This window comes from Electrophorus electricus, chromosome 4 (genome assembly GCF_041902795.1).
Source record: "Electrophorus electricus isolate QZ-2024a chromosome 4, ASM4190279v1, whole genome shotgun sequence".
Classification (NCBI taxonomy): Eukaryota; Metazoa; Chordata; class Actinopteri; order Gymnotiformes; family Gymnotidae; genus Electrophorus; species Electrophorus electricus.
This window is the reverse complement of record NC_137500.1, coordinates 34,270,794-34,410,000: the sequence shown is the minus strand read 5'-3', so window position 1 is coordinate 34,410,000 and position 139,207 is coordinate 34,270,794. Positions and strand designations below refer to the sequence as shown.

The 139,207-nt window shown below is 43.0% G+C and overlaps 7 protein-coding genes and 1 long non-coding RNA gene across 17 annotated transcripts in view; 5 read left to right on the top strand and 3 right to left on the bottom strand.

The window, feature by feature from the left end:
- Positions 1-6,964, top strand: part of LOC113574652 (coiled-coil domain-containing protein 148) — a 43,071-nt gene extending 36,107 nt beyond the window's left edge. For 2 of the 3 annotated variants that reach the window (XM_081713456.1, XM_081713457.1), the window contains exons 12-15: positions 1,578-1,765; positions 3,710-3,827; positions 4,529-4,666; positions 6,482-6,964. In XM_081713456.1, coding sequence (XP_081569582.1) covers positions 1,578-1,765; positions 3,710-3,827; positions 4,529-4,666; positions 6,482-6,628 — 591 coding nt within the window. In that variant the 3' untranslated portion in view covers positions 6,629-6,964. The remainder of the gene's footprint in view (positions 1-1,577; positions 1,766-3,709; positions 3,828-4,528; positions 4,667-6,481) is intronic. The other variant, XM_027005723.3, reaches the window with a different exon arrangement.
- Positions 6,965-11,403, bottom strand: upp2 (uridine phosphorylase 2). Of its 2 annotated transcripts, none has more exons than XM_081713459.1 (8): positions 11,203-11,403; positions 11,016-11,088; positions 10,586-10,700; positions 10,266-10,418; positions 9,549-9,663; positions 8,982-9,191; positions 8,556-8,702; positions 6,965-7,662 (listed from the first exon to the last, which is right to left on the bottom strand). In XM_081713459.1, the coding sequence occupies exons 2-8, from the start codon at positions 11,066-11,068 to the stop codon at positions 7,520-7,522; spliced, it is 936 nt and encodes a 311-aa protein (XP_081569585.1). In that variant the 5' UTR covers positions 11,069-11,088; positions 11,203-11,403; the 3' UTR covers positions 6,965-7,519. The 2 variants fall into 2 exon arrangements, with proteins under 2 accessions (XP_081569585.1, XP_026861529.2); XM_027005728.3 differs by having other exon boundaries at positions 10,260-10,418; positions 11,203-11,400.
- Positions 11,404-18,236: 6,833 nt separating this feature from the next.
- Positions 18,237-50,841, top strand: LOC113574636 (activin receptor type-1). Of its 4 annotated transcripts, none has more exons than XM_027005687.3 (12): positions 18,237-18,582; positions 32,938-33,011; positions 33,453-33,710; positions 34,546-34,845; positions 35,734-35,991; positions 38,240-38,445; positions 40,226-40,325; positions 41,716-41,862; positions 42,162-42,437; positions 44,534-44,731; positions 47,957-48,087; positions 48,409-50,841. In XM_027005687.3, the coding sequence occupies exons 2-12, from the start codon at positions 32,957-32,959 to the stop codon at positions 48,541-48,543; spliced, it is 2,064 nt and encodes a 687-aa protein (XP_026861488.2). In that variant the 5' UTR covers positions 18,237-18,582; positions 32,938-32,956; the 3' UTR covers positions 48,544-50,841. The 4 variants fall into 4 exon arrangements, with proteins under 4 accessions (XP_026861488.2, XP_081569567.1, XP_081569566.1 ...); XM_081713441.1 differs by lacking the exon at positions 18,237-18,582 and adding an exon at positions 22,492-22,557; XM_081713440.1 differs by lacking the exon at positions 18,237-18,582 and adding an exon at positions 28,507-28,765.
- Positions 50,842-51,656: 815 nt separating this feature from the next.
- On the top strand, positions 51,657-82,458 carry acvr1c (activin A receptor type 1C). Of its 4 annotated transcripts, none has more exons than XM_027005713.3 (10): positions 51,657-52,342; positions 56,500-56,730; positions 69,655-69,897; positions 71,950-72,180; positions 73,332-73,499; positions 75,519-75,675; positions 76,395-76,519; positions 77,016-77,146; positions 77,992-78,087; positions 78,764-82,458. In XM_027005713.3, the coding sequence occupies exons 1-10, from the start codon at positions 52,273-52,275 to the stop codon at positions 78,797-78,799; spliced, it is 1,488 nt and encodes a 495-aa protein (XP_026861514.1). In that variant the 5' UTR covers positions 51,657-52,272; the 3' UTR covers positions 78,800-82,458. The 4 variants fall into 4 exon arrangements, with proteins under 4 accessions (XP_026861514.1, XP_081569569.1, XP_026861516.1 ...); XM_027005715.3 differs by having other exon boundaries at positions 51,659-52,342; positions 77,992-78,141; positions 82,197-82,458; XM_027005714.3 differs by having other exon boundaries at positions 51,659-52,342; positions 77,992-78,141.
- Positions 64,746-69,852, bottom strand: LOC145657571 (uncharacterized). The gene is made up of 3 exons (XR_014123386.1): positions 69,715-69,852; positions 68,450-68,570; positions 64,746-67,786 (listed from the first exon to the last, which is right to left on the bottom strand). It is a non-coding gene; the product is annotated as an uncharacterized LOC145657571 (long non-coding RNA).
- Positions 82,459-85,167: 2,709 nt separating the features above from the next.
- Positions 85,168-90,025, top strand: cytip (cytohesin 1 interacting protein). The gene is made up of 8 exons (XM_027005648.3): positions 85,168-85,686; positions 86,266-86,315; positions 86,481-86,535; positions 86,781-86,883; positions 87,326-87,419; positions 87,661-87,727; positions 88,057-88,123; positions 88,931-90,025. The coding sequence occupies exons 1-8, from the start codon at positions 85,510-85,512 to the stop codon at positions 89,356-89,358; spliced, it is 1,041 nt and encodes a 346-aa protein (XP_026861449.2). The 5' UTR covers positions 85,168-85,509; the 3' UTR covers positions 89,359-90,025.
- A 1,853-nt stretch (positions 90,026-91,878) lies between these two features.
- On the top strand, positions 91,879-95,539 carry LOC113574622 (uncharacterized). The gene is made up of 2 exons (XM_027005649.3): positions 91,879-92,756; positions 92,986-95,539. The coding sequence occupies exons 1-2, from the start codon at positions 92,135-92,137 to the stop codon at positions 93,219-93,221; spliced, it is 858 nt and encodes a 285-aa protein (XP_026861450.3). The 5' UTR covers positions 91,879-92,134; the 3' UTR covers positions 93,222-95,539.
- Positions 95,540-97,545: 2,006 nt separating this feature from the next.
- galnt5 (polypeptide N-acetylgalactosaminyltransferase 5) lies at positions 97,546-106,131 on the bottom strand. The gene is made up of 10 exons (XM_027005710.3): positions 104,244-106,131; positions 103,817-103,983; positions 103,382-103,501; positions 102,230-102,365; positions 101,729-101,848; positions 101,003-101,120; positions 100,361-100,690; positions 99,516-99,596; positions 99,062-99,211; positions 97,546-98,742 (listed from the first exon to the last, which is right to left on the bottom strand). Exons 1-10 carry the CDS (start codon positions 105,470-105,472, stop codon positions 98,602-98,604), a joined length of 2,592 nt encoding a protein of 863 aa, XP_026861511.3. The 5' UTR covers positions 105,473-106,131; the 3' UTR covers positions 97,546-98,601.
- Between the last annotated feature and the right edge of the window lie 33,076 nt (positions 106,132-139,207).

Here is a 139,207-nt window from a genome sequence, read left to right as displayed (position 1 = left end):
TCTTCCAGCTCCAGTGTGGTATGACAGCCAAGGTCGTACAGGGGTTTGCTGCACTATTACAAAAACTAGCCCTGAAGGATTCTGCAAACTCTCCTACAGCATAACACAATAATATTTTAAATCAATGTCATATTACTATCCTAAATCTAAAAAAAACAACAATAAAGTTAAAAGCTAAACATAAAAACCTTGCCAAATAGGTGTCAGGGGTGCTTTGTTTTGTGAAGGACCCTGCCAGCCAGTCAAAGATAACAATAAGAGCAAAAAGAATTCACGAAGAATATTAAGAATATTAGTTAAATATTTCTGGCTTGCAATAACTGTTGAAGAATCCTGGTTGCTGCAGGCATAACTGTACTCCAAACAGTTAGAGAAGCAAAGGAAAAACATTGTATCATAAAACCTCCACACCCCGAGGCGACACTTAGTGAAGCTGGACTTTTAACAGTCAAACACGGCAGCGGGGGAGAGCTCCACCCATCTCCCCACCCCGTATTGCTTCATACTATAAGACCCTTGTGCAAAAAAACATTTGTACTATATCAGTATTGGTTTAAGTTCGTGGCTGTTTTTTCCCAGCAGTGTTAGGAGCAGTTTATATGTGCTGTTGTGCTCTGTAAGGGAAGCCTCCCAGTCACTGCTGGCCTCGTTAGCCTGATGAATGTGTTGTGTCGCACGTGTGGGCGTGTGTGTGTGTGTGAGTGTGTGAGTGTGTGAGTGTGTGAGTGTGTGAGTGTGTGAGTGTGTGTGTGTGTGTGTGTGTGTGTGTGTGTGTGTGTGTGTGTGTGTGCGTGTGTGTGTGTGTGCGTGCGTGCGTGTGTGTGCGTGTGAGTGTGTGTGTGTGTGTGTGAGTGTGTGTGTGAGTGCGTGAGTGTGTGTGAGTGTGTGTGAGTGTGTGTGAGTGTGTATGTGTGTGTATGAGTGTGTATGAGTGTGTTTGAGTGTGTATGAGTGTGTGTGAGTGTGTGTGTGTGTGTGTGAGTGAGTGAGTGAGTGAGTGTGTGTGTGTGTGTGAGTCTGTATGTGTGAGGGGGAGTGTCTCCACATCCTCCCATGTTTGTGTTGGAGGTTTTGACTGTGTGACCTCACCTTCATCCTTCCTGCTCCTCTTAATGAAGTCACTTCCTTCAGGGCTGTCACTGATTGATGATGTTGTTTGGGCCATAATGGATTACACATATACCTGCATGTGCCCTCTCCTCTTTCAGACTGTGAAACATTATCTCATTTCCAAAACACATTCTTTTCCATCTGTAACAATCAATAAGAGTATTGCTTGGATATCAGAGCTTGTCTTGACCTTCTTTCCCCTCCAGGACTATTTTTTTTTTAATTATCTGCTCTGAAGTTTATCTTAGCCATTAGTTTAAAAAGCATGAAAGTGACTTCATTGACCAACACACACCTGTCCAAGTTCAGGAGAAACTTTTTGTACGTGGGTATATGAGAGAGAGAGAGAGAGAGAGAGAGTTTGTATAATTTAATAAGTAGGAACATGTTTGTGTGTGTTTCAGATTTTTGAGAAAGTGTGCGTGTTTAAAAATAAAAGTGAGCATGTTTGTGTGTGTTTATGAGAGAGAGCATGTGTGATTTTAAGAATAAGAGTGAGAATGCTTGTGTGTGTGTGTTCTCTTTCTCCCTCACAGGTGCGGGAGTTTTACGCCGAGTTGGGGAGGAGGAGGGCAGAGTGCCGGCAGAGGGAAGAGGCTCGGCTGGTGGAGCTCAGGGGGGTGATGGAGGAGCAGGCCAGGCGTGATAAGGAGAGGTGGGCTCCAATGAGGCTTAAGCCCAAGGACCACCAAGGACAGATAAATGACAAGAGTTTAGACAGCAGTGCCATGTTCCAATGCTCACCTAAACCTCCCTCAGGACTGGACTGCACCCCAGCTTCCATAACGCAGCAGCAAAATCAGATAAGAATTAGTCTTATTGCCTTAAATGGGTGCAGTGTTTTATTGAAAATCAAAGTGAAAATCAGCTACTTGGTTTCATTCCTAAACCAATAGTAACACTTATATTATCTTGTGCATCATGCATCATATTTGAATCTCTTGATCTAGGTTTAGCCACTATCAGGTATTACATCAGGTATTTCAAAATCTAAGTAGCATGGACCATCACCATACAGTGAGGTGAGGGATTATGGTAGAGGGACCAAGACACTGAGGTGAGGGATTAGGGTAGCGGGACCCAGACATTGAGGTGAGGGATTAGGGTAGAGGGACCAAAACACTGAGATGAGGGATTAGGGTAGAGAGACCCAGACACTGAGGTGAGAGATTATGGTAGAGGGACCCAGCTCCAGGCCTGGAGGACCAAATCAAATCAAATCAAATTTATTTATTTAGCGCTTACAGGCTATAACAGATGTTGTCACAAAGCAGTTTTAGAAATGTCCAAGTCCAAGCCCCCAGTGAGCAAACCAAGGGTGACAGTGGCAAGGAAAAGCTACCTTGAGCATGAGGAAGAAACCTTGAGAGGAACAAAGACTCAAAGGGAGATTACAGCTTCAAATAATGTAATCAAAATGTTCCTGCTGGACTTGATATCTGCTCTTGGTAAACGAAACTAAAAGAATTGAAAGAATTGAAAGAATTGAAAGAATAAAAATTCAGTGGCTAATACCAAATGTGCACTGAGTAGGTGTATATGTGTATTATAAATGCAATGTGTACAGAATCTTGATTATGACCTTAATGAGTACAGCTGGGAATGATTTATCTCCCCTGAGGCTGGGAGCTTGCTGAGGATCTCAGAGCCTGTCTGGCTGTTCTATCTGTGTGTGTGTGTGTGTATGTGTGTGTGTGTGTGTGTGTGTATGTGTGTGTATGTGTGTGTATGTGTGTGTATGTGTGTGTATGTGTGTGTGTGTGTGTGTGTGTGTGTATGTGTGTGTATGTGTGTGTATGTGTGTGTGTGTGTATGTGTGTGTGTGTGTGTGTGTGTGTGTGTGTGTGTGTGTGTGTGTGTGTGTGTATGTATGTGTGTGTGTGTGTGTGTGTGTGTGTGTGTGTGTGTGTGTGTGTGTGTGTGTGTGTCTACGTGTCTTAATCCCTCAGAGAGTATTTTACTGTTAACTGTGCTGAGATGAAGATGAGATCCAAGCAGACAGTCAGTGGACTGAGACTGAGACTGAGACTGAGACAGGGACACAAGGAGGGAGGGAGACAGACAGAGAGGAGCATGTGAGTGGGGAAACAGCAGTAAAGGAGTATGATAGACAGAGAGAAGCACAAGGTAGCAATGCATAGAGGCCTAATGGAGAGAGAATGTGAGAAAATCAGTGTAATGGATAGAAGGATGACAGAGAAAGTGGCAAAACAGCAGAAAATGAAAGAGAAGAGTGAAGACAAGATTTATGCTAATGAGAAACAGAGGAGGAATGAAGAAGAGAGAGGAGTAAAAATGACAGAGATCAGGAGAGGGTGAAAGAGAGAAAGTTACTGGTGAATATGATGACAAAGCTGTGCGTATGAATTTAAACAGAGCCAGAGTCCTGCAGGTGCTAGAATGTTTTGCTCCGAGTGAGATAGGTCTAGTTATTAGGAGTGTGTTTTTACAGTAGTGTGTAAGTCCTGTGCCTGTAGTGTGTGTAAAATTCAGCTCAAGATATTTGCTTGAGTGTAAGGTAAAATGTTTTTGTTTATGTGTATTTGTGGGTCATGTGTGTACCGGGTGTGGATGTAACTTGTACAATTTTATTGTGTAGGGTTGAATACAGAGAACAGCTGTTGGAGCATCGGAAGCAGGAGCAAGAAGCTAAAGAGAAACTCAAAGAAAGAGACGAGGACGAGAGAAAGGAGAGACTTAAGAGGCTACGCAGTCAGGTGTTCTCTCCCTCCTCCCCCTTACACTGGCACACATGAACCATCAAAAGAAACTGAAATTTCAGAACTTTACTGCCCTCATCTGGTAGAATATAGAACAGCAAGCAACGAGGGAACTTCTAGAGCACAGTTGCTGAAAGGTGCCGTAGCGTGGTGTTCAGCGTACAGTAGGTGCCAGGTTAATACCGCTGATTCACTCCCATGCATCTTCAAAAGAATTACTGGAGACGGTGTGTTTCCCTTTTCCTTCTGCTGGAATGGAATCGAGGGTGGGTGAGGACAAACTGGCATCGATTCCTTCCACTGATATATTAGACGAAGCTGCTCTCCAGATGGGGGCACTGAGTAACAGATGTGGTTTAACAGCAAACCCCTCAAAATAGTAGGAGCCAGTGGAGTGAAGAGTTTATCGATTATCAGCACAGCTGTCCAGCTGGTGTTGCTTGTTTCATCTGAATATTACACCTTACGTGAGTCGTCTCGACATGTCCGAGTTGTTATGACCCCTGGGTGTGGAGGGCTAGTAGGTCCCCCCTCCTCATCCTCTCTGCTCATTTCACTCCCCAGAAAATAACAGCTGGTTTCTACTGGAAACCTGCGTCCCTTCCACACGCAGCCGGGCTAAGGTCCCGCCTGTACCTGTCTGGAGTTGTGATCGTGTTGGTATGCTGGTAACTTAATATGGTTTTCTTGTTTTGCAGGTGGCCGTGGTGGCAGACGCAGACCCAGAGAGGATGATGGGACAAACTGAAGCATGGAGGACCCGTCTACAGCCTGACAAAGAAGAGTTTATACTGCAGAGACCCCTCTATGACTTGTACACATATACAGATAAACAGGTCATTGCCACAGGCAGATTAATACACGAACACGCGCACACGCACACACACACACACACACACGTACATGTGTACACTAACACAAATTATGCAACTGCACACCACCTTGTATTTGTGCACCTTGACACACAGTACCTGCCAATGTCCAGCTTCTTAATGTTTGGTTCCAATTTGCATGGTGCACTTGACACTCTGTTATCCCTGAGCTGACGGAGATCAGTCAATATGTGACACTACATCTCTCCTCAGTTCCAGTTAGAAAATATTTAGCTTTGGTTGTGTTGAAATCCTCTGTACATACAGCAATATTTCCCTAGGGTGGCAACTCTGCACTGGAATATTCCCACAGTCATAGGCCAAAGCCAATCAATGACTCAGAATTTCTGAAAGCATGGTACACTATGTTAAATCCATCCACAAGTTTCAGTTTCATGTCCACTGAATCTAAACTCAGTATTGGGGAGAAGTGATTGATTTGAGGTTTGAAAATGGTTTCATAAATGTAGGTTGTAGTTACATCCATATTGTATGCATTTTAGAGCAGACCTGAATCATTTCTGAAAGCTTGGTTTTGATTCATCAGTGTTTTTCAAGTGTATGAAAGTATGATAACAGTATCAGTTTTATTCATGTATTCATCCTAATGTATGTGTATGTATGTGTGTATATATATATATATATATATATACACACACACACACACACACACACACACACACACTGTGTGCACAATTACTAGGCAAGAAAGTATTTTTATGCATTTTTTCCAACTCCAAGCTGTATAAACTTGAATGCTTATTGGATTTAAGCATATCAAGTGATGTGTATTAGTGTAACGAGGGAGGGTGTGTCCTAAGGAGATCAACACTCTATATCAAGGTGTGCATAAGTATTAGGCATCTCCCATTACTTAGGCAAAATGGGCCAAAAAAAGAGATTTAACTGACTCTGAAAAGTCAAAAATTGTAAAAGGTCTTTCAAAGGGATGCAGCACTCTTAAAATTGCTAAGATAACATAGCTAAACTCAGACGCCAGCAAGGTGGAGGTGGGTACTGCTATGGGCTGGTATTATTAAAGATGAGCTAGTTGGACCTTTTCGGGATGGACTCAAAATCAACCCCCAAACCTGCTGCCAGTTTTTAGAAGACACTTTCTTCAAGTAGTGGTACAGCACAAAAGACTATGATTTTTATGCAGGACAATGTTCCATCACATGCATCGAAGTATTCCACTGCATGGACAGCCAGTAAAGGCCTTAAAGATGAAAGAATAATGACGTGGCCCCTTCCTCACCTGACCTAAACCCTACTGAGAACTTGTGGGCCCTTCTTAAATGGGAGATTTATGGTGAAGAAAAACAGCACAGCTGGGAGAACAGTGTCTGGGAGGCTGTGGTGGCTGATGCACAAAACGTTGATCGTCAGCAGAAACGAAACGGACAGACTCCATGAATGGAAGGCTTATGACTGTCACTGAAAAGAAGGGGGGCTATATTGGTCACTGATTTTTGAAAATAAAGAAGTGAGATGGGAAAGCGTCCATTTTTCATTTAGTTGCATAATATTTGTGAACACTAATAGATGCCCAATAATTATGCACACATAGATATTCTCCTAAGAAAGCCAAAACCTCACTGTTACTTTCTTGAATATTAAAGTTTGAGGTTATTAACATTTTGGATCGACCAAGAGCACTGTAGTTGTTCAATAATAAAATGAATCCTCAAAAATACAACTTGACTAATTGTGCACACAGTGTACAATTATATGTGTGTGTGTGTGCATATACAAGAGTGATTTCTACGTATGTTCCAGATCGTGGCTGACCCACGGGTGCGTATCGAGCAGGCACTGAGGATGGCTGGCGTGCACCACACGGCCTACGCAAGGGAGCTCCTCTCTGCGGTCCGTCCACCAAAACCACCACGGAGGGACACGGAGTCCTCTGCCTTGAGTTCCTAACAGCTCAGACTGCCTTCCCCCTTTACTGTTAATGCTATCTAAATGACATCCTGGGTCAGAGCAGTTACAGCGTGTTTATGTTTTACCTGCCCCAGCACAAAACCAAAAACAACAGAATCTCGGGATGGCCCAGACATTTTCCCCCAGAGCACTGTACACAGGGACAGTGTTTTCATTCCAGCTGTAGATCATTTTTTTTTAAATTCTCCTAAAATGATTTGCATTAATGAATGATAAAAATGCTGTGGAAAAAAAAAAAAAATTTGAAAAGTGATTGAAATGTTTGCCATGTAAAGATCTAACACATATATGATTAAAGCCTGTCGTATCAGCGTCTCTTTTTTACTGTAATTTTATTGTAGTATATTTATTCACAAAGCAACTTAAGTAAATACAAGCATTTTGTTTTATATATTACATAAACTGAGAAATAATTTGTGACATACATTTCATCTACACTTGAAGAAATACAATCAGCACATGTTCAATAATGAAGAGTTGAACATCCACCTGAACAACCACTGTGGTAAATAACACAAATACAAATATGGCACAAACAACATTATATTTACACTGCAGAAGTAAACACACAGCACCAACATTATCTCATCACCCGCATTAGCTCCAGGCATTCTGAGGAGTCTCAAAACTTAACAAGCACAGGGCTATTTTGGTTTCTCAATGTGTTTAGAAATAATGTCCAGGTGTTTTTAAATGAGCTAGGTCTAATGTGTCTAGTCTAGTATCTGCCAATTCTATTCGATTTTTATTATTATATTTGGTTGTGCTATAACCCTGCTCCATCTTATTCTGTTCATTGTCAGGTTGATTCAAGCATGTGTTATCACTGAACTCTAATTCTAGGTGATGGGAGCCCGCTGGTGAGCATGCTCAGGCCATGAGCCCCAGGCGTTTCTTAATGAAGTGGGCTACCAGACCCTGCGGCCTCTGCTGGTATTCCACCAGCACGTCGTGGTGCGTCGAGATCTGATCGCCCTCAAACCGGTTCAGCAGAGTCACGCAGATCACGGCAGCTGCACAAAAACATTGAAATAACCGTCTGTGCACACCTTCAGAGCAGCTTCGTAGAATTTGAGGTGGGCACTTTTTAAACTACATATTTATATTAAGAATGTAAGTTTTCTCAATGGCTTTACTGCATGTATTATTGAATCCATTTCAGATACAGTTCAGACTAAAATTGCTAACCCATCATTAACCAGTATAATATTTTTGTGAGCCTCATTGTACACAGTAAATAAATAAATAAATGGATCAGAAGTGAGAACATTGGAACGCTTTTCTTCCAATGACCTACTGGTTCATGCGTGCATGGCTCTTTAATACAATTGCTTCTTTATAGCAGGTGAAGTGCCATTGATGCCAGTGCGCTGTTAAAACTGCCTTTAACTAAATAACCGCGACAGCATTTTTTAAATGGTTTGCCACCGTTTCGATTGAATTCTATTAACGCAGTGAAAGTCGGCTCAAGCTGCCACATATCTAATGAAAACGCTCAGGTACCTAACAGCACACACGCCAGGCTAACACGCGCAGCACTGGAGTTGGTACCAATGTACAGAACAAATGGCTGTTACTTAAAATATAGCTGAATTGCCCTGTAGTTCTGTGGTTCGAATGCTCGCCAGAAGCTCTTTGCCAAAATGTCATGAGGAGTTTATTTGTTCTAATAATCTTTTTTTAGGTTACTACAAAATTCTGTTCCTTCTCTGAGCTGTGTAGCTCGAATCAGAAAAGACAGACATGTGTCCCCACTTGGCAACTCAGCCCAGAAAATTGGAATTGCCATTAATTCCGACACTGAGTGGCTCTTGGAACGGTTTTCTGTGTTACATTCTGGTAGCGGAAGTAATCTCATCGCAGCGGTGCCGGAGTGGTGAATGTTGCTGGAAATGATTGAGTGTACCTTTCAGGTTGCACATGCGACACATGGCGGCAAAGACGGTGGACTCCATCTCGATGTTCCTGACGCCGGCCTCGTGCGCCTTCCTCAGGTACTCCAACTTCTCCTCGGTGGAGAACGAGCACAGCGCTCCATCCAGTCGGCCCTGGCCTGCGGAGGAAGAGGAAGGGGCATCAGAGGCTGCCAGGAAGTACCAAACCAGCACAAAGGATAAAAGGATAGCACAAAGAATGCTTATGGAACGCCAGGCTTTCCTGTATTAAAATGGGCATCATGAGGATAAACAATATAGCTGGTAGCACATTAGTAGTAAACTTAATCTCAGACCAGCAGGTGGATTTTCATAATAAGAAAAATGGACCAAATCATCTTCTGTGAGTTATGAAAGCCAAGTACAACACAAACCTACTGCAGTATATGGCGGTTTACCTTCATAGAAGTCATGTGTGCACATGGTGTTGGCAATGACAGTGGGGATGTCAGGCAGTTCCGTGGAACACTGCAAAAGCTCTTTGGACAAGCCCTCATCCAGCTCTGTGCTCCTGACAATCACTTTACCCAGAACCACTTGCTCAAACTGGGGCCTGAAGAATGAGTCCACCGCTTTGTCAGTGATCACCACTGTCCCTGGGGCAAGACCTTAACACACACACACACACACACACACCCCAAGAGAGCATGCAGAGACGCTAGTAACTACTGTGCCTGGAGACACCAATTTTTCACGTGGGGAGGTGCACGTAAGCACAAAACCATGTGTAAAATGCTCAACCTTTTTGTCAGTATGTAGACCAAGGAACGTGTACAATTAATCTAAAACAAGAGTGGTTTTCTGGTTCAAAAAAAATGCTTAACAAAAGGCACTTCTCTTACCAGGTGTGTGGTGGGTATTAATGACACTCTCTCTTGAGTTTTAAGAAAGAACTTGGGCCTGTGCAGAGTAGTGCACTATGACTAAGAAACTGAACGAGTGAACATAAAGACGCTTGTCGTTACCGATGCCGCCGGATGTTCCGATGCGGAACAGAATGACATCACGGCAGCGGGAATGGTACAGAAGCTTGATGAGCTCGTGAAGCATTATGGAGATAGAAGGCGCGCCCATGCCATGCTGCGTAGAGATAGGACAAACGGATTACCAATCACTGCCATTCAACCAGCAAAAATAACAATGCCACTTCATCCACTACCCTGAGGGGCTTGAGAAAAACTCTTCAGCAAAAAAGTTCACACATTGCTTACATTTAGACAGAGTATTGGTAGAGACCATACAACAAAAAAGCTTTTAGACAATTAATAGTAGTAGTATGTTTATTCAAAAAAATATATCTAAGGAGTTATTCCCCAAAACGAACTGGTTAAAAAGGCTTACAGGAATTCTTTCTTCTGACAGCCTATTCAAAGGGAAGTCAATAAAATATTTAATCAAAGTTCTGAGTCAGGTTTTTCCTAATGCATAATTATCTCCTACAAAGTCACATTATGGCACTGTCAAGAACACCCATGAAAGTGTAAAACAAATGTTTTTATACACTTGAGATTTAAAATAAAATAGAATAAAAGAGAATAAAAAAAGCCTTTGACAATCTCAAATACTTCATCATGTCTTTGGTAATGCAGAAACCACTAATCTCAGTTTGTGAGCAAGAACACTTGAAAGCTAGATCAAGTGCTTCAGACATCTTACACAGATGGAAGAAACCTTACACTGACAGAGAGCACAGGTCCCACTTTGAACATGGAGTAGCGGTCTGTTTCCTCACAGATGTCTCTGATGTCATCCACATGTCCTGGCTGCCCCAGCTCCTGGTGCATGAACTGGGCAAAAGCTCTCATCCTGTTGGCACTGCCTCCTACACACACAAACTACACACAACCAAGACACGGACATACAGAGAAACAGAGAGGACACCTGGGTTGGTCTTCTTTTTACACAGAGCCAAGCATTCTCTTAGCGTCCCCCTGTCCTGTAAAGTGTCACGTGCTGCCCCTGTAATGAGGCCTGGTTTCCTTTGACCGACTCCTACACACACCTTAATGTCTCCAAACATGGCGGGCAGGTTGTGGGTCTTGGTGCCCAGGTTGAAGTGGTAGAGAATGTCCTCTTCCATGCTCTCCAGATGAGGATTTTTCACGTACTGCACCTGTCTGTGGAGACACAGCAGTGTTATTTGTTTACAAAATGTCTTTGTTTGCCATTTTTATTAAACATGCTCTCATTGTCGAGAAGAAGAAAATAGCAGAGTGCTGAATGGCCCCTAGAGCCCTGTTAGAAACCATTGGCCCTGTTCTCATCTAATGTACATGACCAGATGTACAGAAGCAGGGAAAATGCTGAACTATTCCAGGGTGTTACAGGCTTCCAGGACTGATCGTGGTTAAGTGGAGCCTAACAGGTGCTGTCAATTAGGAATCTCCCTACATAATAGAACACATCACTGTCAAAGATAAAAGCTGTCTTACTCGGTATATTCACTGCATTCTGCTCCCCTGCAGTTGAGTAAAATTGGTGTCATGACTGCAGCTATACTTCACTCTGAAAGGTGTGAGTAAAACAGACATCTCCTGTTATGACAACATCAACAGGTATGAAGAATGTATTAAATAAGATCTTTCACATAAGTACATTACTGTATATGAGTTGAATTACTGGCTATGAATCTTTGCGAAGAACAGGAATGTTCCTTAAATCCAAGGAGGGTGCTGGTTTTCTCTTCCTGTCCCTTTGTCTGTAGATGTCTGGAGAATAAACCTGTTAGCCTCAGTGACAGAAGCTGATATAGCTCTGGCCCACTGACCCTCCACAAACTGATTGCTCATGGGAGGAGGTGTAGCAATTGTGCACGCTCTCTCTCTCTCTCTCTCTCTCTCTCTCTCTCTCTCTCTCTCTCTCTCTCCCAGCCTCTGCACCACTCACTCCCTCTTTCGGCTGGTTACTGATCTCTCTGTTCCAGTAAGCATTTCCTAGACCAAAAAACAACAACCTCCACCCAGGGTGAACCCCTCTACATGCAATATGTTGTGTGTGACTTTGTGTAAACAAGAGGTTTGTTTTGTTGATTCATGATGTGTAGAGATATCCTATCATCAAAAGCAGACAGTTTATCATACATTTACACAACATGATGGTAAGTTCATGACTCTAACGATAAGCTGACATGCAACTGTGGACCTTTACACAAGGATGTTTCCCGTATCCTCAACCAGTCTGAATCCACTATGCAAATGACAAAAAATGGATATAAAAAGCTTTGAACACCTGTATTTTCAATGTAGCTACATTATTGAAACGTTCATTGCAATGGGTTAGTCTCGCATGTTTATTACACCTATGTTGCAAAAACAAGTTTTGAACAGTTAGAGCTAGTCAATAAAGGGAATCTCCACTATTATGATTTGGAATTCTGTTATATTCTTTTAGTTGTCTATTTATCAGATGTCGTGCAAGGCTGAACTCTTGACACTCTCCCACCAAAGCAGAGTCCGACTCTGTTAACTTTAAATTAAATTAAATTAAAAGAACTTTTCAGATAGCAAATACGTTTCTTCCACTGTGTTCTCTTGTACTGTGTGAAAAGGTTGCACAGAATACTTTTCAGTTTCACAATGTTTAAAATATTTTCAGTAATATTGAGGAATTTCTTGCAAAATCACATTCTGACTGATTCTACTTGCTTCTCTGTCTTGCTTGTAGTAGATGATGGATGCCCATGGCTCAAGGCCTGCCTGATACACTGGCTCATGGGAGCACAGTCTCTGGAGGGGAGCACAATTACTTTTCACTTGTGAATTATGACACTTGTGGTACATTAGGCAATAAGAGTAAGAGAAACATAGTTCACCATAATGCTTCTGACAACCTGAGAGGCCTGGCTCAATGAGCATTAAGATGTCAGCCATATGACTGATGTGCCCAAAATGACCAGAACAGGAATTTGTCACAGAAATGAGACTTTGAGTGAAACTATCAAAGGATTATGGCTGTAGATCTTGAAAACTGAAACCCCAAGTTACATTTGTATAAAAGGAAAATATTATTTCGCTGGTCATGAACACAACAGAAATTAAGCTTTAGTTAGGCCACATAAACATAGTCTCCTGGGATGTGTAGGCACCACATGTGCTATTTAAAGACTACACATGACATTATGTATTCTTTATCGTAAAACCAGGTGAACGGACGTCTCACAAGACTTATGGAAACCCATGAGAACCCACATGCGGTCACACACACACCTTCACTGGCTTTGTGGGGCTCTCTTTGTGGTTGGTAGCTGTGGCTATGTGAAGGAGCCAATTCAGATGAGGTATAGGTTTTCCTACAAAACATGCTCTAAAAACTTGCTATTCCTTCTCAAAGCACACATTTATATCTACATCACTTAAAAACAAAACAATTTGTTAATCAATGTTACTATTTATTTCTAGTTTCCTTTATTAACTGTACTTTATGTTTCTTGGCATTTCTAAGGTGATTTCCAGAATAAAAGCCACAGAAATGCTCAAGCCAAAAGGACACAGTTATGGGTAATTGCATGACTATGGGTGATCACTTTGCCATGGTTGATGGTGGCTATAAGTGATTCAGTGACTATAGGAGATCACATGCTATAAGTTATCACATAACTATGGGAGATCATGTGGCTATAAGTGCTTGTGTGACTATTTACGTGGGAGATCACATGGCTAGGGGTGTGGGCATTCTGCTCTCTATGCGCATATGCTGATGAAAGAATGTACATGCTGATGACAGCTTCACCTTCCACTGCTGCTGTAAAGGTATCAGCAGCAGTGACCAGAACATCGAGCTACACTTACCTCTGCATAAATGCCATTCGTCTGTAAAGGCAAGGAGAAAGAAAAACACCTGCACGCGCATAAAAAATCTTAAAGGAAAACACAAGTGACTCAGCTCCACCCCTCTTGATCTTGAACCTCAGATTTTTATGGAAATTGTCCCAGGAACTGCTCAACAGCCACCATTAAAGCTTGTTTGTTTTGAGGCAGAAGTCAGCTGTAGTTCATGTTTTATTTCCACCATAAAGCTTGAAAGTTATTTAGTTTCTGAACACTATATTAGCATATTATCCAATATATGATGTCAAAATGCTCAAAAACAAGATTTAAATGTCCCACAGTGAGTTGTGGAAAGAGGATTTAAACCTAAATGTAGAAATGACGTGACTGTCAAGATTTAATAGTTGTCTCCCATGTTTCCATGCCTTATGGTTCTCACAGCAGGCTTCTCTGTGTTAGCCAGTCAGACATGAGCAGTGCTGTGAAATTGGCCTGGTTGCTTGTTTTGGGGGAAGAAACAGCAGACCAAAAATGCTGCTATAAATGGAAACTATATCTAGAAGAAAGAAGCATGTTATACATGTTACATGCAGCATAGGTTTTAATAAAATATGCAAACATTTCTCAACATTAAGGGCACATGTGATAATGTAATGTCTGTTAAGCCATCAGTACATTTCAATTTCTGTGGCCTAGTGAAAACACTTTTACCAGACAGACATTTCAGAACACAGTGACAATGTCAATAATAATGTTATGTTGTTCCAGGGTGTGATGTAATCTCAGAAGCGTAGGGACAGGGACTGTTAGCTTAACTTTTTACCCTAACCCCTCCCATTTTGTCATATGATGCTACAAGTCTCTTATTTGAGATAACCATGTCCCATTCCAGTCCAAAGGTAAAATGTGTTTTTTTTTTTAAATCTGTAAAAAACAACCACTGGTTACACTGACAACTTATTTTGTTTAAGTATGAGAAAAGCTCAAGCTAGCACGGAAAAGGCAGGTTGCCATCTAGTGGTGAGGTACCTTTAATACAGAAAAGGAAGAACTTGCACTTTTTAAAACTTGTTTGCATCTTTGCTGTGTCCTGATGTGGGGGACTACCTTGCCATGCTCTATGTGACTCTAGAAACCCCAGATCTATGAGGAAAAACAAAAAAACAGAAGCACCTTTACCAAGTTATTCTTTTGGTCAATCACGAATTGCCAAAAGTAAATAACATTTCCCAAGATGTGACATATATTCACACTATTAAGTTCTTGTGGGTGAAAAGTATTTCTGAAACCCCTTTTTTTCTATTATATAGCAATTTGAAAAACAGGGTATGCCATGTGCAACAGTTCCCGACAGGAGCTCTCATGATACTTGCTATTAATAAACTTAATCAATTGTGTTGCTAAAGGCTTGGAGCAAGATTTGATCTGCTCACACTGGACACAAGTACATTGGCCTAAGAGCTGGAGTGAAAGATGAGCAGTTGAGTGGTATTGACATGATCTCTTCAGTCACCTTCTCTACCCCTGTGGTAAAGGCATCAGCCTCTGTCTCCCAAGCTGGGTTACAGTCCCTCCCAATGGGAGGATCGATTGGCTACAAGGCCCCTCTTTCACTTTTCTGGAATTCTTCATAACTCACGAAATCTGGGACAGGTCTTGTTGTAGGGCTGAAAGCAGAAAACCATTACAGTGATCTTTTCTAGAGGGGCAGAGCGCGAGACCGAGACCAAAAGAGACACACGCAGACATTACAGACCGGAGGGTTTCAAAGACTGTAACACCGGTGTCAGTCTTTAGATTTGAGTAAGACTATAAGCCAGTTAGAGCTTATAAAGTTGTCATAGCTAATAAAGTTCAATAGAATTCTCACACTTGGTTCCAAATTGACTTCCCTTTCCTGCAGATATAAAAAGTCTGTCACGGGAGAAAAGTATCATATCAATATACATCTTATATCGCATATCTGTCTCAGATCTTAAAGAATAAAGCTATACTTTATAGGTCAACCTTGAGAATGATTGAACTACTAAATCCATAATTTAATATGTGATTCCTGGGAGAAAACCTTCTGGGAACTTGTGGATACAGAAGTGCATGACTCCCTTGGTGAAAAGATAAGGCTGGGAGAACATTTAAACTCCAGGATCATACAACTGAGCCACATACTCACTAAGTGATACGCCCACTGCTCTTACAAATTATAAACTTTTTTTTAAACTAAGATCAATAATCACTTTGCTATTTTAAATTGGTTAGGAAACCTTAGACCACCCACTGAATGCTAGTTTGTTTTTTAGCAAAACTGGTTTGTGAAAAATGCCTGTTAAATTCCCATAAGCATGGTCATGGCAAAGAATCACATACTGAAGTGTGGATTTTGGCTAGAACACTCCTTTGCAACCACTGAGAGAAGCAGATAACTCACTGTACTATTGTTCTTTATACATGGAATTGCTTAGTAACATCTAACAGAAGCCCAAGTCCAGACCAGGTCAATATCCTGAGGAGAGGACAATGCTAGGCCTTATAAACTGGAACTGGCCTACTCGTTTCATGATTCAACTGCCACAGCTGGGGCTGACAGTTACTCTACAAAGTTATACAGGGTTTCATACAGGCACCAAATGATCATGGATCATTTCTTTAATTCAGATTTGTTAATATTCTTAATTTGTTAATCTAACAGTTGGTAAGCTTTGTTGCATTGATAGCCTTATTAATATTTTGTTTTACATGTTTGCAAAGCAGTTAACAGAGTAGAACAGAACTGCTGGGGTAGAACAGAATGTTCTAAAATGATACAACACCTGGATCAAAAGTGTTAAAGGCACAGCAAATGTCAGACAGGTTTTTGCAAACTATGCTACCACCAGTCATTTATTAGGCATTTAAAACATTAATTTTAGTTTGGCTTTTATATTTGCATTATTTTGAACAGTTATTACACTTCATGACTTTTTAAATTACATTCTTTAAAACATTTTTACTGGCTGATATGTAACATTGCATATGGGCAGTGGTGGCTCAGTGCTTAGGGTGCTTGGCTTGTGTTTGGGAGGTGGCTGATTTGAGCCCTGCTGCTGCTGAGCCCCTGAGCAAGTTGCTCCTGTCTAGGTTTGGGCTGCCTGGCAGTATCCTGGCTCACACCTGTTGATGGTGTGGCAGTCAGCAGTGGTAAACTGTACCTCTGTTCACGTATCTGGCACAGACCAAAACCAGTCTGCTGGCTGGTACTGTGAATTTGTCTTAGAATTCAGACTGGTCTCTTCATGCCACAGGAATCCTGTTGTGATCCAAAATAGCGACTGGAGTAAACAATCAGCTGGCATTGTTGTCAAAACAAAAAAAGTGGCATGGCTGAAAAAAATTAACATATTTAAAAAGATTTTGGACATGGATGTTGCTGAGAAGGGTCACCAAAACATACTGCTGTGTCCCCCTTGTTTGCAAGTTTCACGTAGTCTGAATCGGACTCCTTGTTGCCCATAAGACGTCCCAAATTTTTCTCCTGGGGTTCCAGGTCTACATTCAGAAGAACAGGTGAAGCGCTATAGTTAATCTAAACCAGGTTTAACATGGTACTTGGACAGGAACTTGCACAAACGAGCATATCAAATACCAAATGACGGAAGAAGAGAGTCAACAATACTGGTGCACTATTCTGTAGATTATGAAATGGTGTAATGGCCATATACTATGTTTTAGCACCCTTTACGTTTGTCTGCATTTGGATACCTTCTGTATGTTCTATTTTAAGCATGTTACCACATTGATGATACAGATTTCATTACTGACATTAACCTTCAGCTAACTGGCTAGCTAACTCTGCCTTGGTCTGATAGATGCCATGACGATCTGTGTTAGCCAAGATAGCTAATTAAGACAGTGTTTTGACCTAAACCTAACTGAGCAAATAACACAGATACACATATAATAAGTAAAAATGAACATTAACTTTACTGTAGCAATATTAAACTGTTTTACTTAGCAACACGAAGTGGATAGCTATCTTAAGTAGCTAGTATCTGACACGCTCCAGCAGTCTGTAGCCATGGACGTGGAAACTTGGCGCTCATGTCGAGGAGCTCCACAATCCCAAGTCTTTGACCTGAGATGAACTCGTGCTCCTGACCAGATGAAGGTAGCCTGTGCTCCACACGCTAGAGCTGAAACAGGTGTTCAGGCTGGGGGCTGTTGGCTGCTCAAGGTTGGCTTTCAAGGGCACATCACCTCGGACCGTGTAATTAAAACAGCTTGTTAACTGCTGCCACTTCGTTAGAACATGTCAATGCTAACTGCTAGAAGTGACCCTCTCTCAACAAAAGAATTTGTAAATAGCCTATAACCTACCATAACGTAATATTAATATTCTAGGCCTAGACTGTATGTCCTGCTTGGTACAGCTGTAATTTCCCCCCTGTATACTGAATACAGGGCGCACACAGGCCTTGGTTACAAAACTATACATGGCTTCTACATTTTTAGGAGGTCTGATTGAGTTTTTCTTCTTCTTGTGATCTGCAAATTCTTCCGGCATGACATATTCATAACTACTTTGAATGCCTCCCTATGTAGAAGTTTGACCACCAAAGGTACTAATGGCCTATGTCGGCCTACTTGGCGGATTTTTAAGTACTGTGGCTTGTAATACATAGATAAAATGCAAATTAATGGACCAGTATAGGTTCGTAAAAAATTGACAAAAGGAGATATTTACAAATAACAGAAGAAAATATCAAAATGTCATGCCGCGCCAAATAGCAGCACTGCAACGTTGACGTCGCGGTTTTAAAAAGTTGTGCGCAATTTTCGCCACCTGCGCTGCGCGTCATTGGCGGCCGCTGCGGGAATATGCGCAAAGGAAATGATGCGGTAATGGTACTCTAATTACACCCAGCTACTTCCTCCTGCGGGAGCCAACGGAAGGGATACAGAAGGGAGGTCTCGTCCCACGGAGAACCGATGTTCACAAAGTCATGGAATTGAAGAGGTTTTAATAGTAATGGTTGCTCGAAGTCGATTAACTTTATGGATATCGAGGAACGGCGAGTGTAACTGGAGACGGAGACTTTGTTCAGAGGCACCGAGCTTCCCACCACGTACTGTCCCAGACCTCCCCAGGAATGGAAGAGTAGCTTGATTTGGGGGTGGAAACCAGCTGCCAAAAATAACCTGGACGTTTTTTTGTTTGTTTTTTAAAGCACTTCGTGAATTGCCGTTTGTTGTAGAAAAGGTAAGGCTGTTGTGCTGACGCGGCTGTGCACGTAACGAGTTAATATTCCGTTTCTCTGGTCGCGTTGTAAAAATGGCTCGTCTGCTTTGGCGGCGACGCTGGTTCCTCTGTCTGCACACCTAGTTAACTTTGTTCGCTGTTGTTCGTGTGCGGCGCAGGCTGCCATTCAGGTTGAACGCTTTAGTTATAGATGCATTGTATTACTCGGTATTTCGATTTGAATTGTATTTGAATTAGGAACGAGTCTTTTTGTGTTCGGCTTTTGCCCAGCAATGTGACTGTACGATACAGAATTTAGACCACTGACATGGGTTAGCTTAATCTCCCAGTAAGACCTCCTTCTGCCTGCAGACAAGGCTGTCCTGCTTAGGCTTCTTCTTAACATGCCGAGCTATATTGTCGTTATCGCGACATGGTGTTGGACCTTCGTGACGGTTGTTGTTTTTTTTTTTAATGTTTGCAGACAGCCTGCACTATGCGCCCAGTTGCCACTTTGTTAGTCAGCCTTTGTCATGCAGACAGGTCTGAACATTGGGATCTCACCTCGGCATGTGTGTCCATCAAGCCCACGCTGCGCAGTAAGCATTACAATAGTCTAAGGTGTCGGGGGCGCAGGACGGAGACGGGCACTTTGCCGCTTTATTTGTCTGTTCTTTTTATTATTAGCTGTTAATCATAAATTCTACAACAAACCAAACCTGTGTCCACAGCGGGCCGTCAGAGTGATTTGAGTGTATAAAAAGTGTTTTGTCTGTTTTGCACCGACAAAAGTTGCCCAACCTGATGAAAGAAGGGTTGAAAGGGCTCAAGCAAGTTTGTCTATTCCAATAAGCAAAGTACAAATTTAAATTTTACACACAGAGCCTGTTTCTTTTTCATTATAATTAGAGGTAGGTCCAATAAACCCATCTTTATAATTTAGCCCCCCAGTGTTGATGATTATATTTTTTCATGCTAAATGAGATGTAATTGGTCATTGTCACATGTAATCCACATACCAGTAAGATCCCAAGTTCTGTGCCACTATAGGACCTATTTATTTTAAAAATGCCTCTTCCGCTGTCTTGGATTGGCGAGGCTTCCCACAAGCATGCACCCTGGATGGTTGCCTTGCTTAGTGCGTGTCTTATAGCTTCAGTGCTGGATGGGTGAATGTGGTCTTGACTAGCTGTCTAAAAACAAGTGATTAACAGAACATTCATAAAGATGCTTTAAGGATATTTGATTTTCAAGCAGTGCTTAAGTGCTGTCACTTGTGAGACGACTTGTCTCTTTCTTTTGTCTTTTTCATTTTTGAAATTTTTTTTACTTTTTAAAGAAAAGTGGATTAGTTTGTAAAGCTCAATTTGGATTGCATGCTGCTCTGTTGAGCTCAGTTATTTAGGTTTACATACCGATGCATTGCACGCGGTTGCAAAGGGTTTTTTAGACTGCTCCAGTCTCAGTTAAGGCAGGCAATTGTCTGCAGTCAAGCTTCAGTGAGCTGTTGAAGTGGGCTGGGTTATGATGAGGGCCTACACAGAGGAACTCTCCCGTACACTATCGCATTGTCTGGCTTTGTAATGGCGGTCCAGGTGTGTGCGTATTCTGTGGAGGGTCTGGTCACAGGGATGCGCTCAGACAGGTTTGCCCTAAAGAATGACTCCTGGTGTCATGAACGAATGTGGCAGGTTTTGTTATGATGTGATGTCTGAAATGTGCGTGTTAGAACAAAGGCCACTTGGAATGCCCAAGCCAAACAAAGGGAATAGACTACAATTAGTTGATTGGATTGGCTGGCCAGAAAAGATTATTCCTTTTCTTTCTTAATCCCTTTCTTCATAAGAATGTCAAATGTTATGAAGAGAAATGATTGGATTGGCATTCTGGACAGGTATTATATACTTTTCAAACAGTATTTTATGTCCATTTAGGTATTAGTAGTCATGTGCTTATTATACTTTGTGTGTGTGTGTGTGTGTGTGGGGGGGGGGCTCTTTGCAGTCTCGGTGGTGTCTGGGAGTGAGAACAGTGGGAGGAGAATGCACTGGCCTATGTCGAGGCACTTATGTCTGGAACGGGGCACCCTGCTGGGCCCTTTACACTGCGTCACGTCCTGGAGTCAACTGATAGTCAGATATTTGGCTTTGTCTGTCTCTCTCTTCTTTGTCTGTCTGTCCGTCCGTCCGCCCGGGCTTCCTGCATGAAGTCAGTGGATACCTCTTGAAGGGCATCTCTTGGCACTGAGCCTATGCTCAGTGACATGGTAGGCACCATGTGAGGAAAGATGGCATTGGCCCAAAGTGCTAGAATCTTCAAGAAACCTTAACACCAGGATTCCGAGTGGTGCAAGGCATGCTTGCATAGGGAGGGCAATGGTTGGGGTTCTCTGGCAGGGGAATGGATAAGAGTTAACTAGATAACTAAAACTGCATGTGTTTACTGTGGAAAGGTGGACTCAGTGTAGGGGTATATTGTACTATAGCAAATGCAAACAGTTTTATGTGGTGACTCCAGATTAGATCCAGGAGGTAGGCGGCTATACTGCCAACACTTGGGACTCAAGCCAAATGCGTGGCATGTATGAATACAGGAGTGCTGTGAGTCTGTCGCAAAATTTGTCAGGTTCCCAAACAATAATTTATTTCTTCTACAACCCACTGTGCAGAATATGGCTGGATCTGTGTTCATTTAATATGTCACTTGCTTAATATGTTTCAGAAGGTCGCTGCAGCGCTGTTCTCCATATTATTGCCAGCTGTTCTGCAGTGTTTGTTAGTTGGGTTTGTTTTTATTCCAGGTTTGCTGGATTTTCTCCAGCTGTGGGTGGGGATTACGGAGTCGCAGGGCGGAGTATGTAGGGCAGTGTTGCCAGCTCCTCCCTACTTCCTGCCGTGTTAAAGAACCCCCCACTGAGCAGAGCATACACAGTAACCACTGGAACAGTAAACCAGCATAGGCCGTAATCCCCAGTGTTGAACCATGCTGTGTGTTAAATGGTTTCATTCTGGCTCTGGTTCAAACGCAGTGGCATTAAAGTTTCATAACTCATCTTACGATGTCAGTGTTGCAGGCCTCTGTCCTAAAAGAGCTTTTCTAAGGTGCTGGGTCGTAGGGAGCTTGTCATGATATTCCAAATTGAACTGTGAGAATTACAGTTGAAATCACAACGCTAATTAAGCTCCAAGTTTTAGAAACTCTTCACTTAGGTTTATAAACATGGTTTGTTCCAGCATGAGACTCTGAAAATGGCTGGAGTTGTAGTGTTAGTTTTAGCTCATGAAGGCTCTGATTCTGTTGTAATATTGTACTAATCACATTGTTTTTCTTAGGCCCATGTGTGGTGTGTCTTGGTGAATGTGTGTGTTGGTCTGGTATCTGTGAGGGAGAGTGTGTGTGTGTGTGTGTGTGTGTGTGTGTGTGTGTGTGTGTGTGTGTGTGTGTGTGTGTTTCCCTCCATATGTATATTATATATTGGTTTCACTGATTTGATAAGTCTGTGTCTGAGAATCTGTGTGTCCCTCTCTCTCTCCATACTCTGCATATGTATGGTTGACTGAGTGGGTAAATGTCTCTGTGTATATGTGCCTGTCTCTCTCTGAGTAGACGTGTGTGTCCTCTTCCTGCAGAGGCCCTGCAGCTGCCTTTTCATAACAACATAGTGTATAATTTGTCCACGGAAGTCTGAGCGTCTCAGAAAGCAGAGAGAGAGCGAGAAGGGGGGGAAACAGTCCTCTGACAGCAATCATTTTTCCGTGCACAGTAATTTTGCTGTCAGAAACAGCTGGCGCTATGGGTCGGAACAATGCGTGAGGAGGAGATCGGTGCGAGGGAGCGAGGAGGACAGACAGGAGGGAAGGGGTGTGTGTGTGTGGGGGGGGGGGGCTGGCAGAGACCTGGGGGATCAGATTTCAGCCTCTGTCATTAAGGCCAGACTGTGCCATACACACGGAGCCCCAGTGTCAAGTCTGAGCAGGACTCCGACTCTCGGTGCGGGTATGTGGCTCCTTCCTTCCCTTCCGTGGTGTTTTGTGTCTGATGTTCATTTTTTTATTCCTCCCCTCCCTCTCTTTTTGTCTCTCTCTGTGAAAGTCTCTCCCTTTCTTGGGGCGAGCGAAAGGGAGAATGTGTAGCTCAGAAAAAGTGAGAGGAGTGAGAGACGGCGGGAGGCTGTGTGTGTGTGTGTGTGTGTGTGTGTGTGTGTGTGTGTGTGTGTGAGACAGACAGACAGACAGAAGCAAGAGGGAGGCAGGACTTGGCAGACTGGGTGAGCAGTGAAGCAGTGGGCAGAGCTCTTTTAGGATTCACCAGTGGAGTGGCAGCTCGTGTGTGTGTGTGTGTGTGTGTGTGTGTGTGTGTGTGTGTGTGTGTGTGTGTGTGTGTGTGCTGACAGGCCAGCAAGTCTGAGCTTTTGCTTGTCCATTTGGATTGGCTACATACGGGCGAGAGAGGGAAGGATGAGTGCCGCAGCAGGGCTGAGCGTGTGGCTCTGTTTTTTTCTGTTTTGCTTGCTCTCGTTGTTGGCTCTGTGTTGGAGAGCAGGCCCCTCTGTTTGCACAGTATTTTTAGTCAAGATCTTTCAGCCTTTAACAATCGCCAGCCTCCTGCATCCGCCACATATCGGAGAGAATCTGTTAGAGAGAGAGAGAGAGAGAGTGTTGTGGGGAGAATGGGGAAGATGAATTGAGAGGGAGATGGTGAGTGCAGGTAAGTGATGAGGAGGACATTTGGAAAAGAGTGAGTGAGGTGTGTGGGAATGAGAGTGAATGGTGACGTGAAGGTGAGAATATGAGTGGGGGGAGAGAAAGTGCATGGGAAAGGGAGAGAGAGAGAGAGAGGGAGGGAGAGAGGGAGGGAGAGAGGGAGGGAGGGAGAGGGAGAAAGCTGGGGAAGGAACTGCTGTCGTCCTGAAGGCAGACAGGCAGGAAGTGAGACACACACACACACACAGTGTCCCAGTTCTGGGTCTGCAGCCTTGGCAAACCCCTCTCCTTCAGTGGGCTCTCAAGTGCATTTATTGATTTCTGCGCCATGTGGTGCCCTGGTCTGTCTGTCTGCCCGGGTGTGTTTATGGGTGAAAAGATTGGGAAGGAGCCGGCGAGTCGTGTAAAGCGCTCGAGGCTTCTCTTGCTCCCATTACCCTGAGACTGCACTGGAGACAGAATGCAATACACATTTTATGAGCTCTCTTTCTATATGCCTCTCTCTCTCCCTCCCTCCCTCCATATTTTTTTGTCCCCTTTTTGTGTGCCCCACTCATTTCCCCACTAGCTTTGCTCTCTGCTCTCACGTTTTTCACTCTAGCCATATGTTGTCATTAGCCATTGTGTTGTGACATGTGCTAGCGTGTAACGGTTCTGTGACTCATGTTCTCTGCAGAATTGTTGAAGTCTCAAACCAAAGAGGTTTTTGTTAAGCTTGGAAACATTTAATGAGAATAAAGCACTGGTTAGAAAGGACCAGCCCCTGCAATCCGCTGAAAAGACACGCTACCCCTCAAAAGTTTGGACACGCCTGCTGTTTGTCTGATTTTATTTTCTACATTTTAGAAAAAATGGGGACGATATCAAAACAATGAAATTACACATGATGATTATGCTGTTAAACACATACTGACTGTCTTGAAGAAATTCGGACGTGTACTGTGCAGTTGTAGGGAGGGGGTCTAAAATTTGGAATGACAATGGCGTGTGTTTTGAGGTTTTCATTTATTTATTTTTTTTGTTTTTTGCATATTTTTTGCATTGGAAAACAAGTCTTGTATTGGGTTTAACTATATTTATCTTGTAAACGAATTTGAGCATAGACAATTAGATTAAAATCCATTTAAAAGTTTTGAACACCATACATTGTCAGGCGCGTCTGAGATTTGGACTGGTACTGAACCTGTTGAGAAGATTCCTGTAGTGCTGTGCAAGTTTGAAGCATGCATCAGCAGCAGAGAGCGCTTACGCTTGTCTAGGAATCAGAGCAGCGGTTTGCTGCGTCATGTGCATCAGTGGACTACACCAGCCTTCAAATCTAAACAACGGTCCTAATCCAGTGGGCTTTGGGACATTAAACAGACTCTGTGTACGTGAAGGGCTTGCATGAGTCACATCCGTGTTACCATTGTAATTCTATGGCAGATGACTTGGATATTGCTATACAAAGTATTACAGCGCAGCAGACTTTGTTTACGGTAAATAAAAAGCCTCGTTGACCTTGGGGGGGGGAGACCAGTGTCACTAGTATCCCTACAATTGCTACCTTCATTAGATTGTTACTAAGTACTTCGTGCTTGAAGGGTTTTCAGGTTGATTAATGCTGCACCTGCAAGGTTTAGATCTTCTCCAGGAGAGTGCTTGGAGACTGGCTTAATGCACCTGGGGGTGAGTGTGGGAATGGGGAAATGTGTGGACCCTCCGATGGGGAGGGTCTAGACCCTAAGGGAGGACTAATGCAGCACTCCTGTGCTGCCGCTGTGCGGTGCTATCAACTCTGGAGCTGGAGCTCCGCCTTCTTGCGACCTTTTGGCTCTGGCTGAACATGACCATTACAGGTGATTTAATATCTATGTGGCTCTTAGATTGACTAACTCGGTTGTGCTGGATGTAGGCTGCAGCTAAACTCAGAACGAGCGCAGCTCTCCAGGAGCCAGGTTGAAGATCACTGCTCCAGGGACCCTATTCAGGGCATAAAGCTGTGGAGGGGACGCCACTGACATGTTCCGGTTCCAGCTCGAGACGCTCGAGATCTCGGCTCAGCTGCACCGAGAGGCGCCGCACAGTATGTGGGTCGTTGTGACACCGCAGTGGATGCCGTTTACTCTACACGTTTGTTGTAGCAAGGAGAGTGAGTGAGAGGGAGACTGTTCAGAAGATCCAGCTGCAAAGATGACACACTGCGGGACATTGTGGCGCCCAGGACAGGCACGGAAACTCTACAGGGAGACCATCTGACGTCGCCGCGGGGATGGGGGTCACGGCACCATCGCGGCTGTCTTGCCAAAATCTCCCCAAGATGTGAAGATCACTTTCTTTCCGAGGGGCAGTTAATCGATAGCAATGATTCAGGTTGTCTTTTTTTTGCTGGTCTGGGACGTGGTCAGGACTCTGAGCGGTCCTTCGCCATCAGAGCGAGCCGGCGCGCATAGGCTCCTCATCGATCCAGTCAGTCAGGAGTTTCAGAAGACACCCGTGTTATGTGAAGTGTCCGAGCGTGCAGCTCTGACTGAAGAGCATGTTCCTGAGGTCTCCTTGACACACCACCTTTCTTCACCTCTGTCTTCAGTCAAAAAAAAAAAATAAGATTTTCTTTCGGTTGCTGAAAGAATGTGTGTGCATTCCACTGCAAGCTAACTGAAGCCAAAGGCATTCAGAGTGTGTTTGACTGGGCTTTGATGCCAAGGGTCCAGAGGTTAGGCTAGCCATCTCATGGATTCACACAGTAACGAAACACTGAGTATGTTGTTTTTGGCCCACTTTTGGCAGCCTACAAACGCATTCACATGGACTGCTGTGTCCCCAGCTGCCTAGCAGCTGACCGCATGAGAGCTGGGCCTGAAGTGGAGCCCCTGTTAATTACTGAACAGGGCAGCAGTGGAGTTGGTGGTACTGACTCTTGCACAGGAGCATTTTCAGGAACAGCGGCGTGGAGACTAACCCTTTCTGCTGCTTTTTCTCCTTTCTTGATTACTTGTCACAAAGTGGACCGATTGTGTAATCTTGAAAGAAATCAATAATTGAATAAGTGAGTTTGTTTCGAAAACAGCATTTCCTTTGAGATGGAAGTTTGAATACAATTTTAGGTTTTTGTGTTTGTGAAGTTCATCTTGTCCTTGTAGATGGTTCTTTTGATCTTTTAATATTCTAGGCAATTTGGAAATATTCAGTATTTACTATATTCTTTGTTGTGGGTGAAATTGCTATGCGGCAGTGGTGACTGACTCTCTACGCAGACAAATTCCAGAACTTGTTTATGACTTTTATGGTGGGATCCAGCCATCCTGATCATTTACGTTTACTTACCTACTACAGATGGGTTACATACCAAAAATACCCTTAGAGTGAGAGACTACCAGAAACAAGAGTCAGTGCTGAAATCTACACTGAGAGATGTAGTACAGATTTATACAGTGTTATAAAGTACAAGACTTGAAATTTATTTCAATGACAAAACATAAGACCAATTCAAAAGTGCAGGATTACAGACATTCAAGTACATTTCAAACAGATGAGTCTTCAGTAGGAATTTGAAGTTGTTGAAGGACTTTGCTGTTCGGAGAGCCAGTGGCAGTCCATTCCACCAGCTGGGTGCTGGACAGAGAAGGATGACATGTCCGTCCGGCTGCTGGACAAGAGAAGGACGACATTTCCATTCCGGCCGTGCTTGAAGCTCGAAGGGTTGGAAGTCCAGGCTGGATTTTGACCGGCGGCTTTTGAATGTGATGATGACCACTCATACCCACACACTCCTCTGGAGGCTTTTCCAACATGCACATTAAAGCGTGCATGCGTCAAGCCATTTTGCTACTAATTGGGATACTCAAGTGGGCCCCGTGTGACGGATGATACAAGGGCACAGATAGTATTAGGCTGTTATCTTGGCCCATGCTCTGAAAAGCAGGTCGTTCACTCTTTCCAGGTATTAAGGAATGCCACGCTGAGCCCAGCAAGTCAGCTCTGACGCACCTCAGGTCTGTTCAGTGTGTCGTACCTCAAGATTGGCCCCACCTCTTTTTCCCCCACCCTGCCTGATTTCCGAGCCACTGTGTCCTGAGGTCAGTCTGATCTAAGTGGGCTGTTGTGTGTTGTTCTTTTGGGATGTCTGAGAGTCATTTCCATAATGTCAGCATGTCCTCACTTGATGGTGTTACGGCATGACACGGCGCTGAAATGCCGGGTCCGTCTGGCATTGTTCTTGCTTCGCAGCTAACTGGACTCTGCCGCTTTGTGTTGAGAGCAAATCCTCGTTGAAAGGGGGAGGGGGTCATTTTAGCTTGGCTCAATTCCAGACTGAGGATCTTCAAATGTCTCCTGAACAGAGAGAGATGGAGAAGAAAAGGTTCTTTTGTGTCTCAGAACAGCAGCTCTGAAGCTTTGTGTGTATCTGCAAGCATCTGGTGCATTTGTTTTTAATGCTATGGGGAGAGAATGGAAAGTGTATGAATGATGTGACTGTGTAAGGTGTGTGTGTGTGTGTGGGAGGGATGTGTGTAGGGGAGGACTTTGGGTGGGGGAGTGTGTGTGTGTGTGAAGGGACATGTAGGGTTGTGTGTGGAAGATGTGTGCATATGTATGGTGGTGTGTGTGTGTGTGTATATATGTGGGGTGTTTGTATGTGTATAAACACACGAAAATACACTTGTAATTAACCTACATATGTCTCAGCGAGAGTGTGTGTGTGTGTGTGTGTGTGTGTGTGTGTGTGTGTGTGTGTGTGTGTGTGTGTGTGTGTGTGTGTGTGTGTGTGTGTGTGTGTGTGTGTGTGTGTGCCACCCACCTAAACCTCCCAAAGCCTCAGTTGACAGCTCTGAGCACATTACTGAAAGAGAATGAGGGGGCATTAGCATTTGATTACATTGCTTTGGCTGTGAATGCCACTATGTAATGAATGTACTAGGCAAAGACTACACTGTCAAGAGTGGGTAGACTGCCACATAGGTCTCTTTGTGCCCTAAAGGCATGGGAGATCTACCTGATCTACCGAATACAAAGCTCTCAGGCTAGGGTGGGGCCTTCGGGTTAATGTCTCTTTTTCACCACATAAACAGATTTAAGCTGATGGTGGCATGTGTGCGCACACACACACACACACGTTTAGCCTGTAATTAGTTAGAGCTGTTATTGGCCCTTTTTTTTTTTAAACATTAACACAAGCCTGCACACTGTGCCTCACACACATCAGATGCTATGTTGTTGTTATTTATTTCTTTCTATCTCTTGGATTGTGTTTGTTCAACGGTGACACACTGGCGCTCTGCTGATGTCCCTAAATGGTGGCCCACATGGCGCTAACGTCGGGGCCTGCCAGAACAAATAACGACGAAATGCATGAGGAGCGGAGGAAAGAAAGCCAAGCCGTGACTCACTGGGAGACGGGTGCCGTGAGTGCAGCAGCCACAGGCCTCTGCTTCACATCGAGGGTCTCCGCTCTTTATTCAGCTACCGGAGGACACCTTGGAGAAAAGATTTGATCTGCTTAAACTGCTTTGTGTTACCATGTACGTTTATTTTTGTCCTTGAAGCATATTATCACAAGGCAAATTACAAATATTTGTTTATTTTTTCCTAATAAACTTCGTAGAATGTTAAAGCTGCGGTGTGCATTTGAAGAGACAGAAGTGTATGAGTATGGTCTGGACGCTAGTTCGGCGTCCTCGCCTCGTGCACTGGCGTGTAGAATAATGGCACTGCATTTGCATAGCGTGATTTAGAAGTGCTGTGTGTGAGCGAGCGTGCGTGCATGCTCCGTGGCTGAGCGCTGCTGACTCAGAAGGGGGGAGAGAGCGAGCGAGAGAGAGAGAGAGAGAGAGAGAGAGAGAGAGAGAGAGAGAGAGAGAGAGAGAGAGAGTCTGTCTCAAGTCTGTTTGCGAGAGCTTTGCGTGTTGGCTTTGGCTGTCCCTCTCTCTCTCCCTGCCTCCTGCTAATTACAGCAGGGGAGAGCTTCACTCTTTCACGGTGCAGGATGCCAGGCAGATTTCTCCTCTCCACCTCCCCAGTTTTACTCCCTTCTGTCTCACGTTCTTCTGGGTCACCCCCCCGTATGCACAGTCTCGCTCTCGTCTCACTCTCTTCTCGCTCTCATCCTTCCGTGGGTCCTCTCGTTCTTTACTTTAGTCTTCCTATTCCCCTATGCAACATTCTCTCTCTTGCTCTGGCTGTGTGTGTGTGTGTGTGTGTGTGGATGAGTGTTCGATGACTCAGCATCTCCGGGAGGGATGAGTGTTAAAGGTTTATTTGGGTAAGTCAAATCTAAGTCCTGTCTTCTCAGTCACAATGGATTGGTACAGAAAGACCTTTATTCAGTCCTTTTTGGAAATCATACAATATTTACATTATGAAATGGAATTAATCACACATTGTTATTCCTGCATGGTTTATTAATAGTTTGTTGTTGAAATCTAGGAAATATCGATGCGCTTGGGTGTACTAGCTAGCCATATGCTAATTATAATCTAATGCTAACTTGAAACTGGTTGACGAGGAGCCAGGATTCTCGGTGAGCTGGTGTTGGCATGTCAGTTTGTGGGACTGTAATGTAATGTGTTTTGGAGAATGAACAGAGCATCAGTGTGGTGTCACGGCCTGGGTTGAGTTGGTTATGAGCTTCTGGAAGGATATCCCTGTTCTGATTGTTGTCAGGCCAACGGCGTGGCGAAATCCTTCGGGAGCCTTGAGCCGCTCTGCCTGTAACCTGGTCTGGCTGCCGGAGCGGCGGGGCCCGCATGGTTCCCTCGCACAGCCGCTGGGGTTTGACCAGTCCCTTGGCTCCTCTCCCTGCCGTGAGCGGGACTGCGCCACGCCGATGGCAGATGGAGGAGAAGCAGGTGCAAGGGGGATACAGGCCTACGGGGTCAGCCCATCACCTGACCTGGCAGAGCCGCACGGAGGGAGGGCGAGGGAGCGGGGGAGTAGCGGAGAGGGGAGGCAGGGAGGGAAAGAAATGAACCCGAATACTGGAAAAAGAGAAGGGGTGGGAGAGGTGGCAGAAGAGAGATGAAAACCAGGGGGTGAGGAGAAACCGATGAGACAAATGCAGTGGGAGGCTTGGAAGAAGGAGACTAAGGAGGCTGATGTGAGAAATAAACTGAGGGGGGCAGGAGAAATGAGAGCGTAATATGAAAAGGAGGGGAAAACCCACGAGAGGAACAAAGAGGGAGGTAAAAGGAGCGCACGAGCCAAATGAGGGCGGACAGGCTGAGCGCGCCGAGAGGCCTCCGCTGTGCTGGAGCCGACGGAGACGTCCCCTCCGCGCGCCTCCTCTGGGACATGACTCTGTCCTTCCAGTTTGATGCTTTCACATTTCACACTCCACGTATGGCAGGAGACGTATTTTTTGGAAGGCACGAGGAATTCAGCAATGCACGCTGCATGCGCTTGGACGAGGACGGCGGCGGTGTCGCGGAACGCCGCACGTCCGTCTTGATTCCGGACAGACCGCAGCGATGATTTGATTCCATCTGGGTCTGTGGTGGCGGTGCCCAGCTAGCTGCTGGCTGTACAGGCCCCGTGGAAGCCCCGCGGGGGGTCGAGGTGGGGAGCAGCTCGCCCGTGACACATGAGCTGCGGGGGCAGGCTGGCCCAGTTCTGTGGGAACCGTCTCGGCTCGACAGAACACGAGCCTGACCGGTGACGTTCTCTCTTTTAGATTATGGTGTGTTGTCAGTAACCATGGCCATAGTTCCCACCTGTTGAAGTCTGGGGATTCATCCTTCATCAAGGCCTAAAGAGAAATGACATGAAGGCTTACATTACAACACGATGCAGCCTTACATTCTGTGTGTGAGGCATGTGCGCAATGTACACACACACAATGTGAGTGGGTGGGTTGGATACCCTTGTCTTTTAGGAATGTCGGATGAAGTGCTGTTTGTCGGATGTTTGTTCTTAAAAAGCATTTGATTGGTTAATGGATTCAGCTTGATTCAGCGCGGATTCAGTAGCAATTAGTGTTACTGGGCTTGGACGCAGTCTCAACTGAAACTGCTGTTTGGGTTAAGAAGATGTTATGAGTGTGTAAATCTGTCCTGCTGGGATACTGGTTCTGCACATTTATGTGAAATGCCCAACGCTTGAGTCTTTAATGTTGCCGTATGGCAGCATCCACCTGCCTAATAAGAATTAAGCTAATGTGTGATGCATTGTGTCGCCCAGTAAGTCCAGGGAATGTATGAAAATTCGGGTCACTGACTGCTATCAGTCTTCATTCTCCTCTGCAGTGCTCGGGATAATTTCAGGAAATCCCCAGCAGTATTAATTTGTCTAATTGAAAGCAGAACCCCCCCCACCCCCGTGTGGCACTACTCCTGCTCCGCTCTGGTGAATTCCCGCCTGATTCTCTACTCTACTGCCCCCTCACTCACCCCTCTCAGCCCCTCAACGCCCTCGGTCTACCCTCCGTTTGCCCTCCGTTTGCCCCTGCGTCTGCTGCCAAGGGCGACCGTGTGTGCGCGCACGCGTGCCCTGATTAAAGGAGCAGCATGTGGTCTGTGACAGAGTGCACAGTACACACACTGCGCCAATAGGCTAATGCTAGCAGAACGCGAATGTTTTTATATCTGGGACCATCCAGGCAGCACAAAAGCACACGTGTGCACGCACGCTCTGAGACAGACAGATAGACAGACACACACACACACACAGAGTCATTAACAGAGAGAACAAGACACATGCGCACACAGACACAAACTAGATGAGTGTAAGTGGTTTGTGAGGAATAACGAGGCCCCAGGCAGAGCTGTTGTGGTGTTAGCATTTCATCACATTGCAGGATGACGATGATGATGATGATGATGATGATAATGGCGTTGATTGTTGAGGGCTGCATTGCTGTTTGTGTGCGTTCGTACACACTGCGCAGACTAAATGGTTGTTTTGGATGCAGGCAGTTATCCCCTGGCACTTGTGAGTGGGCAGACTTTGGGGAGCAGAGAGGAGTGTGGGTGCGCTAGAGGCCGGTCGTCTGTCTGCCTCTGAAACCCTCGTCCTTCCTGCTGTGCGCCTCCACCCCTCCTCTCCTCCGCCGCCTTCTTTCATGTCTGGCTTCTCCTCTCTTTCTGTCAGGCAGCCCCCTCTCGTGTGCTCGCTCGTTCTCTCTCTCTCTCTCTTGCTCTCGTCCTAATAGCCAATAGGAGCGCACCAGTCTTCTCACTGCTTGCCACTCAGTGCCTTGTTGCCAGGACAACAGGGGAGGCATGAGACCCACTTTATTTGAGGATTTGAAACTTGGAGCTGCCTCTGTGGCCAGCCGGGGAAGAGCGGTGACCTGACGCCTCTGTCTCTCACCCTGTCCTCACCTCCGCTAATCCCTCTCTCTCTCTCTCTCTCTCTCTCTCTCTCTCTCCTCTCTGCTGTGCTCTAAGAATCCTATCACTTTTTTCTGGTGAGCAGTAGGAGGTTGTCTTGGTTATGTCTGTGTGGGGAGTGTGCGTGTGTCGGGGAGGCGGGTGCGCGCGCGTGTGTGTGGGATGGGTGTGTGTTTTGCAGCTACGCACTTTTATTGTTCAACCTTAAGTTGGATGAATACGGCTTACCATTTTAAAGTGGGTTACCTTTTCATTGCATACATGGCGGGAAGTAATGATGATATGGCTCATTTTGGTGGAAATCTCTTGTGCTGTGTGATTTGTAGTTTATGGTCATGCTGATTTTCTTTCTCTGTGTTTGTTCCAAGGTCTGTGAAGGCAGCTGGCATGATGGCTCTCCTGCTTGTGGTCTTGGGGGTTTTAGCAGCAGCCAGTCTGGCAGGTAAAACTTGCACAGAGCTTCTCTTATCTGTAAAACACTATTCATTAACGTATATGCACACAGTAACCAAGCACAGTCAGCCTCTCAAGGGCCGTTCTCAGACTGTGTGTGTGTGTGTGTGTGTGTGTGTGTTGGTGGGGGTGTGAGTTGGTTTGTATCCTCCTTGTTCAAGCACACCCTCACCCTTCCTGTGTGTCATCTAGTTTGTCACACCTGCACTGGTTGCTTTTCCAAGCTGGGGGATGACTGGGCGTATTGCACCGCCTCTTTCTCTCCTTTAGCCCCGCCTCCTCCCCCCATCCTGCTGCTCTCTCCTGCTGTGTGCTGCCACGTGCTCCCACTGGGAGAGCGTCTTTGTGCAATCGATGCCAAGCACTTTTGTTTTACTGCACTGAGGCCTGGTTCATGCTGTTCACTTGTGCGTGTGTGTTTCCTTTACAGGTAAAGCCAGTGCGAGTGTCTTTGAATGTGTGTGTGATGGGCCGTCATGTGGCAGTAGCAGCCACTGCTTTGGAGCGCAGTGCTTCTCCTCTCTCTCGCTCCGGAACGGGACAGTCCTCCACCAGAAGGGGTGCATTGTGGGTACAGAGGAAGGGGCAGACCAGTGCGGAAGCTCCCTGCAGGCAACTGGCGTCATGGTACAGTGCTGCCAGGGAACACTGTGCAACAGCAACGTTACAGTGGAGATGCCAAGCCCAGGTGATTCTCCCAGTCTGAATTAGAGATGCACTGTGACTTTAAAAACCTTTTCATTTCCCAGCTTTGATATGTGGGTCCTTTATTTGAAGGCCACTCTGGGTGCCCCACAGGCTTAAAGAAAGCTCTGTACCCTGTCCTCATCAGTGATTTTCCACTCACTGGCCACTGTTTCAAAGATCTTTGCCCTGGTTGCTCTTTACTGATTGTTGAATCTCAAGCTCTGTCTCAGTGCAGCTTTCCAATAACACAGTCACCACTGTGTGAGGTCTAATTCACTGGCCCCCTTCTGGTCCTGTTCCACCCACACACACACACACACACCCCTGCAATGACTAACATTATCAAACAGTGGGAGGCAGGATATGGTGACAGGGCTCAGATGAGTCCATTCGTGTTCCATTAACCACTCAAGTCAACTCAACTAATTATATTGTGCAGTGTAGAGGCCTTCGTCTGGGAATGAAATTCATTAGAAATTTTTCTCATGTTCATCTGTACCCTTTCATAGCAGACAGTGACTGTAGAGCTAATGGATGTATTTTATATGAAAATACTATATGGCCTTTGGTGACCTCCCATTGCCTTGTATTTACTGTGTTGTGACTCACTGGCCCTTATTTCCTAAGAACCCTTTAAGGTCCAAACGTTATTACTTCTACACTGTCGACACATTTAATGTTCTGAGTTACAATAACACACCCGAGCTGTAACGCACTTGAGCGAACTCGCCTAGGGGATCATAAGGAATGTTTTGGTTAGCCCGTGAGCCAAGTCCTATGTTTCTCCAGGTGTGGCGTTGCGGAAGCACTAATCTAAATGCTTGTGTTCTCTCCAGACTTGGACATGGCTGCGATCTCCACGCAACACGAGTGTGCGTGCGAGGGAGTGGAGTGTGCAAGCAGCGGGCTCTGTGTCGGAGAGCAGTGCTTCTCCTCCGTAACGTTGACTGCTGGGAACCTGCAGCACCGCAAGGGCTGTTACTCCGCCTCCCAGTGGGGTGGGGCCAACTGCGACACGTCCACGTCGCCTGACCGCTTTGTCAGATGTTGCACAGGATACCTGTGTAATGCCAACATCACCTTGGAACCACCCACCAGAGGTGAAGGGGACTGGATTCAGGTCACACCGTTTATTGGTACTGCTTGTTAGGGGTGTACAGTTAGACATTATTGAAATGAGTCTTCTGTGTCGTTAGTTATCAGTTAAACTAATTAATCTGGCTTAATTCATCCTGAAAGATAATGCATTTAGTTTGGTACTTATTTTGTAATCATTTAGTACATGATGCATCACTAGCATTCGCATGCATTTATAGACAGCCCGACTCCCCTTGAGGGCGGCAGGGGAGCACGGGACTCTGCGTATGGTGCGTGTGAGTGGTCACTGGTGCTCACGCTGCAGCCTGGCTTTCCTGCGGAACTGCTCTGACCCACTGAATTGCGTCTAGCTGAACGGAATCTTCAGTCTTGGAGATGGCGCTGCGCTCTGCAGATGGGCGAGATCAGGGGTGACCACTGTTCTGGCCTCGTAGCTTTCTCCAGCGCGTCGCCCGTTGTTGGCATTTCTGCGAAGTGCACAGCGACTGTGTAAAAGCGTTTTCCAATCGCTGTCAGTCACTACTGTTAATTGCCATCTCAGTATCGCGCCGAGTGATTGCGCAGCGCGCTGCTGTCGCACTCGTGCAGCCCTGCTGCTTCTGTCTGCTACGAATCCTCCAGCGTGGTGGGCCGGGGGGGGCCTTACGCCCCATTCATACGCATCTCAAGGGCTGCGGTTTGAAAGATGGTTCAGTTCCACGGAGGAAGAATTCTGTGGTGTTTATCAGTGATGCCCGATTCCTTAATATTAAAGGCAGTCTTACCCAAAGAAATTGCACCAAAATGAGCCTCATGTTCTTAAAACAGTGCAGTAACGCCTCTCAGCCGAATGTCATCCAACAGTAAACCTTCGTTAGCATTTGCTACGTTAGGCAACGCAGAGACTGCTGGAGACGGACCTTTTCCTTTCTGTCCCCTTTCTGCAGACGCCAAGCTGCTTCCTAAGGAGCACGAGTGTGTGTGCGAGGGCCACTCGTGTGTGAGCGGCGAGCGGTGTGTGGGTCAGCAGTGTTTCTCGTCCCTGACAGTGAGCGGCGGAGACTATGTGTACCAGAAGGGCTGTTTCACAGTGTACGAGCAGGGCCGTATGACCTGCAAAACCCCGCCCTCGCCCGACCAGATCGTGGAATGCTGCCAGGCTCACCTGTGCAACCTGAACCTCTCTGTGGCTCTCCCCGTGCGAGGTAACACACACAGCTATGCACGCTCACATGCGCACACTTTGACACATACTGATTTTATATTTGTTTGTCCACTCACTGATTAGACTACTGATGAAAAATTGACATACTTGTAAGCTGGTAGTGTGTGTGTCTCTCTCTCTCTCTCTCTCTCTCTCTCTCTGTCTCACTCTCTCTCTCTCACACACACACACACACACGCTGCTCTTTTTATTAACCACATGGACAAAGCCAGGGAAGCGTATGCTGCCCTTTTCCCGTCGCCGCCGACAACGCGGTGTTTTCCTAGAGCGGTGAGTGTTTTCCTGCTGTGCGACGCTGTTAGAACTCTCCCTCCACGTCCTTCACCTTTCCGTCCTCTCCGACCCCGCGATGCTGCGTCTGTGCAGCAGGCTGTCGAGCTGTCTGCCAGCATCGCCTGCTGCGCCCTCCATCCGCTGGGTCCTCGAAGGCGTCTTGCAGGCGGCGCAGGGCCGTGTCTGGAGAGTGCAGCTCGGGAGGGAAGCGCGCAGACATTCCCCCTCTCCTTCATTCTCTTTTCTCTCCGTCACTGGCCTGCCACACAGACGACCACGCAGCAATGCCTCCTGGGAATGGGGGCCTTCCGCCAGCTGTCTGCTGGCTCAGCAGTCAGCGGCTCTGGGTCTTTGCTGTAAAACCCAGCTACTGCTCTATACACGCTGCTTCGGTGTCATATTCTTAGCACCAAATAGGCCAGCGGCTTCCAGGCGAGCTTTGAGGGAGCCCCCAGCCAATATAGACCTCTGCTACCTCCCAGCTCCCAGCAAGCCCTAGCCTTAACTCAGGGGTCCTGTTTACCTGGAGGGAAACTGGAGACGTGTCGGATGCATAGTGGCTTTAGTTTTCTTTTTCGTTTTCTTTGATATTATGTCCGCACTACTCATCTGGTATTGAGTTTCCGGTTTTGAAAAAGCGCTCGCAGCAGTCTGCTGCTGTTGCCACCACTGCTTACAAAAGTAAATGTCACATCTCGGCACATAATTACGCTTGTATCAAAATTCCAGCTGAGAGACAAAATATGCATCATTGAATCCTCACTTTTCAATGCACCAAGGAATATTCTGGTTGTAAAATGACCATGTAAACTGAAATTCCCAGAGGACCGAGGACAAACAAAGGAGTTTCTGCTCTGGCTTTCAAGACCGTGTGAGGTTTTCCTCAATGGCCGTCATCTTCGATCGCGAGCTCTGTAGTCTCTTCTTGAAAACAGGTTTTTTGGCAGTTTCATCCTGCTCTGTTTGACCTTTAAACAGAGATGGTCGCCGTCACACTAGTTCGGAAGATGGGTGGGAGTAAAAGTAATAACTGATCTGTGCAGAGTGAGGGGGGGAAAGCGCAGAATATGGGAAGAGCTGTTTTCTCTCTCTCTGTCTCTGTCTTTCTCTCTCTCTCTCTCTGTGTGCGTGCGTGTGCGTGCGCGTGTGCGTGTGCGCGTGCGCGTAATTGACCAGACCCCTGAAAACAAACAAACCAACCCCCAGGCATGTCTTGAGTGCGAGTGACTAGAAAAAAGCTCAGCCTGCCGTCCGGCGGATGAATGTGTGGATCTGCGGCGTGGCCTGTACTGGACCCCTCCCCCCCCAGACTGAGCCATCACTTGGACAACTTGGCTCATGTTCCGCCCAAGTCCTTAAAGTTTAGCTGGGCTCTCCATGGGCCTCTTCGGCTCCCATGCAGCCTCCGCTCAGCTTTTCTCTTGGCTCTGCTCTGAGTCCGCGCTGAGCCTTTACTCCACCCAGTGTTAACCCCAGAAGCACAGTGCCTGTGTGTGGATCTCCACGGGCCACCGGTGTGTGTTCTCTTGCTGCATAGAGTTTCTGTATTGGAAAGGAAGATGTGTGTCTGTCTATTTTTTTGGTGGGGGGGGGGTGTCTTTGTGCATGGTGCAGTGTTATCTGCAGTGTGTGGTGTTCTGCCAGGGCTCATGCATGCCTAATTATCACTGCATCTCCTAGCAAGTCCCCAAATTTCACTGCAGGTGTGGGTGGGTGGGTGTGTCCTCAAACAACAAAGTACACTAAGGCTTTGTGTGTTGAAAATGAATATATGTTTATGAACCTCCTTCCTTCTCCCATGTGCAATAATACAGCAATCTGTTAAATCCTTTTATATACCAACCATCAACTCAGAAAATAACTATTTATGACACCGTCATATAACATTAAATGGAACTGCCTCTCTAATTACCCGTTTTTCTCTCTCTCTCTATCTATCTCCATCTCTCTCTCAGTGGTGGAAGGCCCTAACTACAGTGTGACAACTTTGGCCATCGTGATCGTGGCTCCAGTGATTGTGCTCATCTTCCTTTCCATGGGGGCCATCTTGGTCTTTCGCCGTATTCACCACAACCAGATGGAGCGTCTGACGGCTCGCGATGCCGAGTATGGCACCATCGACGGGCTTATTGCGTCCAATGTTGGGGAAAGCACTCTTGCGGTGAGCCGCATTAAACATGTCAATGCAAAAGTGCTTGGTCCCCTTAGTTGCAGCTTGCTGTTTGTTTTCTGTTCTCAGAGGTGTTCTTCAGAAACTGATGTCTTAAGTGTTGCAACAAAGCAATACATGCTTAGACTTTTCTTATTCTTATTTATTGTTCCAAACATTATAACAGTATAACAGTTTTTTTTTCCATCTTTTGAAACATTTATCATTATTATTACTACTCATTATTTATTATGATACTACTTTTAAATTACAGCTCAGTTTTCCCATCTTATATGGATTTCATTCATTTAAATTCTTTTTTTTTTCTTGCATTAAGCATTGGCCTTGATGACGCAGCCACTCCTTTTAAATTCCATTTAACCCTCTCTCTGCCTCACTCTTGGTCTCCTTGGTCTCTCTCACGCTTGTCTATTTTTTCCCTGTAAGTCTCACTGCCTGTGTTCTGTCTCAGTTTGCTCCTCATTTGAATGGCGGGCCTTCAGGCTCCTGCTGTTTGTCTGGTGACGCTAACACACTCTCTTCCCCTCTCTGGAGCCTGCCTCCAGACCCGTGCGGTCCCGTTCCGTAATCCGGCCAGGGCCCGGTGGAGGCCCGTTCACCGGGTGCTCCTGGCACTCCCCTGCAAGATCGCGGGGTGTGTTTGAGTTGCTGATGTTGGATCTATTTCAAGTTGTTTTCAAAGAGCTGTGTGCAGTGCTTGGCAACTGAGGCCAAAATCTGTGAGGCCGAATGTTTGCCTGTGTATAATTACAAAGCGCTTCCCAGCACAGGGGGAGGAGGGGAGAGAGGCATTATTAGGAACAGTTGAGGCAGGCTGTCTGAGGAACACGTGAAGAAATTATCTGGGCTGTGACTATGATTTTGTAAAAATTCAAATCCACACAGCTTTCAGAACCTTCTAGAACCATCATACATCTTGAGCAACGTTTGGGAGCTCTTGCTGACACTCCTCTCCTCCAAATCTCCATACTTCATGCAGCAAACATCTGTTTGTGGTTACCCCCCCCCCCCACACACACACACACACACACACACACACTGGTATGTGTGGAGAGCAGTGTAGGATGTCTGTGGTTGCTTGATGTCTCCATCCGGTGGTGGTGTCAGGGTATTGCAGCAGGCTATTGAAAATGACTTTTGTGTGAGGATTATGAATAAGAAGGATGATGTGGAAAATCTAATCGGGCTCCATACACTGTGTAAATACTCTGTGAATGAGTCCTGCCACTCCAATTTCATTCCAAGAGAATTTTAAATTGTTTGCACTTTGTCCTGAAATATAAGCATGTTATTGGTATATTGAGAGAAATGTATGTCCGTCAAGTTCAAGAAGCTTTAGAATTATCGCAGTTTTTTTTTATTTATTTATTTATTTTATTAAAGGGACAAGACTGATTTACCTTAAACCGACTCCATGTGAAATGTTAAGTAAAACAGTTGTTCATGGACATGCTATATCATTTAGGAGTGTTACAACACTACAAACATCATACATGAGGTAATAATACAAGAAAGTGAGGCTTGGTGGGCTAAAAGGCTATGGGTGGAGTCAGCTTTACACCTGCCTTAAACGAGCCTTTTTAAGTTCAGGCTGAGCGATTTCCCTGTTGCACAATTGAGGCCTCACTAAACTACTTTTACTGGTGTAGATGGTCCAGCAGAGGGCCCTCCTGTTGTGTGTTTGTCGTCTTTTATGTCAGAGGTCATCTAACCGTTCTCCCATATGAACTTTTTATTTAGAGGTTTTCTGCTCGTGTTTTACACCCCCCAGGACCTGTTGGACCACTCTTGCACATCGGGCAGTGGTTCAGGACTGCCCTTTTTGGTCCAGAGGACGGTAGCCAGACAGATCACCCTAAACGAGTGTGTAGGTGGGTATCATGTGCGTGTGTGTGCTGCGTTTGCGTTCAGATTGTTTAGTGGGGATGCACACATCTGTTGTTTGGGCACTTGAGAAATGCTGTCATTGGCGTTTCTGGTTCTGTTTCTCACATCCTTGAGAAGCTTTAGACACGTTTCCACACTGAACCATCTAAATGTTCTCTGTTATTGTGTGAAAAACATAGAGGGGGAGTGTGTATGACTGTGGGAGAATCTTTTTACCAATTAGTTAAATCTAATTCAACAAGCTTATTTGATTCTTAAGCAGTAATTAATGACTTTTTGGGGCAGGCTGTCTTGTCTTGATGTTGATCAGTTGTAGACATGGGTTCTCATTAGTTGTTTAGTATTTGTTTCATTTCTTTAAGATAAGATTTGACCTGCAGTCCATTTCTTCAAACTCTGAAGGAGTGTGTGACCACAGACACGCATAAAATTCCAGACTATATCCAACATTTTTCATTTATATTTTTCTTTGAGGTCCACTTACAGTGCTGATTTTTGGAAAATAAAGCCACACAGTCACAAGTCATTTTACATGACTATTCTTGAACTACTCTTCATCACTTGGAGTTAAACAGGCTGTTTCTGTTACGGTGATTTTAAGATGTTTACAAGAGAAATGAGCTCTGTTCTGACTGGCTGCTGTTCAAAAAACAGCCAGAGCTGAAAGACATGAGAACTAGGTAAATGGGTGGGGCTAAGCTGGTCTATACTGAAAAGGTGGAGATATGTAAATAAGTTTGGTCTTGTGACATGAGAGAAATGTAAAATAAATAAAATGCCACTTAGATTCGACATATGGACTGTATGGTCTGGGCGAGTGAACTGTGTGTTTTGAAAATGTAAAAATATTTAGATATTAATCACAGTCCTTTATTTCATTAATGTGAGGACAAACTCTTTATTCCATGATAGGGGCCCTTTAAACACACTGAGCTCTCCAGGAAAGGGAGACAGGCTGTTCGTTGCCAACACATGTCTTACACAGCAACTTTTTTTCTAACCGCACAATGAACGGATTACAGATTAACGTATACAGTAAATGGTGTCCTATTGCTTATAAAGTATCATCTTGCTTCTTAAAAGGGAGCAAACTGTTTTTACTAAAATGGGGTCAAATAGTTTATTTTAATTTAATACTTATTTCCTTTGAATGTTTGGGAAGAGCTGTTTGGTTAAAGGCAGGGATAGCAGGACCAGCAGTATGGCGAAGTAAGGGCCAGCCTTTGTTTTACTGACAGGAGACACTGGTACTGTTCTTACTGCTGGTTGCTCTGTTTAAAATTCTTTATCATAACATTAAAATATTGGCTTGCTGGTTTCAGTGATTCCTTTTGTGATTCAAATACGTGTGTGTGCGCGCGTGTGCTCTCTCAGGGAAAGGGCGCTATGGCGAGGTGTGGAGAGGCCAGTGGCAGGGTGAGAACGTGGCTGTGAAAATCTTCTCATCACGAGACGAGAAGTCTTGGTTCCGTGAGACAGAGATCTACAACACGGTGCTCCTGAGGCACGAGAACATTCTGGGTATGTGCGCCTCTTCAGGTCCCTAACGCCATTACACGAGAAGATTTTGGCTCTGTCTACCTCTTCAGATCTTGTAAGATCATCACAGAATTTAAATTATCAGCACGGCAATTTATAAAATGTGAGTTTACAGAGAAGGATTCATAAATAGCCTTCCAATATAATTCTTAGAATATCTCTAACCATATCTCTGACTCACTCTCTCACTGTGTCTCACTGGATCTCAATTTCTCTCCCTTTGTCTAACTCTGTTTTTCTGGTTTCTCTTTTGTTCTCTCTCCGTCCTTTACCTCTTCTAGGCTTTATCGCGTCGGACATGACCTCCCGCAACTCCAGCACTCAGCTCTGGCTAATCACCCACTACCACGAGATGGGCTCCCTTTATGACTACTTGCAGCTCAGCACGCTGGATGCACCGTCTTGCCTGCGGATGGCGCTGTCCATCGCCAGTGGCTTGGCGCACCTGCACGTGGAGATCTTCGGCACCCAAGGCAAACCTGCCATCGCCCACCGAGACCTGAAAAGCAAGAACATCCTGGTGAATAAGAACGGCCAGTGCTGCATCGCGGACCTCGGTGAGGACAGACCAGAGGCTACGGCCTGGCCTTCAGAGCCACACTCGATGCTTTCACACCCAGAGAGTTCCGGAAACCATTAAGCAGCTCTCACCATTGACACACACAGCTGTGAATGCACAACCATCAGTGACCTAAAAACCCAACCGGTGTTTACATTGTTTGCAAACAGTGGAGTAGGAACCTCTACTGCTTTGGATTGGCAGCTGTTAAAACAGCTGTTTTTGAAGCCTTGTGCACTGAGAAGCCTTTAGTTTTGGCACTTTACTAATAGTTTACCCTTATTTTTGATATCAAGCTGTGTTGTTGGACTTTGGCTCCGAGATTTAGCATGCTAACCTATTTCTGTTCCAGAGGGAGAGGATCAGGTCAAGGTTTAAGCTTTAGTTGGGACTCCTTACACTTATGTTAACACCAAGATTCAGGTTGTGCAGCTTCTTAAGGTCTAGACTGCACCCAGGACAGGGTAGAGGCTGCACTAATTTGACCAGTGATTACTCTCAGGACAAGTATTTATATGCAGTGTTTTAGGAGATATGATTTTAGGTGAACTGTTCTCAAATCAATGTATGAGTAAAGCTCTGTTTAAAATGTATGGGACTACATAAGTGACAGCTAGTGCTAAAACTGCTCTACTTTGAGAAAAAATGTGTGTGTATATGTCAGAGAGAGCGACAGCGTGCGTAGCTGGTGCATAGTGAGATGTCAGTGTGGGGAAGAAAATTCAGGCTGTCTGTCCTTCAGTGTCAGTGGAGATCAGTTTTGATCTCTTGCAGGCTGGTCAGCCAAGCAGATGAAAGGGATCCCCATCAGTGTGAAACGGGCCGTCAGCACCAGTGCGAGCGCCGGGTCCGCTTTAGCATGTCAACGGTCCGGCCCATGCATGCACAGAGGCGCTCTCAGCAAGCCCTGTACATGCCGCACCATGCTGCATTACAGACCAAGCAGCAGGGCACACAGATGTTTTCGTTGCTTTTGAAAGGTATTTTAAGGAAGGTCACACTTTCTCTGGCCTTGTGAAGTGTTTTTCTTCCCTCTCCTCTATTAACAAGTTGCATTTGTCATGGTGACCAGTAAACCAGCTAATAATAGCCAGTGGAGCAGCCACCCGCGTGGACAGAGTGAGTAGGTCCCCGGTGCAGAGCAACTGCACTAAAGCCCCTGCGCTCAGACAGTCAGCCTGTTTGGGTTGTTCAGAACATGGAACATCAGGCGCTCGTTAGATGGGGGGGAAATTCAGCACAGTGTCACTCGGAAACCTTAATGAAAAATCCATTAATGTCCTCAGTCTGCCACAAATAATGGTAAGCTTCACTTGCGTGAGGTCAGAAACAGGATGGAAAATGTCCCCTCTCCCCCAACACAACACAAACAAAGAGTTTGAAAGGAAATGTTAAAAAAAATATTGCCAAAAGGGAGATTCTGATATTTTGTTCATATTTGCTGCACGGTGTTGAGCACATTGCGTTTGGTTTTGTTAAACAGATTTCTGTAGATATAATGCTTTTAGAAGCCAAGAATAAAAATGCCCAGTCGGTGCATCGGAACTATAGAATGGCTTCATTCCAATAAACACTGCTAAAATGTGCCCTTTGTTAATGCATTCTAAGATGCTGTCCACAGTTCCTGATCCTCCCTGACGCGTGTGTGGGGGCGTGTGTGGGGGCGTGTGTGTGTGGGGGCGTGTGTGTGTGGGGGCGTGTGTGTGTGGGGGCGTGTGTGTGTGGGGGCGTGTGTGTGTGGGGGCGTGTGTGTGTGGGGGCGTGTGTGTGTGTGGGGGCGTGTGTGTGTGTGGGGGCGTGTGTGTGTGTGGGGGCGTGTGTGTGTGTGGGGGCGTGTGTGTGTGTGGGGGCGTGTGTGTGTGTGTGGGGGCGTGTGTGTGTGTGTGGGGGCGTGTGTGTGTGTGTGGGGGCGTGTGTGTGTGTGTGGGGGCGTGTGTGTGTGTGTGGGGGCGTGTGTGTGTGTGTGGGGGCGTGTGTGTGTGTGGGGGCGTGTGTGTGTGTGGGGGCGTGTGTGTGTGGGGGCGTGTGTGTGTGGGGGCGTGTGTGTGTGGGGGCGTGTGTGTGTGGGGGCGTGTGTGCTCTTGGACTTCCCAGGCCTTGCCGTGATGCATTACCAGGACACTAACGAGCTGGACGTAGGCAATAACCCTAAAGTGGGCACCAAGCGCTACATGGCTCCTGAGGTGCTGGACGACTCCATTCAGGTGGACTGCTTCGAGTCGTACAAGAGAGTGGACATCTGGGCCTTCGGCCTGGTACTGTGGGAGATAGCCAGGCGAACGGTCAGCAATGGTCAGTTGGGCTTGCTTTTTATTCCCTCTTCCGTCTATCCACAGTCATCCAGTTGAGATCTGAATGTGCATGGTCGGCTACTCAGAACTGTAAGCATTGGCTTCGCTCAAGGAAATGGGATCCCGCGAAATTCCGTAATCTCAGTATTTCTTCCGACATCTAAGAGCCGGTGATTGTGTATTGCCATCACTCTTTGCCAGGAGGTCATAGGTCATGAAACCAGGGCCTGTATAGGGTTAAAGCCAAAAATTGAGTTGATCTTCAAATAATTATGGCAGTTTTTGCGTGTCCACCGATCCACAGAACAACATTTAAAGTGGACATGAAACACCCTTAATTTTGATGAGTTTTGTGCAAACTTGTTTGGAATTTATTTTGAGAGAATTTTAGATATAAACTGATCACGTTATGATGGGGGGGTTTTTTTGTGGGTTTTTTTTTGGTACTAGCTCATGCTTTCGTGATAGCATGAGATTGGTTAGTTGGAAAGGGACCTGCAGGAAGACAGCAGTTCTGGTTACTTGCATTCAATTTTGAGAGAAACCTGCTTGTTGCTTCAGTTACATTATGGCAGAAGTTGGATCTGAAAGGTGTTTTGAGGAGAGTCTAAGAATCCCAATGGCTCATTCGGTTGAGTAGGAGCGAAAGGGTTTCGGACCAGAGGAACCGTGGACCTCCGAGGTGTGGAGAGGGCAGGTCTGCTGTGAGAGGCACGTCTTGGAAGTATCCTTGCTCTCCCTGTGCAAACTCGGTCCCTTCAGCAGCTAGAGCAGAGCTTCAGGAGCCCCTTTCAAAGTTGGTAAACAAAGATGGCAGCACAGTCATGTTTGCAACGGCAGTGGAGGTTTGTGCCATTGTTCCAGTGTTAATCCCATTTCAGCTAATTCAATGAATGAAAGATTCTCAAGATCTTGTATGGATACGTGTCAAAACGTTATTCCACTTTTAGCCTTACACAATAATGCTGCATATACACAGATGTTTGATAAAGTCAAAACCAAAAACCTTCTTGCAGTAAGGGGGGAAATCTTCTCTGTCCCAATGCAAGTTAACTTGGCTAGCTAATCATGTTACAGTGCACAGCTTGTACCATCTGACCTCAGTAGTTTCTATTTATTGATCAGACACATTAGTGAACATCTTATTTGGAGAACTAACTACTTGATATGTAGCTAGCAGAACCTAAACCCCGTGCAGTCCTACCGCGAGTCCCTTCAGTTATCCATAAGGTGTCATTCTTGACTCTCCTTTTCAGTGTACTAGGGCTCATCCCACGATGGTAACTGCTGCCACCTCAATTCCTATGTCCTCGCAGTCCGCCTTGTTTCCCTAAATGTGAGCGGAGGAATGGAGGGCAGGGAAGAGAGGAGGCTCTTGGAGCGAGGGAAGCAGGTGCTCCCAGATGATTTTAATAATGCATGTTCCCAGAAGTTCTAATGAAATTATAAAAGAAGTTAAAAATACGAAAACCAGTAAAGCACCAGGATGTGGTGGTTTCTCCTCTGAATTTTATAAGGAAAAATCTCTTTTCCCACTGGCAGTATATGAAGTGGCTTTAAAACAATGGCTTTCCACATCAGGAAAACAAGGCAAGGTTAACTCCTAAGCCATACAAAGACCCATGGCTTCTTGTGATGGTTGGTGTCCAGTGCCATTATTAAACAGTGATAGCAAGGTTCTGGCCATTGCTGTGGCAAAAAGATTAAAACATGGAATTAATGAGCTTGGTAATGAATGTTAGTCAGGTTTCCATAAAAATCATTATATTTCTGATTAACATATTCATTTTGGATCTCATGGAGTATAATGTTCTGCTGGTCACTAAACTGGATGAATTTGCAAGATCTTTATTTTTGAAGGACCTTATGAAATCTAAATTCCTGCATGTATGCTTACACAAATGACACATATAACTGGAATAATCTGACACATACAGTATCTTGACATTTTAGCGTTTATTAATCGATTTGGTTAAGGAAATGGGATCAACACCATGGATCGCTAGCAAAAATCTCAGCTTCTGTTGCCAACTCTTCTACTTTGTTTCTGGCGAGGTTGCTCCGTGCACCCATAGCCAACTATGCCAGTATAAGACTGGAAATCTTTAGTTGGCTAATGTTGGCTAATGTAAACTAATGTACGCTTTCCAAGACACTTCCTAATTTTGATTGCTTATGGTTTTATTCCAGTTTCATTGACTGTGCTAAACCTATACAGTTTATTACAAGTGAGAATTCATCTTGTACATTATGCTAGCTAAATCTAGTGCTTCATATCCACCTTTAAATGCTTGACTTACTGCAGATATAACTACGGTGTGCTACAGCAGCATTTTACAGAATCTGTTCTGAATTGGTTTATTCAGTTTGCTAATCTATTTACATTGCTTGTGCAATGCTAAGCACTTTATAAAAATAGAGTTTAAGCACTTTCAAAATCCGTTATTTCTCCCCAGCCACGGTATAAGACTGACTGACTCATTTATGCACTGCTCTGTGCCGCACGTTGGTTTGCAGTCATGCTTTTCTGTTCCTTTCACACGTGTGCACTCCGCACCCTGTGCCTAGCAGCATGTGTTCATACGAACCGCATTATCCATTTAGTGACTCATCCAAAGTACAAACTACTCAGCTGAAACAGAACTGTCAGATACCCGTTTCTGGGGTTTGGAGCATGCAGAGAATTTATCAGAAGCAAAACAGGAACTTGGAGCCTGCAGAAAGTTGATCAGAAACAGCCGCACAGCACATATTGACATGATGTCGTCCTCACCATTGACCACGAGACCCAATGTGTGCGTGTGTGTTTAAGTATTCCGTACCAACACGTAGATTGAATTGTTGGTAATGGCTGAAGCCATGCCATAGATCAGGCTAGATTCACCCCCTGGAATGTTCTTTTCAGTGACGCATGTCATCGCCTGCTCCAGCCCCCTCCTGCAGAGTGTACGATCTGAAATGGACGCTGGTCTTTCTCCTGTATCTAAATAGACTTAGCCTTCTATTTATAGGGTCCGTTGACAGTGAAGGTTGACCTGGGGCACTTTGACTCTGTCTTTCCACTGCAGGAGCCACCTCCCACACATTAATCATACTGGTCATTCTCAGCATGGTTAATTACTCCAGGATATTTTTTTTATTTGGAGAACTTGGATCCCAAATGTGATAATTGGAAGACAATGACTCGCTGTTTGTTTGTTTCATTGTTTTGTACATGACACTGCAGGTATCGTAGAGGACTACAAACCTCCGTTCCATGACGTAGTGCCTAGTGACCCTAGCTTCGAGGACATGAAAAAGGTGGTGTGCATAGACCAGCAGAGACCCAACATCCCCAACAGATGGTTCTCCGACTCTGTGAGTACACGTTTTAATAAAATCTCCTATTCTGCTCACCAGCATGGTAATGGGAAGGGGAACTCTGTAGCCAAGCAATAGGTAACTGTTTTAATTCAGCATGGGTAACAATCCCAAATCAGTAGTGAATGTGTTCCAGCAAGCGGCTAACGATTTTTAATCGAATTGCTGGCCCTTTGTTGGTGGGAGGTCCTTAATCAGAGCACAGACTGTGCCTTGCTGCCCATTTCTTAATTGTACCCTGTGCTGGGATTAGTAGAGTTAACAGCTCTCACTGCTAATGCACTGATGTATGATTTCCATTGTTTTGCCACTTCGCAGACTTTAACGTCCATTGCCAAACTGATGAAGGAGTGCTGGTACCAGAACCCATCCGCCAGGCTCACGGCACTGCGCATTAAAAAGACTCTGACAAAAATCGACAACTCGCTGGACAAAATAAAAGCAGATATTTGAGCTGCTTCCATACGGAAGAACTTCAAAAGGCCTTTATCGTGTCCAGCGGACAGGTCACCAGGACAGAGAAGAGGGAAGAGACATAAAGACTGCTCGGGCAATGTGCTCTCCTAGAGACACAATGTATTTATTTTAAACACACACGGTGGGACATGTTTTGGCATCCAAAGATGGCATCTTGGGCATTTAAAATGACTACAAATAGTATTTGATATGTGACCTATTTTAAGACATAGCTTTTGTGTGTAGTCATGTCCTTCAAAGAAGAGACTGTTACAGTAGCTGAACCTTGGAGGAAGTCGCTTTAGAGCTGTGGTTTACTTCTAATGCAGCTTTGATTTTTAGAACTGCCTGGGAAATGTCTCACTTAGCAACACAGTCTATGCTTATTTTTCGTTTATTGCACTGGTAGTCTTTGGCATTCCTTACTTGAACTAGTACAGAAGAATTTGGAGGGATAAGAAAACGGTTGACAGTTTGCCAAAAATGGCTATATTTTATATTTCACTAGCGCCATATCCTCATCCATAATCGGAGAGTAAAAACAAAAATAGATTTTACTGCCTCTTTTGTTTACTTTTGCACTGCCGTTAAAATAGAATTGGAAAGCATCTCTGCAGTCCTGGCGTTCAAGCTGTAATTTATTTAACGAATGGTGCGATGGCAACTTTTTTATTGTTCTGCCTGAGATCTTTTAACATGTCACCTTTTTTGTATCATTGAGCATTTAGCTTTTTTTTTCTTTTTGTTTGTTTCATAAGCTTTGAGTACAAATGCTAAAGGAAATAATAATAAAAAATACTAGAACATTCTTAACTCAAACTAAGCAACGTCTGCAAGCCCTGCATGTCGAAATGTGTGCACTGCCTGCACAACTGAAGTAAATGTTTTGGGTTATTTTAATGTTTTATATTATTTACTATTTTAAATTGAATGTGTTGTTTTTAATTAAGGCCAGAATTTAAGAAATGGACCGCCTCATCGACAAGATAAACAGCAAACTTTTCCATGAATTCTCACTACTGATAAAACTGCATTAAGATAACCTGACAAGTTTATGCACAAATACATAACAGCATGAAATCTTCCATAGACGTCTTGTGTAAAATCTTGTCAGTTATATGTATAGATTAGACAGCCAATAGACAGCCAATAGACAGCCAATAGACAGCCAATAGACAGCCAATAGACAGCCAATAGACAGCCTCTGAGTATAGGTATGTTTGGCATTATGAAACTTTTCCACCAAAAAACAGCAAAAGCATCATTTATAGCAAAATGTGTCATTGCTTTGCATCAGCTTACTTGTGCGAATGAATGGAAGCCAAAGCAGTGTACTGTCCTTGTATTAAGATGATAGATTTATGTCTGCAAAAGGATTTTAGACATGCAGCAATGTGGCTGTGCTCACACAGCCAAGAGATGTTTTCACATTTACATTGCAGGCATTTAGCAGATGCGATTATCCAGAGCGCCTTAAAAGTGCTTTGTCGTTTATTCATAGAACAGATCCTAGCCAGTATGGTAAGGTGGAATTCAACATGCCATTGAGCTAGAATACAGTTGAAATACAGGGACCAATGCTGATGCCTAGAAGTGCAAAACAAGTAAAAACTCAGACCACGATAATTGCAATAGCTATACATGCTAGAGCTTCGGTTACCCAAAGAGTTCAGGATCAATGGTCATTCTAAATATTCCACAAATAGATAAGCCTTCAGTCTGCGTTTTAAGGGACTCTGCTGTCCGGCCAGCCAGTGGAAGTTAGTCCTGCCATCTGGGAACCAGGAGGATGGTCTCAATGCTTGTCTTCCATGAGTCTTGAAAAATGGCGCTTCAAGCCGAGCCGTACTCATGGTACAGTTTGGGCTTTGACCATTGACTGCATGTATGGAGGATTTGTATCAAGATTTTAAATCGGATGCGGGCAGCTACCGGAAGACAATGAAGGTAACGCAGCAGAGTGACGTGTGAACTTCAGAAGACTGAAGACTAATCATGCTGCTGCCTTCTGGACAAGTTGTAGAGGTCTGATGGCTCTTAGAGGAAGACCAGCAAGTAGCAAGTTGCAGTATTGCTTTGAGATGACACGATACTCCACAAGCTCCCGGGCAGCTTCCTGTGAGAGAAAGGGCTGAATCTTTCATATGTTTCAAAGGAGAAATCTGCAAGACGGGGTCAGATGTTTTTCTACGAATGGGTGCTCTTCAAATATGGCTACATCTGTCGGTAATGCACATGTTCATGATTCTGATGCTTCACATTTGTATTCACATATTAAAAAATCTGTTGTGTGAATACAGTTTAAAAGATGTTCTTTTGAGTATGGCATCAATATTTTGTTCATGTGTGTATGATATTTTTAGCTATATTTTAGCTACGCGTCATCTTAAATTGAGGGACCCGTTGCCTGGCCTCACATTTTGCTTAAACTATTTAACAAATCAAACATTTCAAGGTCTGTGGGAACTGGTAAACAAATTTGCTTCTGGATAAATCTGAGCCATTTGCTTTTACACCTCTGTTTGCGTTTCAAAAACACCATTAACATTAATAGCCTCAGCCTAGAGCTAATGCATATGTTTTCTCTTATTAGAAGCATTTAGCAGCACTGTACTATTACCTGGACACCAGTTTGCCTGAAACTGAGTGATTAAGACAAGCTCTTCTGCATGTTTCTTTCCTATGTCACAAGATGCTCTTGTGATCTACACCAAGCGCATTACAGAATAACCAGCTGTGCTCCATCATTTAGGTTGAGTTTTAGAAGCAGAGTTTAAAACAGGAATGGCCTGGACCACTATCCCACTCTGAAAGTGCTTTTGAGGCTCCTGTGTAGTTTTTGGCCCAAACTTTACTGCAAGAACACAGGGCTGGTTCTCTTACAGCTCTTCAAAAGAAAATTTCATTTTAAATATAGAACAAGCTTACAATTATGGGTTTAGACCATGTTATGTTAGTTTCTGTTTTAATTTTCTCTCTGTTGTTCAGCTTCAATATGGTGTTCATGTTGCTCTTAACTCGGACCAAAGCCAAGTGACAGCCACCCACTCTGTGCTTGAATGTAAGGTTGTTATTGTTCTGAGTGCAGGGGATGTGGCTGTGGCCATGTTTGGCTGCTGGTCTTTGACCCTTGACCTGATTCCTTTATGCTCATGTACAGGCCACACTCACTTTTCTATGCTCAGGACACTCATGCTTGTAACACTAATTATTCTTCAAACCACAGTTATTTCAAATGACGGATCTGTTTTTGTGTTGAGTAGGTGTTCTTTGTAGTGTGTGCGTGCATGCATGCATATACGTACAGTGTCCATCTACCAAACCGTCATTTGTTAACGCTTGGGTCAGTGATGACAGCCATATTCCTGGCTCAGCACAGTACTTGGTCTTGAAGTCCAAGTCACAGGTACAAACTCATCTTCAAATGTCTACTTTTGAATCCCTAACAAACACACCTGGCGTTTTCAGTGAAGGCCAGCAGTGTATACTATAGTTCGGGTCCACCTCCCTCTGCTCGTGTGTTTATCGGTAGGATACTATGCTAATCCGGCCATCGGAGGCGGAGCGAATCCCCTGTTGCGTATTCAGTAGCTCTCCAATTATTTAGAGTGGAGCAATGCGAAACGGGGCTGTGGAAATAACGAGGGGAAAAGGCGATGGGATTTTCTTTGAAAAGGCAGGGTAGATTCGTTCAGCTGCGAGGTGAACTCACATGTTGCCCCGGACATGCCTGGTCGCAGGTGCACTACCGCTGAAGCCACGCTGCTGTTATTCACGCTCGCTCCGCTCAGTGCGGGTAAGAGGCGCTTCGCTACTTTTCCGTCTGATTTGGAAATAAGTTTATTATAGTCATTTTGGGTTGGAGCTTCATTTAGGAGATTATATATGATGCATCTCTATTAATTGGTAAGATGTGATGCCTGGTTTACTGTACACTGACTTGATCTTCCTTCGAATGCGTGAACTCGTTGACCAAAATAGACATAAGGGCAAATCCACTGGCGTTTTATTGTTCGGCTAGCACTTAGACATGGACTCTGAACGTTGTGCAATTAAACGAGAGCATTGTGTAATAGACTTATAAGAGCGTTAAGTCAAAAGATCGGACGGGATCCCTTTAAGCGATCTGGCGCGACAGATGTTCGCCTGTGCGTGGGGAGAGCGCTCCTTTCGTTGGGAACACCTGCCAGCAGTAGACACCTTAGTAAAGTTCGGATGCAGCACGACCTCACTTGTTAAAGTACCTGGAGTGTTATGTTTTATCGATGATATAAATGTGAATGATGAAGGTAAATGTATGTCACTCTTATGATTGAGTGGTGGCTTTTTAAATTGAAAAGTTTATATTAAAAGTGTCAGCGCACCCTTTTTTCAGATAATTTTTTGTTGAGTTCTCAAAAATGCCATTTTCCTTCTCATATGGATGAATGGGAGACTTGCGTTTTCCCGTTCACTTAAACCCGTCCCCTCGCTTGATGGGTTGCACTTTGCGATTGATCAACATGTTAGAAATACATTTTCATATGTAGGTCCGCACAGATTTTTTTAAGCATGTCAACTCTTGGCAGATTGGACGTGTTTTGTTGGAACAGGGTGATAATGGATTAAATCTTTTTTTTTTTTAATGTTATTTTCCTGCTTAATGAGGATATGCCTTATTATGGGAATTGGCATCCGTACACCAGACTTTCACCGTTCTGAACCCGTCGGATTGATTCCTCGCTCCCATCCGTTACACACTATCAGACAATAATCCGAATACTGGTACAGCGCATTAAGCCCAGTCGATTCCTCCCACTCATCTGAACTGTAATGCGTTCGCACTACTGAGTAGAGCCAGAGATATTGACTCCCTATTCCTAACCGGCCCCGCCCCCCCCCCCCCCCCCCCCCCAAAAAAAAACCCCCCAAACAACAGCAGGATTATAACCAGTTTTTCCTAAGTGTAAATCCAGTGCTTTCCGAGAGCTAGAGGAAGCCTAGCCCTGTACTATTTTCTTCTAATCGAGCCAAGTTTCTGATTTCTAACTAGAACCAGGTATATATAAAGCCATTTTATAGTGTATAGGCTAACGTAATACTCATTGCACACACACAGTGTCACACTTTATCTTCAATTTCCACACCATGGTCTCAATCAATGTTACAAATGCATCCCCAATTTTTCAGGTTGAGGCAAAACATCAACATGGAAAAACATTTCTCTGAAAAACTGAGAATTTCCAAGCTCCATGTTCTCTTTTGTTATACAAGTGTGTAAATTTCCCCAGAAACATCTATTTCTCAAGATGAACTGCAAGCATCCTACAAAAATTTAGTATTGCAACATTTTTTAAGGCTCAATCAGGACTTGCTGCAACTGACAGTCACAGAACTGCCAAGTAGAACAGTAGATGGATGTTCATCGCTCCCTGTTAGTCGTTTTAGTCACATTCAGTTGCTGTTTGTAACCTAGAAACATTCTGCCATGTTAGGCCAGCTTGTGTGAGAGAGGTCTGCATGTTAAAGTTAAACATGCTTCTTTTTTTGTTTTGCTTAACTACTGAGTTGATCTCGATTATCCCGTGAAGTGAGACCATTTGTTTCTGAGTGTATGAAATTGATTTATTTCAGAGGTGTGAAAAATTGGCATGAAGACATCAAGATTGCAGTGCTCTACGATCTTGCCTTGCCTTCAGAAAAAGATTGTAAAGATTTACAGGGATAAGTCTCAGTTAAAAGGAACAATATACTTTTTTTTTTACTGTGTAAATAATAAATAGCTTATGGTGTTTGTTAGGAGAAACACATTTGACATAACACTGTTAAATTTATGAGTTTGGCTTTGCAGTTTGACAGGCAGTTGGATTCTTCTTATTTGTAGAAGCAGTCTGAGAAGTGGTCTGTGTGCAACAGAAATTCAGTCTGGAAAATTGCAAACATCTTCACACTGAAAAACATGGAAGTGAATCATAAATAGGAACAGCATGTTTTGAAGGATTGTAGATAACCGTAGAAAAGCTTAATAGCACTTCCTTACTAACCACCATTCAGTGTTTCTGTTTATTCTTTGTGGTTTCTGGTGGTGTGTGTATTTTCTATGAGACCTTTAACTAACTGGACACACACAATTAAACCATTCTTTACTAGTAGATACAATATAACAATCTGTTTGAGAATAATAAACATGGGACGAGTGCAAGTTTGAAATATTCCAGAAACAGATTCTAGTACCTTATGAAATCCAACAAATCTAGTGCATATAGATTATGTCGCCTACAGCCTGTACACTAGACCCTCTATCTCTCTTGAGTGGATCTGCTTAGAACTGAGGAATAAACCTATGACTGGCTTAAAAACACCAATCATACATCACTGGTGCCCGTGTCTCTTGGCAACATTAGACTCATCAGTGGAATTTGCCTTGAAAATCTCAAGATAAGAACAAGGTAGCAGCAGAGAACGGTTAGACATTCATACCACTGGGACACACCGGAGAGAATGTCATTAATTAGTTCACGCCTCATTTATGTGTCTCCACCACTCATTCTGCCACCGAACACAGCACTTTACCTCCATCTTCTCTCACCTTCCCTGCAGCAGGGCCCAGCTCCATGTAACTGATTGAACTGAGGCAGAGATGCACAATACTGAATGCATTTCTTTAAAGCTTGAGCAGGACACGTGTAAGCAGAGCAGGCTGAGATTAGCATGTCATTAGCCTTAGCAGCATTACTCCACTTTGACCTGCAGTGTAAGCGGGGATCCTCTTCTGTAAACTTAAAGCTATACTTAAAGAATGTAGAAGTTAAGAAGATTAGTTCCTTCTTTTTGACTGTTAGTTGGGAGGCACAGAGAACTGAAGGTCATTTTTAAGTGAAACTTTGATCTGGATTTACAAATGTGCTGTGTGTTTTGAGCATAACTGATTTGGCCAAAATGTGGGGATTCATTTGCAAAATCTCTGGATCCAAAGTTCAAGAAGATCAGCTTCTTGAATGGTGTGAAGGAAAGTTTATTTTGACTGAGAAAAGCAAAACAATCAAGACTGATAATAACCAAATTTTCAAGTACATCCAAAGCAAAGGGAGTTAAGTGGAGGGTATTGCTCATATATTTGATGGTGATTTTAATGCTTTAATTCAGGGCTATTAAGAAACCAGGTCAAGTCTCAGAACTCCCTTCTGAAGTGGAAATCGGTCAATACACAGTGTCTGTCACTGATAAAAAGGAATGAATGAGGAGAATTTTTCTTGTTATTAAATGGATATAATATTTTATAAAATGATATAAACCTTTAAGTGTCTTTAAGTGCTTAACAATGCAATTTTGTGTAGCGTAGAATAGTGCAGGACAGTTTACTAGTATTAAAAGCATCTAGTCTCATTAAGGTGGGCAGATATCCACTCTAGGCTGGACGGAACACTGATCAATATTATTTTAGCATGTCACTGGGGCGCATACATGTCAAAGAAAATAGCTTCAATTTCAGTGGTTTAACAGATCACCTTGTACCTCACATGCAGGCAAACCACAAAGTCCACACTCCAAATGCTAGTCAGTTAGGGTGAAAATGCCAAAAAGAAAAATAACTTTAGTTGTCAGTGGTCAGTAGCAAGGATTTGGTTTTAATTTTGTGTGTTGTGGTGTCATGTCCAGAGTAAGTGCTCCTTTTAGGGCTTGCTGGCTGCTTTTATCGATTAGATGTACTCATTAATACTTGCAGTACTAAAAGCTTGAATATTCGGCATCTCGCACAAAGCTGCTTTAAACAATGCTGGAAGGACAAATTTTGCCAGCAGGTGAGATGTGCAGTGCATATACATTTTATGTATAATGTCAAAGAAAGGAAAAAAAACAAACAGGTAGTGTGACACAAATTGTTCTCCTTGCTTTTAAAGCTATTTGAAAAGTGTTCTTCTGTAATTATCAGCTTTCTAGTAGCTTTGTAAAAAGTTCATGATGTGGTTGCAGCCCTGAAGTGTGTGTGTCATCTTTGTGCGAACCACACCTGCGAGACTGAGGCAGAGGGTGCATGCTGGAACTCGGTGATGCTCATCGACGGGAGAGAGGAGGCCGTGAAGTCCTGCCTTTCACCCAGCGAGATGAAGGGCCAGGTGTTCTGCTACGGCTCCCGCCACGTCTCCAAACGCAACTGCTGCTTCACCGACTTCTGCAACAACGAGACCCTCCATCTTCACACAGGTACAGCTCCTTCTAGCCACCGAACCCCTCATGCTGTCTGGAAATGCTTTGGCTCTACCACTGGACAAAAACTGGTGTTAATTTGCTAATATGTGCCGTTAGACACCAGCAATGGTCCAGAATCCTACTTGTTTCAAGTCTTCTCATGTTCATCCTCATTCCCTCCAATGGCATCCTGTGCCCACATTAAATATAAAACCCTGATGGTTGCCAACAAAACCAAAAATGGACTATATATGGGTGTACACTATGTACTCTTTTATGTATGTACTCTTGATTGTCCATGAGTTAGCTTGATGGTAACCAAGCTGTTTGCAGCTGGACAAAAACATTTGCATAGCACTTTTTCATTCACAGACACACCGTTTCAGGCACAATTCAAAGTGCTTTACATAGACAGAAAAAAGGAAATACTAAGACTAATTACCTCCCAGGGGCTATCACCTTGGGAAGGTTTTTGTTAAAATGAGGGGAAAAAACCCAAACAAGTTAAATAAAACAGTTTATTTAAATAAATTTAATGTGGTTGATTTAAATAAAAACAAATTAGATAATGAAATAATAAAAATGGTAAAATCCATTTTTACCACCTGAAAGAAGTAAACAATATTTATGTAAGTAGTGATTATTTTTTTTATTTTTAAATTAAAAAATCACAGAAATGGATCTCTAGCGTTTGATATAAACATGTCTTTGTACCATTAGCATGGGCTACATATCAAAGTAATTGCAGTAGTCTGAAAGGGCTACATCCTTGACAGTGGTTGAAATGTTCAGCCCTTCTTAAATAACCAAGCCTAGAGTCTGACCATGAGAGTGTGCAGGCCTAGTCACATGTGTGAGAGACCAAAACACTCCAATAAGGCATAGAGATCTTTGGCCTTATTGTCCTTTGGCTTGTCAAAATCACCAACACTGACAAAGTGATCAAAGTCAGTGGAGATAAAAGACAGCATGACCATAAAAACATCAGTAAATCTACATGGTATTTCTGTAGCCTGCATACAGTTACTAATAAAACTCATGGTGCCCCTTCTAGAGTTGCACAAAGATACTCAAATGAGCTAAATTCCCCAAATGATAACTTCTTACAATGAAAAAAAAAAATCTGTAATAGGATATTTCACAACCTTTCCTACTGGCTCCTGTGAAAGAATGTATGCAAGTAGCTCTTGATGAGAACAACATCTAGAATTATAAAGGTAAAAATAACTAGGGAGGTTAATGTCATGCTGACACACAAAGCAGTTAAGGTGCTAGCTTACTTTATCTGCATCTCTTATTATTGTTATTGGGTCATTCCATGCCAACTCGCCCAGAGTTAATGTCCAGGATTTGTCGTGGATATTCTTGAAATAAATAATGTGAAGACTTCTATATTTGTTAAATATTTGTTGCTGAACATTTTACAATAATCAAATGAATAAAGATAAATATTTTTTTTAATGAAGAATCTTTAATTTTCAAAAATTTAAATCTCCATTAGTTTATTTTCTTGCAACCAAATCTGTTTCTCTGTAGTATTAATATAGTGCGACAGATCTCGCTAAATATAGCTTTGAAGCTGAAAACCCACTTTTAATATATTTTGACTGTATGTTTTCCCAAAAAGGATTATTCAAATTTCCATTTAATGTTTCTTTTTTTTTTAATGGGAAAGTGTTCATTTCCATTGTTGATATATAAAATAATATATAAATGAATAAAAAAAATGTAATTAAATTAACTCAGAGGGCCAATGTTTTTGCAAAGTCTCATGAGTTTAGTAGAAGCTTTGACCTTTTTCCCCCCCAAAAATTCCATGACATGAACATCTAATACTACAGCTAATACTAGTGTGAAGGTTGCCACATGACTCACATAGCATCATTGTCATTTTAAAATGAAAAAAGCACACACTTTGTATTGCACATAACACAGCCATTACTGTCTTAGTATGTGTTCCGTGCCTATTGAATTCCTATTAATTATGTAGAGGTTCACTATATATGGAACTAATGAGCATATAAATACACAGCCTTAGGTTCTGTTGGTGAAGCTGTAGTATCTTTGGGCAAAAATGTGCTTTATCTCATGTCTCCATTAAGCCTCCTGTGGTTAAATGGGGGAATTTCATATGCACTGACGGTGCAAGGAACGCGTGCGCAGAAATGGCTGATTACCTGGCCGCCACCTATATGTTTTACTTCATGGCAGTGCACATCTCTACCTGCTACAAGCAGCTACAATATTATTGTCATTATTATTGTTTTGCTTGTTTGAGTAGATTTACAATTTCATGAAGATTAAATGTCAGATTGGTCCACCCTATTATGGTGTTAATCCCCTAGAGATGATCATTTTGTTTTATTACTGCATGGATTAGGATTAGGCCTCAATGTAAACTCTATTTTCTCTGCATCAAATTGTTGTTGCCCTGCTGACCCTAGATAACCTTAGATTAATGTTGTGCAGTAACATGAAGCATGATCACATTGCGCAAAGTGATTGTGCACTCATACATCTGTGAAAATTCACATCATGAGAGCAATTCTAAATTAACAAGTGGTATGAACACCTCAATAAATTAGTAATTACAATTATTAAAATTATTAATCAGAGCACCATCCCGATTCCATGGAATTCTTAAAGTTTCATTAAAAATTAACTGTTAGATATTAACTCATACTCCACTCATTAATGTTACAAGTTCTGCAACATAGTTATTGATCATCTACCAAAAATTAGAAACACAACCCATGAAGTATAAGCTTTACACCTAATAGAATGTTTATTGGTTGCTAAGAGTAAGGTAAAGAATTGACTGAAAAAGGGAAAGGGGGATAGTGAAATAATGGCTTGTGGTATCAAATTCACTAAAGTAGAGCTATAAAAAAGAATTAACAAATGTAAACAAACCAGATTCATGGTGAATCAAGTGTGATTAAAATGAAGTTATTAAATCAACCTGTAGGCACAAATGGGAATTAATTAGGACTGATTACCTCAGGACCACTTGGTTGAGTGGGCAGAGGGGAGCTCCACTGGATCACGCTGCTGGCTTATGGGCCTAAGCATGTGATGTGAAGCTGGAAGGGGTACCAACATGACCCAGCTTTTCCGAACCCTGGACTCGTACTTTGGTGGTTTAGTAAAAGAGCTGCTTATTTGTGTCAACTGTTAGGCAGTGTCCTTGGATAATGACATCCACAGGCTCTGTATTCTATTCTTGACTTTGCTGAGGATTCAGGAACTGATTAATTGCTGGCTACATGGCAAAACGTATGCTTCTATCAGCAACAAACCAAAACAAATGGACTTGCTTAATCAAACATGTAGGTCACTGAGAGTGTGAAGAGTGAATTAAGACAAGCATGAAATAAATAGCAAAACAATTAAAGACTTGGATCTAACAAGAATACACTTGAGTGGATTCTGATCTTAGCAAGAGGCTATGACTGAGTTTCTCAAAAAAGGTCTTAGTTTTTTCTTGCGTAAACTTGACTTGTTCTTCCACACTCACTCCTCTGCTTTTAATAGGTAAGAAAATGGAAGTTTATCAAGGAATTCTAAGGAGGTTCACCACAAACAAAAGTTAAAACAAAATAAAATGAAATAAGGCACTTCACAATTTCATGTCTGATGGTTCTTGAATCTGGTTCATATAACACACTAAATTAAACATAACTTAGAATAAAACGAGCATATGAGTAAATACTAAAGCAGTTAATTTAATTCCTTTCCTACTTTAACTTGAAAACTACAGACTACTAAAATCAACTTGTAACGTGGGTGGCTTGGCAGGATGCAGAGACGAACCGTGTTGAACACAGAAATGTTTATTTGGCACACGTAACACCAGTGAAGAACAGTTAAGGACACAGGCTTACATGGGGTCAAACACCAACGACTAAATGAGACTTTATATACATGCGCGGTAACAACATAAAACGAGGAACAGGTGTGATACACGGGAAAGGCACGGCCATGCAAACGAACACACACACACACGCACAGAGACGTCTGGGTGGAGGGGGCCGTGCTGTGACGGAACCCCCCTAACAGGCCGGCGCGGCAGGAGTCACACTATCGGGCTATGGCCCCCAGACCAATGCCAAACGGAGGGGCTGGAGGTCTGAACGACCCAACATGGGCCAGCGCGAGCAGGACAGATAGGAGGAAGACAAGGACCAAGATGATGATGATGATGCACACAGGGATGGAAACACTAACAGGAACAGACACTAAGGCAGACAAAGTGGGAGATAAAGTGACTAGCAGTGATTGTGACGGGTATGGGTACACCGACCAGGCCAGGTATATCAACAAAACCACACAAAGCATTGTGAAATAGTCTGGGAAAGCTGGCAGGAACCCCAGCCAATCCCCCAGTCATTGGCTGGGTCGAGGTCCGACAAGTTTGGGGGGGGATTGCCCATCGCCAACTTTTATTTGGCACACGAAACACAACGAAGAACAGTTAAGCACACAGGCTTACGTGGGGTCAAACACCAACGACTAAACAAGACTTTATATACATGCACAGTAACGACGTAAAATGAGGAACAGGTGTGACACATGGGAAATGCGTGGCCATGTAGATGAACACACACATACAGGGAAAAGTCTGGGAGAAGGGGGCCATGCCGTGACACAGGTTATATAATTTCATCCAACTGGTTGATATAAGATTACTAGTAAGCACACTTAGAAGTAGTTGTTTTGTTGGTGATTAAAATAAACATAAAAAGTCACAGTGAACAAAAGATTAAATCTTTAAGATGATACTTGTAGACTTGTACATTTTGGCAAAAAAATGTCACAGAGAGATGAACTTCATGGAATGCACATGGAGAATTCATTTGTGCAGTGTAATTTAAAATCTGATGGAATTTTGGAAAGTTTTAAACATGCATGAGAAACAGACCCTGGTATAGTCATGAGAGTGTCTCACATTTGAATCTGGTTTACAACCTGAGGGTTCACAAGCGAAGGAAGAATTGCCAGAGGGCGATTAGCCTCTGGCCAAACCATGGAAGATCAGAGTTAATCCTAAACGTGTGACTGCTGAACCATATAGCCTGTTCTCCAGATATTTTCATTCAGACTGTAGATTGTGGCCCCGGAAAGGATCTGAGAATTATGGCTAGCCTGTTTTTTTTTTTTATTTTCAAACAAAGGATAAACTGAAGCAAAAACAACATTAGCAAAGTAATTGGCAAACATTAGCGAATTAGTCTGCTAACATTTACTATACAGCTAAAACAACTTCACGATTACACAATTTGCCTGTTCGGCCATAAAAGAGCCAACTCAGCATCACTCCAGAATCCCTTCAGCTCATGGAGCTGTTGCGACTTTGAAAAGCCAAGCCAATGTTTAGTGTTAGTCTTAAATCGTCCTGGGTCACTTTCCATTTTAACTGGCTGGATGTTCTAGTTTAGGTTTTTTTGTTTTTGTTTTGCTTCCAAACTCTCTATATTCACCGATTTCTCTCTCCTTCAATTCACTAGCTATCTTTAAGCACTGTGAGCCATGACCTCACATTGAGATGGCCCTTTTGTTTTGAGCCTGTGTGTCTGAGATTAATACTTAGACATCTGTGTTCTGAAAAACTTGTCAAATCGGATACGACAGCTCTGCCTTTTGAATGAATATTTTATGCTTTAAAGGGTGACTCGCAGCAGCAGCAGAACACTATATTTCAGCAGATTTGTTTTCTTCTTCTTTTGACTCAGTAATTTGAATTCTTTCTGTTTTAACAAGCAAGTCTTACATAGTGTATTTTAAGATTGGGGAGTGATTGTTGTCTTTTTCACACTGGTTTCTGACTGCTTACAGTATTATGTGTAGACCTACGGTGTTAGTTTGTGAATAAGTTAAACAGTCACTGTGTAAACTGTTCTCCTGTGAAAGTGTTTTGGTTTTGGCCAGAATAATCTGTATTTTTGCCTATTCTTATTTCCTTGGCTTCCATGTCAAGAATAGAATTGAATATTTGGATTAAAGGTTACATATGAAATCTCTATTTCCATTTAAGAATAGAAAAGAGTTCCCTTTTCTCTTTAAAATAGCTATAGCCCTGGTGGCATCACCTGAGGTTAAAATATAAATTCCTGAAAGAATATCAGGTTGTGAGTCTGGTGTTTGGATGTCTGCTCGGAACGCTGCCTCCGTTTGCTTTAGAGGTGTGAAGTGAATGAGGATTATAGCAGAAGACGTCTGCACTTCCTCAGCTTTCTTTTCCCATCCTCTTTTCCTTGCTACATTTTCTTTTGAATTTTAAACTTCATGACGAGGAGAGAAAACACAGAAAAGAGACAACAAAATGTGGAATCTCTTTTCTCGTCTTCCCCCAGTTGGTGCTCTTAGCTAATATAACAGACAAGGGAGCTTAAACACTAGAACTCCTTTCTCCCAAGAAGGTTGGATGTATAGATTGTTCTATCTGATTTCTTTTGGTTGTAGTTCACTAGGCCAAAAGCCATGGATGGAGGGAATTAGTGATGCATAATGTAAAAACAAGGTAATGTAAAGCACAAACCTGAAAGAAAAAGTGTTTTTTTTTTCTTTTTCCTTTTTGCTGCTTAAAAGAAACGTGAATTTGTCACCTCATGTTTCATTCAGGTTTTAATTAACAAAGCTTTTATTTCTTAAGTTCTGAAGTTATAAACCGGTGAGTGATATGTTGTGCTTCCTAGAAGGCAGGACTTTTTGTGATCAAAGAATATTTGAAAGCGGTTTTGTGCAAATTAATTCATTTTTACTCAGCAGTGTGTTTTCCTGCGCTTATGAACACATACTCTTTATACATCTCCACTAGGTGTAAAACCCACAAAGAAAACTGTTAACGATCCAGTGTGTTCCACTGTAATTGTGGTCTGCGGGGTGACCGTTTGGTAGCACCTCCCTGGATAAGAACTCTACCTGTTACCATGGTTACCATTAGCATGGATAGTTTACTGAAACCGAAAGGGCTTAAATGCCCCCCCCCCCCCTTTTGGGGTGGGTGGGGGTGGGTCAGATGGGTGAGAGAGGATGTGTAGAAAAAGCCTTTTAAAATTAAGCTACTTTATCAAATGTTGCTAATGCAGAATAAAGCAGTTTACTCAGCCCTGTTACTGATGAAATGAACAGTAACAGTTTTTCATATTTAATTTTGCTGTAGGTCCACCTACACAGCCCACGAAAGAGTTGCTGTGTGTGGCCGTTTGCACACTCCAATCAGAAGCCATAAGCCCTAGTGGGTGGTGGTAGTAAAGTTTTTATTTGACAAATACTGGCATTGCTAAGCCATATCGGAACTCTCTGGCAAGATGACAGTCTGTTGTTCTTTTTGTGTTTCAAAGCAAGTAAATGAACTGAAGTTGTTGTAAAGCACTAGACTCAGTAAAAGAACTTGCTCACATGCACAATTACAAACTTACATGTTAGAGTTCAAACACCCAGGTATTATACAGAACTAACCAACTTTAGCTTGCATATAACTGGCCTTTTACTGCCAGGCAAACTGATTTTGTATAATCAATTAAGCCGAACACTATAGACAGTTAAAACACTTGACCTGTATAGGATTTATTATTCTAATCACACACACTTGTATAGTATATATAATATTATCTATCAGAATATTCCCAGACCACTTGTGCATTCTCCCAAAAAAAAAAAAAAAATCATCAGTATGTCCTTGGCCAAAGATCCACTTAAAGCATTTAATTGTGTCTCAAAATAACCAATACTCTCAGTTTGATGGGCTTCTCATGCACATGGATTTGTCTGCAGAGCTGAGCAGCGCTGCTTCAGTACTTCAGTAGTTCTGATTTTGAGCAGACGGCCCTGCTGTGATCCGTTTGGCAGGGCCTGTTTGGGAGAAAGGGGAGGGAAGCGTGTTTTGAAAGCCTCTCCATGTCCTTTCACCAGGACCCTGTGCAGAAGCAGTGGTCCTCGGGGGAGACGGACGGGGGGGGGGGGGGGGGGGGCATGGGGACCTGGACCTCAGGGGCCTTTTCCCCTTGGTGGCCCTTTGAAACTTTTGTTCATTTGCATGTATTAGGCCTTGTCAAGTGACATGCTTTAAATGGTAGGAAATCACATGCGTACTAAAAAGCCAGAGTAACTGAAAATGAATGGAGGCTCATAGAACTAGTTCCAGCTAGTTGTGATGGGCAGTACTGCTTTAGAGACTCTCTGAAACGCCCAAGCCCAGAATGACGTTTATCCGCGTGTTTATTGTCACCATGCCAAAGCCATAAAAACAAGCTGTAAAGTCACTTCAGGAACACATGGTGTACTACAAATGCCAAATGTTCACATTTGGAGCCTACTGTTTATGCTGTGCCCACCCTGATCTCATTTTCAAGCCAATGTGCTATGGACACCTGAACCAATGAAACAAGCATTGTAATCATCATAGAAAAGGGGGCTTAAAACAATTAAGAGGGCCAAGATTTATAGAGAACACGGATAAGTCAACTAATCAACTGTATTTTAGTATTTGTCCTGATCTTTCTTTCTATAGTTTGTTAGGTTCTATTTACAATATGTGAACTTCTAAATATTTTCTAATTGTGCAGTATGCACTATGTCAGTCAGGCACTGAAGGGAGAGGTCAAGGCAAAACATAAGTTTAAGTTTTACTCTTTCTGTCTACAATCTGCCATGTTTGGTACTGGTTTTATAACTTTGAAGCTTTTAAATATCTATCTATTTATTTATTTATTTATTTGCAATGGCTGTTCCAGTGCAAAAGCCATTACACAATCAGGTGTGTGACCACAGCCATTCTGACTGCGCTCTCGAGATGTCCAACCAGCATGAGATCATCTGGACTTCCTGCACTCACTCCTGCATGTGCCATGCTAATTATCATTCCAATAACATCCCACTGGCAAGCAGCTACAGGACAGAACCACGCTTGCAGGAAGCCAACACCAGAGGGCAGAGTGCCCATTTTGAATGAGTTATTTCATGTACTCATACTGATTGGCAGTATAATTGAATACACCAGCAATTTTCTATACTATTTGAGTTTTTGTAAATGGGGCAAAAATAAATATTTTGTATCTTTTATATACAAAATAAAAAAAAAATGTAAGTCTCACCCTTCCAGTGGGTGGTCCTATCTTTTTTTTTTTTTCCCCCCCCTCACACTCAGGTCTTCTACCAGAGGCCTGGGTGTTTGAGGGTGCTGTGCAGTACTTTAGCTGTTTATAGGACTGAGGTTCTGAGGTGGTTGATGTTATTCCTGGGAGCTGTTGGAGCCACTCCTCCATCTTAGGCGTCACGCTGCCAAGTGCGTCCATCAGCACTGGGACAACATTGGTGTTAAACTTCCACATTTTCTCTATTTCTTCTTTCAGTCTTTGGTATTTTTCCAACTTCTCATTTTCCTTACTTTAGATGTTTCCATAACTTGGGACTGTCACAACTATCACTACTGCTGTTTTCTTTGTTTTATCTCCTATCACCATGTCTGGCTGGTTTGCCTCCGTTTGCTGGATGCCTGTTGTTCTCCAGCAATCTCTGTGGCTCCTCCCATTGGGACCTGGGGGTGTCCAGCTCATAACTGTGTATAATACCTGTACTGAGACCAACAAAAGGGGTGAGAAATAGTGGGGTTTCATGCTTAAGAGCCATAGCACCTCACACTACTGCAAATGCACCATATTTGTTAATTAGAAGAATCAAAGTAGATGAACACAATGAAACTGTGTGCTGCTGAGACCCCATAGAGATGCCTCTAATAACCTTATCATGATATATGGCTGCAGAAAGGTGCGTGGTGATGGTGAATACTAAAGCACTAATTGGGCAGCCCTGTCTAGTGTCCAATGCTGAAATTTGCAGATCTGTATCCATTTGTAATAACAGCTGATGATGGGGAGGTAAACAGATTCTTTAGCTGTTTAATTAAAATGATCCCCCAGATTAAATTTAGACAGGGTAAAAATGAGATGGGGCCATTCTAGATGATCAAAGACTTTGTCGGCATCAAGGGAGACAACTAATGCCTCCAAACTATACAAAAAACTGTGATGAATAATATTTACTAATCTCCTTACATTGTGCGAGGAGAATCTCCCTTGAATAAACACAGTCAGAGAAGAGAAGGTGGGACACATTCTAGTCTTAAGGCGAGAGTTTTAGCTAGTCATTTAAAATCAAGATTTAAGACAGAATTGGTCTGTAATATGTCTGGGGCATCCTTTTGTTCAGAAGTTAAGGTATATTGGCTTCCATTAGGGATGGAGGAGAGAGGTCTTCTTTTTGCTGCTCTGCAACCTTAGGAAGATCTATTTTTTAAGCAGACATTATTCTCTATTGAGTCAGTCATAAACTGAGAAGTGTATATAAAGAGAACTCTTTATATAAGGCCATAAAATATAATTTATTTCTTTATTTGAATATTTCGGGATCCCTATTGGGTCCTTAATCCCAGACATAGTTTGGTTATAGGACCTGTTTCTAAAAAAAAAAAAAAGATAGGTACCAAATTGTCTTATTTGCATACTCATACATTTATTATCTAGCAAAAAAACATTGATTTTTCAGCCTTCTTTGATATTATAGCATCCACAGAAGTTTTATCTGTGTGTAATTTACTCAGCAGTTTGTCTGATACGGAACTGTTCAATCTCCTCCTGTAGTTCTAGTTCCACTCCTCGTCTCAGTGGCTGCATGTGCTGCCATCACGGTTGTTTGCCTCCTCTGTGAGCCATAATTCTTTTCTGTGAGCCATTCTCTTTAAAAAAGAGAATAGGATGCTCATTAAGATATTTCTTAAAATTAGTATCATGTAAAAGAAAGAGATTTCATCTCCACGGTTTGTTCTGGCAGGGCGTATTGGAAATATTAATCTCCATAAAAACAGATGCAAAATCTGAAATTATAATATCAACTATAGCAATGTAGGTTCTGCAGTGATACTTTGGGAGCTAAATTGAATTTACTACAAGACTTATGAACTTAGGACTTATGAACCCTTTATCATCTGCCTATAGAACTTGCCATGTGTTGGCCAGGCCAAATTGCCCTGGCCGTGCTCGGCATCGCATTTTGATGGTGGAGCTCTGTCTATCTGGAAAGAGAAACAGCAGTGTATTATCACAAATCCTATCTCAAAACTTTGAGAAAACAAGTGAAATATAATCACTTGACTGTATAAGTAGAAAATAAATGTGCATGAAAGAAACCTGCTGACCATATAGAATCCATTTTATCTACCTGCCTTATCAGAGATGGGCTGCACATCATAAAGTGGTTATTGCTTATGAACTAAAATGACTACACATCTACTTTTATTACTAAAGAAAGAACCATATACCTCACCCACCCAGTCCCGCTTCAACTTTGAATTCAAATGCAGTGAGATGGGTCTCCTATAAGAGAGCTATATGAACGCAACAACCCCCCAACCGTTTAGGAAACCTTTCCCTCTTAATTGGGTTAGGTGCTATCCTTCTATTCCAACAGCGCACTTTGAGTCCAGCCTTATCATTCATTGGTTATAACTTGTCAAAGTAATATATCGACTTGGGTAAATCTAAATATATAATCACTATTGGAAGCTCCCACGTAATAGACTAAGGATAAACACGATATAAAAACATTTAAGAAATGTTTTTAAGAGATTAAGAATGAGAAAGACATTGTCATTAAACATAAACTATGAACAGTAATATAAGGGTTTGTCATTTGCATAAAAGATTTTTTGGACTTGACAGTGGTCTCTCTTACCCACCATTGGCAAGATGGTACCCATCCGCTGCTTATAGTGAGTGATGCGGCACCTGAGTCATCTTTGGCAGAGATGGACATGATGTAGTGTATCTTAGCGAGCCTCCTGCAGCCTGAATCACCTACTGAGATACACAACAAGACAGATGAGCAGAATGCATCATCAGGCAGCTTTGCTTACCAAAAAAAATAAATAAAATAATTCCCTCACATAAAAAGAAACACAAATACTCTTAACATAATTATATTAACTATATTGTGGAGCATAAAGAGATTTTGGTGGATATAAAGCTTAAAGTTACCAACTTACAACCTCAATGACAATAGCAGCAATACTACTGCAACATAATTATATATTATTGTAGACTGCCTACATTATGTTGGATGTAGTCATCTTCTTATCCAGTACAGTCAGATCATACACTCACACACTAACTCACGTTTACTGATATACCAGTGGCCTGTGGGTGCATGGTTGCCAAGTTGCTTTTCTACCATTTGATTGACATTTTTTCATTTCTTGGAGTTGAAGGTCAAATCCGGCATGAATAAATCTGTTAAGGCACCGTTTAACATTTGAAAGATGCACATGAAATATGCACATGAAATATGGTGCTTTCTAAATGACATCTTATTTCAGCTCACCACCACATCACATTATGCATGTTAGAAGAGCATGGCTGCACAGTCAGAGTGTGCGGGTGCTAGAATGGCCTGTCTACAGTACAGGACTGTCTCCCTTTGAAATGTGTGGTGTTTCTGAGGGGAAAGCCCCATATGGTTACACAGCTGAAGACTTGTATAACAAAAGAACGGCAAACAAATTCTGCTTTCAAATCTGGATCAGTTGTCTTCAGTCTCCAAATGAATATTACGTGTTGTTAAGAGGAAAGGCGATGTAGCACAATGCTTCTTTCCCAACTTTTTTGGAATCTGTTGCAGACAATACATTTTGAATGAGGCTATATTTACAAAAAAGAATAAAGTTCAGAAGTTGTAATACAAATCTGACTGAATTTACAAATCACTGCTTTCTTTTTTACACATACTGTTAATTCACATACTATCCCAATTTTTTTGGATGTGTGTGTGTGTGTGTGTGTGAGAGAAAGACACTCAAGTAGAGCCCTAGCAGATTCACCAATGTGTAAGATAGATGTATTGGACAGTAGAAGTTAATAAGTGTGTGTTTCTGTGTGTGTGACACAGAGAGATCCTCTGAGGGCTCCGTTTGGGGCCAGTTGGTGCTGGCTGCTGTGATCTTGGTACCTTCTTGCCTGCTGTGTGTGGCTGTAGTTCTGGGGGTGTGTGCCGTGCACCACCAGCGCTGCATCCACAGTAAGGCCCGGGCTCAGGATCCCGAGGAGCTACTAGATGACCAGAGTCTCGTTTCCCCGGAAAAAGGCCTAAAAGAGCTGATCTGTGACATGAGCACATCAGGGTCAGGATCAGGTGAGGAAAGGGGACAGGGGTGGGGAAGGCTGCTACCATCTCTAATCCACATACTGATCTCTCTGATACTCTCTCTAATCCACATACTGATCTCTCTGCTACCATCTCTAATCCACATACTGATCTCTCTGCTACTCTCTCTAATCCACATACTGATCTCTCTGCTACTCTCTCTAATCCACATACTGATCTCTCTGCTACCATCTCTAATCCACATACTGATCTCTCTGCTACCATCTCTAATCCACATACTGATCTCTCTGCTACCATCTCTAATCCACATACTGATCTCTCTGCTACTCTCTTTAGTCCACATACTGATCTCTCTGCTACTCTCTTTATGTCCACATACTGATCTCTCTGCTACTGTCTCAAATCCACATACTGATCTTTCTGCTACTCTCTTTAGTCCACATACTGATCTCTCTGCTACTCTCTTTAGTCCACATACTGATCTCTCTGCTACTCTCTTTAGTCCACATACTGATCTCTCTGCTACTGTCTCAAATCCACATACTGATCTTTCTGCTACTCTCTTTAGTCCACATACTGCTCTCTCTGCTACTCTCTTTAGTCCACATACTGATCTCTCTGCTACTCTCTTTATGTCCACATTCTGATCTCTCTGCTACTGTCTCAAATCCACATACTGATCTCTCTGCTACTCTCTTTAGTCCACATACTGATCTCTCTGCTACCGTCTCTAATCCACATACTGATCTCTCTGCTACTCTCTTTAGTCCACATACTGATCTCTCTGCTACTGTCTCAAATCCACATACTGATCTTTCTGCTACTCTCTTTAGTCCACATACTGATCTCTCTGCTACTCTCTTTGATCCACATACTGATCTCTCTGCTACTCTCTTTAGTCCACATACTGATCTCTCTGCTACTCTCTTTGATCCACTTACTGATCTCTCTGCTACTCTTTAGTCCACATACTGATCTCTCTGCTACTCTCTTTAGTCCACATACTGATCTCTCTGCTACTGTCTCAAATCCACATAGTGATCTCTCTGCTACTCTCTTTAGTCCACATAGTGATCTCTCTGCTACTGTCTCAAATCCACATACTGATCTCTCTGCTACTCTCTTTAGTCCACATACTGATCTCTCTGCTACTGTCTCAAATCCACATATTGATCTCTCTGCTACTCTCTTTGGTCCACATACTGATCTCTCTGCTACTCTCTTTGATCCACATACTGATCTCTCTGCTACTCTCTTTAGTCCACATACTGATCTCTCTGCTACTGTCTCAAATCCACATACTGATCTCTCTGCTACTCTCTTTTGTCCACATAATGATCTCTCTGCTACTCTCTCTAATCCACATACTGCTCTCTCTGCTACTCTCTTTAGTCCACATACTGATCTCTCTGCTACTGTCTTAAGTCCACATACTGATCTCTCTGCTACTCTCTTTAGTCCACATACTGATCTCTCTGCTACTGTCTCAAATCCACATACTGCTCTCTCTGCTACTCTCTATAGTGCACATGCTATCTTAATCCACATACTGTTTGAGTCAATTTTACCTACTGGAATAGAAAATGACTAGACTGATTTTCGTAACACGCATATGGTGGCTTTGATAACACACAGCCTTTAGCGCTGGGCATTTTAGCCAGGGTTACAATGCAGAGATTGTATAACACAGATTATAAACATATTTCATGGCACCTCACCTTAATTTATGGTATTACCTTGACAGCTTCATATGTGAGTAGTGGGATATCCAACTTAATATGTAATGTAGTCTTTACCTTTACTGACAGAGAGAAAGCAGGCTTCCACCTTCAGTCTCCAAACTCCAGCCTTACACCCCCGATGCATCCCAGTCACTAAGGTTAAGAGCAGTTCCTGCTTTAACAGATGTCGAATAGTCCAGCCATTTGTGAGTTTACTGGTGCAGGCATTGGATCATTTACAGTCTACATGTTTTTCAGGCTATGCTGATATACTTATATCATTAGGCTGTTAATGTGTGTTTAGCTACTTTATTTGTGTTTATGTGTGTTTGTGTGCGTGTGTGTTTGTGTGTGTCAGGACTGCCACTGCTTGTGCAGAGGACGATTGCGCGGACAATTGTGTTGCAGGAGAGCATTGGGAAGGGCCGGTTTGGCGAGGTGTGGAGGGGCAGGTGGCGTGGTGAGGATGTGGCCGTGAAGATTTTCTCCTCGCGGGATGAACGCTCCTGGTTCCGCGAGGCCGAGATCTACCAGACCATCATGTTGCGGCATGAGAACATCCTGGGCTTCATCGCAGCCGATAACAAAGGTGTCTGACTGCAAGCCGCAAATCTCAATGCACTCATGGCCACTCTATTAGAAACCTCCACCATTCATCTTCAGTCACTGATCACCGTAATAAAAACCCACATCCTGGAGGTGCGGTTTAGAAGTGTACACTTACAGCCTGTATCCCTTTTGTTGCCATGCACAGTCTGTTTGCAACCATCACCCTGCTGTTCATTGGTCAGTTTCTGACCACAGGATCACTTCGGATTGGATATTATTTTGGGTTGCAGACCTTTTTTAACACAGCAGTGACAGCAGCGGCAGGGAAGTTGGGGTTGATCTGCTAGGAGTGTTGTAGGCATAGCAGGGTTCCTGCAGTTGTTAAACGTATACGTGTCGCTGCTGGGATGAGAATGGTCCTGTGGTCCGAGACTAACACAAACAGGATTACAGTACCTACACGTACACCTTTAGCGTGTTTCTATTCAATGATGGTGATAAGAACGGTTGCAAGTTTTATACTTTTGCTCATTTAATAATCTAATAGTCTGGAATGGCCCAGCATGCGTTTTTCTGCATTTCTTTTTTTTTTCTGATCCCTTTCCCTTGTTCCCCAAATATCAGGATTAAATGTTGGGGTAATCATTGAATATTAATACAAAAAAATATTTTGGCGATTTTGAGACGCTCTCTTCTCATATCAATAGCAAATTAATGTTTATTTAAACCATGCAAATGTTTAACAATGTAACTAAAAGTTCCAATTTCTACTCTACTGGATTTGTAAATAACACTGATAATAAAAGCTCAGTATGCTCAATGGGAGCCTTCCATTAATGCCGGCTGTCCTGCAGGACGACGTGGGGTGTGGGCGTGTGTGTTTTCCCGGTCACTTGAGGCCTGGTCAGTGTGAAGACGTTAAGCAGCATCTTATCCAGCATATTTAGCTCATTTGCAGCAGAGGCACTAATAATGAGAGAAATAATATGATTCAATGCACGAATGTTGTAGCTCTCTGTAAGGTGGGTTGGATAGCCTGATAAGGTAGGTGTAGGTTATTGTTTTATCTATCTCAGTACACAGGTATTGATATATTAAGGTTTTTTTCTCCTTCTCTCTGTCCATTCCTTCAATCCCTTCTCTCTCTCTCTCTCTCTCTCTCTCTCTCTCTCTCTCTGTGTGTGTGTGCAGATAATGGCTCGTGGACCCAGCTGTGGCTTGTGTCAGAGTATCATGAGTACGGCTCCCTGTTTGACTACCTGAATAGGCACACAGTGTCTGTGGATGACATGATCATCCTGGCACTTTCCATCGCCAGTGGCCTGGCGCACCTGCATATGGAGATCGTTGGCACTCAGGGTGAGGCGTCACTGACCACTGGCTGCTTGGCTCTGCGCCCAGCCACACCTCCCTAACAGGCCCCACCCTCTTCAGTGTAGTGAGCCTCTTCACGGGGCCAGAAAGCCACTGGTCAGAGCTTAGTTCTGCATTGAGACTGAGCAGATGTAATACACTAGTTAGTTTATTGCGGCTACCCCACAGAGGTTGTCTTTTTAGGGTTTTAGCCAATAAACATTTTCCAATTTGGACTTGGAAAAATGGACGCAGCTGTGTGCCCTGCAGAAGCCTATGAGAGGATCTTTTTGTGATATTTTTATGTAAAATAGCTACTTTAACATTATGCAGTGAAGTAAGTATGTGGAAAATATGTTTTTGAAAAACTTTTCCATTAAGCTTTATGGCAGGGTATTGGCTGAATGAACACAAATGCAGAATGGAGGTGCTGTTCAGCCTCCCAGAAACTGAAGAGCTCAAAATGTGACTGACAGTGGCTGAGCGGTACGGCTCACGTAATTAGAGGGCCATACAGAGGAGGGTGCACTCTTTTATTCGTCTGTGCTGTTTTACAATGTGAAAAATCATCTCCTGCTGTGTGAACTTGGCTGCCCTTCGCCACAGCTTTGATGTCATGAACGAATGCCTGCGTACAAATCCGGGGAGTTTTGAAGTCTTGCTCAGAGAGCAGACAGTTGCATGCTGTGTGCATCTCAGCAAAGGACTAGCAGCGCCGGATCCGCTGCTGAACGGCTGTGGCCTGACGCTGTGGTTTTCATGCCCGATGTCAACACACACCTATGATGGAGACCCATGCTGGCAGCCATGTAGGGTGTGCTCAGTTTAACCACTTCCTCCCTCGATGTCTGTACCAAGCTCACACTGTGCGTTGATGGGGCTGTGACGGATGTTGACATTACGGTTACTAGTCCAGGACAAACACTCAACACAATGACAGTGTAACTAAGTTGGACCGAATGAAGTGGCGATGTGAGAACTGTAGGTGACGGTTGCTTTATAACCACAGGGTGAGCTCCTGCCAGAAAGAAATGAATTAAAATAACAAACAAAACTGGCCCCACAAAATGAACTTCCCTAAATGGCAAAACAAACATACAGATATCTTACCTGACTTCCTATTTCAAACGAAGAGCAATGAAAGAAAGGAAACACGATAGAGTCCAAAACAAAGACGCGATTGGCTGTGCTCAATCCTCTTTTCTCAGAATAGCTCTTCTCATAGATTGGACTGCTCTGCTGTGCTCCCTTACCCTGTTACCTCGTGAAGGTGACAAATCCCTTTTAATTTGATGTTGTTGAGCTCAAAGGGCTTTTGTAATTGCCGTTTCCCAGAAACTGTTTAGCTGAATTTCTTGTAAATGAACAGAAACAAGTATACAGTTTTGACAGTTAGAGCTTCTTTCTGCTAGATTTGCCTTTCTTGGACGAGTTGCTAAGTTACAGTTTTCTGCACAGCAGCACGTTACTAAAAGGTTCTGAGATACTTACAGAGTGAGTCATTTCCTGTAGTCTTTATACATGTCCTTGTGGTTGACTAAATACAGTACAAATGCATATGACAGTTGAATTGGAATGATAATTTCAGTGTTTGCTAAATACATTCAAGAATGAATATAGTTGTCATAGAGAGACCATGTTAAACTCCAATAGGAGGTCACAATTATGATGTATCTTTCTTTTTTTTGGGTGCAGACATTTTACATTTGGCCAAAAAAATTGCCAAAACAATAATCAAAACCTCAAAACAAACAAACAAACAAACAAACAATAAAAAAACAACCTACAACATCTCTGCCATGCATGGAAACTGCTTTATGAGTTAGAAGTAGCAATTTTCCTTTAGTAATTCCATTAACCTTGGTGGTAAAAAGAGAGATTTTTAGTGGGAGTACATGAAAGAGGATTCAAGGTTACTATATATAGTAGCAGAATCACATCAGCTTTGTGTGTGTGTGTGCGTGTGTGCGCGTGCGTGCGTGCGCGTGTGCGCATGTGCATGTGTGTGACATGTCTGTATTTCAGGAAAGCCAGCCATTGCTCATAGAGACATAAAGTCCAAGAACATCCTGGTAAAGAAAAGTGGCACAGCAGTGATTGCTGATCTAGGACTGGCCGTCAAACACAACTCCACTACCAACACCATCGACATCCCTGTCAACCACAGAGTGGGCACCAAGAGGTCTGACTGCTTCCTTCTGGACACTAAGTTACACTATGTAGATTGTTCCCAAACTTTTTCAAGCTCTCAAAGTAGGGGTTAATCATTTCCAGCTTCATTAAACAGAGCAACACTCACACTTGTTTAAAAAAAACACATAGCTACTCCAAGATCCAACATGCAGTCTTCCCGGTTTTACTTAATGTGGAAACCTAAAAAGGTCCAGAAATTATTTTAGTCATTCGGAAAGAAAGGAAGCATAGTGTATTTTTTTCGACCTGCGTAAGACCAGCCGTGGTTTCTCCTATTCTGGAGTTTACTGGCTATTTCTGAGCCCTGTATAAAGGCTTGTAATCTATTAGCTCACCATTACTGAGTCAGTCTAACTGTTTACACCTGGCCATATGGACAGGCTCTAAATACACGGATCAGTCTCCATTGTGGAGGAGGGGGGAAGCACCTGATTTTGTGTTTGTGTGTGTTTGCATACATGTGTGTACGTGTGTTTGCCCATGTCTTCAGGCATGTTCTGCCCCTCTTTCGAACTCAGAATACCTGTTCTTCCTCTCAAGGACAGATGTGTCGTTGTTTATCTTCTGGTATGGGAACACTTACGCAGGACTTAATATTCATCACTGAGGTGTTTTAATGTCTGTGTGTGGACGTACGTACGTGTGTGTGTGTGTGTGTGTGTGCGTGCGTGGGTGTGTACACACACCTGCATGTGTGTGTTTGAGCAGGTACATGGCCCCTGAAATTCTGGATGACACGATTAACATGAACAACTTCGAGGCTTTTAAGCGTGCAGATATCTACGCCCTGGGGCTAGTGTTCTGGGAGCTCGCTCGGAGGTGCTCCGTCAGAGGTAAGGCTTAACGACAGGCCTAGTGCACCACCCACTGCAACTGCTAAGAAACACAGGGTGAATCAGAGTGCAGTGAATTAGGGTAGGAGAGGTGTATGCATTAGAAGCAGATAGCTGCCCATGCAAAGTGGCTAAAATGGACTTTAATCAGCTAAAAATAAATTGAGGCTTTTCTGTGGAATATTTTCCAGAATTACTATTAGTGATGAGAGTGGCTTGGCCATATATAAAAAAAAATCAAACTTTAAGCACTTTAAGCGCATGCGAGTGTAAGTCATTCAAATTAAAAGCCTTTGTTCTTGGTGTTTCTGCTCTATGAAAGACTCAAATGGAGCTGTAATTTGCAGGCAGAAGTTTTTGAGCACTATGTTCTTTTTTTTGTGTCAAAAAAATAAATAAAATCCAACATTGCTTTTGTGCAAATGATTCACTACTGTGATTAACCAGAACTTCACACGTGGCTAGCGTGCACTGAAGGGAGTTTCCCCTTTCACAGGGCTTTTTGAAGATTTTCAGTTGCCTTATCATGATCTGGTGCCTTGTGATCCATCGGTGGAGGACATGAGGAGGGTGGTGTGTGATCAGAAACTGCGACCCAACATCCCCAACCAGTGGCAGAGCTGTGAGGTGATGGACTTTCAGAGTTATGGTGGAGCTTAATGATTTAAATGTAGCAAGCTAATGTCAGTGTGCAAGGGGTGGGCTGGGGTCAGTATTGTGCACTTCCACACTTTTTCAGTGTATTTATTTACTGCACTTCTTCAGAAATGGAAATGTGTATCATTTTCCAAGACTAAGCACACTGCATGATGTGCACAGAAACAACCACATGCTATTTAAATAACCATACAGGATTGATCTGAATAGTTACATAGAGCATTGCCATCAGTTTGATATCCACATGACCTGATCAAACAGCTGTTAACATGGCAATGTGTGTTATGAACGGAGTTCCAACACTTCCACAGAGAGATATCAGTCTGACATGAAAAGAACACATAGCAAGTGCATAGCAGACACTGTAAGCAGCAGGCACTGCAAGCCCACACATTACAGCCTAGTGGGATATCAGAGTTGGCCAACAGGGCCTGGGGTAATTATTTTACAAAGGTAAAACAGAGAATTTAGATCTTTGCTCCAAGCATGTATAGACAAACCAATCAGCCATAACATTAAAACTATTTGCCTAATATTGTGTAGATCTGTCTTGTGTGGCCAAAACAGCTCTGTTCCGTCTGTTCTGTACCTGTCGTTTTGGAGATGCTCTGACCCAGTCATCTATCCATCACAATTTGGTCCCTTGTCAAAGTAATTCAGATCCTTACATCAACTTATAAAACTGTCTGTTCACTTGCTGCCCAATGTATCCCACCCCCTGACAGGTGCCATTGTAATAAGATAGTCAATGTTATTCACTTCACCTGTCAGTTTAATGTTATGGCTGATGTGTGTATGTGTGTGTGTGTACACAGGCTCTGAGAGTGATGGGTAAGATAATGAGGGAGTGCTGGTATGCCAACTCATCTGCCCGCCTTACGGCGCTCCGTGTCAAGAAGACTGTCTCTCAGGTGACTGTCATCAGGGAGGTTAAAGACTAGCCACTCCCCCACAGCCACTCAAAGGTGATGGTTTGAAGCCTTTCAAGTGACCCTCCAACTCTAATAAGGGGCTCACATTCTTCAGAATGCTCTGTCCGTCAAGCCAAAAACGTGTGCTGTGTCCTACAATGAATGATTAACTACGATAAGATTTTGAGCTGAGTCGATTTGGTCTCTGATCCATTTAGATATTGTCAGTGTAGACGCGCAGGGCGCCACTCAACATGGCGTACCACAAGGCTCTTCTTTTCTTCATCCTTCACCCCTCTCTGTCATCTCTCTCTGTCTACTCCTTTCATTTCCATTCTCCTTCTCTGTTCTCCCTCCTCCTTTCTTCGCTTTTCCTCTCCTCTCTCCTCCTCCTCCTCTTCCTCCTCTCCTCTCTCTTCCTCTTCACTCTCCTGCCCTGTTTGCCCAGACACTAGTTAAACATTTGCAAAGATAACACAGCAATTTTTAGAACACTATAATTGGGAATGGGCTATGATCTCCTAAATGGAAAAAATGGACCTTTTGCACTAAGAGTTTAGGCCCTAGTACAGTACACCCTCACTGCTGTGATATTTCAGAAATACAGCATGACAATAATAAGCCATGTGCATTAAGAGTGTAACCCACTCTCTCATCTTCTAACCTTCACCTCTAGGAAAGGGCAAAAACTGGAACTCCTTCGTTGTTCTAGCGTGTTGGCTGTGTCTAAAGAAAATTGGCTGGGGTGTTGTTGGAGCCCATCATGTCTTAGCTTACTGCGTCTGCCTGAGGACAACAGCCTATCATCTTTCATCTTAATGAATCTTTCCAATGGAAACACAGCCATTTTAGTCAAGGCACATTTTACTGCGTGTAAATGTTGAGCTTATGCATCTGGCTGAAGCATTCCTACCAGTCATCACTGACGTGCTGCTCTGCCCCTGACCATGCACCTGGGTCGGGGGACTGTAAAAATGTGCTCTAGAAAGAACAAGAGCTGTCGTGACAGGTATTGCTCTCATTTAGTGAGAGCAACCTGTTTTTTGACCTCTTAATGTTCCGTACACACCTTGCACCCTGCACCTTGCACCTTGCAGAACGCAAAGATGGACTGCTACCTCATGTCACTTGAAGTGCCATATGCTCTCAGATGCTCAGTTTATGCTTTGTGCCATAAATGTTTTGGTGGATATTTCGCGTATATACTGTACACTGTATTCTCTTTGTGTATGTGGGTAGTTATTGTTACTGAGCAAGACACTCATGAGTTTAAGATTGATTAAGAATCAGTCAAGCAATTAATTAATCTATTAACCTGTCAACCAACCACCCAATCGAAAAAAACATCTATGAACAGGAATTAAGCCTCAAGTGTAGAAAAAGACCAACATATCACATATGTATTTTATACAGTGGTGTGAAAAAGTGTTTGCCCCCTTCCTGATATCTTATTTTGTCACACTTAACTGTTTCAGATCATCAAACAAATGTAAATATTAGACAAAGATAACACAAGTAAACACAAAATGCAGTTTTTAAATGAATTCCAAACCTACATAGCCCTGTGTGAAAAAGTGATTGCCCCCTAAACCTAATAACTGGTTGAGTCACCCTTAGCAGCAACAACTGCAATCAAGCGTTTGCGATAACTGGCAATGAGTCTTTTACAGCGCTGTGGAGGAATTTTGGCCCACTCATCTTTGCAGAATTGTTGAAATTCGCCCACATTGGAGGGTTTTCGAGCACAAACCGCCTTTTTAAGGTCATGCCACAGCACCTCAATCGGATTCAGGTCAGGGCTTTGACTAGGCCACTCCAAAGTCTTCATCTTGTTTTTCTTAAGCCATTCAGAGGTGGACTTGCTGGTGTGTTTTGGATCATTGTCCTGCTGCAGAACCCAAGTGCACTTCTGCTTGAGGTCACGAACAGATGGCTGGACCTTCTCCTTCAGTATTTTTTTGGTTGAGAGCAGAATTCATGGTTCCATTTACCACAGCAAGTCTTCCAGGCCCTGAAGCAGCAAAACAGCCCCAGACCATCACACTACCACCACCATATTTTACTGTTGGTATGATGTTCCTTTTCTGAAATGCTGTGTTACTTTTACGCCAGATGTAATGGGACATACACCTTCCAAGAAGTTCAACTTTTGTCTCGTCAGTCCACAGAGTATTTTCCCAAAAGTCTTGGGGATCATCAATATGTTTTCTGGTAAAACTGAGATGAGCCTTTATGTTCTTTTTGCTCATCAGTGTTTTTCGTCTTGGAACTCTGCCATGCAGGCCATTTTTGCCCAGTCTCTTTCTTATGGTGGAGTCATGAACATTGACCTTAACTGAGGCAAGTGAGGCCTGCAGTTCTTTGGATGTTGTTGTGGGGTCTTTTGTGACCCCTTGGATGAGTCGTCACTGCGCTCTTGAGGTAATTTCGGCCGGCCACTCCTGGGAAGTTTGTGGATAATGGCTCTCACTGTGGTTTGCTGGAGTCCCAAAGCTTTAGAAATGGCTTTATAACCTTTTTCAGACTGATAGATGTCAGTTACTTTGTAGTTCATTTGTTCCTGAATTTCTTTGGATCACAGCATGCTGTCTAGCTTTTGAGGATCTTTTGGTCTACTTCACTTTGTCAGGCAAGTCCTATTTAAGTGATTTCTTGATTGAGAACAGATGTGGCAGTAAGCAGGCCTGGGTGTGTCTAGAGAAATTGAACTCAGCTTTCCAAAGATGTGATAAACAGTTAATTTATGTTTTAACGGGGGGGATTAACTCACTTTTTCACACAGGGCCATGCAGGTTTGGATTTTTTCCCTTAATAATAAAAACCTTTATTTAAAAACTGCAGTTTGAGTTTACTTGTGTTATCTTTGTCTAATATTTAAATTTGATAATCTGAAATATTGAAACATTTAGACAAACATGCAAAAAGCATAGCAGTAGATAGCAGTAAGGAGGCAAACACTTTTTCACACCACTGTATATGGTTAACTTGAAGTCATACATATTGTTTCTCTGTGTGATTTAAAACTGCTTCATATGATTTGCAAAAGGAAATGTTCGAACAGCTATCATAATTTACCTATAATCTTGTTGTTTCAATTTCTGAGCACGTTGTAGCCACACTGTCACTTTCAGTTGCATTGCACAGAGATTTCCTCAGAGGAGCATGACTTCCTGTAAGCTATTTCTGTGTGGGTGAAACAGAAGTACTCTACTTTCGCTGTGAGGCAGATATGGCTGTGAGATATACCTGGTGAAATACACCTGGTGTGTTCCTCTGTGTTAAGGGCAGTAGCAGGTACAAAAGCAAAGTGTATTTTGATGTCTGGAGCCCTTCAGTGAGTAACTTATATTCATAGAACAGTTGAATAATGGGTCAAAATTAGATCATCTCACAAATAATGGTCTTTAGGTTGTACACACATGCTCTGTGCTTGTTAGTTTAAAGTACTTTACAAAACTAGAATTAATGTAGAAACTAAGCAAAAACAAATGCAGAATTAATGTCCTTAGGCGGGAATGCAGGAATGCAACAGGGCCTTCCATATCCATACAGACACTGGGTGATTTCATATTACATAAATAGTGTGCAATGTATCAAAAGTTACAACATGTAACTTTGTTATAGCTGAAATGTTAGAATGCAGTAGTGATTATCTTGTTAAAATTCTGGTTTACTCATTAGGTTTGGACAGTCTGTACTCTTAGGCAGAACCTAATGATTTGTCCTCTGCCTGCATGTCATTCTATAAAGCCTGGACTGCTCCTGCACTGCAATGTTCTAGAACTCCCTCCCTTAAACCTGTCATGCAAACGGCCTTCATGTGCTCTGTGCAAACTCCGTCTGCAGCAGTAAGACAATGTCAAGACTTGCCCTTCTTCCCTGTTGGGGGGACGTCTAAACCGTTTTGCTTTTTTTCCTGCGTCTCTTACAGACACATGTAGTGCTGAGGGAACTGCAGGTCTTATCAGACATGTCTACAGACATATCCGTAGACTGCCATGCCTGGTCTGGATTCTTTGGTGTTGTAAACTTCCCATATGCTGTTAGTGTCTCTATCTGCATGCAGCCTGAGAATCACAATGCTTGTATGTGTAACTTGTCCTCCTCAGAAGTCCCCACTCATTCCGAAGAATATCCCAGGTGACTGACCAGTGAGACACAGGGTTTGCTCGTGTTGGCTATGGCAGTTTCCCTTCTGAGAATGTATCATAACTCATAACTTTTACAAGTGGAATTTAGTGGAGGATTCATTCTCCTTCTTGTGCTTTGACTTCAGACTGAGTGTAACATAGTATTGTATAGTACTGTCTGTACTGCACTATTTATTGTATGTGAACTGTGAAACAATAAACTATTTTTCATGATACAGCAGCCTTTGTGGTGTGTCATGTATTGTGTGTCCCTAAAACTGCATGGAGACATGGGATCCCCATAACTGTAGATATATTTGATCGATACCTTATTCGATAGATTACTCTTATTTGTCTCCATGGACACATGGGTTTTTTGTCATTGTACAATGTACATTAACAAGGAACAGCATCTCATGGTGTACAATGACATATCTATTTGATAGATCCTTTATTTGATAGAAGCTTTTATTTATCTACATGGGGAAATGAGTAAGCAGTACAATCACAAGGCATTTAATCCACTGTGTATAGGCTCACTGACAGATATATTCATCTTTTACTCATCTCTCTCTCTCTTTATCTCTCTCTCTCTCTCTCTCTCTCTCTCTCTCTCTCTCTCTCTCTCTCTCTCTCTCTCTCTCTGAGCATTGCCAAACCAACATGTGATGCAGAAGACTGAGAAACTTTGTACAAAAGCCCAGAAAACATTTTGGAGTGTTTTAGTGACATAAAAAAATAGCACTTTCTTAATAAAAGTGTGTTCTTTGTATGTATGAAGTCAGTCCACAGGTCCCAACACAATGCCAAGGTATTTAACATTTGTCAAATTATATTGGTTCTGCATGTCTAAAGAGGAAGGAGTGTGCACCCTCACCGCTGCTTCAGTTCCCTTCTCTTGGTGCCCCCCGTTCTGGGTTAACCTGAGGTGACCTGCGGTAGTTAACTCTAAAACATCTCCACTGCTGACTCAAAGCAAGAGATCTGACTACACACAAACTTCAAGATTGAGAGTTTCAGGTGCTATGACCGTTGAAAACCAAATAAAAACCAACTCCATTTTAGTGAGTCAGACTTGTGTGTGTATGTGTATGTATGTGTGGTTTTTACCATGGTGGCCTTATAGCAGATTGCTGGATTAGAAAATTCGTTAAGAAGATTATGTGCGATTTCAATACCACATTTCCCTGAATCAAAGAAGAGTCTACAAAGAAGTTATCAATGGGAACAGATGCACAAACAGCAAATTAGGTATTTCGAAATGATTCTACCATAGTCAGAGTTCGCACAACCTCACAACACTGCTTCAGAACAGAGGAGTAGGGATACCGGCTGTGTGAACTCCAGGTGTGCACTGAGGCAGTGGACAGTGGGCTGAGCCTGCATGATAACTATGGACTATTTTCACATGCACAGCACAGCAGGATTAGTATTAAACAACGAACCCTATTGACTTTCACTGGAATCCATGTGTGGGAACAACATTTTAAGCACTCTGCACATAGCACAAGACAATTATCAGCCAATTCAATTGAGGCTTTTAGTATTCATGAATACCAGTCGTTTGCTGTTGCATTTCACCTACCTTAGCCCTCTTTAATGAAGCAGGCTCTTTGGTATATTTTGATTCCAGTTGTTGCCCACACATGATCTCAGTTTCTTTGCCATGTTCATTATGAAGCAAAGCGAGGTGCCACAAGTAGGCAGACGGGGTCCACTAATCTATTGACTAATGGCACAATGAATGTTAATAGTCATATAAGGAGTTTTTTTTTGTTAAGGTTTTTCACAGTCTGTCAAAGTTCTGCTCATAGAGATGAGCTTGTTCAATCATGTGCAGAGATCATCCAAAGCACAATGGTGCCAAAGTAATGGTCCACACTGTAACGTTTGTCTTTTTTTTTTCCCCTCAGATATTTATACCATGCCAGTTAATCCATGGCACTGTTGTAGGAAGGGCAATTACAAAAACACAAAGCTTTATAAATATGTTGGGAAATGCACTCGGCTATTCTCCAAGTGTCCTTTTGCCTGGCTGCTTTCAGGGTCAGACGGTTCTGTGCTGTGGTGTTTGTGTGCATCCGTGAGCTCACTGGGGCAGAGTGGAGATGGGAATGGGGTAAGAAGGCTCAGCTTCCAGAGACCTACACACCTACATCCCCCATACACGCGACTGACTTAGTCTTGAACTACAGCGCCCCTCCTGACTGCTGACCTACAGAGAACTACAGTGCGCCTTAGTACACGTGTGTTTAACATTCTGCCTTTCTGTCATTTGGTGAAGAGGAGGAATTTGATAAATGTTTTTTGAGCAAAAAGTGCACACCAAGAATGAAGAGCATAAACAAAAGCAGAAAGGAGAAGCAAAGCTGTTTTCAGTGCATGAATGAGGAGATCAATTCTATCTATTCAAATGCAGACTGAAGACCCACCTATTGACCACTGACACTAGTACTTACTGTAGGGTATTGCTTATTACACTCTAGCACTTTATTGCACTTATTGTTATCTAAGATAGAGTGTATGTGTTTTGCACTTCTATGTTTCAGAATTGATCCCTGTATTTCAACAGTATTCTAGTTCATTGGTGCACTGGGCTCTGGATAAGAGCATCTGCTAAATCCTGTAAATGTGAATCGTTGACACAGAAGGCGCAAGCGTTTCTTAATTAAAGAATTAAGAAAAGGCCCGCATCTCATTTTTTAGTTCTGCACCCTTTGTTAAGCTATGGGTTATGCTTGTTTTGTGAAGAGAGTAATAAGTTATACTGTTTATTGCACAAGGGCAGAGAGAATGTGTGGCTCCTCTCGGTGCTTTCAGAACCTGGGCTTCCCCTGACAAACATGTTCTTTGAATGGATCTCAGAAGTGAAAGGTGCAAAGGCCAGAGGAAGCCAGTGAGGGTGCAGGATCCTGCAGGGAAGGATCAGGGTGTCAGCTCTTCATGCACGTGCACCTACATGCTTGCTGTGAGTTGAGCCTTCATCAAAGCAGAAGGTTTCAGGAGAGGCAGCCTGACAAAAAGGAAAGATACACACACACACACACACACACACACACACACACACACACACACCCACCCACACACCCACAAGCTACCGCAGCAGATGAACAGAGGAAAAGGAGGAACTGCGACTGTCTGAAAAGAAAACATATTTGAAAGCACACATCAGTTTGTGGCCATCGTGTGATGTGCACATCCGCTTTGTTGCACTCAACTCCGACCAGGGCAGGCATGCGGCTCAGATTAGTTGGGCAGCTATGAGAGGTGGCAGCAGGAGTGTGCTCTGATCATGACCTCTGACATGAGCCACAGGCCTGAGATGAGTCAGCAGAACAGTCTGGAGATGTTTGCTCTGGGGAACCCACCCAAGAAGGGTCTCCTCTGGCGAAGGTGCTCGTTAAACAACAGCAAACGTCGCAGGAACAGCGAGGGCAGTGCCGGGACGCTGCAACAGGACCGTGCGCAGGTGCGTACTGGAGTCTAATCTACTGAGTCAGGTCTGTGCAACCTGCAGCCTGATCACAGATCTATTACATTAGTGATGGAATGGGTTTGGTTATTACAGTAATGATGAAATGGGTTTGTTTGTTTTTGTTTTTAAGTGAATAGATTGTGTTTAGGTTTTATGGTTTATGTTGCAAGAAAATTGAGTTCTCTTGCATTAATATGCAGAGGGTGATGTGTAAAGTATTATGGAGTTTAATCTGTTATTTACAGAAAAGACTGATAATCTGATAATGCATGTTTTTTTGTAAGGTAGTTCATTTATGTAGTGTACATATGGTAATATTTTTTGAAAAATAAATTATGATGAAAAACAAAATTTATAAATTATACAATTAATGAATTTGAGCAAGGTTAGTTAAACGTCAAGATTAGTTTTTTTCACAATAATATTGTTGTGTTAATATGTTAAAATGTGCATTAATATGTTAAATATATACAGTTGACATTGTAATGATATGCTTCTAAATTTCATACTCAACTAGATCACTGCAAATAGGTGCTTATTTATCTATCTTTCTATTTATTTGTTTATTTCCAGTTGATCCGAACATGTTCGAACTCCTTGGTGGACTACAATGATCCCCAGAGGTAAATTCAGGATATATAATTCTTAAATGCTGAAATGAGACTTTCTGCAGATCTCTTCCCCAGTCTGGGAGTTTATATGTCGAATACATGATCAAATAAAATGTGTGATTTCACCAGAATCCTTTATATGAACCCTGTGGAAAATGAACAAATGTTTTTCTTTAGGACAACAGTTGTGCTAGGAAAACAAGACAATGAAACATATGGATTTGAGGTTCAGGTGGGTTCTCTTCTCTGTTTCAGTTTCAGCAGGGCTTTTTTTGGGTGGGCAAAAGTTTCAGTTAGGCTTTTACCCCACAGTGGTTTAAGCGTGTGAATGCCCAGAGTCAATGCACATCCATGCATGATCCACACATATATGTGCCAAACAGCAGAATATGACATACAAAACAACAGCATGCAAGCCATCTTTTTCAAGTTTCTTTTGGTGTGTTCACATGAAGTCTTTCCATGTCCTCTCTGCAGACATATGGCCTGCGGCACAAGGACACCAATGAGGTAGAGATGTGTACGTATGTGAGCAGCGTGCAGAAGAATGGTGCAGCAGAGACAGCTGGCCTTACCGTTGGTGAGACACACACATACACACACACACACAAACACACACACACACACACGGGCTGGGGGGGTGAAGATTAGGACTGCTGACACTTCCTTTGCATCAACACACCAATGTGTCCCGCCCCTTCAATCATACCCTTTTTTACAAGCATCAGACCTCCTGCGGCCACCACAAATTTTAACATCACCAAACGTCTTTTTCCGATGGCTGACATTATCAAAGGAAACCTAGCAAGCATTTAGCACCCACCACACAGCCAATATGCTCTATCACTTATTTGGTTGTCATGCTACAAATTGCTCACTGACAGTCATTTAATAGAACTAGATAAACTGATAATATTTTTCTGATAACAACAATGCCTCACTGTCTCTCTATCTCGCTGTCTCTCTATCTTTCACTGCCGGTCTCTCCCTCGTCTTTCCCTTTCTCTGTACCACTTTTGTAGGAAAAGTCATATTGACAGTGAATGGTGTCTGCATTAAAGGATTCAGTCACAGCCGCATTATTGAACTGATCCGTGACTCTGTCAACTCGTTAAAGTAAGTTAAGTATAAGATAACCAGGAGGACTAAAAACAATTAATTTAAGTGGGCCAGCAAAAAGCCAGTATATGCACTGCACTGTGCATGTACTCAATGTCACATCAGTACAGTGCAGTATATAAGTAGGATCATAAGGGCTTAAGGCAGCTACTTAAAGATTCAATACATTAATGAATAAAATGATTACTTGAGAGGCTTTTTGGCCTCCTGACCTTGTTCTTGTGGTGTGTGTGTCTAGGATGGAGACTGGGAGTGGGATTGTGGTGAAGATAATTGAACTGGAGAAGAAGATGAGCTTGCTCAAGGTGTGCGTCTACATGCATGCGTGTGTGTGTGTGTTGAGGAGGAGGGACAAACATGTGACAGACAGGTCACAGCATGGCGCCGTTGCCTTTATAACATATTTCACAGGTTTGAAACTTGGATCTGAGATATTTGGATCAGATTTAAAAAATGTTTAATCTCTACCCTCAAATCTCAATTGTTCACTGGCATGACCTTAATAACTGCTGATGCAGTCCCAATCAGATCTCCTAGAATTACTGTAATGTATTTTCTCATGCATGTGTATATGTTTGTCTGTGTGTGTGTGTGTGTGTGTGTGTGTGTATGAATTCACTTTTTCTCAACGCAGCAAACACTGCGTGAGAAGTTTTTGGAACTAAAGGCACTCAGCTTACAGGAAGACCGTCTTACTCGAGGTGCGAAAAAATAAGCTCAGCTGAAAAACCGCACACACATTCTCTCACTCCACCCAGTAGCTGTCAATGAAGTTAATGACATGAACTGACGTGGGTAACGCGTGAAGAAAGAGAAATGGTAAATCTCTCTGGGGAAGTTCTAGTCTTAGGCAACAAGCTCAAGGTGTTGGTGGGGATCAGGCTTGGGGTCGGTCTGGGCTTCTGGCTGTAGATGACCAACACAGAGGAAACTCTTACTCTGTTTGTAATATCTGTTAGCTCTTGGTAAAGACAGAAAGACTGCAGTGAATGGCCCAAAACCAAGCTGGCTGCTCAGTCAGCCACCCCTGGAGCAGGGCAGGGCAACACAGTGCCTCTCACCATTCACCACACAGCCCCATATTGGACTGGCCATGAGTTGCCTGAAAAGTAGCTTGTTAATTGTCATGGGAGGATCAAAACAACAATTTGTCCAGTGCCTTGCAGTGCAAAACGTACACAGGAAGTGCGATTAGCACAGGTCAGCTCAGTTTAGTTCACCTAGAACTGGTGATAATGTTAGCACGTTAGCACGTCGTGCAGGAAGGCGAAAGCTGTTTGTATGTTTGACCTTTCAGCATGCATTTCAAAGGTTCCATTTAATCACTCGCACATACTGATGTAGTCAACACACACACGTTCAGTGCAGTGCACTGGCTGCCTCTGGTTTTGGATGAGCCAAATGATTTTCCATGACTGTACATGTACAATGCTAGAACATTTGTGAACAATCTGTGTTTAAGAAAGTGTCATACAAATAAAGTTTCTTATTATTATTGTCTTCTCCAGGAAACCTGAACGTCAGTTCTCAGCACCTATCGGTGGACTCGCTCATGTCTCTATCATCCCCGCGAGAGCAACACAGCTGGCGCTTCTCCAGTGACAGCAGCTGCATGAGCATCTTCACAGACGACAGCGAGGATGGACCATCGGCCGTGTTCGATGACACCAGCCCCACTGAGCCCTACCTCAGCTTCTTCGGCCAGGACATCCAGGCGGAGGGGGTGCTGCCAAAGACCTTGGCCCGCACCCGGAGCATCAGCAGTGGGAGCAGTGGATGCCAGTCACCCCCGTGGGACGTCGGCCGGCCCTCGTCCAACTCGAGCTACGCTTTCGCCACCCTGCCCCGCAGAGGGAGGAAGTCGAACATGCGAAAGCAGCTCCTCAAATTTGTACCCGGACTGAGCCACTCGGTGGAAGAGGAGGAGACCACTTGAGACATCGAACCGTAGTACAGCAGTGCACAGAGACTGCAGGACAGCAGAAAGGAAAACTGACATGCTGTAAAAAAACCAAACAAACACAAACTTTTATAGGTATTTGAGGAGTATGGAATGAATGTGAAAGGTGGATTGGTGAAAGGAATTTTGGTCCTTTCAGATTTCTGGAAGTCCCAGCCTTCTAGGTCCCAGCCTTCTAGCATTCTAGAACCCATGACCACCTTCTAGAACTCCTGATTTTCTAGAACCCATGACCTTCTAGAACTTCTGACATTCTAGAACCCATATCCTTCTAGAACTGACCCCTCATGGGCTTGATTCTTATGGATCGAGCGACACAAGAGCATTATGGACTTCTGCACAGCATACACACTCACTGATGAACTATGTAATACTGGACAGGTGATAGATGGCTTTCACTTTGGTTTAAAGCCGTTGTTTTTTGTATATTGTCGCAGAGCAAGAAGCATTCTTATGTTTTTCATCAATTTGACAGTTTTACCAGAAAAGTGCATTAAAACCTGTTCACAAATGGTCAAATCTAAAGGGGCCATATTCTATGCAACATGCTACTTGAGATGAGATGAGAGAAATCATGCAATTTTCCATGTGTTCCATATGTGCAAATTACTGCTGAGGGAAATTAAAATATTTTTAAAAAGCATACAATAAGGAATGGCTTGTGAAATGCTCTTTTGGAGTGCCAGGCATTTTCAGTATAACTGATAATTCTGAGAAACGCATGAATGAATGGAGATTGATGGAAATAAGGGCAGTTTGCTGATAGAACATGCAGGACTGTGTGAGTCAACAAACATCAGAGCCCTTAACCACAGCTGTATCTGAGCAGTGCTCATAACAGGATGCGGTCTGAGGAAAGGTGCTACCATATTACTTTTTTTTTTTCTTTTTGTAGGTGCTGTCTTTTAACAGACTGCCAAACTTTTTTTTTTTTTTGCTACCATTGTACATTTAAACATCTATAACAATGTCAAATACAGTTTTTGGGAATCTTGTGGTATAAATACATTTATAAGAATGTAATACTTATAAACATAGGCTATTCTTACGTTCATCTAAAGAAGTCTAAAACAAGGCAGATTATGTGCATTGTTTCCCCATATGCGGTCAGTCACATTAGTTATCCTTATTTGTTGCAGAAAACGTCTTCACAAATTATAATTCTTGTAATTCGTAAACATGTTTTCAGAGGCTTGTCTGAATAATAGCGGTTCTTTTCCATTTTGATTTACCGCCACTAGAGGGCAGTAGGACACATTGTAAATCCTCATATTGACAGACTTTGGGGTCACCGTTTGCTTGAACGCGTCAGTGAGATCGCAGCAACAGGCTACTCATTAAACAGAAAAAAACCCCCAACATACTTTAGTCTTATTTATTGCTTATTTACAACATGGTTTCAGCTCACACTGGTTTCAGTGCAGGCAACCGATGCGTAGTGAACATGCGATGCGTCTCAGTCCCACGATCACACCCAGAAATATGTCGCCTTTCTCTCAACATATCTGCAGGTGGAACGATTTTCTCACGGCCCTCAGACTGAGCAATAACAATAAAACGAAAAAATGCATTAAAAGCAGCGGATATTCGAGCAAGTGCTGTTCTTCACACGTCACGTATCTGTCCTTAGATCAGACGGCAAAAGCCGACACGTGTGTATTATTAACCATGCGTTGGGTCCTAGATACATAAGCCGTTGCTGAAGGGCAGGTTCGGTCATAGCACACCAGTGAAGGTTCTGGACATCGGCGTATTGCAGTGTTTCCTTCTCTCGTTCCCGAGAATTACTCAACTCTTAACAGGCATCGGCTGTGCAAGAGCAAGGAACGTTCCCCCCAAAATGTGCAGCATGGTGTCCCTTGGGCTGGAACGGAAAAGCAGAGGCCATTGAATGACAAATCGTAATTTGAAGCAATAGAAGCTCAAACCCTATAGGATGCTGAACCGTTTTCTTTACAGATGTTGTAGCACGGATAGGCTGCTGTTTAAACGTTCACCTTTCGCTGAGATCTGGGAACTGATGGCACTCATTATCAGCTCTTATTATTATTATTATTATTTTTTTAAATTAAAGCCTCAAACAAATAAGACAAAAAAACCCAACCAACCAAACAAACAAACAAAAAAACCCCGGCAAAATATATATATATTTTACTGTTTTGAAAATAACAACTAATATACAGTTCCAAATAAAATCTGGGATTCTATAACCCCTCGGGCTCAGGGGTTTGAATGTTTTTACGCACTGTATGATTATACAAATGTTGCACTGTGCGGTTCGGTGGACGTGTAGCAGAGGCAAGTTCGTCTTTTCACGCTCCGAACACGGGCATAAATCTGACACAGAATCCTAATGAGAATGTTAATCGGCCTTTAGAATACCTCTCAGCGCTAGCGGTCACTTGAGCAGGATTAAAGTCCAAGGACAAACGATTCGTTTGTAGTGGAATAACAGACAAAAAGACCATTCATGTGGGCCAGTACAAATCCCCAGTTCTCCACTGGTTTAGAAGGCTTGTAGCAGGACGAAAGCGCAGCACCTCGTCGCCCGCGTGCCCGGTCACCGGATGGAGGGTACGTTTCTCTTAAGTGTGCACGCGGGAAAACGTGACGAGCAGTGATCGCACCTGGTGAACATCCGTTTAGCCAAGCTGTGTGTATACTAAAAGACGGAGGAAATTGTGAAAACTGTCCACATCTGAAGAATAGTGCCCTGCGCAGAAGGGACGTCCCGGGGTGGAACGTATTAGAGATGGCAGACGTTAGACGTGTGCTGGAGGTTGAGAAGATCTCTGTACCTGCCCCGGTAGGGGTCATGGGTGGAGAGGTACCTGCGGAGGTCCCGCAGGCGCCCAGGGAGCCAGGTAGTCAGACTATGACCGTAGCAGACAGCTCCGTGTTTTACAGCGGAGATGAAGAAATTCCACAAGCGGCGCTTGGTTCTTCTACCTCCATGCCTGTAGAATGCAACTGGCCTGCAGGACTCGAGTCCGTTTCCCAGGTTCGGGATTTAGGAGCAGAGGAGTCAGGGCAGTCCGTGTGTGGCAGTATCGGGCCAACGGAAGAAGGCCACGTGTATCACAGTGCTTCAGTGATGAAGGACGTGGAGAATTCGATCGCGAATAACGTGAGTCATGTCACATCTCCCGTGACTGCTCAGGCAGCGGAACGTGAGTCTGAAGCAGCGGTTAACATCAGCATGGCCCGCAGTGATGAGCTCTTAGCAGTACAACACACAATGGCTGCTGCAGGTGAAGCTGCACAGTTGCATGTGGAGGACAAGAAGCAGAAGGAGCAGAGCCTGCTGTCGTACACGCTGACGGAGGCTCCCCCACAACCGCAGGCAGAGCAGGCAGGAGAAATCCCGGAGAGAGGTAAGAAGTTGACCATTCAGGCACTGCAAATCTCGATTATCTCAAAGGTCTTATAGTTAAAAGTTATAGATCTCTGACTAAACTGCACTGTGCACAAAAGTAAGCTAATTAGACAGTTCTGAATTTAAGCAAATAATTTTAAGCAAATTAATTTCATGGCCAAACTGTTTATTAAAGTGTTCAATCTTAATCCTTTTCCCTTGACCTTTTTTTTGGGGGGGGGGGTTAGGAGAGAGCAGTGACGCACACGAACAGGTCGGCGACATTATGCTTCCTGCCTCCGCCTCGCCTGGAGATGAACTAGGTGTCTATTCAGTGTGTAATGGCAACAGTGTTAGAGCCAGACTTAACATCTCATTTAACCACTTAACCCACGAGAAGTACGGAACTGTCTCATACAGGCAGATTCGCAGAGGCCACACCCGACAGAGGATCGAGGAGTTTGAGTCTAGAATGCAGCTGTGAAAATCCTGGAGAAGAGCATCATACCATTCACATTGGATTTCACGAGTTTAAGAATCAAAATTTGGTCAAGTAAGCTTAAGCCTCAACAGATTTTATAACAAAGAGCATCAGGCAGCAAACGATTGTTTGATTGTTAAGTTGCAGCTTATTTGGTTTTGCATTGAATCAACATGTAATATATGACCAAATGATCTGGAACTTCATAACAATTCATTAGCTGTCTAAAGTCATGCACCTCTCTTGTAGATTACTAGAGCATTTGTGCAGCTCATTGCACTGTAAGCTCGAATAAGATACCGCAGGTGACTTGATATTGTAGCTTGTCTGCAGTGCTGGCATGTATGCAGTTCTGTGTCTTATAAAGCCGTGTACATTAAAATAAAAATGATCACTGATATAATAATGCTTTGTAAAATGTATGCAGAATTTTGTCCAAAGCATTTTTAAAGATTGACATTAACACATTGTAATATTGAACAGTATGTGGGCAAGTGAGAAAAAAAATCTATACTATTATTTTATTACTATAATGTAATCACAGTGTAGTAACACTACTGTGCAATGAGCATCTCTTAAGATTATATTTAATCTGGATATAAACAGAGATGTGTGAAATTAAAAAGGTGACAACCGAATCTACACTTGAGATGGAGTTCATTTAAGATGTGCTGTTGTATTATTTAATATACTGTGCAGTCTGTAGCAAACATTTTTATCACTAGCATATTACAGTGAAACACTGGCCAATAATGTGTAGTGCAAAATGACATCTGAAATATGATCGCATTAACAAATTTAAAGCCATCACAGCCACCGCCTCACAATGGGACCAAAAGTATCTTAGACAAATCTACATAATATTAACCAATATTATACCAGTAATAATAGGACAAATTAGAAGAGTACAAATATTATTACTAGAATATACCATCACTGGCCACTTTATTAGCTACACCTTCCTAGTACTGGGTTAGACCTCCTTTTGCCTTCAGAACTGTCTTAAATGGCATAGACTCAACAAGGTACTGGAAACATTTAGAGATTTTGGTCCATATTGATGTGATACCATCAGACAGTTACTGCAGATTTGTCAACTGCATAGCCTTGATGCAAGTCTCCCATTCCACCACATCCCAAAGGTACACTATTGGATTGAGGTCTACTGACTGTGGAAGCTATTTGAGTTCAGTGACCTCATTGTCATGTTCAAGAAACCAGCTTGAGATTTGAGCTTTGTAACATGGCATGTTATCCTGATGGAAGTAGCCATCAGTAGATTCGTACACCGTGGTCATAAAGGGTTGGACATGGTCAGCAATAATACTCAGGTAGACTTTGGTATGGTAGGTAGGTAGACATTTGAATGTTGCTCAGTTAGTATTAAGGGGCCCAAAGTGCGCCAAGAAAATATTCCTCTAACCATTATACCACCACCAGCCTGAACTGCTGATACAAGGCAGGATGGATCCATGCTTTCATGTTATTTACAACAAGTTTTGACCCTACCATCTGAATGTCAGAGCAGAAATTCCATCAGTCTCATTAAACAATTTTTCCAATCTTCTGTTGTCTGATTCTGGTGAACCTGTGCAAACTGGAGCCTCAGTTCTCTGTTCTTAGCTGACGGGAGTGGCTCCTGGTGTGGTCTTCTGCTGGTGTGGCCCATTTACTTCAAGATTCAACTCATTGTGCATTCAGAGATGCCCTTCTGCATACCTTGGTTGTAAGGAGTGGTTATTTGTGTTACTGTTGCCTTTCATTTGGCTCAAACCAGTCTGGTCATTCTCCTCTGACCTCTGGCATCAACAAGGCATTTTCACCCAAAGATCTGCTGCTCACTGAATATTTTCTCTTTTTTTGACCATTCTCTGTAAACCCTAGAGAAGGTTGTGCATGAAAATCCAGCAGATCGGCAGTTTCTGAAATACTCAGAACAGGGCATCTAGCACCAACAACCATGCCACATTCAAAGTCACTTAAATCACTATTATTCCTCATTCTGATGCTTGACTTAAACTTCAGCAGGTCTTACTGACCATGTCTACATGCATTAATGTATTGAGTTGCTGTCATTAGATTGGCTGATTAGATATATTAATTAACGAGCAGTTGAACAGGTGGGTTTAATAAAGTTGCTGGTGAGTGTATATAATAACAATGGGTGCAAATCCTTTGCAGTTGATTCCCTAAAGTGTGTGAGTCAAAGAAACTTTGCCAGGCCTTATAAGGCTTTTAACTTTTGGTCTGGTCTTCAGTAAATCGAATACATGCTTCAGGTCACATGACTAATTTGACCAGTAAAGAACCTTTGACTCTTTGGACAATGTCATAGTTGTTTTTTCCACATCTTTCAGATGATTGTCTGGACACAAGGTAACATACATCTGGTTTGGAATATTTCAGTATTTAAGATGTTCAGTATACATCACAATTCATTGTACTGCTGTCTTTGGCAGATGAGCACTGAGAAACACTGGCAGCTATATGTATCCATGCTACTATGCTTGACAAACGAGGTGGATTGCTTTGAATCATACAGACTGATTAGGTTTTCTTACTCTTTGACTGTCAGGGGTTTTGCATAACATCCAGAGATTACTGAGAATGACTGTGAATGGCTTTCATACCAACTGCTTATTTTGAAGTTCAACCCTAACCCTAACTCTAACCCCTAAAGTAACTGCTTTGAAGTGCTGTGAAAACATTTATATTGAACCACACAAGTTCTTCATTAACCTTCCTGCTTCTCTCCATCCAAACCACAAAGGAGAAGGGAAGTTGTGTCAATCCCCAGCCCCACTTCTCTTCTCTTCTGAACTTCATCTTAATATCTTCACCAGGACATGGGCCATATAATCAATGCTCTGTTCTTTTGGCCAATCTATTGGGCAAGTAATGTTTGGTTTCTACACTTACATTCCTGTGCATGGCATAAGGTGCACCACTTCAACCACCATTTTCTCACATCACTTTACTGGCTTCCTGTAGTTGTTGTAGCAGTTAAAACCCTAAAAGGCCAAAATAAATGGCCACCCCAACCCCAAAGGTTGATCAAATCCTGCATGAGTACAGCTTCACTTGACCCACCGTTCTTCAGAAGACATGCCAAACCTCACGACATTTTTTCTGGCTGCCCAGTTTACTGACTGAAGCACAACGTTTCACAGTGATCTCTGGTACTCCCAGAATAGCATCAATAAACAGCAACAACAAAAACAACATTCACGTATTCCTTCTTTAGTGACTCTGGTGTTTGTCTGAACATGAGTATAATAGTATCCTTAGATCCATGCCTAAAGATTCCACCAATTTCCAAGTAGACAATAAAAGCAGATATGCTCTACAAAGTAAATAAATACAAATAAGCAGGTTTTTGTTTCTTCCTCTTTCATTACTATGTTATATGTTCACCTCTTCTAAGAGACTTCTTTTGCGTTTTGTGATGAACTGTGTGAGGTCGTAGTTCTTCTTATTTTACTTTTATGCCTACATCCTCACTAGTATTTTTGATATATTGAACTGTTTTTATATATGAAAATGATTGTTTGGTCATCCACGCCAGTTTTATTTTGAAACCTTCTCACGTTTGCTAAGATGACACTCTGTATCGTGCTTTGTCTCCAACCAAGTTATTCAGATTTTTATTTTTTCAGCACTGATGCCTTCTTGGTGCTCCTAAAGGTGAGGGTTGAGAGTCACAACCCCAGATGGAAACAGAACATTCAAACACTTTTTAGATCTTTTGTGTATGAACTAACTGTGCACACAACTGGACAAAACTGAACAGCTAACTGTACCATTACTTCTGGTTCCCTAATTTGAGAAGAGTGAATATAGACATAACTGTAATTCCCAGAGTTGACCTCATATAACTAGTTTAGTCAAAGGTATATTTCGAGCTCAGTGCACCAAGCTAGAAAAAGAAATTGTCATTGCAAAAGATCCCTATGTGTGAGAAGCACTTCTATGTACATGTGAGTCTGTGCATGTGCGTGTGTGTTATACATGGTTTGCTACTTTAAAGATTTTTTGATGCATGGTCGTTTAGTAAGCAGGTACTTTCCTGAATTACACAGAAAAGAATAAGCACTTCCTGTTAAGAATTACAGTATGATGACTTTACAGTAAATGATCTTTACAGAACAGAAGATTTTTTTAAAATCTGCATTAGGACTTTCATAAAATTCTTAGAGATGATCTGAATACAGTAAAATGCATTGCACTTGCCTTATGGGAAAAGCCTACATGATCTTTTATTCTTGTTCTTCACAGAAACAAGAAATACAGACACAAGTTGATTATAATCATACAAGGGGGAAACATGTTAAAGAAACAGTTCAGTGTTTAATAAAGTCAAAATTTATGTTCTGAAGAATTCAGCAGCACACAAACTATCCTTTTATTACAAAGATTACAAACATCTCCCTCTACTGTCAAAAGGATGTGTACAGCAAAACAGCTTTTTTTTTTGTTGCTTGGATAAATTGCTCACTCATATTTGGAGTGACTAATTACTGTACACAATAGAATTATTAATAAAAGCAATTCTTAAACTACTATAATAAGACACTGGGTCAAATGTATAAACATTTTAGTGCTTTTAGACTTTTCCCCACAAGCTGTAATTATGTAAACAAATTTTTCCATGCATGAAAGATCACTTCAGTTTTTAAAATGCACAGGACTGCTAAAGTTCCACAAGGTACTCAAGAGTCTATAGATTCTTACAGCTAGAGAATACTTCTTACAGATATGCTTTAATAGAGAAGAGTTGAGTAATCTCATCCGGGCTTGGTAATGCCAATTAATTTGACAAAAACAATATGAACAGACACAGCATAGCGCACTGAACAGGCTACAGCAAAGATTAGCCATTAGACTGGCTATATGTTTCCATCTGAAGCTGGCGTTGGTGTTGATAGTTTCCTGAGTCTCCTGGACCCAGCAAGCTTGACACAGTTGTTCTCCATCATTAGTATCATTAGTAACATATCACATTCAACTGTGATGTAATCCAAGTATTCCTTAATGTACTACAGCTATAACATGCATTTATTTACCTATTTTTAAAATGTATTTTAGGTCAACACTTGTGTTTGTTCACAACAAGTGCAACAAATTCAGAAAAGTCTGCTGCCCCAAAGCCCTAAACCATGTTTATAGCACCAGACATACCAGAACATAGCTCCCAAACCTCCCCAAAATACACAGAGCAAAAAACACCATCAAATGATCTGCACTGAACAAAAACATTGCACAGCCCCTGTTACCGTCCCTTTTACCAAAACAACACAATTCTGCATGCATCTTTCCATTACCTAAAACACGAATACTTCAACAACTTCCTTCTGAAGGGTAAGTGAATACCCTGCCGCATGGCTCACTGGGCATAATAGTGTGTGAACTGCCATTTCTGGAATGGGTTGGCTGCCTCGCATGCCTTCAAGAAGACCCCGCCTCCTTCAGGCTCTGCCTCCAGGCACACCTGCTGTGGAGACGCCTCAGCAATCAAATGATCTGTCTAAAAAACAGACACGCATGCAAGCACAGATGCGCATGCACACACAAGGCACACACAAAATATCACACACACGTTTACAATGACAGCTTGTGGAATGCCCTACTGTGAATTATAATAAAGTTGCACCACAGTAATGCGTCCTGGTTTGCAGGAATTTAATTTCTTAAAATATCTTCCAATGGGACTGCAGCTATGTTGAAAATATCTTTTAAAAGTGTTGTGTAACTGAAAACAACCAAAACAACCGATCCTACTGCATCCTAAATTCGACAGAATGAGCATCAATCAGCATTGAGGGGGTTTTATAGCACCGACATACCAGAACTTGGGTGGATTTGTGCAACCATCGGAGGTGTGGCTTAGTGTTGTCACATGGTTCCATTGCGACGCCTGTTCCTGTTTTGTGTGGAGATACACAGGAAGCATCCTGGCGGAATGTCCTCACCCAGGAGTAGTTGAAGTGCTGGCTCTGGAGGACAAAGGAAGGCATCCACTGAATCAGTAATTCAGTCCGTGTCTCTGATTTTAACTACAATATAGGCACTGACTGCCCATGACCATAATGATTACACTGTTAAACTGGATTTAATGATAATTAATAGAAGAGCTTCATATTTTAAAAACTTTTGTGAAGCATTTTCTATGTTTAAAGAGAATAAGAAAAACCCAGGTCTTACTGGACTATCACTGTGTATTTTTAATGGAGGTAAGCAAGTATGCATGAAAAAATATTTATAAAAGAGTGTGGAGTGTAATCTAGAAGTCGACATTACCTGTTTCTTAAGATCACAGATCTCAAAAAACAAGGAACCTTTATCCAGCACCAGACACTTTCTTATGCCCATGTTCAAAACCTACAAGGAAAGGGATGAAAGGCCACCATTAATGTGTGTGTGTGTGTGTGTGTGTTATAATTTGCAGAGCAGCACATTCTAATGGCATACTTCCACCCATAAACTCATTGTGTTGTAGAAATCTGCATTAACTGAAACAGAATAATGTTTTTGTTTGTTGTAGCAGCAAAATGTAACAGGCTATACTAATAACCTCACACCTTGGAGGTATTAAGCAGATTCACTTTTTTATGCACATGTTGAAAACCTACAAGGAAAAGGTTAAAAGTTCACCAGTAATGTGTGCATATCTGCGTGTGTGTGTGTGTGTGTGTGTGTGTGTGTGTGTGTGTGTGAGTGAGTGAGAGAGAGAGAAGGGATTGTGGTTTTACTGTTTCATCCCTGATTTGCTAAGACAAAAGCTTCAGTGGAACCATGAGGAGCATTGCACGGGCCAAACGAGGCCTAGAGTGACACAGAGCCTTTGTCAACAAACACTGAACAATGGCCCTGGCGTCACACGCAGAGAAAACCAAAACAAGGGCCCTCCTTACTCTGTGCATGAGTCTGCACTGAATTTTCAGAGACTGATAATAGAAAATATGATAGCAGTGGTGTTTAGAAACATGTTTAGAAAACTATTCCTTTTTCCTTTTTCTTGTTAATACCTTTTTTTTTTGCTTTATCCCTGAGAAATAAAACCCTGACGTTCTCAGATGTTCTAGTCAGAACTATGTAAAGTGATACATCAATTCCGCCATGTCCTGAAAACCCATGGCACTCACCGGGCCTTCAGCTTTGACAATGGGAGCCTCAAGCTCAGGGTAGATGTTCTCCAGGTACCAGCTGAAGCTCTTACAGCCAAGCTTCTTCCGCAGCTGGATCTGCTCCGTGAGGTTCCCGATGTCCATGCCGTTCCTGTCAAGCAGGTGGAGGTAGCCATGGCCATAGAACAACTCCTTGTACTCATCCAGCCAGACCTCGGCCACTCGTGCCAGGTTGCGCTCCACTGTCTTCTGCCGGTTCTTGGGGAACTTGTAGGGGTTCTCACCACGGAAGATGTGGCCCACGCGTGAGCATGGGATGATCTCAATCTCGCCACCGCACATCCAGATCTGATGGCAGGTTATGTTGTTTGAAGAGAATCATGAAACCCAGCAATCAGTAATTAATAAAATATGATGAAAGTCAAACTATGCTTCAATAAAATAAAACAAAAATTAAATATGGACCATATAGTGGGAAGCCTTCACTATCTCAAGCAAGCTTCAAGCTGGATATAACTATCTGAAGGGGTAATGTATGCATGCTGATGCGGCACTCGTTAAGGTTATGTAAACTCTAACTTTGCAGTGAAGTAGCAGAAACACTGATGAAATGCTTCAGAAATACGTCCGAATGAGCTTCATGTTGTGAGATTGTTTAACCTTGAAAGAAAGCTCCATGTTCTCCCCACCCCACACATCCAGGCCTGGGTCATATGTTCCCAGCTCGTAGAAATACTGCTTATCTATAGAGAACAGGCCCCCTGCCATCACAGGACACCTAGGAAATAGTCAAATACGCATGAGCTCCAAGGAACGTTCATGTTTTGGTAGATGTCAGCCTTGATGAAAAGTTCAGGATCATTATTAGCTCATGCACCAATTAACATTTCACTTCAGATGGGAGAAGCCAATTAAGCAGACTTGAATGCACAGCAGTAAAGGAAATGAACTAGATACATTTAAGATGCTGTAAGCAATTTTTTAAACACCTAAGTGTTTTCATCCCGATCACAGAACTCACAGAATGTCACTTATTTTACATTTTACATGCGCAAACACTACATGAAAATATATGCTAAGCACCCAGTGTGCTTGACTCCGTCTGGAGGTTTAGGTGAAAGATGGGAAGGAGGGAACACATTCATTGGCTAAATCTGGCAGAAATGAGCAAAACTGTAACACTAATTAAACTAGTTTTAATGTTCACAAAAAAACTTGTTAAACTCCATCAAAATTAGTGTATATATTAGAAAATATACTGTACATTCAGAGTAAAGTGGGACTTGTAAACACAGTAACTTTAATTTACAACAGAGTAAGGTTAGTTTCAGTCATTATTTTCAAATCCCATTTCAAATGTTGGTGAGCAATGTCATTACACATTACCTGATGGGGTCGGAGTCATTCATGTTGTTCTTTTTGATGACATCCTGTGATAGAGTGCTCCAGCCAAAAACTAAAGGCCATTTGAAAATACCTTTTTGGAAATTGTCCACCATCACATAACTGCAAGAACAGACAACAATGGTAATGTTTTGTCTCACAGGCTTGTCTATATTCAAATCTATGCATGCAATGGCAGGTTAGCACTAAAACAATACAGAACAAACCTAGTAATACATTATTTTCACCTGAAATACTTGCGAAAAAAATCATTTTTGCCACTATTGTAACACTGTCTGTTGCAAGTTCAAGCAGGTCAGCACACATTTGTGAAAGCCAGAGCTCACATGCATTCCTCTGAAATGTGCGGAGTCTGAATGCATCTATCTGCAGCAGCAAAAGATGTTTAGAGGAGACTGAATGTAAGACAGTGGATTGGCTATGACTACGAAGACTATCCGCTTGGTTAAGCCCAAGAAAAGCTGCTCCGTCAAGCTGGCTCACCTCATGTCCTTGTCGCTGATGACCTCGATGACAGGGCAGGCTACTCTCTTGCGCTCCATGTAGACCTGCTCTAGCAGAGGCTCCAGCCAGCCCACGTTACACTCGATGTGGGAGTCCAGGAACGTCAGCACATCTCCTGCACGAATGGGCGTACAAACCAAGCACCACAAACAAAGGCAGCAGAATGTGAGAAGCTTGGACACTTTTCCATCTCATTTTTCCATGAATTTGCTTATTTCTACAGTGCATGTGGAAAGCTTTCAGAACCCTTCAAGGTTCCTTTATCTCGGTATATTTTATACTCAACTTGGATTGAACTCATTTTTTTCCTTGTCAATCTACACACAATACTCCACAATGACAAGTCAAATGTTTTTGAAATGTTTTGTAAACTTATTCTAAATAAACCAATGTCTTGTCAGTATTTGTTATGACACTCACAATTTAAGCTCTGGTTCTTCCTACTTCTAAGGCTCACTGCGAATAAGATCCAGAGTTCCTTTGCAGAGAGGGAAGAACCTTATGGAAAGACAACCATTAGTGCAATACTCCAATAAGGCTGTTATGGTAAAGTGGCCAGACAGAAGACAGTACGTACTAAAAGGCACATTAGAGTTTGCCAAAGGAAAACTCTCAGTGTGAGAGAAGCAAGCTCTTCTGGTCTGATAAAACAGAGATTAAAATATTCGGCCACAGTTCCGAGCAGTATATATGGAGAAAACTATTACCAACGAAGCATTAACTAAGTGAAAGATCCAAATTTTAATGTAAATGGAATATTTTAAGTTTTTTGTTTTTAATAATTTGTAAAACATTACAGAAACTTTTTTTGCTTTGTCATTGTGGAATAAACATCACCACAAAACAGTTACATTTATTTTAAGATGAGTGTGAATCATACTAAAATATGTCTATGGAAAAGTTTCCTGATTTACTCTACAAAAGGTTTTGTAGGCATTTGTGTATGTGGGTGTGTGACTAGGTTTGGTTTCAAGAACAGCCTACAAGACATTTGATACGCACTGCTCTCCATGATTGAATAAGTAAATGTGGATATATGGAGACATGTTTTGCTTACTCATATACCGTGTGTGTGTGTGTGTGTGTGTGTGTGTGTGTGTGTTTTAACGCTTGCTTTCTTGCGAGTGTTACCCTTTGCCACTGCAGCACCAGCCAGCCTTGCCCGGATCAGCCCATGTCGTTCTTTCAGACGGATGATCCGGACTTTAGGAAACTGGGACATGTAAGCTTCCAGCTTTTCCTTCAGGTAGTCTAAAGCACAAAGGCAAACACAGATGGACATATTCTCAGCTCTGGTTCACAACATAGACAGACATGTTCTCACCTGTTTAACAAGTACTAATTCTCAGAGTTTGACAGCCATGGATTCTCTTATAAAATCTAAATTGTTTAAGCTACCCATCTCAAAATTTCTAAAATGCTTATTATCAGTGTCATAACTGCTCAGCCTTTAGTGGTGACATTCCACCCTTGTGTTCTTTAGTGCAGAAATCCCACACAAAGCCTTTGGCACTGAAATCCCACTGAGAATGCCATCTGATGGAGAAGCCCCTCCCGTAGCTTCACCTTTGGTGCTGCAGTCATCCACCAGCAGCACCTCTTTGAGTAGGTGAGGGGGGGATCTGTTGAGCACGCTGTGGACGGAGCGGAGCAGAGTGGACCACACCTCGTCCATGAAGCAGAAGATCACGCTGGTCATAGGCAGGTCATCATGAACCAGGTTCTCTGCGCAGCTACACCAAAGGTGAGATATGTATATTCAAAACACGACATACAATTTTTTAACTATAATAGTTCAATATAAAGACAATTGCAAAGAACATAAAAAATGACACAGTCTCACTGGGACAAAGCACCACTTTTACACTTGAGTGCTAGTAGCTTCCCCTTGTGGAGACTCTTCAGCCAACTAAAAGCATATGAATGATTGAGCCAACGACTCAATAAGCCAACAAAGCCCAGCCCGCATGTAGTACATTGCTCCAGCACTCACGCAGGGGGTCTGGTGTCTGGAATGGCTCTGTCCACAGGAATCTGCTCGCTGAGGAAGACGTTGAAGTAGCCCTCGCTCCACCTGCTCCAGCTCTCCTCCTGCCTGTCCGGGGGCACCACGGCGGCCTGCCCGAACTGCCCCACTGCACGCATGTCTCTGGGCCTGTTCGTCATGTCCAGGGCCATCACCTTGTGCCGCTCACTAGCCCTCCTCCTACCCGTGGAGTTTTGCAGCTGAACCTGCTCACCACCCCACTGATTCAATTGGTCCTCCACCATCTGGAGTGGCTTTGGGGAGACTTGTGCCATGTGTGTAATTGACCTTGGGCTGGTATTTCTGACTGTGTATTGTTTGTCCTTACTATTCATATAAAATTTGCTGCCTATTTCTTTAGTAACCCTTTGTACGGGTTTGACAGGGTATACCGCTTTGCTAATATTTAGGTGAGCTTCTTGTTTTACTGGTTTTGTATTATTGCTGCTGAATTTTCCATGAATCGCAACGTCCACTGGTAATTTAGTGACCTGCACTAGTGTTGTATCGTTTTTGGTCGCATTGCTCTGCAATTTCATACTTTTCCTTTCTAAAAGTCTTGTGGGAAACTTTTCTTCCTGGACAGCAGGTGGCGCCTTGGTGTCTGAAACTGTTACTTTCTTACTATTTTCATTAAGTCCTTGTTCTGCAGCCTGTTGAGTCACTTGGAGCAGTTCGTTTCTGATACTCGTGTCAGTTCCTTTGTTAAACCTGTTGAACGGCGGCTCTTTTGCAGAGGGCTTCAGATTCACACGCACTTTTGACTTACTTTCATTAACCAGTGTTTTCTGTTGTTTCGTCACAGTTGACGTCTCATTGTCAATTTTAGTCTTCACCTGGGTGTATTTTTCTAGCTGTGCTTTAGCTTGGTCACTAAGCTGAGCAGGTATTTCCCCTGGTCGCTTTCGGTATACATCAGCAACTTTTCTTTCGAAACTGAAAATTTTAGACTGAAACAGACCCTCAACCTTTTGAAGAGGGTGTTTGAAGTCCCCGTCGCTTACACTGGTTTTCTGCGTACGCTGCCTTTTGGCGAGGTCTCGCTCTTTGACAACGAGCTCTTTGAGAAGTTGACTGTTAACGTCGTTGATCGACAGCCTAAGTGCTGCCATGTCAAAGAGGAGCCAAATGACGGACGCAATAAAAACAAACGCCAGTACCCTGCCACTGCCCCTTAAATACTTCCTAAGCTTCATGTCGATCTCTGTTAATTCCGATTATAATAAGACGAGCCTATTCAAATAAGAATCTAGCATATTGTCCTACTTGCAGAAGTGCAAGTCAGTGCCAGCAAATTGATGGTTACGTGGTGGTAGTGCAGAACACGGAGCCATGACTGCGTGGCACCATCCCTCCCTCCCGCTGCAGATCCAGCCGCCTTTCATCTGGAGTTACGCGCACATACACGACGAAGTAAAACGCAGAAGCTGCATGGACGCTGCAGCGTGCGAGCGACGGCTAAAGCAACTCGAGAAAGTTAGAAAGACACGTCTCACTTAGCGAGTCCCAGGTGTCCAGGGGAAAGTCGCGGTCACAGGGTTGCGCCACAGTCTGGAGTTCTTTTCAAGTGATCTTCTCAAGTTTATGTCACGTCCCTTAACGTAGGCAACGGCGGACACGGATTCCTTGTCATCGTGCAGGAGTCTCGACGAAAGACTCGACTTTAAGGACAAGGCGCTTGGCGCGTGCGTCTGCACGAAACTGGCCACATAGTTGTCAAGGATCTGGCTCGTGCAGTTCCTGGATCGCCTACGCAACAGACCTCGTCGTCGTCTTCTTCTTCTTCTTCTTCTTCTTCTTCTTCCTCTTCTTCTTCTTCTTCTTCTTCTTCTTCTTCTTCCTCTTCTTTTTTTTTTTTTTTTTTTTTTTTTTTTTTTTTAAGTTACACGTAGGCCAAGTAATGTGACTACGTGTAGGCGTACCGTCACTGCATGCTTTACACAACACTTAGAACTGGAATTGAAGTGAAAAACAACCACAGGTTACGGCACGCTTATCAGCAAAACAAACAAGTATATTGGAAATAATGATTACATATAAGTTTATACAACAACATTTCTCATTTATTTAGTCATCCATCAAATGAGCAGTTGATCAGAGTACCAGAAGTTCAAGTAATTTCCCTTGCTGAATATCAGTCTGCACTTATGGAACGGGTCTGTAATAGGAATAAGGATAGCTACAACTGTAGTGAAGCAGAGGAAAGAAGGCCATTGCTTTATTAGGCAACTGAAGTGCTGCTTTTTTGATACACGTTTGTCATAACATAACGTCATAGGATAGACAAAGAGATGAACATGAAAAATGGCTAAAAAGTAATCAAGATGGAGAACGCGAGCGTGAGAGAGATAGGGGTGAGGTCCCTGTTCATGCAGCAGTGTGTGCTGTCAGATGGGAGTCTGGATCCCTGAGTGCGTGGCCTTCTCGTCCTGCCGGAGTCCCTTTCATAGGAGTTCTTTAGACTCATTAGCCTGAGGACTGCCCTGAGGCCTTGGACCAATACCCATGATATTCATCAGCTCACAGGCCTACCTATTAACCAGTAATGGGCAGTCATCAACGGGCATGGCAGTTCTTCCACACCTCTTTTTAATACCAATGTACAATGCATCCTTAGTGTTTAACTGAACCAGGCTAGATCATGTGACTTTAAATCTTAGTCTTTATTGTAGTCCATTGAGTGTTTGTCCAGTGAAACATTTTGTATTATACCTTACCTACTAATAAAAGTCTGAGAAAGATGCACCATTGTTTTAAAATTCTACATTTCAGGTAAGTGATGGAAACTACACAATTTTGAAAAGCTGGTGAACCTGACCTATTTTACTAAACAGTATGAGATAGATCCCAGGGAGACAGTGTGTTCTAATTGAGTTGTTTCCAGGCATTGTTAAACAGACTCTGGCATGGAGTGAGTGGAAGGGAATGATTCGCTGTTGTGTCTTTATAACATGCTAATTAGGCCTTGGAATTGAAATTACAACAGTTGGTCTCTCATTTGCATAGAGGTCATGTTTAGCTAATGTGTCTCTTGTTGGAACAGACAGCCAGCAGGACTGTGGTTAAATTTGACCCACTGACATTTCCCGCTTCAAATTATGCACAATGTGTGAATTAAATTAATTAGAGAATTCATTAAGAAATATGGCTTGCGGAAATGACTGTAATATTTAGTTATGTGAAGTAATTTTCTTTCATTGTTGGAGCTAATTTGTTTCATAACATTTCCTGCGGTAAGTTTCGTTCCTACGTTAACTATGATGTATGTAATTTGTTAGCACCTTAATTAATTTAGATTACATTTTTTTAACTGAATGTGCAGCTTGTTTGGACAGATGGTACCCATCATGGAGACCTTTCACACAATTAATTTAAAATCAATTACTTCCTTTTTAAATTCACAGTAACTTGTATCAAGCTTGCACAGGAAATGGACATGATATTTCCCTGGACTGTGACTGGTTGCCGATTGGTTTAATGGCCAATCATCATCCCTTGTGGTGATGCTGCAGTCACATAAATGAAAAGTAGGGCCTTAGTGGCTGCTGGGCCCTTAATAGGCTGATGCTTAGATAGAATTCTCAATTAGTCCTGGATTGCGGGTTGTGTAGAGAGATGAGGGAACCGTTCTAAGAAGCTCTATAGCTCGTACACAGGGCATTGTGCTCAATTATGCAAATCACACTTTGCCATGCAGGCTTAACCCCGCCCCAGAGGAGCTCCTGCCAGTCAGGAGGAGAGCAAGCAGGGGAATAGGGAAGAGGAAAAAAAGAGAGTGCAGAGCGGACGTTTATATTTCCCCCCCGGTTTCTCTAATCACCTCAAAGGTTCCTTGTAACCATGTAAAACAGTCTAAATGTTTTCTTTTGTGTAATAGATATTTGTAAGACTTTTAGGACAGAGATCCTGTTTTTTTAATTTGTTTCAGTATGGTTGGATTAGTGCTGTTGAATGTGAATCAAATCAGTTTCTAAATCCAGCCAGATTTAGTTTATCTGCTTATATCACCATGTGCAGTCTTGATCAATAAGCTCAGCATATCAGGCTTCTATGGTGTAATACTTAACCATTTCTTTCAAACCACCAGATGGAGCCTTTGTTCTTTAGATGTGATGAGTACCACATCTGCTGGTAAATGCATAGCTCTGGGAAATACAAACCAAAACAGACACATAGAATAGAAGAATAGGTGTCTTTAAAAAACATGTTTAGCTTAACTCATTTATAAAATGATTTTTTAAAAGGTCTAGCTAACATCCGAGGTAATATATGATACCTTTTGTGTTAATTTCTTCATGGAAGTGTCTTTTAGAAAATAATGCATTTTTTCCCCCTATTTTCTTAATATGGATTGAAATACAATGTTGCTGATGTAATCTTCAGCCAAAATGATTCTGCCTCCATGTTCTCCAGTTCTTTAACATTGGTTTGGTGATTTTTTTAAATTTTAGTATTTATTTATTAATATCATTTTATTATTCTTCAACAGAAAGAAATAATTGTCATACTGTAAAGGCATATCAGGCATAAAGGCATATCAGTATAATCATTGTCCAGTAGACTAATGAATATCAGGCAAAATGAAAAAATATGTAATACTACTGTGCTGACCATAAATATTTTTCAGCAAAGAATGCACTAGGCATTCTATTGCTATGTTTCATCACTTACAATAATTTAGAGTGTTAGTAAATGTAACTTTTGTTCCCCTTATATGTTAAAGTTTATGCAGTTGTGCATACATTTATTCATGATTACAATTGTTTTGCAAATAACATAAAATTGATGTGAATTTCTGTATGTCTTATCAAAGTCTGACCATTATCAGCAGAAACAGAGGTTAACTGAGAACTTTGCATGGGCATCATAATCTTAAATTCACCAAAACACTACCTAAATTCTTTAATCAGGACATCCTGGGTGTCTGCCTACTGTAATAATTGCTGCTTCTGACGAACAGCAAAGTGTTTTTAAAATGTCTAAATGCCTAATGGCTAAGCTCTGATTCATTACAAGCATACCCTTTGTGTCATTAATGGCGCTCAAATAGTTAAATAAATATATGCAGCTCTTCCCAGATGTTGGTTTGTGAGTCTTGTAAATGTAAGTGCATCATGTGTCCAGTACCCGTGGCAGGGGTTGGCATGGCAGCCACGTTAAATGTCAGTTGTTAATGAAAGCTGCCTGGGCTGTCTGAGTTTGGACAGTGGGTGTGCTGGCTCATCTCATACCCTCTAGCCTGCCTGGAGCCCTGATGCCAACATGCCTCCTGGTGCCCAAGGCTTGACCACCCAGCACTGGGGAGCGGGCTCTCCATCACTGCTCTGGGGCATTCTGGGGACTATAGATTTGGAATACATAGCTTCCATTTAAAGTCCTCTGTGATTAGAATGATGTGGCATACTGTGTGAGAATAGTAACAGTTATAATGACGTCATTAATTGGTGCTTGTTTATTAATCAGCCATAATGATCCCATTTGCATATGAAATAGCAGGCCTTGACAAGGCAATAAAATCTCACTGCTTTGGTTCAGAGAGGAAATTTCACTACGTTGACTACACGGTCACCTTTTCGGACACACTAAAGGGTTGTCATTACTTTCCCTTTGAGATGTTCTCATGTTACCTGCAGTGCTTGTTCCAGCGACACAGGGCTGTATGAGAGCTTTGATCTTATTATCCCGACGAGTTGTGAGCTGGGGGAAAAATGATACTCAGTACTTTTCCAAACGACTGCAGGAAGACATGCGGCAGTTTGGAGGAAGTTGACTCCCTTTGTTAAATTTGTATGAGACCTATTGGCAAACACGTCTTTTTATTATCGTACAGGGGCGGAGGAGATGAACCCACGTTGTGTCTAAATTAACTTTCTCTATTTGCCAGTAAATGAAATCAATTCCATCCTTTCTGCTACTTTTTCATATGCCTTTTGCCTTGTTGCGAAATCTTTTCTCTCTTCCTCCCTCATTCATCTGTTTTGCCCTTTCCTTGATCTGATAGCATTAAACATATAATTAAGTCATAAAGGAAGGTGCTGATGAGCGTCGCAGATGGTAATTGCGTCCTACATTTGAATGGAATGATATGCATTGCCACAATTTACAGCCTGCTGCTCATATTTTATTCAGCAACCTTTTATCTCTTCCCTCAGAATTATTCTGCAATAAATTTAGACATCTTATCAATAGCTGGAGTGATAGTGGCAGGAACCTGGTGAAGGGAAGGGGGAGAGAGAGAGAGTGAGAGAGAGAGAGAGAGAGAGAGAGAGAGAGAGAGAGAGGAAAAAGTGGAGAAAGAAATAGCTGAGCATGTTCTGGCTGTGCTGTTTCTAATCATTTTCCATAATAAAGGGCTTTATCGGACTGGGTGTGCGGTGGTAGTGGCAAACGGGTCTGTAAGTAAATTGCTTTGGTGACAGCTCACCACTCTAGGTTGCAAAGCCATGAGGAAAGTTTTAAATAGACCCACTAATGAATATTGCACTTGCTGCACTTGCTCAAGTATGGCTGTGGACCAGATTGCACCTTCTGGTAAACTATATCCAAGCCATATGACGAAGAGTGTTTTTGGCTGAAGAATCGGTCTGAGATGGCTCTACAAACATTTTAGATCTTTTAAGTATTGTTGCAGTGCAGACATTATCAGGCTTCACCAGGTGCAGCTGAGTTTGAATAAAAGCCAAACCCATATTCACTCTCCAGTAAGATGTTGATTCTTAATGCCTTGCCAACTGACACCAGAAAATTCAAAGGCTCTACGAAAGCTTTGTGACTGTTGTGACTGTTTAAGAAGGCTCTGCACCATTAGCCCTGGCTTGTCTGTCACTACTTTTCCTTCTGTGTGCATTATGAAACCCAAGGACTGATGTATTACTGTACACAGAGGAACTTTGCAACGTCATTCACCATCATATCAGTCTTGTGTGGACTTCCATGACATCTCAGGGAGAAGCCTCACATCTCATCAGACAGCACTCACCATGGGCTTAGGAGGACTTAGATTAAAATAATATGAAATGCACCTTTTATAAGGTTCTCAAAACTTTTCATGCTACCTAAACTGTAATATTAGTAATTAATTAATTATAAAAATGGCCTTTTTAAAGTTCAAAATTACACCAGAAACTGTAGTTGAATACTTTTAAAGAAAATCGAAACATTAGCAGTAATCAAGGGGTGTTGACATCATGTGCTATGAATAACGGATTTGTTGTGTAGGGGAGGCATTTAAAAATTATAAAGTTACCTGCACAGTGAGCTATGTCTCCATGGCAACACTGTCATAGTGTTCCAGAACACCTCAGAAGAGAGAGCATAAAGTCACTGATGTCAAAAGTTTAAGATAATGACAAATGATGAGTGAATGATTTTTTATATGTGTGATATTTGGCATAAGAGACAAATTAGGAGCGGGGTTGGGCATGGATTGAAAAGTCAAATAATTTCAGTAAAGACCCAAACATAAAGTATAACATGGCGAACTGAAAGGCATTACTACAGTTACACATTCTGTTTTTGGCAGCCTCACCAAGGTTAAATCATGCACAGGGCAAGCAGGACTTGTTTTGTCATGTTAATCACCCCAAACTCACCCCAAAGTCACTTGGACATGCTGTTTAATTAGTACACATCTCCTACCTTTTGAAAAATTCTGCAGTGTGTGTTTGTGCCTGCTAGGATGCACAGGGGATGCTAAATACATGGTTGTTATTATTGGTTAGCGGATTTCTGCAAGGCTCCCTAGAGAAACTGGTTAAACAGCCAGTTAAATGGAGCAACCCTTCTGATCTGCTCAAGGCTGGCTCCTCCTTATCCCAATCTCCCTCTTACACTCCCTGAAGGGCCTCTTAGCCTTACCAGACTCCACTTTCCATGACATCTATTTATATGTGTGTATATAATTCATATTAATTGTATTTAAGTCCGTCAGTGTCTATTACTTCTTGTGGCTATGAACCTCTTATACTAAATAGGCTTCTCTTTCTTTCTAGAACTTTCCATCTGGTTTCCAAATGACCAAGTCTTTGAGCCTACAGCCAGGAAGAGCTGTGGAGTGGCATTGAACCTGCCTCCCCCACCCCCCAACTCCTCTCAATGGTCCCCTGCGTGGGGCTGGTGTCGTCTGATACTTGAGAAGGAGTAACAAGGCCGATATAGGTTTAAATCTCATGTTCCTGTGACCTGCCAAGCACGTGCTGTGTGCCAGCTGGAAGGCTTTGCTCCAGAAGAGGAGGGCAGGGGAAGCCGCCACGCTCGCGGGGGAGGGGCAGAGGTAGAGGGTGAGTGTGCACTGCACGCGGCTGTTAGCTGGGCCTCAGCCCTGTTACCTTTAAGCGCATGTGGCAGTGTTTTAATCGCCCCGTGGTCTCTTCCAGGCAGGGAGCCCACTATAGCCTCGGTGGTTATCGATGGTCACCTCTGTGGCTGGTAATGGAGTGAGGGAGAGAGAGAGAGAGAGAGAGAGAGAGAGAGAGAGAGAGAGAGAGAGAGAGAGAGGCGAAAAAAGGATAATGTGTTTGATCGATCAGCATGAACGAATTTAATTTGTTAAATCGATAACAGTTTACAGTTGACAGAGCCAGATAACTATATTTCTTTCTTTCTTCTGATTGAAGCTTTTGAGAGAGAGAGAGAGAGAGAGAGAGAGAGAGAGAGAGAGAGAGAGAGAATGCGATCGGGGTTTACCTCTGTTTGTGGAAATGTGTGCACTGAGACCCTTCTGGTTGGTTATTGCTGGCAATCTGTATTTAAAACTAATATCAACATGTAGAGAGTGGCTGCAGGCCACACACATACAACCAATCTGATACAGGTGGAGGTTTCTGTGTTCCTGGTGAATTAGAATGTGAAAAATAACAATTTTTGCACATTCCTCATGCAGTATCCATCGTTTTGAGTTTTGTGTTTTGAAGGGGTGGGGGTAGATGATTGGATTGTGTTTGTGCAGGGCAAAGATTTATAATACCTTTGAATGAAGTAGCAGAGGAATATTGCAAAAGTCTGAGGCAGAATGATGAAAAGAAGGGAAATGGAGACTGGTATGTGTGTGTGAGAGAGAAATGCAAGGATATATACTGAACCTTTATCCTCTGGTAGCTAATGCCCTGAAGTCATGAGAGCCCTTATGCCTGGACACAATCTGACTGGTGACCTGCAAAGCACCTCAGACAGGGACAGAGGACTCGTCCACACAGATCAACATTTACAGAGGCAGGGAGAGTTCAGGACAGGCTTGTCTCACTGGAAGAGAAGCACAGGGAGCCCTTTTGACCTCCACAAGGGCACTGACACATATTCAGAAACCCACTGTTTAACATTGGTATTCGGCATTGATTAAGACATTACTGTGATTAGACTAAGTAGCTGTGAGATTATGTAAGTAGCAGTTGTGAGATTGTGTAAGAGTTACAAAAAATGGTTTTGTAATTCTTAAGTCTTTAACTCTTAGGTCTATATAACCTCCTCACATTAAACTGTAATACTGCAGCATCCCTGGTGGATTGCATTGTACTGATAAAAGTCATCAGGTATTTACCAAGCCGTTCATTAGCTGATTCAGGTGTTGGAACAAAGATAGCACTGAAACATGCAACACCTGAAATGTTTGGATATACCACCCGCTGCCTGAAGGAACAGCGACGGTTTTACATTCAGCATCGAGTTTACCTGAAGAAAGTGATTGGCGGATTGATGATTTTAGTTTAGTTTTAGGTCTGCCTACGGTTTACACCTCAGATCGTGCCATTAAATAATGAAACAGATGTCATGTTGAAGTTTTCCGACTTCCAGTAGGCCTTTATCAGTTTTCCCATTTTCTTCATAGTAAATTGGTAGGAAAAGCTGTGGAGGAAGCAATGATTGCCTTATTTACTTGTTATGAGCAGATTTCATAACAGTCATTATTCATGCAGGATTGTAGTCAGCAGGCTGGTTTTGGACATGAGTATGGATTGAGTAGGGTGACATTTGTATTTGTAATGCTCCAACAGTATCAGTGACTACACTCTCACGACACACCCAGTTGAAAAGAAATACACGCGGGGACGATCTCTTACTATTTTGCCCTTTCTGTCTGGTTCCTTAGGCACAAACACCCCTTCCCCCACCAACTGTAGGAATCCGCTTGACTTTATGCAGGGCTGCAGGAACGGGTGTTGGGGCGAGAGAGCGCGCCCCCCCTTTCCTCTGCCCCAGTCTCCGCAGCCTGGTCCCAGCGCGTATAGAGTTGGCCGAGGGCGTGCGCCGGCTTGAGCTGCATATTGTTTTAGTTCATTTGAATGAGGGCAAATGTCAGATTTCCATGGCTCCGGGCTGCCCGTGTGTTGGACGATCCAGTGGTCGGTGCCTGCGCTTGTGAGGTCGCGCCTGCTCCTTCCAGGTCAGCGTGAGCCATGCGGCACGCTCGGGCCATAACTGACCTTTTGACAGAGCGGGGGAGACAGCTTCACTCCCAGGGCTAGAATAATCCCTCTTTATCTCTTGGTGCGGAAAGCTCACCTCAAGTGATTATCATGTTTATGTTTAGTGTTTTATTTATTTATTTTTTGTTTTTAGGTACACTTTGGGAGCATAGTTATTTGATAAAACCAAACCAAGACCCGTTGTGTTAAATTGTGAGCATATTTTAAACCCATAGATTTAAACTGGAGTTTATTTTACCAGTCAGTGATATGAATATATTGACACAGGCCTTATTTAAAGACAGCTGAAAATGTTCACATTTATGTCCCTGAACAATTTAAGCAGAGCTTAGGGAATTTCCTCCAGCACTGCTGGGCGCCGATTATAGGCAACTCTACAACCCTATTTAGGTATATCTCTCAGTCCTAGCCCATGTTAATGACTGTTACTGCTGAAAATAACTATTAGCTGCTGCAAATATATCTTTTGTTGTAGCTAGTGAAGGTTGCATCATAGAATGGAATGATTCAATGGAAGGTGATAAGTTTGTTTGCACTTGGTAGTGGTACACAGTTTCAACTCAATTCATGGAAAAGGATCAGAAGAGATGGTGTGTGCTGCTGTAAACATTTTAGACCCAAAACAAGAGAGCAAAAGAAGAAGAAGACGGAGGAAGTGTGTGTGTTTGCTCCTTATATAGCCTTCATACACTGGAGTAGTGGAGCACTGCTGGGGAAAGTCGACTTCAGGGACTTTAATCATATAAAAGTGGTCAACCAAACAAAACCTGTCGCTACACCCAAACACATATTTTTCCTATACTGTCATTTTTGCTGCGGTGCCAGTCACTTTTTTAATATGATTATTCCGGGTCCCCTTTTCTCCCCTTTTTCCCCTTTTGCAACCCGCAGCGTCACAAAACAGCACATAATAGATCAAATGCAATTGTATAATTTCAGAATGAGTGAACAGAGGCAGGAGGAGAAAGGGCTCCAAGCATCACTGCTGCTGTCTTGAAAGTGTTTACAAGAAACAGGAGGAAAAGGGGGGCAAGGCGACCCAGAAACGCCAAAGGCCTAGCTTTTGAGAACAGGGTATTACGCTATTAATTAAAGCCCAAGTCGGCTTTCCCCTCTCACTGTTCGTAGCCCATGGGTATACAATGTAGCACACTTGATTGAATCAGCTACCGGCAGGCTAGGCATTTTGTATTTTGCGGTTGAAGGGCTAAAGGGATTTTTTAGCGCCATTACCCACTGCACAAGCGGGAAGCTTTTCCGAGAGCCTTTAAAAGCCGTCACCGGCAGCAGGCGCTGCCGACATGGTGCCGTTCTGAACGATCTTTAGCTTGGACATCGTTCTTTGGCTGAGCGATCAATGAACAGATTTAATACACATTTGTGGTGATCTTGGGGCATTCGAGGAAATGTTGCTGGTTCCAACTTTTAGCTTAGAAACTTTGAAGCATTTGCCCGAGTTCAGAGGACACGTCAACGTAAGAAGAAGGTTGAGGCCCAGCTCTAACCCACGTACTCTACTGTTCAGAAGCGTCCGGTGTATCAGTCAGAACTCAGGAGACTTACGCTGTCATGCAGCGTGTTCTGCCCGTCAGTATGATCAGTCTGCAGTTCTTTTCCTTCCCGGAGCCTTGTAGAGGTTTTCCAGTGTTAACCTGCAGCGTGCAGGAACTCCTCCATTTTCTTTTCTCTTTCCCTGTCCTGACTCATTAATGCCCAGAGTTTATGTCATGGTAACGGACAGAAAAAACCCTCTATTAGTCTTTCTTCTGCTGCTCATTATGGCTCTGTCCTAGAGAGCTTCCAATATGTACTCTGCTAATAAGCAGTGTGACAGAATGAAGGGACTTCTAATTGGTTTTAATGCTGGCCAAGGCAGAGATAGTGGTGTGCTGTATAGGACAAAGGTGGCCATAATGAGGTAGGGATGCACAGCTCACTCCGGACTCTCCGCATTCCCTGAGAGCACAAAGAAGGAGCAAGTCTGGCCACTGCAGGTGGATGAGGGTTTTTAAACGGCTTTACCTTTAATTTTGTCCTCTCCCCACCCCTGGCTCCTTTTCTTTCCTTAACACATTTCCTTTCCATCTCCAAATTTTCATTCCTTCCTGGTCTTCATCTCACTCGCTCCCATTTCTCTCTCTTTCTCTCTCTCTCTCTCTCTCTCTCTCTCTCTCTCTCTCTCTCTCTCTCTCTCTCTCGTTCCTCTCTTCCCCGTTTCCATTCTGACCGACGCCCAGTCCGTCTCTGTTAGATGTAGTTCAGGTCAGAGTAGACGGGCAGCTGAAATATCACAGGCTGCCCCAGGCTTATGCGTTCCCCTGTATGCCGCTGCCGGTACTCAGTGCTGTCTTCTGCCCACTCGCCGGCTCCTGCGCAGGGCCACAACCAGCCTCCGTGCGACCATTTCTGCTGGCACATGCAGATCGCAGGGGTTAATTAGGTCCTAATCCCACCAAGCTCTCCGTATATTAAACGGCACACTCTCTAATAGGATGTAATGAATTCAAATACAGCACAGACAGGTGATATATGAGCTCAGGACAAGGGAATGTGGAGGGTGAGTAAGTGAATGAATGAATGGATGAATGAGAATTAATGAGTGGCAGTGATGTGGAGTCAGTGTAAGTGTGGGAGTCGTGAACATGTTTTGCAAGCGAGAGCTTGCATATATGTTTGGAACAAACAAAGGCAGCATGCGCCCCCGTGGCGGCACGTTGGCATGGATGGTACGGCCCAGGTCAGGGCTGGCAGCGAGGCATGCATGGTCGCCGGCTGGAATGGCCCAGTTGCCGTGGGAAGCTGGGCGCAGCTGATAAACAGGTAGCTGATTCTGAAACCGCGGCGAACAATAGGGGCGTGCCCTGCCGTGCCCCAGTGCATCACAATGCCTGGGTCACCGGAGGGAGCGTGCACATCACAAACAAACCCACAGATCCAGGAGGCGCCGGCGTCGGGCCACGCTGGCACCTGCCCTCTGCTCACCTGCCGCCAGAAGTGCTCCACTTGCTTGCATCGTTCAGAGAGGAGGTGGAGTGGTGGAGTGTTTTAAATATTACAAACCAGATCTAGGCTCTCTCACTCTTCTTCCCCCATGGCTCTCCCTATGCCTGTCTCATGTCCTCTCCCTCTCCCTCTCTCTCTCTCTCTCTCTCTCTCTCTCTCTCTCTCTCTCTCTCTCTCTCTCTCTCTCTCTCTCTCTCTCTCTCTCTCTCTCTCTCTCTCTCTCTCTCTCACTATGACTATAGCTCAGAGCTATATCGGACTATAAGCAGAGCTGATGTGCATGGCCTCTGGTGCAGGGCCAAGGTTGTGGCTGTAAAAAGGTGGCAGTCAGAGTGCGCCTATTCTGCCCCTCCACTCGCTGTCGCTGGGGGTCTGGGGGCCTTTACCCACCACATGCCCCCATTTCCACCGGCAGGCCAGGGTCCCAGGCCAAATGGCATCGTTACAGCATGCATCCCTGGAGTAGTGTCAGGTCCATATGCTAATGTTAATGAATACAGGATGCCCAATGTCCCACCCAAGCCAGGTCTGGATGCTTTGCCTGCGTCTCTACTGTAAGGACAGGAAACGGCATGGATTAGATAGGTTAGATAAATCCGATGGATTTAGACGGGGTGTTTCTGATTGTTAAGATGAATGATTTTTCCATAAGGACTCAATTAGGGTCCTAATGTGGCTTGTTTTAAAAAATATTTCTGACCAGGCACTTGCATATACATGGATATATCTCAAGCTGGAGTATATTGATGAATCAGTAAGGAGTTGGGCTTTTGTTTTCAAAGCAGATTCAGATTTGTTTTTCAGTGCTGGTGTACTTTCTTTGACAATTTGTAGTGAGATTTTTTGCTGCAAACCATAGAGAGATTTGAAGCAGGCAGCCTGGGTTAGGTTTCTGTTAACCGTATTAAATGACATTATCCATATTTAGTATGAATAATATGTGACTCTACTGAAGTCTACTGAATTATATGATTTGAAGTCATATGAATCATATTACTTTGGTGTTTTTTGGACTACAAATGACAGATTTGCAAAGCTAATGGTCACAAATCATTTTTTTTACCAGCTGGCCTATCAGAGGGATTTTTGCTCACTGAATGACTTAGTCCTATTGTTGAAGCATGCAGGAGCGAGGGATCTTGGCACACTTGTGCATTAGCTTTATGTAGCTAGGTAGCTACACAAGGTATTTCAAAACTGCAGTAAACACTTTGATGTCTGTGAAGAATGATCATACCCCTTTAATCGTCTTTTACTAAAGTTAACTTTTTAATGGGTGAATGAGAGATCAGTGCATACCAGTGGATCAATCATGCATATGGTGACTGAATACGGGGCAAGGTTATATCAATAATTTTGTTCCACTTATCACTGTGATTTTGTTATTTAAAATAGTAATGAAGCATATCAGACCATATTGGTCTGTGTTTACTACATAAAATATTAGACATTCAAAAATGAAACATTTCAGACATTTTAAGCTTTTAGACATTGACATAATATCATTGTAAATCCTTAAAGCTGGAATATGATTTAACATGGTTTAACATATATATATATATTTTTATATTGAAAGTGGCAACTCTATACATAGCTTGCTAGCTAGCTAATATATATATATATATATATATATATATATATATATATATATATATATATATATATATATATATATATATATATATATATATATATGTCTTTTGGCTTGCTAATAGCAGCTCATGTTTTTAAGTCCTGAGCAGCAAAAGTGATGTATTCTATAATATCGGGAAAAGCAGAAATGTAATAATATTAGAGTAATCCTCATCTCCATTACGTCATCATGAACATTATGAACGTCCCACATTACAAGCCTGCTCCAACAGAACAAAATCTCCAACAAAGCCACCAGCTAACAATAAAAGAAATTATTATTCAGCATTATTAAACAATTATTAATCTAGTGATGTTTTTTTTCTGGTAAGATAGCTAATACACAGATGTGCTGGAAACCCCTGCATTATTTAAATGAGTTTTCATTAATTCAGAATATGACATTTTTTAATGTAGTGTTTATATTCTAAAGTTTGCTTTTATATATATTATTCTACAGTCCTCATCTCATGTCCTTTACATGTCATCTACCGAACTCACCGAGGTAGCATGCCCTCGTATGTTTGCCCAAGCATGAGTGCATGTCTGTCTAGGCTTTCAGTCTAGACATTACTGCCATCAAGTGAGATCTCCCTCCGTCACCTGCACGAAACTCCAGCAACATGCTCCCTTATACTCCCTTACATACTGCAGCCTGTCTGGATGGCTAGACGGTGTGTGTGTTGTGTGGGAAGATGTGGGGTTGTTTTGGGTGTGTTGGGTGTGTGGGAGGGTGGGTCCACAACTCCTGTCCCAAACGGGCTAGCTGCAGTGGGCTGTAAATAACGTGCTGTGCTGGTGGTATGAGTGAGAGTTTACCAGGCACTGTGAACACTCCAGTATATGCATGGCGGGAAAGAAGAATAATACGTTCTGGTCTTCCATTTTTTGGGAATGTTTTGGGATAACACATCGATCAGAATCTTGTTATATGATATTCTAAATGCTGCCGGTCCATGGCTGACATGTCTTAGTCCGCAGTTAACATAAGAAAGAGGACCATGATTAGCAATTTGTTATGCTTGGATCTCCTTTCACACATTACAAATGTATTCAGTTTCACGTATTTAGAGATCAGATGTCTTACATTTTTACAAAGTGATAAATACAATAAGCAAGATCATATGTTTGTAAAAGCATCAAATAAATCTATGAGCACTATCACAGATTAGACTGAATTATTTCTGAATCAACACCACAGCCCCCAAACCTTTTTTGCAGCTCTTACTCCATAACATGTCCACCTCACTGAAATTCCTCTGCTGACCATGCCACGTGAACCATACGGTGGTGTGAACAGGGCTGCTGGTGGAAAGGAAGGTTGTGGAGGAGCAGCTGTGTCTAAAGTTTGAGGCATAGACTGAGTCAGCAGCACTGTTATGGAGAGATATGTATTATCTGTGTCACCTTTGAGCTGCCAGCCGCTGACATCCAGTGCCTCCCAGTATCACACATAATGACATTCGGCCCTGTCCTTGATCACACTGACGATAGCATATTTGATACAGTTGTACAGCAAGCAGAGAATAAACTCACCTAAGAGAATAGAAGCCTTTTCTTCTCCCTACTTTAACCATGTCTATTTTCCTCTGTAAATCACATGTCAGTCTTCTGCAAATGTAACTGCTGTAATCTGAAAAAGAAAAGAGGTGAATAAAGAGAAAAGTGTGTGTGTGTGTGTGTGTGTGTGTGTGTGTGTGTGTGTGTGTGTGTGTGTGTGTGTAAGAGAGAGCGAGTGAGAGAGAGAAAGAATAAAAAGGAGTGGGAAAGTAAAAGATTATCTTTGTGGCTCTCCGACTGGCTTCAGCACGGATGTGGCATGACAGCTTTTTCACTTGACTGACAGGTGTCCTTTGAAATGCCGGTGAGGCAGCGTCTGTTCCGACTGTTGAAATGCATATTTCTCCCGCTCTTATCATGACAGCACGGATGGCTCCGATAGGTACCGTTAACATTGCAAATGGCTCTGGAATTATTCATCGCAAGCCGGGCTGGGGAGAGAAGAAGGGGCGAACTTTGATTATTCTTCTCACACAATAGCGGCGGTGCCTAATGATTTCACTAGGGCTTGGCAGCGGCGCTGTGCCGACTTCAGGCGCTAACGCACGAGGTGCGGGTGATGCGGGTCTGGCCAAGTGTTAGAGCAAGATCATAGCGTGCGGGGCCCCATTTTAATTTCTAATACATTAATCTTCACTCTGCAGATCCAGGCATGAATATTCCGCCGGCTCCTTGTTTGTCGGCGAGGCTGTCTCTCTTTCATCCATTGAGGTGCCTTCATTCTCTGTGAAAGCCAGCTAAATGGGCCCGATCAGTCAACGACAACACCTGCACAATGGCACTGGCTAACGTGCTCCCTTCCTCCTTTCAGGCAGCTGATAGACAACTCTGACACCTGGTCCCGAGGGGGAGACACGCGAGCTCACTCGGATCCTGCACCGCTCGAGACACTTCCTTTACTTTATCGCTGCCAGGAAGGATTGTCATAGGTGAATGTATCAGCGGTTCTTAGAGAGCGAGCCCCCCTGACCCAGCCCCAGCTGCTGTCGCGCCTCAGGTGCGTAAGTACAGGTGCGCGGGGGCCGAGGTCTCGTTGTACACGCGTGTCCGCCGACACAGCGTTTGGGCTTATTAAATGAAATATTCTTTGTTCTCTGCCATTAATTAGCATTGTCTTAAGTTCATTAGAGTGAAACATGGTGTGTGTGTCTAATGAGCTGATGCAGACCTTCGACAGCGTCCCTGGCATTGTGCTGTAAGACCTGACAGCACCAGCCAGCTTTCCAGGCCAAGGTTCCCTGCCACAGGCAAGGAGACACACAGTCACTCAAATTCAGCGCTCTGGCTTCTTTCTTATTGTTCATTGTATTTATTTTCTTTTTCAGAGGAAGGAATGGCTTGGAGTGAGTGTCGTGGCTAAATTCCTCTCTATGCTGGCATAATAATTTCTGTTTATTCCAGAATAAAAATTCAGATTTGAGAATTAGTTGAAGTTGAAGAGTTATTGAGGAGTTCTCCAAAGAATGCCTGACAATCACACAAAGAACCCAAGTGTGATTATACCTCCTTTTACATACTACTGTTTGAAATCCAAATCTGTTATATCCAAACCATACATTATTCAATATATGCAAATTGATATTCAATACCTATACCAGCTGGAGCTTGGTACCATTACATTCCAAGAGAAGACTTTATCTTACATAAGGTTGTTTTTCTGCACCATCCTGTACCTGGTGGAGAGATGATATGCCTTACACGGAGGTCTGCTGAAACCTACCCAGAATCCTTTGCAGAAGGCTGCAGAGGCCTATACAAAGGCCCCTGCTCTGTACACTGATCATTTTATAAGGATACAGAATCTCTATGATCCTTTATGTTATTAATAAACGTATTAAAGAGAGGTTTAAACCTCTTTTTCCTGTAAACACTCTTTTTATTCCCTCATAAGTCTAATGGACATTCGTTAAAATTGAAAATATATAAGAGAACAATGAATTTGTAGTTTTTCAATGTAATCTTTAAAATGTGATGTTAGACTTGACAAGCCCACTTTTGTTAATATAGTCTCAGAGAGTTAAGAAAAAGTTGTAATGTAGCATGACAATAAAGTTCTCTGCTCAGTGGTCATTTCAGGACATTTGCCATTGCACTTGATCTACTTGCTATCTCTTTCTCTCTCTCTCTCTCTCTCTCTCTCTCTCTCTCTCTCTCTCTCTCTCTCTCTCTCTCTCTCTCTTTCTCTCTCTTTAGCTTTTATCTGTTCTTAAATGAGGACTCAGTGGTCTCCATATGCTGCATATGGTCTCCTGCGGGACCATAACTCAGCCCAGAGAAATTGCCTTTATTGTGGTCCTAAATGTGCTGCTGCACATACTGATATTACCAGTGTCAAGAAGCAGCCGTATGTAGATACAGTGACATTCATAATTATGATCCCTGATTTGGGCTGTGTGCGGAACTTGTGTCAGGCCGCCGCGAGAGGAGCGGAGCGATATTTTACTACGGCGGAGACAGGCTTCTCCCCGAAGGTACATCCAACACGACACCAGCTGCTGCCTGATTGGGATTTATTCTTCCTGTTTTCGATTAATATGGAGATGAATACAGGTGTTCCATGTCGTAAAATTAGTTTAGCTCACACAAATTGCAATTAGGGGCTTGTGAATGTGTGTGTGTGTGTGTGGGGGGGGTGGGGGTGGGGGGAATTCCTGCATGATTTTTTTCGCCCGCTTGGTAAGGAGAAATGAGAGGAGGGAGAATAGGAGGATTTGATAGGAGTGGGGTTGTGCCATGGTGTCTGGCTGATCCCCGAGACCTGCCTGGCATGGGCATGCATGGTGCCACGCTAGTCAGACAGGGAGAAAAAACAGCAAATAAGCTTTGAGCACTGCCTCCTCTTCAATGGGGAAGACTTCAAGGGCTTCAGGAAGTCATCCAAAAGGACCCTTTCCTCTTCAGGGAGTGAGTGTGAGTGTGTGTGTGTGTGTGTGTGTGTGTGTGTGTGTGTCTGTGTGTGTGCATGTGTGTTAGAGAGAGAGAAGCAGGAGTTTGGGTACACATGTGTATATGCTTGCTAGTGTTTGTATTTGGCCATGTGTGTGTGCACATGTACATGCAAGCTTGCCTCCATGTGTTTGTGTATTTATGTCTGTGATTGTAAATGTGCATTCGTATTTTTACTGTATTTTTATATGTTCACGTATTATATGCGTGTGTGTATTCACATGTGTGCAGGAGGAGTGTGTTTGTGTGCGTGTATAGTGTATGTACAGAAGTTGATACCTCTGGGTCCATTGATGTGAAGCCTTGTTCACACTGCTTTGTGGATATTAACGAGTGGATTCCAATAAAACCAGCAGAGCCCAGCCTCATGCAGGCGCCTTCTGGAGCACAGTGCAGAGGCAGCTCTGCACTGCATGCAACATGTTCAACTCGCATGCATTGCCAGCGCCTGACTCGCAAAAACGCCTGCAGCTTTTCCTGCAGCCTTTTCCTGTGAGGTTTGAGAGACACCTGAACCCACGAACCATCTCATACGCCACGACAAACTCAAAGGGAGACGCAGAGGGAGGGAGATTCAGAAAAAGAAGTTTACCCTTGAAGACACCCTATTTAACCCAGATTTAAACCCACCAACTTTTATTCAGAGTGTGCAAGGTCCAGATTATTTAGACTTTCTTATTCAGTGATCCACACTCAGAGATGACACCTGTCCCTGTCCTGACTTATGTATTGTATTACAGTAATTGTGACTTTGTTATAGCTGTGTAGGTCTGCCTATCATTTTGAAATGTTTTTTCATTTCACTTGATGTCAGAGAGTCAGAGATTCTAGCAGCTCCCCTAATAAGAAATGTTTGATGTCAAAGGCTGCATTTCAACAATCGCTCTAAAATGTTAGGCTATTTAACTCACAAATGAAAAGATTAAGCAAAACGTTCAATGTAATTAATAGGTTTAAAAATGTATATGCACTTCGCAATCTATTCTTTTCCCCCATAATTTCAGTAATAACTTGTTCCAGGTTAAGAACCAAGGAAAAGGTTACTTTTCACCTTTTAAAAATAATTTTATCATCTTTTTTCACATTTTTTCATCTGAACAAAACTATTGTTGTCTTCAAGCAGTTAGTGCAACATGTTGCACATTCTACTGTTAGGCACCAGAACCTCCCAACACCAGAGGTTCCCTGCAAAGATTTATGGGAGCTGTCTCTTTGAGCACTAAACTAATGTGATCTCCATTCATAGGAAGCACATCTACCTCCACTTTCTCAGAGTCTGGGCACCTCCTGCTATAGGCAGTAATGGAGACACTGTGGTATTAAGGGTAGACATTAATTCACTGTGTCAAGCTGTCCCTGCGGAATATTTATGATGCTAAATACATTTAATTAGCAGCCCTCTCCTGTGGAAGGAGAGCATTGTGCATTGTCAGTGAAAGGGGTCGTTCTGCTAGCTTTTGTAGCTGGCCTAATTCATTTAGCATGGCATCAGAGGTATTTAGTGGAAGGTTTAGGAGATTCACTGCTGTCGATGTTGCGAATGTGTGTTAAATCATTTTCAGGATTTTAGATGACACTGGCATAAGTAGAAACTATCAATGATGAGGAATGTTGTACTGTGGCGTGAAACACTCCAAAATAAAGCAAGTTGTTCATGGAAGGCAGGGAGAGAGGGAGTGAGGGAGGGAGGAAGAGAGGAAGAGAGGGAGGGAGAGCGGGAGGGACTGCTCTTAGAATAGGGACAGCCTGTAATGCGTCTCTTTACGCAAGTAATACGAGCCTCTTTGTGGAAGTTTAAAGCATAACCCTGCTTGCTGTGGTTATGGAAGTGCCACTTTACTAAGATGCTTTATGCAAAATGATGTACTTTTTTCAAGTCCTTGAGGTTTACAGTGCTATATACAACTTAATGATTTTAAGGCATGACCAGCCAAATGGAATAAGTAAGAGAGCATTAAAGCAGGAAAAAAACTGTGCAGTGATATGGACCTTAGGGAGACTGTTTATTTAAATACCCACCAATGAAAAAAAAACAAACACACCCAAAAAACAAAATCTAACTCTGACAACAAATGTCCAGATAAGAAAGACAGCTGTACGTCTTGTTTTCTTTAAAGCACAGATTGGAGTGTCTGATTCCCTCATACACAAAACACAAAAAATGATTGCTTATAAACCTGAATTCAGTCAGTCATTTTTTATAGACTCTCATATGCTTACTGAATGGAACCATATACATTTATACGAGTGCATTTGGTTACATTATTTAAAAGCTCTCTTGTCCAGTGGTTTACTCAACAACTCCTGTCAAACACTTGGAATATTCTGATAATGCGTGAAAAGAAAAAGAAACATAAGTTCTTTTCTATTCAGTTGAATCACAAGATAAATGGGCTGTAATATAAAAGCCTCAGTGATGCCTGCCCACCTGTCTATCACAGAGGTGTGAGTGAAGTTCGAATCTCACACTATCCTCCCCCCTGGCAGAACGAGACGCCATGTGTGTCTCTGATAAACAAAACACAAAAATAAAATAAAGACGTCTTCCTATCGTCCGGCTACCAGCGTGACATCTGCCAGGGGTGCTGAAATGTTTTGGGGAGATGGCCAGGGCGGCTATCTCTCAACAGAGCAAGCAGCCTCACACCTCTACAGCATCCTGAATGATGCAAAAGAACTGATAAGATCTGAGTCAGGATGACTGACATTACACCAAAACCTAATGTAGCTAGAGGTGTGTATGCTTCTCTTTGTATGTGTGTGTGTGTATGTGTGTGTGCGTGCGCACACACTCAGGCAGCAGCTGTGGCTGACTGACACACAGATTAAGCACTCTGACAGGTCACACAATAAAGCCGTCAGAAGCGGTGACACACCGGACGGAAGGAGAGAGGGATGAATTGTCACTCTGTCACAGACGATGCATCCCCTCATCCCTGATGGCCTTCTCCACACCGTGGGAAAAAACAACCCAGATGCTTCAAACAAACAAACAAACAAACAAACAAACAAACAAACAGGGAAAAAACACCCTATTTAGGGGCTTTGTTCGCTCGCTGGGAGATTTTGGACACAAGCTCAGCTCTTGCAGGAAGTGACCGTCAAGACCTTTAGCTGCACACGCGGCAGGCTGGGGCTAACCGTGCCGGGTGGGCTGTGGACAGCTTACAACAGCACTGCTGTGAATGAGCAAGAGGAAGTTCCTGTTACTCTACATGCACCGATCAACCAGTGCAATGAGTTTACTTTCCAGCTGTTGTCTGTAGGTGTTTTATAGATGTTTGTATAGAAACTTTGTCTTAGAATATGTAGAAATATTTCTGGATGAACCACTTTTTCAGGGAAATTACTGCTTGCAGCCACCTTCAGTGGCTAAAACCATGTTACAAACGTGCTGCTATACTGAAAAACTGCTCACTCAGTCCCTTTACCACAGGCTCTGTCCCTGTTTCTGTCTCCATATTTCTCTGTCTCCATGTCTATCTGTCTCTCTCTCTCTGTCTGAGTTCCTGTCTCCATATTTCTGTCCCCATGTCTCCCTCCTTCTCTCTCTGTCCCTTATCCTGTCTCCATATTTCTCTGCCTCCATGTCTGTCTGTCTCTCTCTCTCTCCCTCCCCCTCCCTTTCTCCTTCTTGTACTGTCATGGTTCGAATACAGCAGGCTACCAAAAGATGGCAATGTTGCAGTGCTGAATTACAAGTGTGCCTCTCTGTCTCTCTGTCCGTCTCGCTCCTCCACTCACCCCCTACCTTGGGCTCTCTCCCATCTTTGTGTTGACCCTCCACTGGGCAGTGCCGTCCTCTGGAGCTGCTCCTCACACCTCTGCTTCTCTGCATACGCTTCCTCCTCCTCGGGCTCGGGGGGGAAGCATCCGTCCTCCTGTCTCGGCCCTGGCCCTTCCCAGCTTGTAGCGGATACGCTCTGAAAAGATTAGGAAGAGTCACTGCTCACTAGAAATCTGCCACTGGGAAATGAACCTGTTGTGTGGGTAAACACATCGAGTCTGAATTAAGGATATAAAGAAAATAAGAAAAGTATAATAATAAAGGGGAATGTGGTCTTGTTCAGAAGGTCATTTAAAAATAAAAATTAGAAACTTCTAGAAATTTGACTAGCAAGTTTCCTCTCTTTGCATCTGTATATGCACATTAAAAAAAACAATTTAATTGTTTGTTGGTTTGTTTTTAATCTTTGACTTGAAAATTACTTTACCACACTGTTTGTTGGCCGCAACATATCCATAGCAAAAAAAGTTTATATTTTTCTATAGCATTTTTCATTCCTACTTATTTTAATGTACTATCATGTGAACTACTGCAAAAAACTACACATGCAACAATTCCTTTGTGAGAAAGTCTTTTCAAAAGTCCTCTCCTCTCCTCTCCTCCCCTCTCTTCTCTTCTCCTCTCCTCTCCTCTCTTCTCTTCTCTTCTCTTCTCTTCTCTTCTCTTCTCCTCTCCTCTCCTCTCTTCTCTTCTCCTCCCCTCTCCTCTCCTCCCCTCTCCTCTCCTCTCCTCTCTTCTCTTCTCTTCTCTTCTCTTCTCTTCTCTTCTCTTCTCTTCTCCTCCTCTCCTCTCCTCTCTCCTCTCCTCTCCTCCCCTCTCTTCTCTTCTCTTCTTTTCTCTTCTCTTCTCTTCTCTTCTCTTCTCTTCTCTTCTCTTCTCTTCTCTTCTCCTCCTCTCCTCTCCTCTCCTCTCCTCTCCTCTCCTCTCCTGTTTGTGATGGGTAATTACTGTCACTTCGAAGGCATTGCCATGCGTTTTTTTGCACCAGCCAAATGGACACACAGCAGGCTAGCAATTCAGCAGCTATTACTGCACTGAACTCCTCCAAAATATGTCTCTCTTAATGGGTTACGGAGCTGTATCCTGCAGGGAAAGGGTTAACATAACAGAGACCATCTACGATAAATTGCCACTCTCAACAAAATTACATCCTTTTGAGCATCTCGCAGAGGTGATCGGGAGGGAAAAAAGCCAGCTGAAAGTGGGGAGATGGCACGGTTTTATTAATTGTCATACGGATTGCTCAGCTGAAGAGAGCTAAAACATTACTGAGAAGCTTTAAGTTAGGATGGAGCAATCCTTTGATATGTGTGTCTGTGTGTTTGTGTGAGATTGTGTCTTAGTGTATGTATGTATGGTTGCACAAACTCTTGTCTGTGGCTGAATGTGTGTTAAGTGTATGCATGTACACTCACTGTTCTGAGTCATAGAGTGCTTGTGTAAGTGTGGAAAGTGACAGGATGTGCTGAACTGGAGAGGTATAACACAGAGGTATAGAGGTATAGCATATAGAGGTATAGACATATAGAGGTATAGCATATAGAAGTATAGACATATAGAAGTATAGCACATAGAGGTATAGTGGTATAGCACATAGAGGTATAGAGGTATAGCATATAGAGGTATAGAGGTATAGCATATAGAGGTATAGAACTTAGAGGTATAGAGGTATAGCACATAGAGGTATAGACATATAGAGGTATAGACATATAGAGTTATAGACATATAGAAGTATAGCACATAGAGGTATAGAGGTATAGCACATAGAGGTATAGTGGTATAGCACATAGAGGTATAGAGGTATAGCATATAGAGGTATAGAACTTAGAGGTATAGAGGTATAGCATATAGAGGTATAGACAGAAGTATAGCACATAGAGGTATAGAGGTATAGCACATAGAGGTATAGAGGTATAGCATATAGAGGTATAGCACATTAGAGGTATAGAGGTATAGCATATAGAGATATAGCATATAGAGGTGTAGCAGTATAGAGGTATAGAGATATAACACATAGAGGTGTAGAGGTATAGAGATATAGAGATATAGCACATAGAGGTATAGAGGTATAGAGATATAGCACATAGAGGTGTAGGGGTATAGAGATATAGAGATATAGCACATAGAGGTGTAGAGGTATAGAGATATAGCACATAGAGGTGTAGAGGTATAGAGGTATAGAGATATAGCATATAGAGGTGTAGAGGTATAGAGATATAGCACATAACGGTGTAGAGGTATAGAGGTATAGAGATATAGCACATAGAGGTGTAGAGGTATAGAGATATAGCACATAGAGGTGTAGAGGTATAGAGGTATAGAGATATAGCATATAGAGGTATAGAGATATAGCACATAGAGGTGTAGAGGTATAGAGATATAGAGATATAGCACATAGAGGTGTAGAGGTATAGAGGTATAGAGATATAGCACATAGAGGTGTAGAGGTATAGAGATATAGAGATATTGCACATAAAGGTGTAGAGGTATAGAGGTATAGAGATATAGCACATAGAGGTGTAGAGGTATAGAGATATAGCACATAGAGGTGTAGAGGTATAGAGGTATAGAGATATAGCACATAAAGGTGTAGAGGTATAGAGATATAGCACATAGAGGTGTAGAGGTATAGAGATATAGCACATAGAGGTGTAAAGGTATAGAGATATAGAGATATAGCACATAGAGGTGTAGAGGTATAGAGATATAGCACATAGAGGTGAAAAGGTATAGAGATATAGAGATATAGCACATAGAGGTGTAGAGATATAGAGATATAGCACATAGAGGTGTAGAGGTATAGAGGTATAGAGATATAGCATATAGAGGTGTAGAGGTATAGAGGTATAGAGATATAGCATATAGAGGTGTAGAGGTATAGAGGTATAGAGATATAGCACATAGAAGTGTAGAGGTATAGAGGTATAGAGATATAGCATATAGAGGTATAGAGATATAGCATATAGAGGTGTAGAGGTATAGAGGTATAGAGATATAGCATATAGAGGTGTAGAGGTATAGAGGTATAGAGATATAGCACATAGAAGTGTAGAGGTATAGAGGTATAGAGATATAGCATATAGAGGTATAGAGATATAGCACATAGAGGTGTAGAGGTATAGAGGTATAGAGATATAGAGATATAGCACATAGAGGTGTAGAGGTATAGAGATATAGCACATAGAGGTGTAGAGGTATAGAGATATAGAGATATAGCACATAGAGGTGTAGAGGTATAGAGATATAGCACATAGAGGTGTAGAGGTATAGAGGTATAGAGATATAGCATATAGAGGTATAGAGATATAGAGATATAGCACATAGAGGTGTAGAGGTATAGAGATATAGAGATATAGCACATAGAGGTGTAGAGGTATAGAGGTATAGAGATATAGCATATAGAGGTGTAGAGGTATAGAGGTATAGAGATATAGCATATAGAGGTGTAGAGGTATAGAGGTATAGAGATATAGCATATAGAGGTATAGAGATATAGAGATATAGCACATAGAGGTGTAGAGGTATAGAGGTATAGAGATATAGCATATAGAGGTATAGAGATATAGAGATATAGCACATAGAGGTGTAGAGGTATAGAGGTATAGAGATATAGCATATAGAGGTGTAGAGGTATAGAGATATAGCATATAGAGGTGTAGAGGTATAGAGATATAGCACATAGAGGTGTAGAGGTATAGCACATGCTTGGTAGTCATACTCTCTGTTTCATATCTCTGCAGCATGGTTCATGTATGCCTTGCTGTGGGACCACAGCGGTCAGGAGTCACGGATTCAGGGAGCCCCTTTTCACAAAGAGTTTAAGAAACCCTAATCCCTGGTGGTAAATTTTGATCTTTCTGTGTGTGTGTGTGTGTGTGTGTGTGTGTTCAGCTCCCATAGCTGCTGCCAGTCATTAGCAGGTTCTTATTGTCAGTATACAGTGCACAGTGAGGTCCCATTTGTTTCAGTCCAGTTTCAGTTTAGTGACTTCATTTAATTTTTACTTAAATATTAATAAAAGAAATAAAAATTGATGGAAAACGAATTGAATTTGAGTTCAATGAGAAGTTAATTGAATAGTGGTATTTCAGTTCATGTCATCATGAACATTTTGGAAACACACCCCAGACTCAAATGCAGAGCTGGGCGGGGGGTGTTGAACTGGCAGAGTATTTACAACAGGGTACAACAGGACCGGCCTGTTTCATTGGGACAAGTCATCATGTTTGAGGGATAGAGGGAGATATATATATATATATATATAGAGAGAGAGAGAGAGAGAGAGAGAGAGAGAGAGAGAGAGAGAGAGAGAGAGAGAGAGAGAGAGAGAGAGAGAGAGAGAGGAAGGGAAGTGGGGAGAGGGAGGGAGCGAGAGGGGAAGACAGACAGAGAGAACATGAGAGAATCAGAGTCAGGTGGCCTCCCAGCCTCAGGCAGGCATTGTTTATTGCTTATTGTATTGTGGGGCCAGGCACACTCAAATAAAACAATAGTGTCTAGGGACACTTGACTCTAAATATTGTTCTACCAGAAAAAAAATGCTTGGATTTCAAGATATTGACAATGCTTTTTTCTTTCATCTGCCTGTGCTGTTTCACTGAATCTTTTGCCCATGAATTTTGCTTTGAAATGTTTTATTATCTACAGTAATTCTAAAATAGTATGATCTTTGTGTATTTCTGTGAACATAAGTCCTATCTGTAGAGTCACCATCTGTTGTAGCTAGTAATGGATTACATTTCCAGCATTTGTTGTCTGTGTTGGCTGAACCGAGGGATGTATTTCTGACTTAAGACTTAATTTTAACTTAATTTAAATTCCTGTGCTGCTCTTTGAACTGTGTAATATTAGTGATTTATAAGGTCTGTGCTATAGAAATCCAGCTATTTGGTCTCTCTCTCTCTCTCTCTCTCGCTCTCTCTCTCTCTCTCTCTCTCTCTCTCTCTCTCTCTCTCTCTCTCTCTCTCTCTCTCTCTCTAAACCTAATCCCACAGTTCCTACTCTACCTCTCTCTTATGCCAGTCACATTTTCTAATTAGCTCTCCCTGTGGAGGAAGAAGATGGATTATATTTTAATATCTTGGGCCTAAAATTAGTTTATATTTTAGCAAGTTAGCACTTCGCAGAAGCTGATTTACTCTTGAAGCTGAAAAATCCGTGAGCTCGCAATTAATCATGCTCTACTCTTTTTCTTAAAGGAGGATGAGAAACAGGCGAAATGAAAAAGGAGAGATGATGAAAAAAAAACATGCCAGAGCTCTAAGTCAGAGGCCTTGATCACAATAGTGTAAACACACAATCCAAATCATTCAGAAATCAGCAAACTAGCATTGTGCTGAGTGTGACAGTTTGCTGGTGTGATTGTCTCAACTCTCGTTATTAATTACTGCCTACATCTTCAACAAAGCAACTCTGTCCTTTGCTAATTATCGACACTGTATGATTAAATACAGCCTCTTTGTGTGTGTGTGTGTGTGTGTGTGTGTGTGTGTGAGTATAGGTATGTGTGTGACTGAGTGTGTGTGTTTGAAATTCCTTGCCTCCGCTCATACCCCTTGGTTCTTGTATGAGCTACACACATTTTTTTCTTCCCCCAGTCAGCCAGGAGTCAGCGTGCCGTTATCCGATTAGCGGGGTCCACGGAGCCTTACACACAGCCATCCATCACCCCAGGGGGCTGCTGGGATACGCTGGCCATGACAGGCACAATGATGCAAAGCGCCAAGGGGCCGCAGCCACTGCGCACGTGGAGAACACGCCACCACTTCGGAGGAGGGCGTGTTGAAAGGGGCTAACGCTATTAGCATGTCCATGGAAAGCTTCACAAGGCACTTAATAGGACCAGTGCTTAGCCCACAGCCCGTCTGCTGGCCTGGCGCTGGCCTGGCGCGACATAAACACGCTGTTCCTCACAGAGTCTCGCAGAAGCACATCACTGAGCTGAGGGCTGATTCTTGATTGAAAAGCAAAACAAACTTTGATCACGACTGCTCTGTGAGCACACACACCGCGTGAACATGCAGATGGTGGAGGGAAACTGTCCATAGTTGAGTAAGCTGAGTGGTAGCTGGTGTCTCAGGACCTTCTCGAGCCTGTCCCGGCGGAGGCCCTCATCCAGCCGACGATGCTGGAACAGCACTCCAGGAGTCGAGAGGATTTCCGTTTCTGTGGGTCGCTTTGTCTCTGCCTCCCTCTCCCTCTTCCTGTCTTTCCCGTTGTTGCTCTCGGAGCAGCGGGGCCAGTCTCATATGTGTGTGCTGGCCCCTGGGTGAGGGTGGAGGTGTGTCGGGTCTCCGTGCCGCTCCAGCTTCATTAATCATCGGCGGCAGGCTTAGCAGCGACTCCACCGCCCCCACACCCACCCTCTCCGAGCCCCTCCTCCTCCTCAGCCCCCCGGATTACCCTGCTCTGCCGCTGAAATGTCAACCCAAATCTGAGTCTTGATGCAGATAATCATTTCAATAATATTTCTCCATTTGTGGCCCCCTGTGCCAGGGGAATAGTGCTTGCTCCTCTGTCAGGTATCAGGGAGTCTGCAGTTGGCGGGGGAATGCTTGACTCGGAGCCAGATGGCTTAGTCTCGCTCTCAGCATATGTTCAACAAGCAGGGCTGCCACCACTATGTGGTGCCTTCATTTCCCCCTTTTTTTCCTGTATTAATTTGAGCGAAAGAGAGATGTATATATATTTACCTGAACCCTCACCACTGACACCTTCTCTTCCCATAATCCTCCCTGGAGCCCGCAGGTAGGGAGTGGTGAGGCGAGGATAAGAGCCAGTGGGAATCGATGCTGCTGGAGTGGGCTTAAGTCGCTTTATGTGATGCTTATTACAAATGTCAAGTCATCCAGCGTGTGCGAGAGTAGCGGAGTGAAGTTTGATTTGAAATCAACACACCTGGTTTATATGGATGATTATTAAATGTGAACTAATGGCTCCCAGCAGGCTTCTGCGTCCAGATTTGAATATTAAATTTGCTCTGTGTGTGTGTGTGTGTGTGTGTGTGTGTTCATTACAAGGTGAAGTAAATTGGCATTTAGTGAGTTGGAAAAGTGCAATAGACTCTAATGTGTCTGGGGGCAAATTGCGTTGCTTTATTTACAGCGTTGTTGAGGATAAATCACGTTTGTGTTCTGCCGTTTGGTGTTGTGCTGGGCGTGTGGTGGTTAGCCACACAGTTCCTTCTTTTCCGCGGAACTTTCCTCTTCTCCTTTCTCCTTTCCACATGGTCCAGGGGAGCTCTGCTCCCCGTGACTGATGCTCTTTGGGGAGGGGCCGGCAGGGAGGAGAGTGGCTCGCTAAAATGTCAATAGAACTGGCGAGTGAGAGCGGGAAGGCTTGGCTAATTAGTGCCCATTTAGATTTTATGATAGCAGGGAGATAGGCCGCACTGACAGAGAGCACTCTAGTTACATATTGTTGCAGCCTGGGGGAACCGTAGGAAAATGCAGATTTATTGGACCCATCATACCTGCATATTTCATCTGCCGTTATGAGGTGCCGTGGCCGAGGAAGCCCGGTTATTTATTGCGGGTGAAACTGTGAGTGCTGAGCAGAGCTCCGAGGTTGAGGGCATCTTTTGGCTCTTAACTGTTTTAGATGTGTTTGAAAAGGGACTCTGTGTGGTAAGGCGTTGTCCTCTAAGAATGTTTTTCCTTTCAGCTTATTTTAGTTTGTCTATTTGTTATCTTTCTTTGAGTGCCATGGTCATTGAATCTTGCAGGTGTTCCCATTGCAATGCACAATGATACAATTTAGCATATTTCTTAAATATGTTCTTTGAGATTATAGCAGTATAAAATCCAATTTTATGCATTAGGCCTTTTAATGCAAAAACAATAATTATAGGTTAATGTATTCTTTTTTTATTCTATAAGAAGGTTTCTTAACTACACATTGGCCAAAGCCTGACTAATCCTAAAGTCTATGATGCATTAAGCATTCTTTATTATAACGCCTGTTGAATAGCAATATTGTGCATCCGTGCGCATTCAAACCAAATGTTATGCTCCTACAGAATGTTGTGAACTTTGTCGGTTTCCGTAACACTGGGGCGGCAGGCGGAAGCAGAGGGCGCCGGAGTCAGGAGGGGAGAGGGCAGTGCTCTGGCCTGTCATGGTGACCTCCCTCAGTGTGTGTGCCTGCACTTGCTGCTTAGGCCTGGAGAGAGAAGTGAAAGTCACTCCTGTCTGGGCCCACACACACACACACACACACACACACACACACATACGCGCACACGCACGCGCACACGCACACGCACACACACACACGCACACACACACACACACACACACCGCTGCCGCTAATATTGCTGGCATAAAAGAACATGTCTTCCTGCCTCCTAACGTACGTGACAGACGGTAATAATCGCACCATGATAAATCCTGAGGTCTTTGTATTGTACTGATACTGAATCAAAGTTAGCCATCTCTCTTTGTCTCCAGTATATGTTGTGCTTATGTGCTGTTATTCTGATCTTAGATGCTGATGTATTATTATGTATATATAAGTTCAAAAGGGTATTGAGAAAAGCTGAAGATTTTGCCATTTTCTTCTATATTTGCACCTGCATGTGGTTTCATGTCTGCTGCTGTGTGTTAGGTAGCGTTTGTTTACTACAGCCCTTAAACCCTTGGATGTTGGTATTTATCCTATTTACACATCAATATTACTTGTCCATAAGGACCATAGGAGTGGCATTTAGGTGCTTGTATGTGCTGGTATTAAAGCCTACTCAGAGGAGTGTGCACGGGGAGTATGTTGAGGGAATAGCCAGAACCCTGGACTCCTATTACCTGGAATAAAAGTGTCAGCCACCTTAATTACATCCATGCCCTGCCTGCCTCACTTTTACTGCCTGCTCTATTGCAGCAGCAACGCTGGGAAACTTTCTATCATGGTATGCAAAAAAAAAGCACATGGCACTTGTACTGGGAGTACTGGGAGCACTGCTGAAGGCTCAACTCTTTCAGTATTTGGATCTTTCTTTGCTGGAGATCTTTGGGTAGTAATCATTGGGTTCTTTAAGGATAGTTCAATTTAGCTCATTTACAAGTTATGTTCTGTTGCTAAGCAACTTATCATAAATGTTGTAATATTTATTAAATAGTATAATATAAAATTAGAATCATGGTCTTCTTTGGTAGTATCGGTCTCTCAGATGCAGCACCTGTCATTAGTAAGAATGTACTAATTTTCCCATGAGCAGTAGCCAGGAAGTGTATGTACATAAGGCTCTAAGTTTCTCAGTCATACACACACATATTCATCATGTCCTTATGTCACGTGACAGGGTTGCACCTTCTCATCCATGAAGCCTAATGGGATTCTGAGTGCTCCCCTTCCTGCATTCATGTAGTCGGGACACTCTGTCACCAAATATCAGCGCTCTCCTGAAGATAGGAGGACAGGGTAGCCACCTTCCCAGTGGGGGTGCATCTGAGCGGATCACCGTCCACTGGTCACCCCCCTCCGCCCCGCCCACCATGGTCTCCAGGGCTTGCCGGTGCATCGGACCACTTTAACGGCGGAGTGCTGCGACCTTCGGAGTGACAGGGCGCGCCAACCTACTCCTGTTTATTCCTGGACATGGATCAGTGCTCAGAATATGTCTACATCCTCTCAGGCAATTTCACACAGTGGAGGAGCGCGTGGGCGGTGCCAGGGGCCATCCCTCACCCGGCTCCTGCTCATCGGCTCTCAGCCTACAGACACACACACACACACACATTCACATACATGTGCGCACACACTGGAGGGGACCAGTGGCTTAGTGACAAGACCTGCATCAGACTACTGGATTGAGAGAGAAAGTGAATGAAGAAAGAGAAAGTGAAGAAAGAGAGAGAGAGAGAGAGAGAAAGAGAGAGAGAGAGAGAGAGAGAGAAAGAGAGAGAGAGAGAGAGAGAGAGAGAGAGAGAGAGAGTTAGTCAGTAGGGCAGTCTGCAGCATACAAGGGGATCGAAAGTAAAAGTTTATCAGTGCATCACCTCCAGAGCCTTATTCCCACTGCTGAATGCTGTGTTATATATAATTCTTCAAGCTGTTTTTAATCACCTTTGGAGTGCTGACTGGCCTCACAGCACAACATACCAGCAGGTTTTGAAGCCCCCATGTGTGGGAGGTTCCGACCCAAAACTCTGCTAAAAATAAAGGATCCTTCCTAAGAGTGAAGGCAAATGCACTCAGGTGAACTATCTGTGCAGTAATTAATTTATTTTAATGGTTCGGATCTTGACGTCCACGTTTGCCATAAACACTATTTATGGCAAGCATTACGCTATTCGCCGTGCACACTGCTGATACTCCTGCAACCAGCCGCTTCCCGTAAATAAACGAAACACGGTTCTGGTCCTCTAATTAGAAAAAGAAGAGTGGAGCCAAGCCACTGATGCTACTGCCCACACAGTCCAACACTGCAATCAAACTTCACTTACCGATCTCACATTTCAAGTAACTCTCGTCAAAGACGCAGTCTTCCTAGTTCATGGCCAATTGATCAAATTACTCCACGTTAATTCTCTCTGTTTCTCTCTCTGTCTCTTTCGCTCTGTTTCTGGCCTTTTTTCTCTCTGCTTCTCTCTCTTAGTGTGTTTTGTGTAGTAGTCAAACTTCATTGTGCAGTTAGTTAAAAGCTCACACTTTTAATTAAAGTTACAGACTGCGGAAACCTTGCGCTACTATGTCTTCTCTTCCTCTGTTGTGACGTTCTCCATTCATACTTCTTTAACTGGCCGGGCTTCTCCCTCGACTCTGGGTCTGCCCTTGTTCTAGGATGCATCCAGACACAGGGGTAAGCCAATTACACGGTGTTAATTTGGGTTCTAGAATGACCTTCTCCCGATGTTCCTAGCTGTGACCCACTCATAAGGACCCAGCATGTTCTGGGCCGTGACTGGCATGTTAGCTCACCTTTTCCATCCGAGGGAACTTTATGAGGAGGGATATGAAAGGGAGCGGGTCGCCGGGATGCGGTGGACGGGTGTCTGGCACTCTTCAGAGGGGAGCGGTTCTCTGTTTGCTTTGATTCCGTTCAGGCCACTGCCACGATGTGAGGGTCGGAGATTGCACATCATCATCCTTTTGTTAGTAATCACTCCCTAGATCTTACACACACACACACACACACACACACACACACACACACACACACACACACACACACACACACACACACACACACACACACACACACACACACACACACACACACACACACACACTTTCTTGTTTCGTTCTGAGGCTAAGACGGCTTGATTCCAACTGCAGGATCTAAGTTCAAGGTCCAGCCCATGTGAATCTGGATGTCATGAACTGGCCTTTAAAAACAAAACAAAACAAAACAAAACAAAACAAGACTTGGTTAGCCGAACAGCTGTTTTAAAGTTTATTATTCAATTAAACATTTCTCTGATGCCTTTCCCAAACAGCTAAAACAAATGCCTTTTCTTGCTCCTTGTCATTAAATGAGAGTCTTCTTTTAAAATCTCGGGATATGATGAGTGAAGGGCTACATTTTTAAATTGCATCTAATGCTATAGTTTAATTGCAGATTGATTCCACACTGGCCTGATCAGTTC

Bases quoted from the DNA above. Each gene is read 5' to 3' on its own strand.
- upp2 (XM_027005728.3), bottom strand. From the start codon at position 11,068: ATGACACCAATTTTACTCAACTGCAGGGGAGCAGAATGCAGTGAATAT. The intron at 10,701-11,015 runs GTAAGACAGCTT...GTGTCTCCACAG, and splicing joins GAATGCAGTGAATATACCGA to ACAGGTGCAGTACGTGAAAA. The intron at 7,663-8,555 runs GTACACTCAATC...GTTTTTGTGCAG, and splicing joins TCGCATGTGCAACCTGAAAG to CTGCCGTGATCTGCGTGACT.
- LOC113574622 (XM_027005649.3), top strand. From the start codon at position 92,135: ATGGCAGACGTTAGACGTGTGCTGGAGGTTGAGAAGATCTCTGTACCT. The intron at 92,757-92,985 runs GTAAGAAGTTGA...GGGGGGGGTTAG, and splicing joins AGGAGAAATCCCGGAGAGAG to GAGAGAGCAGTGACGCACAC.
- LOC113574636 (XM_081713440.1), top strand. The intron at 38,446-40,225 runs GTGAGCCGCATT...TACACCCCCCAG, and splicing joins TTGGGGAAAGCACTCTTGCG to GACCTGTTGGACCACTCTTG. The intron at 42,438-44,533 runs GTGAGGACAGAC...TGGACTTCCCAG, and splicing joins GTGCTGCATCGCGGACCTCG to GCCTTGCCGTGATGCATTAC.
- cytip (XM_027005648.3), top strand. From the start codon at position 85,510: ATGACCTCTGACATGAGCCACAGGCCTGAGATGAGTCAGCAGAACAGT. The intron at 87,420-87,660 runs GTAAGTTAAGTA...GTGTGTGTCTAG, and splicing joins GACTCTGTCAACTCGTTAAA to GATGGAGACTGGGAGTGGGA. The intron at 88,124-88,930 runs GTGCGAAAAAAT...TGTCTTCTCCAG, and splicing joins GGAAGACCGTCTTACTCGAG to GAAACCTGAACGTCAGTTCT.
- acvr1c (XM_027005713.3), top strand. From the start codon at position 52,273: ATGCCTGGTCGCAGGTGCACTACCGCTGAAGCCACGCTGCTGTTATTC. The intron at 69,898-71,949 runs GTGAGGAAAGGG...TGTGTGTGTCAG, and splicing joins CACATCAGGGTCAGGATCAG to GACTGCCACTGCTTGTGCAG. The intron at 75,676-76,394 runs GTCTGACTGCTT...GTGTTTGAGCAG, and splicing joins CACAGAGTGGGCACCAAGAG to GTACATGGCCCCTGAAATTC.
- galnt5 (XM_027005710.3), bottom strand. From the start codon at position 105,472: ATGAAGCTTAGGAAGTATTTAAGGGGCAGTGGCAGGGTACTGGCGTTT. The intron at 102,366-103,381 runs GTAACACTCGCA...CCATTCGTGCAG, and splicing joins TGGTGCTGCAGTGGCAAAGG to GAGATGTGCTGACGTTCCTG. The intron at 99,212-99,515 runs GTAATGTCGACT...TTTGTCCTCCAG, and splicing joins TCTGTGATCTTAAGAAACAG to AGCCAGCACTTCAACTACTC.